The sequence below is a fragment of the Capsicum annuum genome, chromosome 5 (assembly GCF_002878395.1).
Source record: "Capsicum annuum cultivar UCD-10X-F1 chromosome 5, UCD10Xv1.1, whole genome shotgun sequence".
NCBI classification, from domain to species: Eukaryota; Viridiplantae; Streptophyta; class Magnoliopsida; order Solanales; family Solanaceae; genus Capsicum; species Capsicum annuum.
Window position 1 is genome coordinate 180357784 of NC_061115.1, and position 144179 is coordinate 180501962.

A 144179-nucleotide genomic window follows, 5' to 3' on the forward strand; every position below is an offset into this window, starting at 1 on the left:
CTGAGATGGATAGGTAATAAATAAGTAAAGCATGCTATTGTTTTGGGAAACTAAATATAGAAATTATATTTTGAGATTATTATTAATGTTGTGTGCTCGTGTGGGGGTTTATACATTGTTGTTGTTGACTTGTGATATCATATATTGTGTGTTGCCAGTGGAGGGACTTTATTTGACATCATTAGCTTTATTTGTGCATTTAAGTGCCTTTATTCTTAATGTGATGCTCGCACAAGGGCTTGAATATATATATATATATATTAGAGTGTGTGTGTCTGTATATATATAACAACTCGATTAGGGGCTTAACTATAATAGACCATCCAAACATTTGTTATATAAAACAAAATTCATTTAATGCAAGATTGACAGGTGCTTGGCATATTCTCCAAATTTCTTAAGTTTTTCACCCAATATCATATATCAGTTTATTATCTTGTTTGTTGACATAAGTAGTTGTAATGCTACAACTAATCAACATAATTATAGTTTCTTGATGAAAATAATTTTGTTGATTGAGTGTTAGCACGGAAGTAGACATAAAATATTGAGCCCTGTGGAGTATGTATGATAAGCAAATAAAATATCTCTTTTATTTATCAGTATTCTCGTTCTTCCTCATTGCTTTTTAATCTAGATAGAGATAAAACACTATCCCTCTCCCCCTCCCCCCCAAATATAGTCAAAGTTGTTATGACACACCTTAACTTTACATAATCCTACTATCCTCGAAACTCAATTTTACTATATTATTGTCTACCTTTTGTTCTTACGTGAAACCTCCAGATATATAAGTTAGAAAATTAGTGAACATATATTAGACTTATTAGATATCCTAGAATGTGTGTCAATTAGTGTAGTACATTAGTAAATAGCTAGGTGTTGTTGCACTTTATGTAATGTAGGAGAGGCAAGGGGCTAGCCTCCTCCCCCTTCTCCTTATTAGTAGTATTATTTAGTAATTGCCTAGTTTCTCGTTCTTCAATATATATTACTATCTAGTACTTGATTTTCTTTGGATATTGCTATTTTACTGTTATAATTTTATTGCAACCCTATTTATGCTATTATGTACTTTAGAAAAACTATGAATATAAGTGAAAAATTGAAAACAAACCTCTGGTACTTGCCTTAAATGTAGCCTCTCCTATATTACTGCCAACCTAAAGCCCAACAAATAGTATCATCTCACATCTCCTTCATACAGTATATTCACTTATCGATTTTAATTATAGACCCATCAATGTTTGAAGCATAAAAACTACATAAGAAAATATAATTAAAATGAATTTTCAATAGTGAAATCTTAATCCTCTTCCAAGACACCACAAGAGGATTGAAAAAAAAACATATGCTTAATGTATTGTAAAGGCCTCCAGATGAGTACCTCTGCCAAAAAATGGAAACAGTTACTGAAGCACCAAGAGAAAAGAGCAAACAAATATCAAAGATCTACATAAGGAATAAATCCAATTCTTTTGTTACATAGAAAGGAATAAGTTTACATATACTCTTGTATTTCATGATGAAATTTTGAAGATGAATTTCACTTGACAGATTGACCATAGTTTTTTCTTTGATTAATGAATCAAGTTTATAATATCCAGAACAATTTCCATTTTTATGTAGGCTCCACCGTACCAAATTATACATCATATCTAGGTAAGAATTAACCATTCGAGTAATAAGAATGTGATATATCAACAAACTTCACTATCAAGTTTTGTAGAGCCAGCTTGAAACTAAATACACTGGGAACATAATTTTCTGTTGGTTTTTGTGTCACATAATTTTCAGTTGGTTTTTGTGTCTTGAAGTATCTATAAGCTATTAAAAATAGGTATGAAAATGCTATTTCAAAGTAATCTCCATCAATATTTCCTTGCTTCTTCGATCGAAGGGTAAAAAATATCCTCACATTTGGGACATATATTTTTACCATACTTGAATGTGGAATATCGGACTGACCAACTGGAAGGAAAAGTTGTCCAAAGCAATAAACTTGTGGAAATCTCCTAAAGTTATATTTCTTGTAATTTTTCAACATTGAAACCATTCCCTAGATACTCAAAATGCACGTGACATAGATCAAATTATACAACATCTCTGTCACTGACTTAACCAATTCATTCTATTTCTCGGTGAACATATCACCATGAGAGGTTTTGACATTAAGGATAAGGTAAACTACAGATTCATAGTATGGCATTTGACTACTCAATGCCTCAATCCATAGAGATTGAAATCCACAAAGTATGGAAAGCATAACATCATAGTCTTTACTGTCTGTTTCAGATTCATCATCTGAGAACTTGTTCTTTGTGGTGAAAGTAGAGGAATAGTGAGTATGATGATGATCAATATGCTAATGATGTAATTTTTTGGCACCTACGGAGGTAGACAGAAATGCCCTATCCTTCAAATCTGTAGATTTTGAAGGTGCAGATTTTTTTAAGTGTTTATCCAACATATCACTAATTTGTTTTCATTCCAACGGTCCTTCGATGATCTCCGACCTCTACCATCCACCACCACAATTCCTACAAATTTCTCTATACTTCACCCAAAACCTATAAGTATATAAATGTATGTCTATATATTATGAATCTATCAGTCTAAACAGAGGGAGGAACTCTGTGTGTTGAGAGAGTGAGTGGGATAGATGGAGTTAGGGTTTATAAACATGTACATAAAGTATGTTGAACATTACATGGTATTTTTATTTTTCTTCCATAAATTATATATGAATATTAAAAAACTTCAACTCCAAATAAACTAAAATTCAATCGTTTGGTTACCCTACATATTAGGTTGATTTTAATATTTAATAGCCAATATATTTGTTGATTTTAGTTTAATAAAAAATACAAAAATTGTAAGTGACTACTAAGCCTAAACCTATTATCTTTTTTTCCTACAATAATTGTAAATTAGACAAATAATACTCTTAATTGTGGTATATTGGATAACTCCCAACTTCATCACCTTCTATTCACGATTTACAGAAACTCACCAGACACCCCCTCACATTCTCACTACGCCACTACTCATTGACATACAATATTTTTTATTTTAATATCCACTTAACCACTCACTTTTTTCCCCTTATATGAACTCACCTGCATAGAGAACACACCAATACACACTCTACAATCTAGGCAAGGCCATAAGCTCGAGGTTTCAGATCTAACAAAGAAGAAAGTATGAGAATCTAGCTTATCAACATATAAAGAATATTACACAGTTATATTCAAAAATCTAATTATTAAAAAATTCATAGAATTAAAATCAACTTCAATAAAGAAATTCACTTTTGATATACAATTTTCATCTGAAAGAGAGAGATGAGAAATTATGAAAATGGAAAGAATTCATAGTCACATGAGAAATTATTAAAAGGGGCAAATACATAGTCAATTATTGATTATGTATATAATTCATAAAATTTTTAAATTTATTATTTACAAACAAAACTTACATATTCGTAAACAAAGACCAAACCAACCGCTTTGCACGTACTGATTTATCCATATGTCATCTTTCAGCAAATATCATCTCTTCGATAATTCTGCACGTAAAAGTTACACAAAGAAATATACCACATACATGTTCATGTCCATATCACTTTAATATATATATTATAAAAATAAAGACAAAATATAAATATCAAACTTAAAGAAAGCAGAAAACTTTAGTAATACTTTTGTTTTGCTACTTTGACATATCAATAAAATGTAAAAAGGGTGGCTATTTATAGATCATCAAACTTAGCCCCCAAGGTTACCAAATTTGACTTAAACTTGGTAAGTTGACCAACTATTTAGATATTTAAATTCAAATTGAACAAGTAATTTTTTATCTTCAAATTAAACTTGACTGTTAACTATTATCTCTAATAAATGACATTTTACACATACACATGTCACATGACATCCATATTATATAACCCCCCCCCCCCCAAACTTCCATTAATAGATAATGTGTTTCTTTAAAACTTTACTAGAAAAATTCAATAGGACTAATCCTAATGAAGAAAAAGGAATACATACATCTTGTAATATGCCTTTAGTGTTGCCTCGTTAAAAATCTTACCAGGAAAACCCAATTGGGATAAAACCTTGATTAAGGAAAAAAGAGTACAACGCGTATTTTACTCCCCCTGATGAAAATTCAATTTAATGACTTGAATCTCCACATTTCAATCTTGTGCACCATCTTCTCGAAAGTTGTAGTTAATAGAAACTTGGTGAATAAATCAGCAATATTGTCACTTGAACGAATTTGTCGCATGTTGATATCACCATTCTTTTGGAGCTCATGTTTTTAGAAAAGTTTTGAAAAAATGAGCTTCCTTATATCTCCTTTCATGAATCCCCATTTAATTACGCTATATGTGCTGCATTACCTTCATATAAATTGTAGGCATTTTATCACAGTCCGGACCACATTTGTATCATGGATCTCAACCAAACACATTCTCAGCTTGCTTTATGAATAGCAATTATCTCAATATAATTTAAGAAGTGACGATTGTTGTATACTTCACCGAACATCATGATATAGTTGTATCTCCATATATAAGTAAATAGCTCATCTGAGATTGAATTTCGTGTGGATCAGATCAATACCTTTTTTAATGTATGTTCATCAAGGGACAAATATTTCATTTGTCAAACACTTCGAGTACATATCCAGTAATACGCATTCTTAGCTTCCTTATTAAAAAACTTATCAGGAAAACCATGTGGCATAAAACCTCGACAAAGGAAAAAAGAGTGCATCGTGTATTATACTTGCATCGATTAAAACATCACTTTACTCTTATAAATGATATTCTGCAATTCATAAGTGCACCAACTGCACTAAAAAATGGTACTTACTAATCATTTTCATGAGATCAAAATTTATCTGTATTCAAGTTAAGCGATCTTATAATCATTGGAGCATTTAGTGGGAATGCTTTTAAATCCTTCGAGGATTTTCATATAACTATTGTCATCTAACTAGACATGACAATAATTTATTATATATATTCAAGATTTTCAATATTGTAAGACTAAAATAGACCTCATTTCATCCACCATAGGAGAATAATTCTCCTACAAAAATGCTAGAAACTTATGAAGATCTCTCCATATTCATTACTATTCAGGTACCTAAACCTTTCCCAAGGTTTTATGAAGTGTTATGTTAGTGCTCTTTCAAATAACTTGCCTTATTATCATGACCATCTTGATCATTTGCTCTTTTCCTTCTTCAAGGAGTTTTATCTTTGGAATGAATTGGCTTGTGCCATAGACTCTGTTCTTTTATAAACTTTTCATTGGAGCATATACAATTGAAAGATCATATGAGAGAATTATCAATTATCCCCATGAAGTTATCTCATTTTATTCATGGTACACCTGAACGTCAAGTTGTCTTAAATACCACCTCCCCCAAACTTGTTGATTTAGTAGTTAGCGTGTCCCTTTTTGGTCCAAAGACTATACATGTAAAACACGTGGAAAAAACTGCTTATGTGTCTGTCCACGTGGATAAATACCATCCACTTCCCTCATATTTATCCTATATCAAAAAATAACCCACTTCTACCCTTAATTATCCGATTTCTCTCTAAAAATTATATTTTTGAGTTTTCCTCTGCTCTAAAATAGTGAAAGGTTGAATTTTCGTCGATCAAGTAAGGTATTATCTAAAAAATTATGTTTTTTTTGTATTAAAAATATAAGATTATTTTTTCTATTAGTGTTTAGTAGTAGTTTCCGATTATAGTTTCAATTAGGACTTTGATGAGACTCATATTTACAAATACATTTCCTATTATAATTAATAGAGTTAGAAATCACAATTTAAGTTAGGGGTGTACAAAAATCAAATCGATGAAAATGTTATTTATTTTATTGTTATTGGATTAACGATTTTTTAATGATTTTATAAAAATAAATTATTGATAATTGATTCGGTTTTGATATTTTTTATTAGTTATTGGGTAAACCAATAACCCAATAAGATTATATTATATTATTATTTTATACCCCATATATATAAATATATAAGTAAGATTTTTGTTACAACTAAGATTTGGTTTCTTTTCATGTTAGTTACTAGTTTTTCTATTTTATGAGTATTTTTTATTGGTTAAATCAAAAATTAAATAGTTAAAGAATAAAAATAGATAAATCAAATATTGATAAGAAAATATCTTATTGGTTTGGTTATTAATTTAGCATATTTAAAAATCAAAAACTGATAATATAAAAATCGAACTGAACCGATCGATGAACACCTCTAATCTAAGTAGGTAAAATAGAAGCAATTGAAAGAAACTTTTTTTTTAAATTTTTTTAAAGTAATGAAGGAAGAGGAATACGAAATAGGTAGATAAGAGAGTGGAGGCTTTGAAGTTTTTTGAAAATATTAAAGAAAAATGATTTTTTTTTTCATTTTTTACCATTGGAATATGCTGATTTGGCAAAAAATTAACTCCATCACACGCGTGATGGAGTTTGAAATCACACATTTTGCCAAGTAGGCCAAACCAGGTCACGTTGTATACTAAAACAACAAGGTTGGGGAGGGGATACTTAAGACGACTCAAAGTTCAGGTGTACCATGAATAAAATACAACAACTTCAGGGGGTAATTGATAATTCTCTCTTATCATGTATAGTCAGCAAACATATCCAACAATTAGTTCAAAATATTTTGCCATCATGACCTCAACCTTTGGGTAATGATAAATTGGTATCAGAGTCAGGTTCATCGATCTCATTAGTGAAAAAGCAGGTTGTCTAGTAAAGTTTCATAGATTGGTACACAGACGTCCGTATCTATCTTTGAAAAGCTATAAGATGTCTTTAGAAGTTCTTTTCATAATTTGATTTCTTTCCTGTGGGTTTTTTATACCCAACGTTCTAAACTTATATTTCATAACTTTTTATGTACATAGTGAGGACTAGGTCTAGGAATACTAGGGTTCTGAGTCGACACCCGATATAAAAGCCTCAGTTCAAGAAAAAGCATGGGTCATGGTCGACCTAGATATAGATAAGAATGAGAAGATGCCTTAGCTAGAGGAATATAGGGAGGCCTCTACCAATCCCGAGTTTGATTATTCTCTAGATGACTATCAGATAAAGGGAGTAAGGCCAGTTCAGGTCCCACAGAGTTTAGTTGACACCTCAATGCTTCAAGATTTGTTGATTCATCTCTTAAGTTGTTTGAAGAGTGTTCCCCTGAGTATACCTTGTAATTATCAAACATCAAGTAGAGTCACCGTCTGTACTAATATCTGGTTATGGTATTCCTACTTTAGGGCTGCAACCATCATCTATGGTACCTTGTGTGGATTCATTGCCTTCCAGACTTACTATCCTCTAGTTTCTATGAGTATTATGATGTCTTCTAATGATCAAAATAGGTTTATTTTGGCTCCTCCCAGTTCGACGGAGCAATTGGCGAGGACACCTATGAGTTTCTGATTAACTTCTAGGAGAAGTTACATACTTTTGAATCTCTTAAGTCTCATAAAGTTTCTTATACTACCTATCAACTAATGGATATGGCTAGAGATTAATGGAGTTCACTTTCTAGTTATAGGCCATTGGGTTCACCTATATGATTGGGTCTTAATTTTTTGAGGCCTTTTTGGAGAGGATTGTGTTATACATCTTGAGAGATAAAATACAGGATGAGTTTTACCACTTTGATCATGGATCCATTTCTATTGTAAAATACAGGATGATTTTTACCACTTTGATCATGGATTCATTTCTATTGTTAAGCTTGATGTACGTTTCCATCCTCTATCTAGATATTCAGCCGCTAGCATTTCCAGCGAGTCGAAGAGGATTCAGAAGTTTATGAAGGGGTTGAAGGGTCCTTATCAGTTGTATACTACCTAGATGGTTATTTTAGGGAAATCATTTTAGAGCATTATTAAGCTTATCAAGTTGGTTGAGTTTATTATCTATGCTACTTAAGGAGACACTAAGAACGTGCATCGCCAGGGAAAATTTAGTAGACACATCTCCTGAGGTGGAGATTTCTTGAGTAGAGATTCCTACACTTATTATAGTAGGCCTATTCAGGCCACTTTATAGTGATCAAGTGGTAATACTTTTAGTTCTTCAACTTTTGGTAGCCAGGCATCAGGTCATGCGAGTGGAGATTCTAACCTTAATTCATCAGGATATGGTGGTGTGCTAGTTTATTTATGCCCCTTAAAATTAAGTCAGGTCGTAGAGGATGCTATATATGTAGTAAGGTAGGCCATCTGGACAAGGATTTTCCCTGATGTGTGTATGGACCTACTCAGTAAAGCTCTCAGCTTCAGCTTTGTGCTACTTTAATATAGTGAAAGGTGGTTCATAGAGTAGTTGGGGTGGTGCTAGAGGTGTTGGGGTAGAGGTAGAGGAACTCATAGTGGAAGTCGCAGGGTTGTTGAATTTAAAAGTGAACATAGGGATTATTATGCTATACCCAGGTGATGCAAGGGATATGCATTTGATAAAGTTATTTCAGGTATCACCCTACTTTTTTATAGATTTGATCCTGTATTATTTGACCCTGGGTCTACATTCTCCTATATGTCTACTATTTTGCTTCTAGTTTTAATGCTTCATGTAAGCCCTTTGCTAGATCTCTTAATATATCTATAGTGGTGGATCAGGTGTATCGATCATGTATAGTTACCTTTATGGGGCAAAAAACTTCGGTAGATATAATTTCCCAAGATATAATCAACTTTGATATTATCTTGAGTCTGGATTGGTAGCTCCACATCATGCTATTTTTGAATATTATGCTAATACCATGATCTTAGCTATGTTGGGTGTGTCAAGGATATCTTGGAATAGTACAATTAATTCAAGTCTGAAAGGAGTTATATCTTTTCTACGTGCTCATTTCATGGTAGAAAGAGGGTGCTTATCTTATTTGACTTATGTCCATGATGCTAGTGTTGCCTCACCACCTACTATGGATTATATTCGAGTTGTTCGCGAGTTTATAGATGTGTTTTCTATGGATTTTCTTGGTATTACTATGGATTGCGACATTGATTTGTTATAGATGTGGAGTCAGACACCAAGTCTATTTCTATTCCCCCTTATAGGATGGCTCCAACTGAGTTGAAAAAAATTTAAAACGCAGTTGCAGGATTTATTTAGTTAGGGGTCTATAAAACCTATTCTATCTCCCTGGGGTATTTTGGTCTTGTTTGTGAAGAAGGATAGTTCTATGCACATGTGTATTAACAATCGATAAATGAACAAGGAGACGGTTAGGAATAAATATCATTTTTATCATATTAATGATTTGTTTGACTAGCTTTACGTTTCTTCCGTGTTTTTATGATTGACTTGAGATATGGGTATACCTACTTAAATATTAGAGCTTTGGATGTTCTAAAGATGGCTTTTCAGAATCGACACAGACATCATGAGATTTTTGTTATGTCTTTGGGCTGACCAATGTCCCAATCGGGTTTATCGAGTTGATGAACCAGATATTTCAATTTTATATAAACTCCTTTGTGATTGTCTATATAGATGATATCTTGGTTTATTTCAATAATAAGGGTGATTATGTGAGACACTTGAGGACTGTACTTTAGAGATTACGCAACGAGAAGTGGTATTCCATGTTTTTTGATTGTAAGTTATGGTTGGGTTATATCTCTTTCTAGGGTCATATGCTGACCAAGGATGGTATTATAATTGATCCGTCCAAGGTTGTGGCAATTTGTGATTGGACTAGAATTGTTTCTTCTACTAAGATTCGAAGTTTTATTTGTTTGGTGATCTATTATTAGTGTTTTGCAGAGGGTGTGTCGTCTATTGTGATTCCTTTGACTAAGTTTACTCAGAAGAAGGTTATCTTTTAGTGGTTGGGTGCTTGTGAGGCGAACTTTCAAAAGGTAAAAGATTTGTTAATTTCAGCTCCTATCTTGACTTTGACCAAGGTGGGTGTGGGATTTACTATTTTTTTAATGCTACTGGTATGAGTTTGGGTACAGTGTTGATGCAGGAGAGTAAGGTCATTGCTTATGTTTCTCATCAGTTGAAGCCTTATGAGAAGAATTACCCTATCCATGATTTAAAGTTGGTTGCGCTTGTGTTTGTGTTGAAGTTGTGGAGGTATTACTTGTATAGCATCCATTTTGATATTTTTTGGATCATTGTTGTTGTGACCCAAACCAGGGCTTGGCCGTGATGGGTATCTCAAGTCCCACTTGGACCAGAGATCACCCTTGTGCACCTAACCAATCAACACAATATCTCCAGCGTCGGATGAATTCCAAACATATAACTAGATAAGTTTAAAGAATAAAAGGGTATGTCTATAACCGATAACCACCAACCGGCCAAAACAACCCACCAACATCACCCAAGTTCATAGTCTTCCAACAAAGCCTTCTAACACAAAAACCAAAAAATCAGTCTTGATTAGGACATCTCCCTGACTCTGACAGATGATAATGAAAAATGAAAATTATAATGTTAATGATAATGAAACTACCACGACCCGAACCTGGGCCTGACCGTGACGGGTACCTCAAGTCCCACGTGGATCAGATATCACCCTTTCACCTAACCTATTCAGCTCAACAACCTCAAGTGTTGGATAAATTTTAAACATATAACAAGGTACTGCAAAATAAGACTAATGGTAACTCACGAAATGTCTAAGCCAATCCACTAAAACAACACACCCAAATCCACAGTAATCCATCAAAGCCTCTACAAATCCAAAGTCAATAAAATGTCGGGACATGCCCCCCGACAGTAGCCAAAAACAAAGTCTAAGACATAGGATATAAAGACCATGAAATAAAACCTTTAAAGTATGGAAGCTCACCACTTCAATGTCAACTCACGAACAAATTAAACACCTGATCACTGTGCAGGAAGAATAGAAGAAGTTTGGGTCCCTGCATCGCATGGGGATACAGTGTTCGGAGATGGTTAGCAGTTGGAGTGCTAGCATGTAGCTTAGTTAGAAGGGCCCTAGTGTTTGTAGCCGCACGAATTCGAGAATATCCATATCTGTATATGCCTTTATGGGGGTCTCAAACCACCCGGCATAATCATAGTGACAAGCACCAATATATACAATATGGGGGACTCGAACCTCCAATTCACATATTTATTTGGGGAACTCAAACCTCTCGGTCATATAGGCACCCACATCGGCTAGCGTGGTTTCCAATGTTAGTTCTTCAAACTCCACTTTCATAGCCTGGCTACACATCCCACTTTAAAGCCTAATTTAAAACATTCTTTATACATATACACAACTATTAATACAATTATTTACCAAGGTCATCCCGTTGGCATCATCATACCAACCCTCACTTGCAAGCGTACAACATGCCATAACAATTATTAATCAACCTTGGGTCTCGAACCCATTGTCTAAACCAAGACATCAATTCAATAAAAAATTTAGGGACTCGAACCCTTTTAGCCAATTAAACCACCAAGGTTACAATTCAAATAAATTTATGGCCATCAAGACCTTTACAAAACCATTTACCAGTCATCAAAATTTATAGGCCAATGCCATAGTTCAAAACACAATTCATATATGACATGATTCTTCTCATTGACATTTTCACAAATAGGTAGCGGGAACACCATAATCAAGCCATTATTCAAGCCAAAAACCATCAAATCTAGGGTTAAACATGACCCCCTTTAATTATCCACAATTCCCATGCTCTCACATGTGCTAAACCATTATAAAAAACATGTATAACCATAGTTTAAACCATGAGAAAATAAGACTCAACATTATGCATTCAAAACCTCAACCATGGTCTTTAGACCACTATTAATAATTCATAAACAAGTTTAAAACACATGATCTTTGCGAACTAACAATGAAGAAAGAGTCATATGCCTGAGTTACGAAGATTCACAGAAAGGGTTTGATCTTTAAGACTCTAGATGATCACCTTGAAGAAACCCTAGCCCAATCCTCTTGAGAAGTTTTTCGAGAGTGTTTTGACATTCTAAAGGTTAGAATGAATGCCCATAAGTGTTATAAGACATGGGGTTTTAAGGGTTTAGGGTGGGGAATGTCCAAAATACCCTCAATTTAAAAGTTGTAGAACACTCGCAGGTGGGTATGAGTGGACCCTCTCACTTATCACCACATCATACGAGTGGTACTCTCAAACCATCACTAAAATAGAAAGTTGAACATCACATTCTGTCCAATATCCATGTCCCCTGCCTAACTCGTCACACCACTATACGACTAGTACCATCAAGTATATCCAAGACAGAACATCAAGGGCTAGACACTGGACAACATACAATTGGACCCTACACTTATCGTCACTTGACCATATGGCTTGTATGGAGCCTCTCGTACCTGCAACAGAACTTGGTCAAAATCACACTGAACAACATACGACTAGGGTCCCTAGACCCATAACCACACCATACGACTTATTTTGTAAGTTGTATGATGATCAGAAGGTTCAAGACTCAATAAATTTTGCAAGGGCAAAAGTTTGGGGTGTTTCAGTCCCCCTTTCCCCTTAAGATCATTCATCCACAATGATGGGATAAGTCACTGGCTAGCACGATTAATCCCCAAACATATCTAATCTTACCTTTAAGACAGAAAACAAAATGCCAAGGAATTCACAATCTACCTTTAACAAAGACAAAAAACAAAGATGTAAAGAATAACACATACCTTAAGCACAAATTTTTGGAATCGAGAATAGGAACGGATACTTGGACTTCATGTCCTCTGTAGCCTCCCAAATATCTTGCTCAGACTTTTGGTCTTGCTATAGAACCTTTATCAAAGCCATGTCTTTCATTCATAATCAATGAATATGCCGACCCAAGATCATCACTGGGACTTCCTCATAGGATAAAAACCTAAAATTCTAATGTTTTCCAAGGGAACAACCAACGAAGGATCACCCACGCACAACATAGAGACATGGAATATCGGACGAATAGAATTCATGCCAGAGGGAAAATCCAACTCACATGCCACACTACAACCCTTCTCAAAACCACATACGGGCCAACATAATAGGGACTAAGCTTCCCCTTTTTCCTAAACCCCATTACTCCCTTCATGGGAGACACTTTTAAGAATACCTAATCTGCAATGTCAAACTCCAAATCCCTTTGCCTCACGTCCGCATAGGACTTTTGGTGACTTTGAGTTGTCCAAGGCCTATACTGAATTACCTTCACCTTTTCCATAGCTGGGAGAACCAAATTAAGGCTAAACATTTCCTGTTCACCAACCTCAAACCACCCAATAGGAGATCTATATCTCCTACCATACAATGCCTCAAACAGGGCCATACCAATGCTAGAATAGTAACTATTATTATAATCAAACTCAATGAGAGGCAAATGGTCGAGCCAACTGCCACCATAGTCAATCACTCAGGTTTACAACATATCCACCAAAGTCTGAATAGTCCTTTTGTCTTGCCTATCAGACTGTAGGTGAAAAGCCATACTAATACTTACTTTAGTCCCCAAACCACCTTTAAAGGAGTGCCAAAATTGTGATGAGAACTATGTACCACGATCCAAAATAATTGAGACAAGCACATCATGCACCTTTACCACTTTCTGAAGGAACAACTTTGCATAATCCTGGGCAGAATAAGTAGTTCTCACTAGCAAGAAGTGAGTGGACTTAGTCATCCTATCCATAATGACCCAAATGGAGTCACCCTAATTCTGCAACTACGGAAGTCCAGCAACAAAATCCATATTAATTATATCCTATTTCCACATAAGTAATTCAATCTCTTAAAGTAGCCCATCGGGCCCCATGTGCTCCACCTTTACTTGCTGACACACCATATACTTAGCCACAAAGTTTACTACATCCCACTTTATGTTATTCCACCAATACATCTTCTTAAAGCTATGATACATCTTTGTTGAATAGGGATGAACCATATACCGTAATTCATAGGCCTCAGCCAAAATAATGCCTTGCAACATATCCATGTTGGAAACACACAACCTCCCTTGGTACCTCAAGACACCATCTCTGCCAATCTCAAAGGCCATCACCTTTTTATTACCCACATCACCCTTGATCTTCATCAAAAGAGGATCTAATACCTCCTTCTCCTTTATTTCTAAACTAAGAGATGATTGCAAGACCTGTTGCATAAACACACTACCATCCTCAGAGTCCAAAAGATGAACTCTAAGGTTATCCAAATGGTGAATGACTTTCACCAATTCCCAGTTATCCCTATCAACATGCGACAAGCTTTCCATGGATAACCTGATAAGATCATCAACAACCACATCAGCTTTACCTGGTGATAGTGAAGACTCATATCATAGTTCTTCAGCAACTCAAGCTACCTTTTTTGCTTGAGATTAAGCTGTTTATGAGTGAACACTTATTGTAGGCTCTTATGATCCAAAAAGATATCAACATGGACCCCAAAGATAGAAATGACAAATCTTCAATGCTAACACTATGGCTAGAAATTCCAAGTCATAAGTTGGATATTTGTTCTCATGAACCTTCAATTTTCTAAAGGCATAAGCAACCACCTTACCATGCTGCATCAAAACCTAGCCCAAACCAACCCGGGACATATCACAATAGACCATAATTCCCTCTATACCCTCAGGTAGAGTCAAGATTGAAGTTGAAGTCAACTTATCTTATAGCTTCTCAAAGTTACCCTCGCAAGAATTATACCACAAGAACTTTACAATTTTCTGAGTCAGCTTGGTCAATGGAGTAATAATAAAAGAAATACTTTCCATAAACCTCCTATAATAACCAGGTAAACCTAAGAAGCTCTAAAAATCGATTAGATTTATGGGTCTAGTCCACTTCTTAACCAAATTAACTTTCTAAGGATCTACCATGATCCCCTCACTAGATATAATATGTCCTAGATAAGTTACGATATTCAACTAGAATTCACACTTAATTCAACTAGAATTCACACTTAAAGAATTTAGCATACAACTGATGATCATTCAAGGTCTGTAACACAAGACAGAGGTGAGTGACCTGAGCCTCCTCACTCTTGCGGTGCACCAAAATGTCATCAATGAATATAATTACAAACTAAATGAATACCCTATTCATTAATCCATGAATACCGCAAGGGAATATGTCAAGCAAAATGGTATCACCAAGAACTCAAAATGCCCATATCGGGTAAAAAAAGTTGTCTTGGGGATGTCCACTTTCCTATTCTTTAACTGATGATACCCAGATCAAAGAACAATCTTAGAGAAGAATTTGGCACCCTGAAATTGATCAAAGATATCATCAATTCTCCAAACAGGGTACTTATTCTTTACTGTCGTCTTATTTAATTACCGATAATCATTACACATCCGAAGGGAACCATCCTTCTTATGCACAACAATACCGGTGCACCCCATGAAGACACACTAGGATGGATTTGCTCCTTGAGTTTCTTCAACTCGGCTAGAGCCATTCTATACAGGGGAATATAAAAAGGATGAGTGTCCATAATAAGGTTAATACCAAAATCAATCTCCCTATGAGGAAGGATACCAGGAAGACCATCATGGAAGACCTCGAGGAACTCATTTACCATAGGAACAGTATGTAAGGAGGGACCTTCCAAGTTAGAATCTTTAACTTAGAGCAGATGATAGAGACAACCTTTGGAAATTAACTTTGGGCCCCTAAGTTATGATATAAACCTCTCCTTAGGAGCTAGGGAACCACCCTCCAACTCAAAAATTGGCTCACTAGGGAAATTAAACATGACCTTTCGGGTCAAACAGTCTAGAGAAGCATAACAAAAGTGCAACTAGTCCATTCCCAGAATAACATCAAATTCAATCATATCTAACTCTATCGAGTCTGCCAGAGTTTCTTTATTACCAGCATGTACCACACACCCTTTATAGACTCTTCTAAAAATCACAAAGTCTTCTACTGGGTAGAAATAAAAAAGGTTTTGATATAAACTCAGGATTAAAACCAAAATGCACAACCAAAAATGGGGTCACATAAGAGAAAGTGGACCTTGGATCAAGAAAAAAATATGTATTATGGAAAAGAGTTTCAATATACTAGTAATAACATTTGGAGATGCCTTGGACTCCTTATGAGTAGTGAGAGCATAAAGATAATTTTGACTGGTACCGAAGCTAAAAGTAGCACCCTTTGGTGCAAGAGATGATGAAGAGGTAACAAAAACCTTATTTTCCCCAGAAAAAACTCTAGAGGGATGATCCCACTACATATGCCTAATCTGACAACACATAAAACATTGGTTCCTCCATTTATCGAGTTGACCACGATGATTCTAACCACAAATATGTAGGCAGGGTAGGATGGTGCTGAATGGGCCCCACTGGCCTAAGATTGGGCACCCCGTTCCCTAGCAGAGTCACCACCCAAAAAACTTCAGTCATAATGCGACTTTGGGTAGGGAGAAATAGCGGTCGAATAGGAGTTAGGACTCCCATAGATCTTCTTCTTAGACCAATTTCCACTCTATTATTGGCTCCTACTCTATTATGAATATCAAAATTTCTTACTCTGTCTCTCACCAATCTTATCCTTATTCTAGTTTGTCAGATAATATAGTTGGGTCACTTGGCTCTAGTGGTTTATTATAGATTCTAAGTGTACTGCTACGGATTTTTTGACTCGCTTACGTTGTTTCTTTAATGGTTAGTTATCATTTGTGTCATTATGATTGGTTGACAATTCTTACATATTTTCTCCTTTTTAACCTATTACATATACACAACCAATTTGGAGATGTCCATGTCCTTGTTCAATAAGACAGCCTTACTCTCAAGAATCAACTCACGAGACAATCCCAAAGCAAACTTTCTCATCTGCCCCCTCATATCAGATACCAATTCAGAAGCATATAGGAACAACTGATGGAATTTTAAAGTATACTCCCTGACTATCATCCTTCCTTGCTTCGAGTTAACAAATTCTTCCATTTTTGCCTCCCTCAACTCCTGAGAAAATAAGCTATCCAAAAATGCACTAAAGAAATCATCCCACAAGGTAGAACCAATATCCTCGCCTCTTGACTATTCTCACTCTTCATACCATTGGTACGCCAAATCTTTTAATTGGTAGGCAGCAAACTCTACACCTTCAACCTCTGCGGTTTGCATAACTAGGAAGATTTCTCCATCTCATTAATTAAAATTAAAGGATCTTTCTCAACCTTTATACCAGTAAAATCCAAAGGATGCAACCTCATAAATTAGCCAACTCTAGTGGCCTTACACGAACCCATAGTAGTACCAATAGAACTTGACTGTTATGACTGAGGCGTCACCAACTGAGTCAATAGGGTAATGGATCAATGGAACTCAATATTTGTAACATCCTTGAGAGGCGACTAGGTATGAGTGTTGCCCTCAGGAGCTTGATCAGTGGGGATAGCTGGGACCCCACGAGGATAGTAAGATGCAATGACCCTTGATAGGGTTTATACCCTAGAAGTTGGATGAGCTCCATCCATATTTCCCTTAAATGGGATAGAAGAGTTTGTATGAATATCAGATCTTCTTGGAGGCATGACCTAAAAGACGAGCAAAGGGAAATCAGAAGAATCCAAGACCTTAGACTCTATAGCCCTAAATTAAGACAATAAGAGAGGGAAATATTTCTAAATGTGTCATAGACTCTCTCTTATAAGTATGACGCACTACGTATCCATAAAGAGATTCTACTTGACACGACTTTGTGGACACCCAATTGATCATGAACCTAGGCTATGATACAAACTTTGTCACAACCCGAACCAAGGTCTGACCATCATGGGTACCTCGAGTCCAACTTGGACCAGAGATCACCCTTTCCCCTAACCTAGTCAGCTCAGCAACCTCGAGTGTCGGATGAATTTCAAATATATAACAGGACAGTGCAAAATAAGACTAATGGTAACTCATGAAATATTTAAGCCAATCCGCCAAACCAGCACACCCAAGTCCATAGTAAACCATCAAAGCCTCTACAAATTTGAAGTCAGTAAAATATTGGAAAATACCCCTGAAATTAGCCAAAAACAAAGTGAAAACAAAGTCTAAGACATGGGATATAAAGACCATGAAATAAAGCTTTCCAAAGTATGGAAGCTCACCACATTAATGTTAACTCACGAACCACTCGAACACTTGATCACTATGCAGGAAAAGTAGAAGTTTCGATCCCTACATCGCATAGGGATACAACGTCCAGAGATGATTAGCGGTTGGACTGTTATCATGTAACTCAGGGATAGAGGAATAAAATAATGCCATCATTCAAAACCAAGTCAAATCATCATATTCAAGCACATGTATACATATATATATGTATATTTATAGTGCCTGGATAGGGAACAAAGCTTAACATGAACTTTGAAAAGCTTAACCTGGGTCGTATTGCATAACCATCTTATAAAAAGTCACCCATGGGCTATATAGGCCCAGCTTTTCCCTAGAAAGAAGGGCCCCAGTGCATGTAGCCGCACAAAATAGAGAATATCCAGATCTGTATATCCCTTTATGGGGGGACTCGAACCTCCCGACATAATCAAGGTGACTTAAGTGCCAATATAGATAATACGGGGACTCGAACCTCTCTTTTATATATTAATTTAAGGAACTCAAACCTCCCGGTCATAAAGACAACCGCACTGACTAGCATGGTTTCCAATGTTCGTCCTTCAGAATCTACTTTCGGAACTCGAACCTCTCTTTTATATATTAATTTAGGGGACTCAAATCTCCCGGTCATATATACAACCGTACTGACTAGCATGGTTTCTAGTGTTAGTCCTTCAGACTCCACTTTCACGGCCCGACTATACATCCTATTTTAAAGCCTAATTTAAAACATTAATTAAACATATACACAACCATTAATCCAATTAGTCACCAAAGGTTTCCCGTTGGTATCGTCATACCATCCCCCACTTGCAAGCATACAACATGCCATAACCATTATTAATCAACCTTGGGACTCGAACCCATTGTCTAAACCAAGACATCAATTCAATTCAACATTTAAGGAATCGACCCATTTATCTAATTAAACCACCAAGGTTACAATTTAAATCAATTTATGGCCAGCAAGACCTTCACAAAACCATTTACCAATCATCAACATTCATAGGCCAATGCCTTAGTTCAAAACATAATTCATATGTGACATGATTCTTGTCATTGACATTTTCACAAATAGGTTGAGGGCATACCATAATCAAACCATTATTCAAGACAAAAACCATCAAATCTTGGTTTTAACATGACCCCCTTTCATCAACCACAATTCCTATGTGCCCACATGTGCAAAACCATTATCAAAAACATGTATAACCATAGTTTAAATAATGAGAAAAAAAGACTCAACATTATTCCATCAAATCCTCAACTATGGTTTTCAAATCACCAATAATGATTCATAAACAATATTTAAAACACCTGATATTTGCGAACTAACAATGAAGAAAGAGTCACATGCCTAATTTATAAATATTCACAGAGAGATTTTGATCTTTAATCCTCTAGATGAACACCTTGAAGAAACCCTAGACCAATCCTCTTGAGAAGTTTTTAAAGAGTGTTTTGAGAGTGTTTAAACCTTCTAAAGTTTAGAATGATTGCCTAATATGTGTAATAAGATGTGAGGTTTTAAGGGTTTTAGGTGGGGAATGTCTAAACTACCCTCAGCTTAAAAGCTGTGAAAAACTCGTAGGTTGGTACGAGTGGTACCCTCAAACCATCACTGTAACAAAAGGTTGGACACCACATTCTATCCAACATCCAACTCCCCGGCCTAACTCGTCACATCACCATATGGCTAGTACCATCAAGTCATATCCAAGGTAGAACATCAAGTGCTAGACAATAGATAACATACGATTGGACCCTATATTTCCCGTCACTTGACCATATGACTTGTATGGAGCCTCTCATACTTATAATAGAACTTGGCCAAAATCATACTGAAAAACATATGACTAGGGTCCCTATACCCATAACCACACAATACAACTTATGGTGTGAGTCGTATGATGATCAGAAGGTTCAAGACTGAAGAAATTTTGCAAGGGCCAAAGTTTAGGGTATTTCAGAAACTCTCAACTATAGTCTATGATAAGAATAGATGAAATGTCTATGTCTTCTGAAGTATGAAAGCTCACCACTTCACCACAACAAATAGATAAACTGAACCAATCAACCTGACTCTACGCAGGAAAAGTAAAGGTATCTTTGGTGCCTGCATCGCATGGGGATACAAAGTCTGGAGATGGTTAGTGGAGTGAACTCTAGCATGTAACTTGGGGATAAAGATAACATAATTCCATGATCAATAGTTCAAAATCATTCAAAAAAACAAATGCATATACATATATATATATATATCACATGTCGGGATAGGAAACAAGGCTTAACATGCACTTTAAAACTTTAGCCTAGATTGTATATCTCAACCTTTCTAATATAATAAGGCACCCATGAGTTATATGGGCCCATCTCTCCCATTCACTCATCTTTGCTTACTTCTTCTATTCCTCTTCTACCTGTTACATGTACACCATTGTCTAGAGATATCCATATCCTTGTTCAACAAGGAAAACTTGCTCTTAAATATCAATTACAAGACAACAGAAGTAAAATTCCTTATTTTAGCCCTCATTCAAGAAACCAATTTAGGAGAATAATGTGATAGTTGATGAAATTTCAAGGCATACTCCTTTACTGTCATCCTACCTTGCTTCAAATTTATGAATTCCTCAGCCTTTCCCTCCCTTAACTCCTGAGGAACGAACCAATCAAGGAAATTACTAGAGAAATCATCCTACAAAGTGGACTCAACATCATCTCTCCTAGACTGGTCTCATACTTCATACCACTGATATGCCACATTCTTCAAGTGATAAACTGCAAACTCTACACTCTCCATATTAGTAGCATGTATCACATGGAAGATTTTTTATATTTCATCAATGAAATTTTGAGAATCCTCCTAAACTTTAGAACCAGTGAAAATAGGAGGACTCAACCTCATAAATTGGCCAACTCTAGTGGCCTTGGAGAATAGACCAACAGAAGTAATACGCTTAGTCTAGGAGGCCACCAACTAGGTAAGTAAGTTAATTGACTGGCAAAACTCAGCATTAGACATGTCATCCTGGGTGCCTGAGGATAGATACGGGGAACCAATAGAGCTCCCTTAGGGCAATTAGAAGCAGTAACCCTCAACTGGGTCTAAACTCCTAGAGTAGGATGAGCCCCCTCAACATAGTCCTCAGTCAGGACAGAAGAGTTTCCATGAATATCAGATCTTCTAGGTGGAATGATCTAAAAAGAAAACATACGAAAAATATAGTAGATTCAAGACCCTAGACTCTATAGCTTGAAATAGAACAAAACGTAAGGGAAATATTCCTAAATTCATTGTAGCCTTTCCCTAAATTAATTGTAGCCTCTCCCCTATAAGTGTGGCTTGATATACACCCATAAATGAGACTCTACTTGGCACAGTATTGTTGGACAACCAATGATACCAAAACCTAGGCTCTGATACCATCTTTTCACGACCCAAACTACGGCCTAGCCGTGATGGGTATCTCAAGTCCCACTTAGACTGGAAATCACCTCTGTGCACCTAACCAAACAACATACTATCCCCAATATTGAATGAATTCCGAACATATAATAAGATAATTTTAAAGAATAAAAGGGTATGCCTATAACTGATAACCACCAATTAGCCAAAACTACCAACCAACCTCACCCAAGTCCATGGTAATTCAATAAATTTTTCTAACACAAGAACCAAAACCAGTCTTGGTCGAGACATGTCCCCAACTCTGACAGATTATAATGATAATAAAAATGATAAGGTTAATAACAATGAAACTCTCAACTCTAGTCTATGATAAGAGCTGATATAATGTCTAAGTCTTTCAAAGTATGAAAGCTCACTACTTCACTACAACGAACTAACAAACTGAGCTGATCTACCTAACTCCATGCAGGAAAAGTTATGGTATCTCCAATGCCTACATCGCATGGGGATACAAGTGTATGAAGATGGTTAGTGGGGTGAACACTAGCATGTAACTCGGGGATAAAGATAACATAATATCATGATCAACAGTTCAAAATCATTCTAAACCAATGCACATTATCAAATACATATGCATTTATATCACATGTCTTAATAGGGAACAAGGCTTAACATGCAATTTAAGACTTTAGCCTGGATTGTGTAGCTCAACTTTCCTAACATAAGAAGGCACCCACGGGCTATATGGACCAAACAATCGCCTAGTTGGTAGGAACCCAGTATATGTAGTTGCATAAAATAGAGGGTATACATATGCACTATGGGTGACTCAAACCTCCCAGTATATAAAGTTGACACGAGCACCAAATTATATAATATAATATGGGGGACTCAAACCTCCCAATAAAATGATAATAATAAGGGAGACTGAAACCGCCCGGTCATATAAACCCCCGCGTCAGTAACTGTGATTTCCAGTATTGGTCCTTTAAGGCCTCTACTTTTACGACTCAGCTATGCAACCCTCATTAAAGCCTAATTAAAATAATTAGCTCATATATTATTATTTATTGAACCATGATATATATTTCGGCCTACATTGTTGGTATCATCATACCAACTACACTTGCAAGGTAATTTTAACATGCCACACCATTTACCATTATTTAGGGAAATCACAATCCCCTTTAGTTTAATTACACATTGACTAGGGGAATTATACCGCCCCTTAAGGTTTAATTCAAAAATCATTATGCCTTATTGACTTTTCATAATATGCAGTAGTTCATGAGTAGTTCAATATGGATACTTTTCATATTTGAAATTGATTTCACAATATAGGGTTGGGGTCATAACCACTTCAAAAGTCACAAGTTTGGAAAATCATAATCCCTAGTTCATTCACCATTCTCATGCATCAACTTAATTTTAAAATCATTATTTAAACGTAACCCATGAAAGGACAAACATGAAACCTTACATAAACAACAATTGTTGAAGAACCTCAACCTATGTTTCAAAACAAACAACAATACCATATGAACAACACTCTTATAATATATGTAGTTAAAAAATTAGCAATTAAGAAAGAGTAACAAGCCTTAAATACTAAGTTTCATGGATTAAATTCAACCCTTGAGCCCTTGGATGGCCTACTTCTTGGAAACCCTAAGTATAGCTGCTTCAAAGAATTCAAGAGAGCTTTGGGAGTGTTTGAGTATGTTATGAGTGAGAAAAAAACCTTCTTAAGTGCTTTATAAATATGGGGTTTTAATTGGGTAAGAAGGTAATTATCCAAAGTGACCTCAATTTAAAATTAAAATTTAGTCGTTAGTAACTATGGGTCACTATACGACTCATAACTCATTAAGATTGGTCACCCTAAGTCATAGACAAGATAGTCTCCAAGGAACTCATAATTTGTTGACCCTATGACTAAATTATATGACTCGTAATAGGACCCTATGACTCGTAGGGTCCACTCATAGTCAACCCAGAAACCATTTAGGGAATACACTGGACACCCCATGATTTACACCTAATGACTCATAACAAGTCCTTACGGCTCATAGTGTGGCACTTGTACTCAGAGAAACGCAGCCACACACTTTCTGATTTGGTTACGATTTGGTCCAATGACTCATTAAGACTCTCTATGACTCATCAAGAGATTTGTACTCAGGGAAGTAACTCAAGCACCATTCATGGGACACCTTAAAATTAGGGCCATAAAACCCGTCAATAAACCCTACGAATCATAGGGTGAGTCATAGTCAAGACAATGATGATAAAATTTTAGAAATTTTCAAGGACCAAAAACCTGAGGCGTTACTATCATAGCTTTAATACTTATTTGACTAGTGGGATCTTAACATAAGATATCGACATTAGCTTGAGTTGATTAAGGATAATGATCTTATTAATCTTATCATTCGGGTAAGTCTAATATAATTACTGATGCCTTGAGCTGAAATATGACTAGTACAAGTAGTTTAGCTTATCTCTTAACTCAGGAGCAACCTTTAGCCTTAAAGGTTCAGTTTTCAGCTAACCATATGGCTAACTTAAAATTTGATAACCAAACATGTATTAGCCTTTCTTGATACTACATCTTCACTGATGAAGTAGATTTGAGCCTAATAGTTAGATGATAAAAGTTTGATGGTAATTCAAGATAGGGTGTTTCATAATGAGGCTAAGCCAGTACTCCTGATTCTGATGGTGTCTTAAGAGTTGGTGGTTGAGTTTTTCTTTCTAGAGCTAGTAGATGGGTGTGACTAATTTTGGAAGAGACACATTATTCAAGATATTCTACTTATCTAGGGGTGACCAATATGTATCATAACATAAATAAACATTACTGGTAGGATGGTACGACGAAGGATATAGCAGAATTTATGGCTCATTGCTTGTGTTGTCAGAAGGTGAAGGCTAGTGGCTTGCTTTAGAGATTACTCATTCTTGAGTTGAAGTGGTATCAGATTACTATGGACTTCATGACTATGTAGCCTCTTACTTTATATGGTTTTGATAGCATTTTGTTTATTATAGATCAATCTGCCAAATTATCTTATTTCAACCCTATTTAGATTTCTTTTAGTGTCGAGAGGTTAGCTTGTAACTATGTTCGTGAGATAGTTCATCTTCATAGGGAACCCATGTATATTATTTTTTACTAAGGCTCAATGCTCACTTCTAGCTGATGGAAGAAGTTTTGGGAGGAGTTGGGTACTCAAATTTACCTTAGCATTACTTTCCACCCCCATAACGACAGTCAGTCAGAGCGAACTATTTATGTTTTGTAGGATATGATACATGTATGTGTTATGGACTTCATAGGTTAGTGGGGGAAATATTTAGTCCTAGTAGAGTTTTCTAATAATAATAGTTACCATTCGCATATTAAGATGACACCTTTTGAGGTGTTGTCAGTCTCTAATTGTTTAATACCCCCAAGTTTTTAAGCTCACGATCCCTTAAAAAATAGGTCATTAATTAAGTTTTCCAATTCCACAAGCTTTCCCTCAACGTGATATCGTGGCAAAAGTTATGTAAATTTTTTCCTTAAGTATCAGTAAGCTGTCAGTGGTTATGAATCATGTGATAATCTATTACCTAACTTAATGGGTCATTATGAGGAGTCATCATCACAATAGTAAGGATCCTCAATTTTATCCCTCTGATAGTAACTCCTAACAACTGGGAGTGGGATTTCCTACATGATTTCTCAAGGACTTTTAAGTCTTTTCCCACTCTTTCAAAAGCCAAACCCCCATTGTTTGGGTTACCCAAAGGGTGGTATAAAGTACCCAAAATCCCTAAATTCATGATTAAGTCATAATTCCACCCAAAGAAACCAAAAAGGGTAATTTTTATTTTCACTCCAAGAACTTGGATTATATATCCAAAAAGGTCCACTCTGGCCATTCTACATGCTACCTAGCAGAGACGTGGTTGCCTAAAATGGATTATCTCTTTTATAGTAGATGTCGAACCTGTTGTGTCCCATTAACTAAGAAAGAGGCAAACACAACAACCACATGAACCCCTTCTTTTTAGTTGTTGCCAGTGCTTTCCCAGGCCAAGCTAAAATTTCTTATTAAAAAAGAAATGCGAAGCTCAAAGGCTGCTAACCCAATAGGAAGGGTGGGGCAAGGAGAGGAGTTGAAAGCCATTGTAAGGAGGAGGTCCCAAAAATCATACTATGATGGTAAAAAACCTATTCCCTTTATATAAGATGCACCTACGACTATCATTGGCCTTCTTTATTTTAGATGAAAAAAATCTCGATCTCCAAAAGAGAAACTAGGATTCTTAAAGTTCAAGCTTAATTCCAAGAAATTCTCTAAGAAAATTTTTCTTCAGGTATGTGGGCTTTCATCAATGGGCCCCTTCCACCCATTGAGTCCCAAGAAAATTCCTTCACTCTTAAGTAAATCCCTTTTTCCCTTGTATTGAGTTCCAGGTCAAATATAAGTTTTATCAACTCTCTCTCTATTTGTTTTGCTTATGAACTATGATTATATGTTTCCCCTATAAAATTGTGTCTCCATATGTTTGATAATTATCAGTATCTATATCATGATCAGTTATTGACATATTGAGTATTATTCATGACTTTCCCTGCCACGATTATTCTTAAATATTATCATGATCTGTCGAATTAGTTCGAGCTGGTGGGTTATGAACAACTGATACATAGGAACTCATATATATGTGAGCTTAATGTTATTGAGAAGTTCATGTTATATATGTATTGTTATTTTTAGATTACCATGACTTGAGCATATCAGTTATCATTTTATGTTTCAGCTTATACTTCAGTGTCATTCAGTTGGGAGAAATACTTAGCACCAAGTGAACACAGAGATAACTTATCCCTCGTAAGTTAGGCAGAGACCATTAGTAATGGTCCCTGAGTTCCAAAACTACGTTGCCACTATAGGTTACAAGGGGTCACCGATCAGTTTAGGCTTGACACCCTAGTCCTTTAGTACATCAATTTAGAGGATCTATACTAGACATTATTGGTACCCTTGGTAAGGTACTGATACTCTTTCGACTAGGGTTACAGGGCTAGTGGATTAGGATGAGTTTACTACTACTTTTCAAGAAAGGTTTTTCATGCTGGGGTTGAGGGAAATGAAGGAGAAGGAGTTTATCAACTTAAAGCAAGGAAATATGAGTGTGAAGGATTATTCACTCAAATTTACTCAATTCGTGAGGTATGCTCCAAATATGGTGGTTGATTCTAGGGCCCAAATGAGTAAGTTTGTGTCTTGTGTTTTGGAAGATTTAGTCAAGGAGTGCAAGACAACCATGTTGATTAAGGAGAGGAACCTCTTTAGATTGATGATCCATGCACAACAGATTGAGGAAAAAAAGCTAAAGGAGAAGAAAAGAGAAAACAAGAAGGCTAGGACTGGTAGCTTTAATTTCTCTTAACAGAGGTAAGATTATAGGAATCGCTCTCTGTTTTACAATAAATCTTCAGCCCCATCCCCATCATCTATAGCACCCAGTGACTAAGTTCAAATAAATGCTCGTGATAGAATACCAGAATCTAAGTCTCAGGGGAGCATAAATAGTGCTCGCACCAACCTATTTTGCAAGAGATATGGTAAGAACTACAAGGGTGAGTAAATGGAAGGTAGCAATGTTTTTTTTGGGGTATGGCTAGTCAAGACACCGAATAAGAAAGTGCCTAACAATTATGTAGAAGGGTATAAATGATCATCAGCAAGGTCAAGCTAACTTATCATCAGCTCCAGCATGTCTCCCTACTCAACAGGGTGCCACTTCTAATGCAACTAGCAGACAATGCCAGAATCAAATTTGTGCCTTTTAGACTCGTCAATATCAATAAGGTTCACCTGATGTGGCTATTAGTATGTTGAAAGTTTTTTACCTTCATGTGTATGCATTATTAGACCCCAGAGCAACACTTTTCTTCATGACTCTCTATATAGTGGTAGATTTTAGCATTAGTTCTAAAATATTAGTAGAGCCCTTCTCAGTTTCTAATCCAGTCAATAGTTTAGTCATATCTAGACAGGTATACAGAAATTAGCTAGTCATAGTGTCCCAGAAAATTCTAAATATTAATCAGAGAAGGAGGTTAAAACTGTTGAAGGATTATGATATAAGTGTATTGTATCATCCAGGTTAGGCCAATGTTGTGGCCGATGCCCTTAGTAGATTGTCTATGGGAAGTGTTGCTCATGTTAAGGGTAAAAATAAAGAGTTAGTTCATGAGGTTCAACAGCTAGCTAGGTTGGGAGTTCAGTTGCTTGATTCGGCCAAAGGTAGTGTATGGGTCCATAATGGTTCAGAATCTTCTTTGGTAGCCAAAGTAAAGGAAAAACAAGATAGTGAAATAACCTTGCTTAAGTTAAAGGAGCCAGTTTAGGATCATAAGGTTGAGGTTTTCTCCCCAGGGAGAGATGGCATTCTTTGTTATTAGGGCAGATTGTGTGCTCCGAGTATGGGCTATTTGAGGCAGTAGATATTGGCAGAAGCTCACGGTTCTTAATGTTCTATTCACCTAAGAGACACTAAAATATACTGCAACTTGCAAGAAGTCTATTGGTAGAATGGAATGAAGAGAGATATTGAGGAATTTGTAGCTAAGTATTTAAATTGCCAGCAGTTTAGGGTTGAACACCAGAGACCTAGTGTTACACTCCAGGAATTCAGTATCCCTACTTGGAAGTAGGAAGTGGTTAATATGGATTCTTTCATAGGTTGCCTCGTACTCATTATCAGCATGATTTGACTTGGGTCATTGTGGATCAAATGACTAATTCAACTCATTTCTTGCTAATTAACACTTCAGATTCAACAGAGGATTATTCTAGACTCCGTCTCAGGGAGTTGGTAAAGCTACATAGAGTCCCCTTAACCATTATTTTGGATAGAGGTAACTAGTTTACCTCCTATTTTTGAAAGGCCATTCAGAAGGGTCTTGGTGCCCAGGTTTATCTTAGTATGAATTTTTACCCACAGACAGATGGTCAAGCAGAGAGTACCATTCATACCTTAGAGGATATGTTAAGGGCATGCATACATTGATTTCAAGGGTAATTGGTATTACCACTTGCCTTTGACAGAGTCCACTTATAATAATAGCTACCACTCCAGTATTCAAATAGCTACATTTAAGGATCTTTATAGAAGGAGGTGTAAATCTCCTATTGGTTGGTTTGGAGTTGGTGAAATTGCATTGATAAGGCCAAATTCAATGCATGAGGCAATGGTAAAAGTGTAGTTAATTTGACAAAAGCTGAAGATGGTCCAAAGCCATCAAAATCCTATGTATATGTGAGGGGAAGGGAGTTTGAGCTTGATATTAGTGATCTTATTTATTTGAAGATTTCACCCATGAAAGTGGTGAAGAGGTTTGGTATGAAAGAGAAGCTCATCCCTTGTTATGTTGGTCCATACAAAGATTTTGTGTAGGTATGGGAAGGTAGCCTATGAGTTAGAGTTGCTCGCAAAGTTTGCGTTAGAGCACCCAGTGTGCCATGTCTCTTTGATAAGGAAGTGCATTGGTGATCTAGCATCTATGCTTCCCTCAGAAAAGGTTGGTGTGGAAGATAAACTGTCTTATGAAGAAATCCTTGTTGAGATCCTTGATCGCCAAATTCGTGGACTGAGAAACAAAGAGGTCACCTTAGTAAAGGTTCTGTGGAGAAATCAGTCAGTGAAGGAAGCTACTTAGGAAGCAGAGGCAGATATATGAACTACGTAACCCTATATTTTTTCTTCAAACCCAGTTTAAGCTTGAGGTAAGAGTTTTCTTAATTAATTAATCACTTTTTCCATTTCTATCTCAGTCCACCAAGATAAATCCTCATGTCATAGTATGCATTCATGAGTTCAGTTTGATCCATACATTATGTCTCAGATTCAGATATTAACACATGTTTCAGCTTAGTCAGTTTTATTCGGGGACGAATAATCTCAAGGGGTAGATATTTTAGTATCCCAAAGTTTTTAAGATCTAGACCACTCAAAATATAGGCTATTAATTTAGTTTTTGAATACCATAAATTTTGTCTCAATATGATATCATGGAAAAATGTTATACAGATTTTTTTCCTTAAGTATTAGTCAGTTGCTAGTGGATAACTCACGTGATGACCCATTACCAAAAATAAAAATTTGTTATGAGGAGTCATCATCATAATAGTAAGGATCCTCAAATTTAGCCTAGTGATAATGACCCCACCTTACGACTCGTCACCAGTGACAACGAGTCATTAGTAGAGACTCATAATCACAACAGTGTATAGCCAAAAACCTAGTCTTAGCCTATGACTTTACCTAATGACTCGTGATCATTCAAGACGATCCACTAGGAGGGAAGTCTTAGTATTAACAAAAAGGACCCAAGACCTCCAAATTTTAGGTTACGACTCAGACCACAATCGTGACAAGTCATGAGGTAATTTGTAACGATTAGGAGCGGGATTTCCTTCATGATTTCTCAAGGACTTTTAAGTCTTTTTCCATTATTTTAAAATCCAAACCCCTATTATTTAGGCTACCCAAAGGGGGGTATAAAAGACCAAAAATTTCCAAATTCATGATTAAGTCGTAATTCTACCAAAAGAAACCAAAAAGGGTGAATTTTTCTCTTCACTCTAAGGCAACTGGGATTCTTCAAGGTTAAACTCAGTTCCAAGAAATTCCCAAGCTATTTCCCTTTAGGTATGTGACAATTAATCAATGGGTCCATTTCGCCCACTGAGTCCCAAGAAAATCCCTTCACTTTCAAGTAAATCCCCCTTCCCCTTGTATTGAGTTCCTGGCCAAATATGAGTTTATCAACTCTCTCCCTATTTTTTTTATGAACCATGATAATATGTTTCCCCTATACACTTGTATCTCTATGTATTTGATAATTATGAGTGTTCATATCATGATCAGTTATTAAAATATTGAGTATTATTTATGACTTTCTCTACCATGATTATTATTAGATATTATCATGATTAGTCACATTAGTTTGAGCTGGTGGGTTATGAACACTCGATACCTAGGAACTCATGCATATGTCAGCTTGCATGTTATTGAGAAGTTTATATTATACATGTATTGTTATTTTCAGAATATAGTGACTTGAGCATATCAGTTATTAGTTCATGTTTCAACTTATACTTCAGTGTCATTCAATTGGAGTAATAGTTAACATTGAGTGAACACATGGACGATGGCTCCCTCATCAGTTAGGAAAGACCATTAGTAGTAGTAGTCCTGAGATCCAGAACTATATTGACATCGTAGGTTATAAGGGGTCACCTATCATTTTAGGCTTGACACCTTAGTCCTTCGGGACATCAGTTTAGTGGATCCATGCCAGCCAGTAGTGGTACCCTTGGCAAGGCACCAACACCCTTCCAACTAGGATTACAGGTTGGACCCCGATTAGCTCATCTTGGGGCATGTCATTTAATATTAGATCCCATAATTATCAGTTCAGTATTCAGACTATGTTCAGTTCAAGTTTGCATAACCAAGTGTTTAGTATTCAGTCATTCAGTTATTTAGATACACAACATATGATTATACTTGGTTTTGCATTCAATTTTCATGTTCATGCATTTATGTTCAGTATATATGTATATCATCTAGATTTTTATCTCACATACTTAGTATATTCAAAGTACTGATCGCATACTTATTGCACTATATTGTCTCATAATAAAGGTTTGAAATCTCAATACATGGACCGTTCTTAGCAAATTTACACGCCATTCAGCTGCAACCTTGGTGAGTCTTTATCAGCCGAGGACTAGTTATCTTATCAGTTATTCATTTTAGTACTTTATTTTATTTTAGTTAGTTAGAGTTATTCGGGGACCTATCCCAATAGCTTGTCAAGGTTAGAGGCTTTCAAATAATCAGACAGTTAGACATGTTTTCTTTTTGTTTCATTGAGTATCTTTCAAATGGTGTTTATCTTGATTTTATGATTATTCCTTATTAGTTTTCTTTAATTAACTTCTGCACAGTATTTTGTTATATTCCTCCAGTATTTATTTCATATGACAGGCCACGGGTTAACTTGGGGTCATTTGTGACTCTAAGCACCGTGTTATGACTCAAGATAGTCTCGAGTCGTGAAAAATTGGTTGGTTTGAGAATTCTGAGATTGGACTCTACGGTAGTGACTTACTTCATTAGTCTTTAAATAGAGTAAGGTGATCTTAGATAGGTTTCGAGCATCCTAGAGTAGATAAAAGAGTTATTCTAACCACAAACTTTGTGCCTTGAAATTTGGAATTGGTGATTGAGTCTTTCTATAAGTGTCTCTCATGAAGAACGTGATAAGGTTTAGGAAGAGGAGCAATCTCAGCCCTAGGTATGTTGGGTTACTTGAAATACTTCGAGTAGTTGGGGAGGTAGAATATGAGGTGGCCTTGCCCCTAGACTTTTTAGTTGTTCTCCTAATTATCATGTAAACATGCAATGACACTATATTTTGGATGAGTCTTACGTGTTTCATTGGGAATCAGTTTAATTGGATGAGATTTTGACCTTTGTAGTGGAGCCAATTTCCATATTAGCTAGGTATATTAGTCGGTTGCATTCTAGAGATATTCTCAGAGTTAAGGTTCAAAGGATACACCATCCTATTAAGGAGGCTACTTAGGAGGTTAAGTCTATTATGCGTATTAGTTACCCTTAGTTGTTTACCAATTTAGGTACTTCTTACACCTTTTAGTTCTAGGATGAACAACTTAGTAGGGGATATTGTAATGGCATATTTTGTAAAAATTTATATTTTAAATTATTTGACCATTTTTCCATTTCTTGTAGTTGTTACATGTTGATTTTGAGATATGGGGTTGGTTGGCATGGTCCTTGATGCATTCAAAAATGATTTGGAAGAGTTTGAGACTTCTTGAGGCTTTAAAATTTATTTGTTTGACTTCAATCAACATTTTATTTTTATTCTCGGATGATGATTTACACAGTTTCATTGAATCCAAAATGTCGAATTTAGGTTATGGTGCTGCGACTATTACCAGTAAGTTATGTCAGATCAATATGAGAAAATAAATAAACTACAAAATCAACTAAGTCAATGCCTATTTGTTGTGGATCTCTAGACCAACATAGTAAGAAATGTGAAAGTAGGGGTTATAGCAGAGTTGGTTTGGATTCTAAACCTTTATTTTTCTATTTTGATCATTTGTTTAAAAACTAATGATATTTACTAAAAGGGGGTCCAGGGGGTTAAATTAATGAAAACAATCTTTTATAAAAAATTCAATATTATCATTTAGTCTGGAACGTAAAAAATAACCAGTAACATATATGGTTTATTCTTGTAAGGTCTCGAATGAATCTCAAGGGTCTATTTAGAGACATTTATTCACTTGGAAAATCTGTTGGTGCAACATATTCTGGGGCATCAGGTACTACATAGTGATTGCATAGTCACGTGTCATGATTGCGGGCTTCGATAACAACATTCATCTCAATCACATGGTTGTGGTACTGTGATAGCGATGGGATAGTTAATGGAATGAGTTGGGATGACTCATCGTGATTACGAGGCCTAGCTATATGATCATGATGACTAGCTTAATTTTTGGTCAATATTGACCCTCACGATCACGAGGTAGGGGTCCACGATCGCAGGTACTGTTCTTATAACAGTAAAAATACTTTGATTTTATAACTTTACTCCATTTTTGGACCTTCAAGATTTTGGAAAGATGAGTTTATAGGGGATTTTCAATATTGTTCATGTGGATAATCTCTAAACTCATAATTTCATTATCTCCTATTGATTATCTCTTTGTAAACACCTTTAACTTTGATTTTGAAAGGAATTTTTGGGGTTTTTGTTGGCTTAACTTGGTAATACTTTTTCTTCAATTTATACCTCGTTCTTAACTCCCTTTTGCATGGATTTTCAAATGGAGACTCCTATAACCTTGAGAAATGTGTTTTCAAAATAAAATCTCAGTGTTACCCTTTTTATTTCCAAACTTAATTTTTGAGTTCATTTTGAAATTACCTTAAAAATTGTTAATATAGTTATTGTTAGTTTTCTTTTAATGTACAAATGTTATATTTATTAGTTTTAGTTGACTTCAAGACTGTTCAATAGAAAAAAGCTACGTGTTGAAGGACTTTAGGCTAGAATTTCATCATTCTGAAGTAAGGTATGACTTAACTTTCTTAAAACTGGACTGGATAGTTAATAAATAAGTAAAGTATGCTATGAGTTTCGAAAAACAATTATGAAAATTGTATTTTGAGATTATTACTATAGTGTGACCATGTGGGAACTGATATTCTTGTTGTTGACTTGTGATATCATATATTGCGTGTTGCTCGTGTGGGGGCTTAATTTGACATCTTGGCTTATTTGTGCATTTAAATACCTTTATTATTAATGTGTTATCCATGAGGGGAATTAAATAGATATATAGGCCTTATTGAGTATTTTTATCTTTATCATGATACAAGTGCCCGAGTTATAGGTTGATATGATATTAATGATGTCTTACATGTATATTTATTGCAATGGTGTCAAAATATAACTAATATCATGAAATATTTACATGTTGAGTTGATTTCTGGGATCACTTATACACATTATTGGATTTGTTCTCTTCCTACTGATTTAATTGTGAGAATTATATCCTCATTTCATACATCCACATTTATAAGATATTGGTACCATTGAAAAATATTGTTTTGAAAGAAAATGAGATATTTTAATTAAAACCTTAATTTGTGAATACAACTAAAGAAATGGGTTAAGATTTTGAAATAGTATATGGATTGTGAAACCCATGGGTCCTAATTTGGGAGCAGTGATCCTCTACAGGTGTAGAAGAATGTCATACGTTAACTTCCATACTATTCACTTCATCATTCATTGCATTGCATTTGAATATACATCTTTTGTGTTCTTTATGTGTTTCTTGGTATGAATCATTTTCTATATATCTTTTTGGATACTTTTTTCGATTTGATAATATATATATATACATACATATATATATATATGTATGTATCTATTTATATATATATGTATGTATGTATGTATCTATGTATATATATATAATACCCCATACTTCTACCTAGCTTGAAATCGTCCCAAGAACGTTAGAAACTTACTTTGAAATATGAGTTCATTTTTGTACACATGGAATTTTTAAAATCTCACTTGTTATCATGTGATAAATTGAATTAGCTTTCCAACGATACCAATTTCGTTCAAATCCAGTATCGGAGTACAAAGTTATGAACATTTTACTTAGAGTTGCCAGAATCTCCCAGGTGCGACGGCCAAATTGATGGACCATCGATCGAACGATGGACCGTCAGCTGAACGTCGCAACCAAGGAAATAAATCAACCTTCTGGATAAGGTACGACAGACAGGTTGACGGACCGTTGAACTTGCGACGGACAGTCGCCCAAGCCGTCGCTACTTAGGCAGTGAGTCCTTATCTTAGTCCATGTACGATGGTTGAAACGATGGACCATTGAGCCAGTGACGGACCATCGTACGAGCCGTCGCAGATCCCATTCAATTATTTTAAAGCATTTTTAAAAGGGTATTTAGGTTTTTTCCACTCAATTTAACCCCTAATTACACCCGACCATAGCTCATAAGTTCATAATTCATTCACAACATCAAATTAGGATTTTCTCTCAAAGATAATCCCCAAGAACAAGATCCAAATCCTTCTTCAAGAAATTTAAGTTCTTCAAGTCCAAGAACTTCAAGAAATTCACAATCAAGGTATGTCATGTGTTGATTCTTGGGTCCCTTTCACCCATGAAGCTCAAGAATATCTTTTAAAATCCAAGATTTGGGTATTTTTGAATGTTCATGATTTAAATTGAACTGAAATTCATGTTCATGATGTTGTGTGGTTTTGATTCATATATTAAATTGCATATTCCAATTATTGACCCTAGTATGTGATGATTTGCATAATAACCATGATAAACCCCCTTCAAATTACAAGTTGATTGATGTATCCATGATTATTAGATGTGTTGATGATTTTATAACAAACCATGCTCCCCATGTGTTTGATTAAATGCCTATGTGAAAGAAAAGTGCCATACTAGTATGATAATATGAAATCCCCATTCATGTACAAGTTTATGCATGTCAAATGTTTGATGAAATGTCTTACTCAATGAATTATGAATTGTTGATATTAGTCATGTATTCAAGAAAGTCATTCTTTGTCAATTTCTTTCCATGGATTACTGGGGGTACTTGTACCCAAAAAATATAGTTGTGTGCCTAGAGTTGGTATCATATTTTCACGATATCCTTAGTCAAGCCATGATCCACAGAACTCAGTCAGTCATGTGACTCAGGAAATCTCAGTAATACAGTAATCTCAGTACTATTCTGTCAGTCAATGGAACTTAGTTAATTCAGTTAATTTAGTTCAGTAATCCATGTTCAGCGTCTATTCAGAAGGGAGTAGAAATTAGCACTGAGTAAACACAAGGATGGGAACTCACCTGTTATATGAGGGTGTGATTCTTAGAAGCAATCCTTGTGTTCTAGAACTACGTAGCTAGCGTAGGTTGAGACATCATAGCTTGCTATATGAGGGTAGATGAGGTGTATTAAATTGTTATGTAAGGGTTCCCACCGTTCTCCCTAGAGTTACCTATTATATGAGGGTTACTTACAGATTGTCCTTACCGGTGGTGCGATATTGACACCCTTCCAATTGGGGTTACAGATTGAACCCAAACTCAGCCATAATGGTGTACTAGGGGCATGTCGATTAGACAATTACTCCCCATAGTTTCAGTTATAGAATTAGGACTATCAGATACAATCATTTAGTCTTAGTAATAGAACTCAAATAGTTCAATAGAATTCAGACTGTCAGATACAGTCAACTCAAAATAGTACAGAACTGATCTAGTTCCATCAAAATCTAGACTGTTAGATACAGTCACTCAGTATCAGTTATTTTAGTTATACAGTTATTAGTATCTCATGTTATCGATACTCTGATTCAGTAATCATGTTGTCATAAACTCAGTTATAGTTATCATGTATTCATGCATGTATTCTCACGTTCATGTTGTCCAGTCAGTTAGTATAGTTCATGCATATGAACCATTTGCATTCAACCTACCTTCCATTCATACCAGTACATTCAAAGTACTGACGCATTTGTGCTATGGTGTTTTATACCATTGGTCATAAGCACGAGCTCTGGAGCATCAGTAGCAATTCAGTCTCAGCAGTCAGAGATAGTTGTGAGTCCTCATCCTTCGAGGACATGACCATTTATTTATTATCTCATTAATTAATTTATTAGTTGGAGTTAGTTGGGGATATGTCCCATCAACTCCTTATTCAGACAGTTCAATCTGTAAAAGTCTTTTCAGACTATCATGTTTAGACAGTTATTTTAGTGTTTAGGTATTTCATACTCCATCCATATGTTATGATTTATCGGTTATGTTTTAATTTTGAACCTTAAGGCCTTTCAGTTCATGTTTTTGCATTTATACAGTATATTATGCAGTGTTCAGTTACAAATATCAGTCATGGGTTAGCTTGTGGTCCTTCGGGGTCATGAGCATCATGTAGCATTCTAGGTACCAGATTCGAGGTATTACAAACTTAGTATCAAAGCCTAAGGTTCAATGGAGTCCTAGGAAGTCTGAAATCGCATCTAGTAGAGTCTTGTATATGGTGTGTTGCGCACCATATTTATGTACAGAAGGCTATAAGATGTTTTAGGAACAATTTCCCTTCTTTCAGTATTCATGTCATGCCAGTGAGCATAATCTCAAGTCAATCTCTTAGTCTAATCCATTTCTACCCTTTCTTCTATAGAATATGCCTCCTAAAAAAGAAATGGGAATCAGTCATCCCCTCAGCCCGAAGAATCTTTGGGCAAACATGTCTCTCATGCAAAGTTCAGAGCTGCATTCACTACTCTTACTTAGACAATTGCTGCTAAGAATGAATGATCAACTGTCATTTTGGCTTACCCAGTGGTTAACTTAGCTACATCCAGGATTTGAGACTTTACCTAAATGAATCCTTCATTCTTTCTCAGGTCTAAGTCAGTTGAGAACCTTCAGGAATTCATTGATCAGGTTTAAAAGGTTACTAACATTATAGGGGTTACTCCTAGTGAGAGTGCTGAGATAGCTGCATACCAGTTGCAGGATGTTGCTCACACTTGGTATAATTAGTGGAATTCAGAAAGGCCAAATAATGTAGGGCCTATTGAGTGGGAGAAGTTTGTCACTGCATTCTTAGATAGATTCTTTCTCCAATATCTGAGAGAGGCTAAGGTGTTAGAATTCATCAACCTCAGGAAGGAAAATATGATGGTGAAAGAGTATTCTCTTAAGTTTACTCAATTAGCTAGATATGCTCCTCATGTGGTTGCAGATAGCAGGCTTAAGATGAGTAAGTTTGTTTCTGGGGTAAATGATAGTGTGGTCAACAAGTGTAGGTCTGCGATGTTTAATAGTGAGATGACTTTAGCCAGGATCATGATCATGCTCAGCAAATAAAAGATCAGAAGATTAAGATGAGAGAGAAGTAGAATAAGAGAGAGAGGACAGGTAGTTTCAACTTTACTCAACCCAAATCAAAGGGAGGTAACCATTCTCAGTTTCTTCCTAAGTCATCAGTTCCAGATCCTTCTTTAGATAGCGCTCCAGCTCCTAAGTTTAGGGATAGTAACAAAGATAGAGCGCCGGGCTTTAAGTCTCAGGGCAGTGTTAGCAGTTCCCGCATCTATCCTCTTTGCCAGACTTATGGCAAGCACCATCAGGGTATTTGTAGAGCTGGCAATAGTATTTGTTTTAGATACAGCAAGCCAGACCACAGAGTCAGAGACTATCCTCAGCCAGGTCCTTAGGGTCAGCAGAACCATTCCTCAGCTTAGTCCGATCTCCTAAATCAGTAGGGTACCACTTCCAGTGCTACTAGTAGGAAATGCCCAAATAGACTTTATACTCTCTAGTCCCGGTAAGATCAGGAAAATTCTCCTGATGTGGTTACTGGTATGTTATAGACCTTTCATGTACATATTTATGCTTTGCTAGATCCAGGAGCTTCTTTGTCTTTTATTACTCTATACATAGCAGGCAATTTTGGAATCAGTCCCAAAATTCTAGTAGAGACCTTTTTAGTCTCTACCCCAGTGGGTAAAACTATCATAGTCCGATGGGTATACAGGAACTGCCCGATTATGATATTTTAGAAAGTCACTTCAGCAGACTTAGTCGAATTAAAAATGACTGATTTTATTGTCATTCTCATCATGGATAATCTTAATTCCTTCTATGCCACAGTCGATTACAGAAATAGAATAGTCCAGTTTCAGTTTTTGAATGAACCTATCCTAGAGTGGAGGGGTAGTACTTCAGCTTTCAGAAGTTAGTTTGTTTCCTATTTTCAGGAATGGAAAATGATATCTAAGGGATGTGTCTATCATCTTGTTCGAGTTAAGGACACTAGTTCTAAAACTCCCAGTCTTGATTTGGTCCCAGTTGTGAATGAATATTCAGATGTCTTTCCTAAAGATCTTTCAGGAATTCCTCCCAAAAGGGAAATAGACTTTGGTATTGATCTTCTTCTAGATACTCAGCCTATATTTATTCTGTCGTACAGAATGGCACCAGTAGAACTCAGAGAATAGAAAGAGCAGTTGAAGGATCTCTTAGATAAGGGATTTATCAGGCCCAGTGTGTCCCTGTGGGGTGCATCAATTTCATTCATGTGCAAGAAAGATAGTTCTCTTAGAATGTGTATTGACTGCCGTCATCTCAATAAAGTCACGGTCAAGAACAAGTATGTACTTCCCAAACTCGATGAGTTATTTGACCAACTTTAGGGTGCCAGCTATTTCTCTAAGATAAACCTTATGTACTTGGTATGGTCACTTTGAATTCTTGGTCTTGTCCTTTGGTCTTACCAATGCCCCAGTATCTTTCATGGACTTAATAAACTGTGTGTTCAAGCAGTACTTGGACATGTTTGTCATAGTCTTCATAGATGATATTCTGGTTTATTCCCGCAGTGAGCGTGATCATATAGAGCATCTCAAAATCATACTTTAGACTCTCAGAGATCATCAGTTGTTCCCCAAATTCAGTAAGTGCAAATTTTGTCTAAGGTCAGTAGAATTGCTTGGCCATATCGTTTCCGGTGATGGCATTAGAGTAGATCCTTAAAAGACTGAAGCAGTAAGAAACTGGCCTCGCCCTATCTCTTCATCAGATATCAAAAGTTTCTTGGGTTTGGCTGGCTATTACAGATGGTTTGTTGAGGGATTTTCTTCTATTGCATCCCCTATGTCTAGATTGACTCAGAAGAAAGTCAAGTTTCAGTGGTCAGATCCTTGTAAGAAGAGTTTTCAGGAGTTGAAGACTCGACTTACCTCATCCCCAGTCTTAGCTCTTCCAGATGGTTAAGATGAGTTTGTGGTGTATTGTAATGCATCCAGAGTAGGTTTGGGTTGTTTCCTCATGCAGCATGGCAAGGTTATAGCCTACGCCTCCAGACAACTCAAACCCCATGAGAAGAATTATCCGACTCACGATCTTGAGTTAGTAGTCATAGTATTTGCCTTAAAGATTTAGAGGCATTATCTATACGTAGTTCATGTGGATATTTTCACATATCATAAGAGCCTTCAGTATGTCTTTTCTCAGAAAGAGCTCAATCTTCGTTAGATAAGGTGGCTAGAGCTCTTGAAAGATTATGACATGAGTGTCCTTTATCATCCAGGCAAGGCCAATATAGTGGCCGGTGCTCTCAGTAGACTGCCTATGGGTAGTGTTGCTCATGTTGAGGACAGTAAGAAGAAGATATCTAAGGAAATCCATCAGCTTACCAGACTAGGTGTTCACTTAGTCGATATAGAGGAGGGTAACAAATGGGTTCAGAGTAGTTCAGAATTATCTCTAGTTTCTGAGGAGAAAGAAAAGCAAGATAGAGACCCCGGCCTTGTCAAATTAAAAGATTCAGTCAAGTATCAGAAAGTAGAGATTTTCTTCCAAGGAGGAGATGGTGTTTTGTGTTGTTAGGGTCATCTATGTGTTCTAGGTGTAGATGACTTAAGGCAGCGAATTCCTATAGAAGCGCATGGTGTGCGCTACTCTATTCATCCAGGAGCAATAAAGATGTACTGCAACTTACGGGAAATCTATTGGTGGAGTGAGATAAAGAGAGATGCTGTAAGGTTTGTGGCTAAGTGCTCTACATGTCAGCAGGTTAAAATAGAGCATCAAAAGCCTAGTGGGTCTATGCAGGAGTTCAACAGTCCTACTTGGAAGTGGGAAGATTTGAACATGGACTTTGCGACAGGTGTGCCTCGTACTCGTCGGCAGCATGATTCAATCTGGGTCATTGTAGACAGAATGACTAATTAAGATTATTTCCTTCAAGTTCATACCTCTTATTCGGTCGAGGACTATGTAAAACTCTACATCAAAGAGTTATTCAGATTGCATGGTGCTTCATTAACTATTATCTCAAACAGAGGTTCCCAGTTCACCTCTTATTTGTGGGAAGCATTCTAAAAGGGTCTTAGTACCCAAATTCATCTTAGTACATCCTTTCATCCTCAGACAGATGGTCAAGAAGAAAGGACCTGTGCAATTGATTTCAAGGGTAGTTGGGATGACCACTTGCTTTTGATTGAGTTTGCATAAAACAACAATTATCATTCCAGTATTCGGATGGATCCATTCGAAGCTCTCTATGGTAGGAGATATAGATCTCTAATTGGTTGGTTCAAATTTAGTAAGGCCTCAATTGTAGGGCCTAACTTATTATTCGATGCCTTAGAGAAAGTCCAGTTGATCAGAGAAAGACTCCGGGCTGCTCAGAGCCGACAGAAGTCTTATGCAGATGTGCGCAGAAAAAATCTCGTGTTTGAGATTGGTGATTTTTTTCTATCTAAAGATCTCTCCTATAAAGGGAGTAAAGAGATTTGGCAAAAAGGGAAAGCTCAAACCCTGATATATCTGTCCCTTCAAGATTCTCAGCTGATTTGGCAAGGTAGCTTATGAGGTCGAATTGCCTTCAAATCTAGCGTCAGTTCATCCAGTCTTTCATGTCTCTTTGCTCAAAAAGTGCATAGGTGAACTAGTATTTGTAGTCCCTATTCAAAGCATAGATGTTCAAAACAGCCTCTCTTATGAAGAGATTCCAGTCAAAATCCTAAACTATTAGACTCATAGACTAAGGAACAAAGAAGTACCTCTAGTCAAAGTTCTTTGGCGAAATCAGTCCATTGAGGGAGATACTTGGGAAGCAGAAGTAGAAATGCATACCACGTATTCTCATCTCTTCTCCACTAACTCAGATAGAGCTCAAGGTAACAATTCTCCTTAAGCTTTTCAGTTTCATATTCAGATTTTAGTTACAAGCTTGGAATTCATGTCATGTTAAGATTCCATTATAAACTTGGTATTAAACACCATTGAATGTTCAGTCATGCATTCATATGTCAGTTTAGTTATATAATCATGCATCAGATATGCATTCTCATTGTGAGAACCTTAGTTCATCAGAACACTCAGTCATGCATTCATGAATCAGTTACACATGCATCAGATATGCATGTTCAGTATAATATATTCATTTATTAGTCATGTCAGTCATGAAGTGATGTTCCAGTCATTCATGCTCAGTATGTACGTCAGTTTATCTTCTCCCCTCTCACTCAGTCTTATTTGAGGATGAATGTTCTCAAGGGGGAGATATTGTAATACCCTATACTTCTACCTAGCTTGAAATCATCCTAAGAATATTAGAAACTTCCTTTTAAATATGAATTTATTTTTGTACATGTGGAATTTTTAAGATTTTCACTTTTTATCATGTGTGAAATTGAATTATCTTTCCAACGATACCAATTTCGTCTAAATTCGGTATCGAAGTAAGAAGTTATGAACATTTTACACAGAGCTGCCAGAATTGCCTAGGTGTAATGGCCAAGTTGACGGACCGTTGATCTAGAAATGGACCATCGCAACCAAGGAAGTGAGGCAACCTTCTAAATAAGGTACGACAGATAGGTTGACAGACCGTCGACCTTGCGATGGACCGTCGCTACTTAGACAGTGAGTCCTTTCCTTGGTCCACGTACGATGGTCAAAACGACAGACCGTCGAGCCAGTGATGGATCATCGCATGAGCCATCGTAGATCCCATTCAATTATTTTAAAGTCATTTTCAAAAGGGTATTTGAGTCTTTTTTCACCCAATTTAACCCCTAATTACACCCGACCATAGCTCATAAGTTCATTATTCATTCACAACATTAAATTAGGGTTTTCTCTCAAAGATAATCCCCAAGAACAAAATCCAAATCCTTATTCAAGAAATTTAAATTCTTCAAGTCCAAGAACTTCAAGAAACTCACAATCAAGGTATATCATGTGCTGATTCATGGGTCCCTTTCACCCATGAAGCTCAAGAATCTCTTTTAAAATCTAAGATTTGGGTATTTATGAATCTTCATGATTTAAATTGAATTGAAATTCATGTTCATGATGTTGTGTGGTTTTGATTTATATTTTAAATTAGATATTCCAATGATTGACCCTAGTATGTGATGATTTGCATAATAACCATGATAAACCCCCTTCAAATTACAAGTTGATTGATGTATCCATGATTATTAGATGTGTTGATGATTTTATAACCAAAGCATGCTCCCCATGTGTTTGACTAAATACCTGTGTGAAAGAAAAGTGTCATACTAGTATGATAATGTGAAATCCCCATTTATGTACAAGTTTATGCATATCAAATGTTTGATGAAATGTCTTACTCAATGAATTATGGATTGTTGATGTTTGTCATATATTCAAGAAAGTCATGCTTTGTCAGTTTCTTTCCATGGAGTCCTGGGGGTACTTATACCCAAAAAATATAGTTGTGTGCCTAGAGTCGATATCATATTTTCACGCTATCCTCAGTTAAGCCATGATCCATAGAACTCATTCAGTCATGTGACTTAGGAAATATCAGTAATACAGTAATCTCAGTACTATTTTGTCAGTCAACAGAACTCAGTTAATTCAGTTCAGTAATCCATGTTCAGTGTCTATCTAGATGGGAGTAGTAATTACACCGAGTGAACCCAAGGATAGGAACTCACATGTTATATGAGGGTGTGATTCTTAGAAATAATCCTTGCATTCTAGAACTATGTAGCCAGTGTAGGTTGAGACATCATAGCCTACTATATGAGGGTAGATGAGGTGGCTTAACCTGTTATGTGAGGATTCCCACTATTCTCACTAGAGTTACCTGTTATATGATGGTTACTCATAGATTGTCCTTACCAGTAGCACGGTATTGATACCTTTCCAATTGGGGTTACAGATTGGACCCCAACTCAGCCATAATGGCTTATTAGGGGTATGTCGGTTAGATAACTACTTCCCATAGTTTCAGTTATAGAATCAGGACTGTCAGATACAGTCATTCAGTCTTAGTAATAGAACTTAAATAGTTCTACAAAATTTAGCACTGTCAGATACAGGCAACTCAGAACAGTACAGAACTGAGCTAGTTCCATCAGAATTTAGACTGTCAGATACAGTCGCTCAGTATCAGTTATTTTAGTTATACAGTTATTAGTATCTCATGTTATCAGTGCTCAGATTCAGTAATCATGTTTTCACAAACTCAGTTACAGTTATTATGTATTCATGCATGTATTCTCATGTTCATGTTGTCTAGTCAGTTAGTATAGTTCATGCATGTGAACCCTTTGCATTCAACCTACCTTCCATGCATACTAGTACATTCAAAGTACTAACACATTTACGCTATGGTATTTTATACCATAGGTTTAGAAGCATGATCTCTAGAGCATTAGTAGCATTCTAGTCTCAGCAGTCAAAGATAGCAGTGAGTCCTCATCCTTCGAGGACATGAACATTTCTTTATTATCTCATTAATTAATTTATTAGTTGGAGTTAGTTGGGGATATGTCCCATCAACTCCTTATTCAGATAGTTCAGTCAGTTAAAGGCTTTTCAGACTATCATGTTCGGACAGTTATTTCAGTGTTAGGGTATTTCATACCCCATCCATATGTTATGATTTATTAGTTATGTTTTAGTTTTGAACCTTAAGGGCTTTCAGTTCATGTTTCCGTATTTATATAGTATATTATGCAGTGTTCAGGTACAAAAATCAGTCATGGTTTAGCTTGTGGTCCTTTGGGGTCATGAGCACCGTGTAGCATTTTGGTTACCAGATTCGGGGCGCTACAATTTATATGTATATACATATATATATATACATATATATATATATATTAGAACTATTAGTAGAGATGGTGTGAGCTACTATTTGAGAACTTTTCTATTTGCAGGTGACATGCTCACAACATTTCTTTCCTTGTATTATTTTCTGCTTTGCTCAGTCGGCGTGCGATAACTACTGAGTACAAGTGAACTCTACTCACTCATATCTTGACCTTTTGGTGTAGATGCTAATTCGAGTACGAGGCACACTCTAGAGTTCAGAGCTGTTTTACAAACCTCCTCTTATCTTTTTAATATCTTTCTTTCATATTTGTAGACAGCCTATGTATTTTACAATTTTGCTATGTTTTAGATGCTTTTATTCTTATGAAACCAGGTTTTGAGAATGTTAATGATATTTACTTTAGACTTTAGCTAATTTTGTATTTGCATTGACCTGACTTCACTTTTGAAGTCTCATTTATCTATTTTATATATAATTTTGCCTTCTTTCTTTCTTTTGGGTATTTGACTTACTAACTGAGTCTGGATCTCAGTGATTGTCATCATGATTTTAACTTTTGAATCATGATACATTAAATATTATAAACTTATAGACCTGGGCTTTAAGGGTAATAAATACACTTGAACTAATAAAAGATATAAAAATAAGCACAACCTCATTCTTAAAAGAATAGATAGGTGTCCTGCTAATGACACCTGAAGTAACTCTATCCTGAAGCTATAGCTTACAGTGACTTACCTTTAAATAATTCACCTTGATCATTGTTGTCTTCTTGTCTAACTGTCCAATAATCCACTTCTCGTAAACAAGCCTTTTATGATAGAAACTGTGTAGAATACCTATCTAATATAAGTGACATTGTCAAAAGTTTCTTTGACAATAATCCCAACCATATTGAAGCTATCTCTAGTTTTAAATCCAATAACACATCTTAAAATTGAGAATTATATGGTAACATCTTTCATAAGAAAAAGAACATTCTATCTAGGATTGTTGGGATTCAAAAATTTGCTAGGCGTGCTAATATTTTCTTTTCTAAAAACCTGGAGAATCGTCTCACTAAGGAATTCAGTGGAATACTTAGATAAGAAAGTAAATTCTAAAAACTTAAGTTTAGGATTAACCTACCCACTGAGGAGAATCTAACCCAAGTTTTTCATTCATCCATAATCAATAGTAGGAGAAATAGAATTAGTGCCCTCAAAATTGATAGTGAAAATTGGATTTATAAACAAATGGACATCACTAATCATGTCATGAAATTTCTACCATGACCTGTTCACTACTAAGCACAACAACTCCCATTCTAAGTTCTAGAGTAACCCTTATATTCATGGCTTCTTTGGTATTGATGATCAACCAAGCTTGAGTGGGACTATAGTTGTTGAAGAAATTAAGAAATCTATTTTATTCTTCAAGCCCAAAAAAGTTCAAGGACCTAATAATATCCACCCTCTTTTCTATCAAAAGTACTGGCACATCCTTAGGCCTTCATTGATTAGTTTTATCAACTACCTTTTCTAAGAAATCAATTAATGAGAGAGTAAACCCCACTTATTTTTTCCTCATTCTCAAATGTATTAATACCACAACTTTAAAAAATTCATACCTATAAACTCTATAATACGCAATAAAAGATCATCAATAAAATTATAAAATAAAAATAGGATCAACACCCATCTTGATAACATCATTCATCATAGTCATGTTAATTTTCCCTCCAATGAAAGAGCTATCGACAATGATATCATTATCCTACAGTATATCACATACTTCACCCCGATGAAAGAGAAAAAGACTAATGATTCTCAAAATTGACTTTGAAAAGATATTTGATAGACTTGAATGGTCCTTCATTAAACCTGCTCTTTATTTCTTCAACTTCCCAAAGGACATCAACCATCTCATCAGGTCTTGCATCTCAACCTCTTTAATATTTGTTTTGGTTAATGACAAGACCTATCTTTTCAATCTTTCTACAGGCATAAAAGGGAAGATCCCCCATATCTCTATATTTCACATCAATATCTAGAAGGATAGACATTGATATCATGAACTAAAATCACACCAAAATTAGAAGAGAAGGATCGGGAATTTCCCATTCTGATGACCTCACTTTTTTGTCAGATTGACATAAAAATTTACAATGCCATCATCAATACTTTGTCTAGCTTTAGCTCATACTTTGACAAAAAAATTAATTATGTCAAGTCCAAATAATATTTTGATTTTTTCATCTTCCATAAGAAGCCCAACAATGATAACATTTACTTATCATTGTTAATTTTAACATCAAACATGTTAAGATGATTAATAGGTCTCAAAGAATATTTATCCAGGGAACTACCTATCATAAAAGAAAAATGCATATTATAAGGTGGAATACTATTACAAAAAGAAAGAAAGATGGGGACTTGTGTATTTATAGAGCTGTAACTAAGAATGTCACTATGCATATTAGTCTAGCATAGAGTCTAACTACACACCCCCAACTCCAATTAGAGTTTAAGATCAAAAAGTACCATCTTTAGAAGGTTAAAGTGCATATCTAAGGGGTGGAACAACTTTTAGAGTCGCCTGCCAATGGACAGTCCATGGAGTGAACCAGGTCAACTTTTGAACTGATAGATGGATCCCTAATAAAGAACTCCTTATAAATTTCTTCCATGGTGCCTTCCATAGTACTGCTCTTTCCACCAATCTTTCTAAAGTTTGAATAAATGGAACTTGAAAGGTTCACTCTCACCTATGGCATTCTCTTATGGCTATCGAACCCGTCAAGAACTCTGCCTTTCCTAATAGCAAGACTTTGAATGACTTTTTATCTGGTGATTGACCGGTAATAGCTCTTCTGCAGTAATAGTGCCTACAAATTCATCAATTCCAGAGTTACCCCTAGTGAAAACACCTTCATCGAAGACTTTAACTGGACATGGCAGATGTACATTCCAAATAATTAAAAATTTCATCGACATTGACATTAATTCAAATTTCAAGCATTGTCCTTACATTGTAAAAGATATCCCCCATAATTTTTTGAGAATGTAACAATGCTAAACAACTTTGAAACTAGCTAGTCCAAAGATGCATCTTCCCCATTCGTACTGATAACAACTCATTCAATCTTGCTTATTCGGTCAACACCTGGAATAAGATTAAGAATAAGGAGTTTGATAGGAGTATCATATAAGATATCTGTCTACCTTATTGCCTCTAAACATCTGAAAAATTAGGAAATATAATTCATTTTAATGATAAAATTGACAAAACATTATTTGTCAACTCTATGCTGAAGTATTTGAGTTTGATCAACTCAAGTTCAATAGAGGCAAATAAAACCTTTAATTAGTCACCATTCAAGTGAAATACAATCTCTCTATTAGATGGAACTTCAAGCTCAACATAATGGCTTTAGCTTAGGTAATTCTAATATTGGAGGTATAGAAGGGGTTATTAGAAACAGTAATGAAGATTGAGTAATGGGTTTCTCAAGATGCAATTGTAGAGCTACTCACAACCAAATTGAGCTTATGACTCTACTTGAAGTCCTATGTCTTGTAGAAAGAAATAACCTTTTTTTCTTTTCAAAATAAATGTTGATTCAAAAAAGGTAATTTTAATTATTGAAAAAGGGTAAATTACATTATATAATGCCATTATAGATAAATGCAAGTTGTTGACAGAAAGTCTAGAAGTGCCATTGATGAAGCATAGTAACAAGAAACAAAACAAGGTTGGTAATGCTTTAGCTAAAGAAGAGGTAGGAAGACAAATATTTGATGGAACCAATATTTTCGTAATCCCCCCGATATATACAGTTGAACAAATTTGGGAGGACATCTAGGAATCGGCTATGATAAAACTATAAACCCATGCAATGCTAAAGCAATAGAGATGTACTAAATTCTCATGTTTTGAAGTTGGGCTGAAGCTTTAGAGATGTATTAAACTTTATTTATATGTATATAATCCATTGTTAACCAACAAAAAAGAAATAATTATTTTCACTACTAATTATAGATTTTGAATTTAAACTCTCAAAGTGAAAAGAGTTTTAATAGAAAGCTATCTTGTTTTTAAGGATAACAAATCTAAATTATTGAATTAATAACCATCAAATACTAAATAATTATTTATTTGAATTTATATATTACTTTTAAAACATAATTTATATATTATTTTAAAAGCATAATTTGAATCCAAATTAAATTTACGAAATATAATTAATAAGGTTTGTTGACACCTAATTTTTGTCTTTCACGACTAAGTTTAGTTCCGAGTTTTTTTAATTTTAAATAAAATTACAATATTTATTTTATCCAAATAAAAAGCTTCTTAAAGTATTTATCTAGGTAATTTTATTATTTTAAGTAGAGATTATATATTATCGTATTCAATTATACAAAATTATACAATTTGGTTACTTAAACATTTATTTTATTGAATATCGGATTTTAATCAAGGCATATCATGAAAATAAATTTACACGAATAAAGTCTTGATTTAAATACAATTTGCTCTCAAAAATAATTTATTTGGAGAAATATTTATTTGGTTTAATCTAATCAAGAAGTTTGGAATTACACGAGGTATGAATTCGTATCGAATTTCAAATGAATTTAGTTAATTTATTTAATTTGGGCATAATTAAAATCAAATTGGCCACAATTGCAATACAATTGGCCAATTGACTTTCAATGTGGTTGAAAATTAAATAAAATTGATTAACCCCTAAACTAATTGGGGTTATTTTATAAATAACAAAATAACCCTATAAAATATCCTAATCTACCCCCAGCTGCTCTAGGCCAACATAATAAATTCACCCAGCAACCAAAAACAAATTCCTTGACCCGGCCTATTTTCTCTTCTTCAACAAACGACAGCAACAACTTTCAATTAACAATAATAGCTTCAACATTGAGAAAAAAATTTAAAAAAACAACTTTTTTTATCAACTCTCAGTAATCAGCTACAACAACAATCGTCGATCCGAACCTGTCAACAACAATACAATGGCTTCAACCTGAATCCAACCCGGTGAAGCCAACCCAACACCCAATTTCGACCCGATCTCATCCACCGACCCATAAACGTCCAACTCAACTTATTTGATCGTTAGAAAATTTTTAAATTGAAAATTTGTACAAGAAATAGTACAACCCCAGCTCAGATTCTTATCCTTTACCTCAAAATTTGAAAATTCCCCAAACACCCTTTGCATTATGTCCCACATTGGTGAAAACACAAAGGGTGACCCTCCATCCTCTCTATAAATGGATCATTGTGAAGCAAATTTAAGACAAGTCTTGAGAGGTCGAAAACACCTTTGAGCAAAAATAGTCCATTTTTTTAGTAAAAGAAAATCTTTGTTTCGTGAAATTTGTTGTCTAATCATAGTTTCTGAGTCAATGACAATGTTTTTTTGGTGGTGGCGGATTCTGATAATATTCGAGGTCTCATTTTGCTACCCAAAAAAGATAAACAAGTCTCTACCTTTCAGTTTTATTATCATTTTCTTTTCATCTGTTTCTCTGTAGCGATAGTTATAGATGTATTAAGTATGGGATTGTTTGCTATAGAAGGCTATGAATGTGGTAGGAACTAAAAGAAGCTGACTATCATTTGTGGATGTTTTATTATTATTTCGGTTGTGTGATTTATTGTTTAACTTTTCTTTCATAAAATGGCTCTCAATCCTTGTATATATGGTTTCTCTTTAACCAATTGACACGACCCAAAATTGACATGACCCGACCCTGGTCCTTATCGTAATGGGCATCCCAAGTCCAACCAGGACTGAGAACCGCCCCATGTTACCCAAACCAACCACCTATGTACACCCTTAGATGGACTGAATTTCAAATATAAAACAAGATAGCATTATTGTTCTTATTAAGACTCTGGGATAGGGTTACAACCATTACCGACCCAACCGAGACCAACTGTACCGTATCAATCTCCTAACTATACCAAACCAAACCATAGACCATAAAGCAAAGGGAATACCAAAACATAATATGAAAATCAATCCCAAAATGTAATAGATAGAACAACCAACAATATCATCCAATAACGTCAGCCCATCGGCTTATTCTAATGCCAAGGCCAACACCAATACTGATCCCGCCTATACAAACCCCCAAAAATACCACAAAGCCTCTATCCAAAAGAGTAAATAAATTTGGTTGGGACATACCCCCAACCATTGCCAAAACCAATATCCAAAATAAAGAAAGAATATTTCAAAAAATCCATAACATGAAATGATGCCTTCCAAAAGGATGAAAGATCACCACTTCAGTCTAAATGTTGATAATAAATCTGCATGCTAAATAGGAGGGGTAGAATGGCCGGTTTCTGCATAGCGTGGGTATACGGTGCCAGTAGATGGGGTTAGCGAGTGACCGCTAGCATGAATCTCAGGATAAGGATAAAATAATACCATTTATAAAAACAAATAAAACCATCCATAATGCATACAACAATACATATATAAGTGTCAGGAAAGGAAACCGAGTTTAGCATGCACTTAAAAACTTTACCTGGTTTGTGTAGGCTTGCCGTCTTAACTATCCATGGGCTATATGGGTTCAGCAACCCCTACTGAAATGCCCCAGTGCATATAGCCATATGACTAAGGAATATACTATATATTACGAGTACATCCCCCAAGATAAAATATAAAACACGCGCATGGTCATCAAGACCCTTCATATCAGCAAATATGAGTTTTTGGTTTTGGTTCTCTCAGGACCACCACCTTCCATGGCTTAGCTACACACCCCGCCATTAATGCCCAATTAAAACCATGTCCAAATAATCCATTTACAATTTATTAACCAAGTCCAATATTAGTAGTATCATCATACCACCCCTTACCTGCAAGTAATATCCATAGACAAACCATTTAGGTTACCAATCACATATTTAATCCACTTGAGAGAGTTTCATGTTCTCCACAAGCATAACCATTTAGCCTTTAGCATTTTCAAACCATTTAAGCCCTGCATAAATCCTTTGTCCAGTTTAAAACATGCAAGAGTTCCATTAAAAGAAGTCAATGCAATGAACATATCTTTATAAGTATTTTATCAAACACCTTGGGGCAATAAATAACCAAAACCAATTCCAAAGACCATTAAACCATTACCATGTGATAAAATTGTCCAAATCCACCATTAATGCATATAAAAGAATAATTAAAACCATAGTAAATTATAAAAAAGCATTCAATATCAAAACCCCTAAATAATAGTTAAAATCATAATCATGAAATAGTAAAACCATGAAATCAATCATATAAATCATGCCTTTAGTTGAAATAACAATGAAGGAAGAGAATCATGCCTTATACCAAAGAATTTATTGAAATAAATCACCAAGACAAGCCCTAAAGAAATCCATAATATAAAACCATGTAATACCCGTATTTCTATCTAGCTTTGATTCACCCCTAGAATATCAAAGATCTTTCTTCATAGATGAATACCTTTAATTCCCTATGGTATTTTCAATGTTTTGACAATTTATCATGTGGAAAATTGAATAATATTTCCATCAATACCAAATTTGCCCAAATCTAACACTCGGGTGAAGAGTTAGAGCCATTTTAGTAAGACAGTGTACCACTTGGTACTTTAGCGCGTCGCGGAGTCAGCCAAAATGGCAATTGTAAAATTCCAGTGCACCAACGTAATTCTATCATGTAGTGATGCCTTTCTAGTTCACAACCAAGGCGGAAATGTGATTTCCACCACGCCGCGCCACCAACCAGTTTCCCAGTCATCCAGTTTCCAGTGAGCTGGTACGATTTCACCATGTCGCACCAACGTGAAAATCGGGATTTTCAGATTCTGTTATTTAATCCCAAGTACCAATTGGTAATTTCCTAAAGCCTCTAATCAGCCTATATACAGGATTTAAATCCCTAATGGCCAAAATTGCTCATTTATTTTCACTATTCCTTAAGAACAAAAGCATTCTCTCTCAAAAATAGAAAACCCTAGCCCCCAAGTTTCAAAAGCAATCTCAAAAATCCCTCCAAGAGATTTCAAGAACTTCAAGAATCTAGATTTCCAGATATGTTAGATGTTTATTCATGGGTCCCTTCCACCCATAAAGTTCAAGAATTCTTTTCTAAATTCAAAGATTATATTTTTTATGAGTTTTCATGATTTAGGTGAATTGAAATTTATGTTTATGTGATTGTTGGGTTTTAATTCTTGTTTTAGATTATGAGTTTTGAAGTTTGAACCTAGTATGTGATGAATTGCATAATGTTCATGATAAACCCTTCAGGTTGCAAGTTTGTTGATATAGCCATGATACTTAGATATGGTAATTGTTGTATAACCAAAGCATGCTTCCCAAATGTTTGATTAAATGCCTATATGAATAAAGTAGTGTCATTATAGCATGTAAACATATAGTCCCCATTATGTACAAGTTAATGCATGCTAAGTATTTGTTGAAAGGATTTAGTGAATAAATTATGAGACATTTGTATGCATTCCTATCCTTGCATAAGTTTATGACTTTCAAGTGCTTGAAGAGATGCCTCATTGATTGTATTGTGAATGATAGAATATTTTTTGTTATTCAAGACTTGCCATGTTTTATTATTGTTTATACTAGCGAGTCCTGGGGGTATTTAATACCTGATAATTTAGCTGCTACCTAGAGCCAATGTTAGTTTTCAAGATAATCTCAGTCGTGCCATAATTAGTAGAACTCAGTCAGTTATAGAACTTAGGAAAACTCAGTAATCTCGGTATCAGTCCAGTCCCGCTCAGTAAATTAATTCAGAACTTAGTAGCATTCAGTTAGTTAACATAATTCAGTAGTATTCTGTCAGTCAATGGAACTCAGTAACTCAGTTTAGTTCATTTAAGCAGTACGATCAGTAACAGCTCAATCAAGCCTAGTATGAAGTAGAAAAGTTCAGTGTCATTCAGTTGGAAGTAGGACTCACCACCGAGCGAGCCTAGGGATGGGGGCTCACCCGTTAGATAGGATTGAGATCCCTAGAGGCAATCCCTAAGTTCCAAAACTACGTAGCCAGCGTAGGTTATGAGATGTCACCCGTTAAATAGGACTAGCATACTCAGGGATCACCCGCTAATACAGGACTATCTCAGGGGTCACCCACTAGATTAGGACTGACTCCACAATAGTTGTCTTTACCCTTGGAATGGTACTGACACCCTTCCAACTAGGGTTATAGATTGGACCCCACTATTTCAGATTCAGGGCATATCAGTTAGATGACTACTTCAGTCTCACTCTTCAGAATAGAACTCAGGTCAGTATCACGAAAATCAGAACTATCAGATACAGTCACTCATATTAGTAAAGAACTTAGATAGTTCCATAGATCCAAAGATCACCCGCTAGATAGGACTGATCTCAGATTAAGTTAATCATTTTTACTATAAGCAGATTCAGAGATCACCCGCTAGATAGGACTGATCTCAGCTTTAGTCAATCAGATATCAGTATTAGTAGAATCAGACATCAAAAATCCAGTTATTAGGATTCAGTATTCAGTGGTACTACGATTTCAGTTATAGATTATGCACTTATGCATGTATCCTCATTCAGTAGTCTCATGATATTTAGTCAGTATTGTTCATGCATGTAAACCTTTGCATTCAGCCCTACCTCATCTAGCGTACTAGTACATTCCCACGTACTCACACATACTTTTCTATTGCGCTATAGTGTCTTATACCATAGGTTTAGAAGCACAAGATCTAGAGCACCCTTAGCAGTTCAGATTCAGCCAGCAGCAGTAGACTTAGCAGTGATCCCTCGTCATTCGAGGATGTTCCTTATTTTATTATTGCATTAGATTTAGCATTTCAGTAGATGGAGTTAGTTGGGGGATTGTCCCATCAACTCCTTATTCATACAGTTTAGAGGCTTTTAGACTATAGTGTTTTTCAGACTAGTTGTTCAGACAGATGTTTTAGTTTTGAAACTGTTAAACTTCATTCAGTTGTATTTTTGTTTTGAACCTTATGGCAAGTTTGTGCCAGTTTTCTGCATTCTTATAGTATATTATGCAGTGCTCAGTTACAGATATTAGTTAAGGGTTATCTTGTGGTCCTTCGGGGACACAAACACCGTGTAGCATCTGGAGTTCAAAATCTGGGGCGTTACAAACCCTAGCCTTCTTGCCCCAAAAGCTCTTGAGAGAATTATAAGATATTTTAGAATAGTTTATAAGTGTTAATGAATAGAATAATATGGTAAATAACCTCCTAAGTTTATTAGAAGTTGTGGGTCCTAATAGCATAAGTAAGGAAATATCCAGAATACCATCACTTAAATTTCTTAAAAACCTATCACAGGGATACGACTGACCTATACGAGTCGAACCCTCCTATATGATCAGTATCCACCACTCGTATCCAAGCCTCAACCCTTGGATCAAACACTATCCAGTATGTAACTTATCCTACCAAGTCGTAACCACAGTATATAATCTGTACCCATAACCTGTATCCCTGGCAGAATAAAATACTAGGAGGATCAAGCACTTCCCACCATATGAGTCCCTGGTACGATTCGTACCAATCCCTTATGACTCACACCTCTAAGTAGTACCCATTACAATGACCAAAACCATCCCACCAACTAACATTGGTCAACATACTACAGGACTATACCACTTGTGCCCCAGCATACGCCTCGTACCCATGAGTCGTATTGGGTCCAGAGAACAGATTTCCAGGAAATTTTTAAAGGGCCAAAATGCAAAATGTTTCATTCTCCCCCACTAGGAACATTTGTCCCAAAATGACGGACAAGGTATGGGTAACCACACACAGTGTCATTTACATTATCAAACATCCCTTTAACAATGTTTGAAAACAAAGAGACAAAGATGTTAATCTTTCCTTTAACAAACTCAGAAAATAATGATGTGTTCAAGACATATGCCTTCCATACGAATCCCAGAAGCAGAAAACAAATGCAGATACTTGCACTTTATGTCCTCTTTCGCTTCTCAAGTAGCTTTTTCCACCTTATGATTCTGCCATAGAACCTTAACCGAAGCCACATCCTTGGTCCGCAACAGATGAACTTGACTATCTAATATCTTAACTGAGACCTCTTCATAAGATAGAGAATCCAAAATACCTAATTCTTCTAATGGAACAACCAAAGAAGGATCACCAACACACTTCCTAAACATAGAAACATGAAAGACCAGATGAACCAAACTTAAGCTAGATGGCAACTCGAACTAACAAGCAACATTGCCAACTCTCCGCAAAATCACTTAAGGACCAACAAATCGAGGACTGAGTTTACCCTTTTTGCCAAACCGCCACTCCCTTCATAGGATACACCTTGAGGAACACTCTATCCCTAACCTCAAACTCCAAGTCTCTACACCTAAATCTGTATAGGAATTTTGGCGACTTTAGGCAGCTTTAAGCCTATCCCAAATCACCTTGACCTTTTCCATCGCCTGATAAACTAAATCCAGACCAAACATGTCCGCTTCTACAATCTCAAACCTCCAATAGTAGATTTACACCTCCTACCATACAATAGCTCAAAATGAGACATATCAATACTCGAATTCTACTCAATCCAATTGCCACCATAGTCAATCACATAGGCCCAAAGCATATCTTCCGATATTTAAATAGTTCTCTCTGCTTACCCATCCCACTGTGGATGAAAAACAATTCTCAGACTAACCTTAGTCCCCAAACTTTCTGGAATGACCGCCAGAAAAGAGACGTAAACTACGTACCATGATCAGAGATGATCACAAAGGGAACCCCATGTAGTTTTACAATCTCCTAAAGATACAACAGCGCATAATCCTCTACCGAAAAGGCACTCTGCACTGGAAAGAAATGTGCATACTTAGTCATCCTATGAACGATGACCCAAATTGAATCATATTAATACTGAGATCGAGGAAGACTGGTAACGAAGTCCGTATTAATCACTTCCCACTTCCATTCAGGAAAATTAATTTCTTGATACAACCCTGCTGGCCTCATATGCTCAACCTTAACCTGTTGACACACCATGCACTTGGACACAAAATCAGAAATATCCCTCTTCATTCCATTCCAAAGTAGGTCTCCTTGAGATTATAATACATCTTAGTCGAGCTGGGATGAACAACATAGCGCAACTCATGAGCCTCAGTCAAAACCCTTTGCCACAGCTCGTCGACATCAAGAACACACAACCTCCCTTAGTACCATAAAGTTCCATCACCACTGATCTCAACACCACTACATTTTGCCCATAAACGTTACCTTTAATTTTTATCAAGATAGGATCTAGCACTTGCTTCTCTTTAATCTTTACACCAAGAGATGACTGGACTACTACTTGCACTATCATACCACCATCCTTAGAGTCTAAGAGATGAACACCAAGATTAGCCAAACGGTGAATATCCTTCACTAATTCCCGCTTACCTTCCTCCATGTGAGCCAAACTCCTCATGGATAACCTGCTAAGAGCATTATCAACCACATTACTAGTGAAGACTCATATTATAATCTTTGAGAAGCTCAAGCCACCTTCTATGCCTAAGATTAAGATCTTTCTGAGTGAACACATACTGAAAACTCTTGTGATCAAAAAATATATCCACATGAACACCATAAAAATAATGCTGCCATATTTTCAAAGAAAACACAACTGCCAATAACTCTAAATCATCAGTAGGATAATTACTCTTATGTACTTTCAACTGCCTGGAAGCATAGGCAATTACCTTCCCATGCTATATAAAAATATAACCAAGCCCTACCTGAGATGCATCACAATAAACGCCAAACCCATCATTTCCTTCCAGCAAGGTCAGGAATTGAGCCAAAGTCAACTTATCCTTCAACTTCTCAAAACTCCTCTCATAAGCATCCGACCAAAAAACCTTAACCTTCTTCTGGGTCAACTTAGTCAAAGGAGCAGCTTTTAAAGAAAAGCTTTCCACAAACTGCCTATAATACTCAGGTAAACCCAAGAAGCTCTAAATATCTAATGAAGTCATGGTCCTAGGCCACCTTTTCACCACTGCAACCTTTGGTGAATCAACCATGATCCCTTCTCTATAAATAACATGACCCAAGAAAGTCACAGCATTCAACCAGAACTCACACTTATAGAACTTGGCATACTACTGTTGTTCTGCAACACCACACAGAGGTGATTAGTATGATCCACCCAACTCTTTGAATAAACTAGAATTTCATCAATGAATACAATGAAGAAGAGATCAAAATACTGCCTGGATACCCTATTCATTAAGTCCATAAATATTGTCAGAGCATTAGTCAACCCAAATGACATCACCAAGAACTCAAAATGCCCATACTGAGTATGAAAAGTTATCTTAGGGATATCCACCTCCTTAATCTTAAGCTGATGGTACCCAGACCAAAGATCTATCTTAGAGAAGAACTTGGAACCCTGTAACTGTTCAAACAAGTCATCAATCTAAGGAAGAGGATACATGTTCTTAACCGTCACTTTGTTCAACTGTTTATAGTCAATGTATATCTAAATGGAACTATCCTTCTTGCATAAAAACAACACGGGTGAGCCCCATGGAGAAATACTAGGATGAATAAACCCCTTATCCAGAAGATCCTTAAGTTTCTCCTTGAGTTTCCTCAACTCAGAAAGAGCCATTCTATATGAAGGAATAGAAATTGGATGAGTGTCCGGAAACAAATTAATACCAAACTCTATTTCCCTATCCGGAGGAATACCGGGAAGATCATCTAGAAAGACCTCTGGAAACTCATTAACCACAGGGACCGAAGACAAAGAAGGACCTTCTGAGTTAGAAACTTTAACTCGAACCAAGTGATAAAGACAACCCTTAGAGATTAACCTCTAAGATCTAAGATAAGAAATAAATCTCCCCTTAAGAGCTAAGGAATTACCTTCCAATTCTATAATCGGTTAATCAGGGAACTTAAAGATAACCCTACGAGTCCAATAATCCATAGAAGCATAACAAAAATGCAACAAATCCATACCTAGGATTACATCAAAATCTACCATATCCTACATAAACAAATCTACCAAGGTTTGCTTGCCACCAACAGCTACCACACACACCCTATAAACTCTCTTAGAAATAATTAAGTCACCTATATAGAGTCATATAAGAAAGAGTGGACCCCAAATCAAGCAAATAATATATGTTACAAGAGAAAAGTTGTAACATATTAGTAATGATATCAAGTAATACCTCGGATTCTTTTTGGGAAGCCAAAGTATACAACATGTTTCGACCAACACTAGAACCAGAAGCAGTAACAAAAGCAGATGCCATCCCCACCAGGTTTAGTAGCAAAATATGAAACCACATGAATCTTATTCGCCCCAGTAGCAACATTATTGATCGAACAATCCCTGATCCAATGGCCTATCAGGCCATACTTGAAGTACTTATCCCTTCCATCATTGTAATAACCCTAATAGGGACGACCACAACATCAACAAAGAGGACACGAAGAAACTGATTAACCTCTACTCGCCTAAAATTGGGAATACTATGCCCAAAAATTATCACCACCTTGATGATGCCTGTCACCGGACTGATAAGGAGCACTAGCAGAAAAGAAGCCCAAACTCCCCCACTTATTTTTCTACCACTTGCCACCATCCCTACTACCCTAAGACTGAGCACCTCTCTAATCAGAAAACTTGCCCCTCTTTTATTGCCTATCTCTACACTCTACCTACTTCTTCTTCTCATTCTTAACCTGCTGTGATGAACAGTCAACCTCAAGATGTCCATATCTTTAATCAGCAAGGCAGTTTTGCTCTCCAGAATTAAATCTCTATTTAACCCAAAAGCAAACTTTCTTATTCTTGACCTTGTATCAGTCACCAAATTGGAAGCATTCCTTGATAGTTGATGGAACTTCAAAGCATATTCCTTTACAGATATCATCCCCTGCTTGAGGTTTACAAACTTCTCCATCTTTGTTTCTCTCAACTTTTGAGGAAAGAATCTATCCAAGAAGGCATTAAAAGGGCCTCCCACAACCCTTTCTCTTCCATATCACCTCTATCCCTATCCCACTCCCCATACCACTGATAAGAAACATCCTTGAGCTAATAAGTTATAAAGTTAACCCCCTCTACATTGGTAGCCTACATCACCCGAAAGATCTTTTCTATCTCATCCAAAAAGTGTTATGTATCCTCCTTTACCTTTACTCCAATAAAAGTTGGAGGACCCATCTTTATAAATTGACCAACCGTTGTGTCCTTAGTAGCCAAAGCACCAGTTACACCCCGTGTATCCTAAGCAGCAACTAATTGGGTAATGACATAAATAGACTGATAAAATTCTGTGTTGATCACGTTACCCTAAGGGACCTGAGGAGAACTAATTGGAATAGAAGAAACTCTAGCACCGTTAGAAATAGGACCATGAGATCAAAGATGTACTCCAAACGTAGGACGTACCCCTTTAATATTATCCCTAGATGGGATGGAAGAATTTTCTTGTATTTAAGATCTAGGAGGCATGATCTGAAAGATGAACAAACAAGGATTAGAGGAGATTCCAGGATTGAGAACTTAAGATTGAAGATACAATACTAAGAAAGTGAAATATTCTTAAATGTCTTGCAGCCTCTCTCTTATGAATGTGGCATGCTTTACACCCTGAAAAAAGACTCTACTCGACAGGACTTTGTGGACTTTCCAATTGACCATGAACCAAAGCTCTAATACCAACTTGACACAACCCAACCCAGGGCTTTGTCTAATAGGCATCCCAAGTACAACTAAGACCAAGGACCGGCCCTTGTTACCCAACCTAACCACCTATGTCCAGCTATAAATGGGCTGAATTTCAAACATATAACAAGATAGCATTATTGTTCTCAATAATACTCTGGGATAAAGTCACAACCATGACTAACCCAATCAAGTCCAACCATACCTTACCAACCGCCCAACCATATCAAACCAAACCATAGACCATAAACCAAAGGGAATACCAAAACATGATATGAAAATCAATCCCAAAATGTAATAGGATGGAACAACCAACAATATCATCCAATGATGTTAGTCCACCGGCTTATTCCAATGCAAGGTTGACACCAATATCGATCCTGCTCATACCAACCCTCAAAAGTACCACAAAACCTCAATCCAAAAGACTAAACTAATCCAGATGGGACATGCCCCCAACCATGGCTAAACTAATAAAGAAAAAATATTTGAAGAAACCCATAACATGAAATGATGCCTTCCAAAAGGATAGAAGCTCACCACTTTATCCAAATACTGATATAAAATCTGTGTGCTAAATTGGAGGAGTATAATGGCCAGTTCCTGTATAGCGTGGGTATACAGCTGCCAGTAGACGGGGTTAGCAAATGACTACTAGCATGAATCTCAGTATAAGGATAAAATAATATCAATTATAAAACCAAGTGAAACTATCCATAATGCATACAACCATACATATATAAGTGTCAGGAAAGAGAACCGGATTTAGCATACACTTTAAACCTTTACCTGGGTTGGGTAGCCTTTCCTTCCTAACCACCCACGGGTAATATAGGTTCAGCTCCCCCTACTGAAAGGGCCCTAGTGTATGTAGCCGCACGGTCAGGGAATATCCCATGGGATGACTAGTAAATCCTCCAATATAAAATGTAACATACACACATGGTCATTAAGACCGCTCATATCGGCAAATATGAGTTTCCAATTTTGGTCCCCCTAGGACTGCCACCTTCCACGCCTTACCTGCACACCCCGTCATTAATGCCCAATTAAAACCATGTCTAAATAATCTATTTATAATGTATTAACCAAGTACAATATTAGTAGTATCGTCATACCATCCCTTACTTGCAAGTAATATCCATAGTCAAACCATTTAGGTTAAGGGGAACTTAGGCGCCATTCTAAATACCATATTAAATCCACTTGGGAGACTTTCATTTTCTCCACAAGCATAACCATTTAGCCTTTAGCCTTTTCAAACTATTTCAGCCATGCATAAATCCCTTGTCCAGTTTAAAACATGCAAGATTTTCATTAAAAGGAGTCAATGCAATAAACATATCTTTATAAGAATTTTATCAAACACCTAAGGGGCATAATATAACCTAAACCAATTCCAAAGACCATTAAACCATTAACATGATATCCAATTGTCCAAATCCACCATAAATACATATAAAAGCATAATTAAAACCATATAAATGATAACCAAGCATTCAATAATAAAACCCTCAAATAATACTTAAAAAGCATAATTATGAAATAGTAAAACAATGAAATCAATCATATAAATTATGCCTTTAGTTGAAATTACAATGAGGAAAGAGAATCATGCCTTATACAAAAGAATTGATGGAAAGAAATTACCAAGACAAGCTCCAAAGAATCCACAAGATGAAACTCTAGCCTTCTTGCCCCAAAAACTCTTGAGAGAATTATGAGATGTTTTGAAATAGTTTCTAAGTATTAATGAATAGAATAATAGAAAAATAACCTCCTAAATTTATTAGAAGTCGTGGGTCTTAATTAGAGTAAGTAAGAAAATATCCAAAATACCCTCACTTAAATTCCTTAAAAACTCGTCACAGGGATACGACTGACCCATACGAGTCATACCCTCCTATATGATCGGTATCCACCACTCATTTTTAAGTCTCAACCCTTGGATCAAACACTATCCAATATATGAATCATCCAACTAAGTCATAACCACAGTATACGATCCGTACCCATAAATGTATCCTTGGCAAAATAAAATACCATAATGATCAAATAATGCCTACCATACGAGTCTCTGATACAACTCGTACCAATCCCTTATGACTCACACCTCTGATTCATACCCATTCTAGTGACAAAAACTATCCCACCAATGAACACAATTTAGTATACGACAGAACCATACCATTCGTACCCATGAGTCGTATTGGGTTTGGAGAATGGATTTCTAGGAATTTTTCTAAGGGTCAACACCCAGGATATTTCACCAATACTGGAAAAATTATTTTAATTGTTTGGTTTGAGTCTACTGTGTAACAAGCGATTAATTTACAGTAGTTCCTATGTTCCCATGAGAGAAAAATGCTTCTTGTTGCATGGGTCACCGACTAATAATCTTGAATGCTTGTCTTTGTATGTTTCTTGTTGGGTTGTTGCTTGGTTTCTAACATACAGTCCTGGTCATAATTTATTTTATTTGGTGTGTTACTCGATAATATAAAAAATCATGAATGATCTATTTAGGCCTAATTTCAACTTTGTCAACGAGTTTATTCGATCATGATAGAATCCCTTAGATCTATATTAGAGATTCATCAATTCATAACAATTAATTTTTTTATTTTTTTTGAATATCTTTTTCTTTATAATACATTCGATGAATATCTCACCAATATATTGTCATTGTTGCTCAATTCTAGCCTTCGTGCAGATTTTATAATTTCCTTTTATTTCTACCTGTTACGATTCAATGTTTGTATCATGTTGCGTCTTATATTTGTAAGGTTACAAAAAAATCTAATTTTGGGTATGAATATCAAGTTATATGTGTATTTCATTTAAACTATTTGTGGTATCTGAAGATCATTTTTTTTCTCACATATTTGTTTGATTAAAAGGATTCCCTAAGGGTCTTTATCAATTTATCATGTTAAGTGTAATTGTTCAATGAGGGAATGAAACCCTTTGAATTTTCTTGCAGATAGTTTATCTGTAGTCATGTGATGTTTTCTTGGTAAAATTGATTTAATATAATTATCATCATGCTCATTCCTCTCTTATGTCCCTTGAATAATCATTACCCAGATATGCAAACATATAATTATCATATTGGGTTTAGTCTTTTTTTATGTTGTTATCATATTGCTTGTTACATGTGATATGTATATTTTATTATGTCTATAATTCTGTGTTGTATTTTGTCCCATAGAAATTCTTTGTTTTTCTTGTATAGTATTATAGGTTGTTTGTTAATTGTTGGTTATTACTATACTATAGTTTTGTTTTTACGTTTTGCGTTTTATTATGTATGTGTTAAATGTTGTTTGTGTTAATGGTTGTCGTGAATTATAGTTCTTATATTGTAATTTTTTATTAGTATTATAATTATATATTTTTTTCTTGTTTCATTCATCCCATTCTGTGCTTTGTTTACAGTTTATTTTATACATATATTTTTTGCTTAGTAGTATCTAGTGTCACTATTATTATACATCCGTAGCTTAGTATGAAATATCATTTATTTCCATCTAATCTGTTATGTTGCTTCCATTATATATCATTTTATATTTACGTCCACATGTTTTGATGTAGTTAGTATGTGTGTTACTCCTGTTAAAAATAAAATAGATTATGTGACTAATAACCACTTGAATTTGTAAGTTCCTCTTTCTCTTTTTTTTTTTGAATCACTTCAAAGCGTAAATCTTTGCCTCATGTATTGAGAAACATATTACGCCTACTACTAAAGTGACTTCAACAAGCCACAATTAGTGTGCATACTGATAAGAATTTGAGTTCTTTAGAACATTTGCTTCTTTATTTGGTTTTGTCAAGTTTTCATTGCTTCTTTCACTTTCATTTATTACCAAGCTTACAGTTATGTTTCTTAAAAAATAGTCATGATAAATCTGCACTAATTAGTTTTTTCTCCATGAAACATTGTTTGCAATCGAGTTACATATTTTAAAAATAAAATAAAAATAGTTCAACGTGCAGACTGACTTAAGTAGCGAGATAAAAATTATTCCAACGCTTGTTCATACGTGATACGACTGACTTTCATGTCATTTCCATGCATTTTTACGCTTATTTAAAACTTTCTCATATAGATCCTAGTCCATTCTATATGCATATTAACCCATTTTAAACTTGGCAAATTATGTGGTCTAGAATGATTCTAATTCTTGTGTTTCTTTCTTTATATGTGAATCTATTTGGAGTCCACAATGGACTCCTTTCCATTACATTATCAAGTGGGCTAATGAGTCCCATGTCCTCAAGGTTTAAGTCCGAAATAGATCCCGTGGGATACAAATACGAGGAGTTGGAAGAAGAAAAAATGGATCAAAAATTCATTGTTGACACAACTAAAAGACGTGAAAAGTCTCACTTTCTATTTACTATTACTTTATTTGTTTCATTTATTTAGGTATTTATTCATTCATTTGGGGCCTCGAAACCAATGTTGTAAATGTAATACAGGTGGTGCGGAATTTTGGCCTAAAGGCCCGAAATGTAGTTTAGGACAGGTTCTAGGTCAAAAGGCCCAATTATTAGATTAGGATAGGTGATGATGGGCCAAAAACCCAATTAAATTAGGACAGGACTAATAGATTTGGGCTTATGAGCCTAAGCTTTCTAGTTCTCCCCTCTGTCCTTTACGTGTTATTTGATTTTAATTTTCTTAGAACTAGTTAAATTTCTCACTAATTTTCTCATTTATTTTGCACAAATTTTTCCTTAATCAATTACTTTTCAACAATAAAGTTAGTCAAAAAGTTATTTTCAAATATGTCGGATAACTGCAATTTACCAGACATTTTAGGTGCCTTAAAAACCTTCCTAAGATGTTAATAAGAACCTCTTACCTGTGATTTTCTTAAAAGCCTAAGTCTTTTTCTGTTTTAAGACTTAGGATTTTCCTTAAAAGTTTTCTTAATTACTTTTCAAATAAATTAAGTGGCGACTCTGTTTGTTTCAGAATTTTTTCTAAAGTTTCGAAATATTTATATTAGTTGAAATCAATGTTTTCCAACCCTTCGAGTTAAAAAGGGATAAAACAGAAATGGCGACTCTGCTGGGAAACTTTAACTCAGTTCTAACCAAATATTTGAATTAGCTTTTATGACTAATTATTAAACTGTTTGTGTGCTTATATGTTTAAATTCTGGGAAATTTAACTGTTGCATTTCATGGAATAATCTCACATGATGATTATCAAATTATTTTTGGGTTCGTGGATGTTTTGGCCCCTGTTGATCAACTCTAAATCAAGTGTTGGGAATACGACGATTTACCGGCACGTTAGGAGTTCGTATTTCCAAACTCAAGTTGTCCGCTTGAGAACTTGTGTCCAAACCCACTCTAGACACCTAGGATAGAGCTAAACCAAAATCCTCTTTTAGGTATGATCCAAGGATGACCCAATGCCCGAAGAGGTATTGGTCCCATTAGAAAACCTGTCTTGCATCTATTTTTCACATGTCAATTACAGACGAATCATATTTATGTGTTGAAGAAATATATGTTATTTAATTCAATCCATTATCCTTTGGAGCTAAGGGAAGTCTTACTTTGTTTGCTTTCGTGTAAGGATGCTTCAATCATCCACCAATTGAGGGAAAAATTAAAGCAAGCCAAGCATAAGGCTGATGATTGATCGATTTGGATGATTGCATGATTTCCCAGAATAATGACCTATGAGTATAGAGCACAGTTTTACGGGAATTAATTGATCGTCAACATATGTCACATCTGATAAGAAGTGGACAAAGCTAAGAGAGCGAAGGCTGATGAAGGAACATTTAGGAGCTACTATCCCCTATGCGGGACATTGTTCTTTTTCTCATGCTATTTTCCTTTTCCTAAAAATTATATCCCTTTTGTGCAATTTTTGTAAGCATTTATGCCATTTATTTATACCTGTGGAGGTTTTGGGGGAATAAGGGATTGGTTTTAAAAAGAATATACTTCCTTCAAATATGTTAGGCCAACCCTTGGCTCAAAAGGGTTACCCAATTAGGATGCATGTTTATTACAATATACTTGTATGATAACTGCTTTATGTAATTATATGTGTTATATTGATTCAAATCAAAGGTGAATTGATCCAATCTCATTTTTCAAAGAACACCTTTAAGCAGAAAAATACCCACTATATAAAAGTCCAACCAAACATACTCTAGGAATATTCTGGGAAGGCATGTGAGTATTCTCGGATGATCACTACCACCATCTAGCCACACCCCTATTAGAAGGAATGTGACTATTCTGGGATATTTTGGTTTCAGCTTTACCTTCGAGATATTTCTAAACTCATACGGGGTTAACCTTCTCTTTTTTTCAAATTTGGGTGACAACATACTTAGAGTTTATGAAATTATGTCCAGGTAAGTTCTTGCCTATGGATGTGAAGGATCCCACATTCATGGTTAAGAGGTTAAAAGCCTCTTTTCCGTAACTCAATTAACTTGTCACTCATCCCGAACGAAAGATTGTCTGAAATAAAAGACTATCTTTTCTACCGATTGAGTCAAACTACAAAAAGTATGATTCCCTGAGTCTCGGGGCTATGTAGGCTGGGATCTTTGTTGAAAACTAGACTACATTTCAACCTCCCCCCATATCCCTTTATTCTTCAGCTTTTCGGTTTCATTAAAAATATCAAACCAAGATACCTTGTAAATTTTTTAAAAATCATGCTTTAAATCACGTTTTATGAACTACAAGTGGCCTGAATTATATTGTAACCTGAGATATGTAGGAAATCTAATACCGAGGTCCAACCATAACTCCCAAACTTGTGCAAAAACCAACCTATTTCATAAATGTATTTATGGTTGGACAAAAATTAGGAATGTCAAACTCCCTTTGCCCAGGGTTACTTGCATCCACTCTACCCAAATTGAGGGAATAGTTGTTAACACCTAATTTTTTCCCTCCACAACTAAGTTTAGTTTCGAATTTCTTCGATTTTAAATAAAATTACAATATTTATTTTATTTGAATAAAAAGCTTCTCAAAGTATTTATCTAGGTAATTTTGTTATTTTAAGTAGCAATTATATATTATTGTATTCAATTATACAAAATTATACAATTTAGTTACTTAAATATTTATTTTATGAAATATCATATTTTAATCAAGGCATATTTTAAAAATAAATTTACACGAATAAAGTCTTGATTTAAATACAATTTTCTCTTAAAAATAATTTATTTGGAGAAATATTTATTTGGTTCTATCTAATAAAGAAGTTCAAAATTAAACGAGGTATGAATTCGTATCGAATTTCAATTGAATTTAGTCAATTTATTTAACTAATTAGGGTTATTTTTTAAATAACCTCATAAAATATCCTAATCTACCCCCAGCCGCTCCAGCCCAACACAATAACTTCACCCAGCCACCCAAAATATATCCCTTGACTCAGCCTATTTTCTCTTCTTCAACAAATGACAACAACAACTTTCAATTAACAGCAGTAGCTTCAACATTGAGAAAAATCATCGAACAAACAACTTCTTTCAAACAACACTCAATAGCTAGCGACGACAACAATCGTCGATCCAAATCCGTCAACAATAATACAACGGCTTCAACCAGAATCCAACCCGGCGAAGTCGACTGAACACCCAATTCTAACCCAAACCGATCCACCGACTCGTGATCGTCCAACTCAACTTATTCAATCGTTTGAAAAAATTTGAATTAAAAAATCATACAAGAAATAGTACAACCCCAACTTAGATTCTTATCATTTACCTCAAAATTTGAAAATTTCCAAAACACCTTTGCATTTTATCCCACATCGATGGAAATACAAAGGGTGACCCTCCATCCTCGCTATAAAAGGATCATTGTAGAGTAAATTTAGGACAAGTCTTGAGAGGTTGAAAAAATCTTTGAGCAAAAACAGTCCATTTTTTAGTAAACGAAAATTTTTGTTTCGTAAAATTCAACGGCTAATCGAAGTTTTTGAGTCGACGGTAATATTTTTTAGTGGTGGCAGATATCGACAACATCAAGGTCTCGTTTTGTTGTCCCATAAAAGGTAAACACGTCTCTTCCTTTTAGTTTTATTGTATTTTCTCTTTTCATCTCTTTATCCATAGTGATAGTTGTAGATGTAGTAAGTGTGGGATTGTTTGCTGGAGAAGACTATGAAGGTCATAGGATCTTTAAAGAAGTTGACTGCCGTTTGTTGATGTGATATTATTATTTTAATTCTGTGATGTATTGTTTAACTTTTCTTTCTTAAAACGGCTCTTAATCCTTGTATATATAGTTTCTCTTTAATCAATACTGACAAAATTATTTTAATTGTTTGATTTGAGTCTATTGTGTAACAAGCTTTTAATTTACAGTAATTCCTATGTTTCCATGAGAGACAAATGCTTCTTGCTGCTTGGGTCACCGACTAATAATCTTGGATGTTTGTCTTTATATGTTTCTTGTTGGGTTGTTGTGTGGTTTCTAACGTACGGTCCCGACCATAATTTATTTTATTTAGTGTGTTACTCGATAATAGCTAAATCATGCATTGTCTATTTAGGCGTAATTTTAAATTTGTCAACGAATTTATTCGATCATGATGGAATCCCTTCGATCTATATTAGAGGTTCATCAATTTATTACAATCAATTTTTTCTTCCTTTTTGAATATCTTTTTCCTTATAATTCCTTTGATGAATATCTCACATACATATTGTCATGGTTGCTCAATTCTAGCCTTACTATAGATTTTATAATTTTCTTTTGTTTCTACCTGTTATGATTCAATGTTTGTATCTTGTTGCGTTTTATATTTGCAAGGTTATAAAAAGTCTGATTTTAAGTATGAATATCAAGTTATATGTGTATTTTGTTTAATTTACTTGTGGTATCTGAAGATTAATTTTTTTTCATATGTTTGTTTGGGTTAAAGGGTTCCCCAAGGATCCTTATCGATTTATCATGTTAAGTATAACTGTTCAGTGAGGGGATGAAACCCTTTTAATTTTCTTAAACCAGATAATTTATATGTAGTCATGTGATGTTTTCTTGGTAAAATTGATTTAATATAACTATGAGCATGCTCATTCCTCTCTTATGTCCCTTGAATAATCATTACCCAGATATGCAAACATATAATTATCATATTGGGTTCAGTCTTTTTTTGTGTTGTTATTTTATTGTTTATTACATGTGGTATGTATATTTTATCATGTCTACTATTCTGCATTGTATTTTATTTCATAGAAATTCTTTGTTGTTCTTGTATTGTATTGTAGGTTGTTTGTTAATTGTTGGTTATTACTATACTATAGTTTTGTTTCTAACATGTTTGTGTTTTATTATGTAAATGCTAAATGTTGTTTATGGTAATGGTTGTTGTGAATTATAGTTCTTGTATTGTCATTTTTTATTAGTATTATAATTATATGTTTTTGTCTTGTTTCATTCATCTCATTCTATGTTTTGTCTATAATCTATTCTATATTGTTTCTTTTTATTGCTTAGTAGTATCTAGTGTCGCTATTATTACACATCCGTAGCTTAATATCTTTCATCTAATTTGTTATGTTGCTTCTATTATATATCATTTTATATTTTTATATTTACGTCCACATGTTTTGATGTAGTTAGTATGTGTGTTACTCCTATTAAAAATAAAACAGATTATATGACTAATAACCATTTGATTTTGTATGTGCCTCTTTCTATTTATTTTTTTTTTGAATCACTTCAAAGTGTAAATCCTTGCCTCATGTGTTGAGAAACATATTATGCCTACTATTAAAGTGACTTCAACAATTCACAATTAGTGTGCATACTGATAAGAATTTGAGTTCTTTAGAACATTTTCTTCATTATTTGGTTCTGTCAAGTTTTGATTGCTCCTCTCGCTTTCATTTATTACCAAGCTTACAGTTTTGTTTCTTAAAAAATAGTTATGATAAATATTTTCTAATTTAGTTTTCTCCATGAAACATTGTTTGCAATCGAGTCATAAACTAGTTCCACTTGATAGGTGATGATGGGCCAAAAGTCCAATTAAATTAGGATAGGGCTGATAGTTTTGGGCTTACGACTCTAAGTTTTCTAGTTCTCCCCTCTCCCCTTTACGTGCTATTTGATTTTAATTTTCTTAGAACTAGTTAAATTTTTCACTGAGTTGCTCATTTATTTTGTACAAATTTTTCCTTATTCAATTGTTTTTTTTACTATAAAGTTAGTCAAAAAATTGTTTTCAAATAGCCCGAATAATCGTAAGTTAGCGGACATTTTAGGTGCCTTAAAAACCTTCCAAGATGTTAATAAGAAACTCTTACCCGGAATTTTCTTAAAAGTCTAAGTCTTTTTCTATTTTAAGACTTCAGATTTTCTTTAAAAGTTTTTTAATTTCTTTTCAAATAAATTAAGTGGCGACTCTATTTGTTTCGAAATTTTTTCTTTTAAGTTTCGAAATAATTTTAAAAATCGAAATCAATGTTTTCCAACCTTTCGAGTTAAAAAGGAATAAAACAAGGTGTGCTTAATACAATGAATCCCTAATAATTTTTTTTCTTAAGGAAGTGTCATAGGCAAATAAAATAAAACAAAGGAAGAAATTTTAAAATTATCTTTTTACCTTTATGAAATAATTTATAACCAGACAAATATCTAAAATTTGTTTTAGAGCATCAATCTTAAAAATCTTTCTTTGATTTTTAAACTTTATGTGTTGTTGATCGATCACATATAAATTTAAACTAGGGAAAATAGTGAAGTTATTTGGAACCAGTAAATAAGGTTTTTTCCCAGAGTCTTAGCAAACCAAATATAGGCAAAACATAGAAAAGAATTCAATAGCTAAATGGTTGACTGATCAGAAACAACAGCTAAGCATGGGTCAAGGAATAATACAATTTAACAACAGCTAAGCATGGGTCAAGGAATAATACAATTTAACTTTTTTTGCATTATAGTCACAAGTTTAACAGTTCTGGTTTGGTTTGTTGGATCTCAATAACATTGGATTTGATATACATCATGTCAGTATAAACATAATTCTTATATTACTTGGAATAATTTAACCGGCTATAATGTGTTACTCTATTTTCAGTTTGTTATGAAAAGTTACATATTATACGAACTAGCTACTTATTCGAATAGGTTTTACACGGTGTGAATTTGTAAAAATTATACAGGCTATCTACTTATGACTAGCTTTGAAAATTAGTTAGTAGTTGAAAATTCATTGAGAAGTAATCACTCCTGATGAAAGAACGCCCTGATAAGTGTCATTGATTTCGAACTTAAACAAGTTAAAGATCATAGATATTGTCAGGATTTTCATAGTGAAAAAGTGAAATTCCATAATAGTGTCCTGAATTTCATCCATGATACTGTGATGAAGTTTCACCTTTTTAAGTTCTAAATCCATGATATATTATGATTTTCAATATTGACTATTTTTCAGTGGCTTTTAAATCTGTATTCATTTTTTCAATTATAAGTATGAAAAATGGCTATGTTTGAACTTTGCTGCAGGTATTCGAGTTAGTGATGCCTCAAAGTGGAGGAAATCAAAGAAAAATACTTGATATTGCTTGAAGCCCACCTACCAATATGCCACCCTTTGGGAGTTGGAAGGACCATATTATTCTTGTTGATTGGTTCATACTTTATAAGAATGTTAAACATGTTGTGATCGCGTGTAACTTCACCCAAACTCCGCACTAGTATGATATTATCCGCTTTGGGCCAAGTCCTCATGGATTTGTTTTTGGGCACCTCCCAAAAGGCCTCATAATAGTGGAGTTGGGTGACACTTTAAATATTGGACATGTTCCCTCTATTTTTCCAATGTGGGAGATGTGGGATTGTGTTTGCTTCTCAACAATCCCCCTTCAAACCAAGACCACATCACTTGTGACTTCCCCGTACCGCCACTACCAACCAGTGGGACACGCCGCTTGACCATCACTTGTCAAGAAGACTTTTGAAACGAGGCATCAACTGTAGATTTCAACTACTAGGTCACTTCACATGATCTGCCAACCATTTTGTACCGCTGTTATCACCCAACGGGACACGCCGACTGATAACCACTCTCCAGGAAGACTTTTGACACAAGGCACCACCTGTAGATCTCCAGTCTTGTCGTTACACCGGGAACTTCTCACCAACTGCAGTCCACTACTCCGACACACCCGAACCTGGGCTTTGATACCACTTGTGGGGACCGCGTGTAACTCCGCACTAGTATTATGTTGTCTGCTTTAGGCCAAGCCCTCACGGATTTAATTTTTGGCACCTCCCAAAAGGCCTCATCAATCTTATTCTCTCAGCTGCACAGAATTGTTTGAATTCTGACTTGTCATATTCTCCTCCATTATCAGACCTCAGGCATTTGATTTTCAAGCCAGTCTGATTTTCAACTTCAGCTTTCCACCTCTTGAAAGTAGCAAACACATCTAACTTATGTTTCAAGAATTAAACCCATACCTTCCTGCTGAAATCATCAATGAAGGTGACATAGAATCTAGATCCATCAAGTGATGAAACAGGAGATAGTCCCCAAACATCTGTATGGACCATTTCCAGCCGTACTTTCTTCGGCTCTCTCGCAGACTTCTTGAAGATTACTCATTTCTGTTTACCTATAACACAACTCTCACAAGGACCCATATCAACAGACTTTAGCCCCTCTAAAGCTCCTTTTGCAGCCAGCATCTCCATTTCTTTAGCACTCATGTGTCCAAGTCTGTTGTGCCACACACATGAACCGGAAGCACCCTCAGCAACAACAGCCATGTTTATACACCCTGCAGTAGTGTAAAAAGTTCAAGATTTTGTGTCACGTGCTACAACCATAGCACCCTTCACAATCTTCCACGAACCTTTCCCAAACTCTATTGCGTAGCCTGTGCTATCCAACTGACCAACAGAGATCAGATTCTTCTTGAGACAAGGAATATATCTGACATCCTCTAATGTCTACTGATTTTCTGTTGGAGTTTTTTTTACAAATAGCCCCCCTTTCCTTCAATCATCAACGGCTTGTTGTCAGCAAGATACACCTTTCCAAAGTTTCCATACTTTTTGGAACAATTCCTTGCTAAGAGATGAATGAAAAGATGCACTAGAATCCAATATCCAGGATTCAACCGGGCTATCTACACTAAGGATTAAAGCATCCCCAATGTCTTCTCTGAATTAACAGAATCATTATCATCTCCAGATTTTTTATTCTTCTTTTTTTTGTGTTTCTTGCACTCTATCCAAAAGTGTCCTTTCTCTCCACAATTTCAACATGTCATGTTGGATTTTTATGGAGATTTTTCACGATTCTTCGATTTTGATCTGCCATGTGTATTATGACCCCTCAATTAGTCTTTTCCCCTTCGATCAATATTAAGAGCACTACCAGATGACTCCTTAATTTCTCGTTTGCGAATGCTTTCGCTAAGAACAACATCTCGGATTTCATCAAACTTCAGTTTCTCAGATCCACGGGAACTGCTAATCGCAGCAACAACAGTATCCCAAGACTCGGGTAGTGATGACATCAAAATCAGTGCTTTAATTTCATCTTCAAAATTAATATCCACAGAACACAATTGACTAACAATCTTATTGAACTCGTTTATATGATCAGCAATAAATCCATTCTTAGGCATCTGTAAATTAAAAAATCTACGCATCAAATATACTTTGTTCATCACAGATGGCTTTTCGTACATATGTGATAGTGCCTTCAACAAATAGGACGTGGTTTTCTCCTTGACGATGTTGAACGTCACGTTTCTCGACAAAGTCAACTGGATCAGCCCTAGAGCCTGCCGATCCTTGAGCTTCAAGTATGTGATAGTGCCTTCAACAGATCGGATGTGGTTTTCTCCTTGATGATGTTAAACATCACGTTTCTCGACAAAGTCAACCGGATCAGCCCTAGAGCCTGCCGATCCTTGAACTTCCAGTCCTCCTCCTTCATGGACTCCAGCTTCACCCCGGTCAAGGGTTAGTGAAGATCTTTCTGGTACAGATAGTCTTCGATCTGCATCTTCCAGAAATCGAAATCGGATCCATCAAACTACTCGATTCCAAACTTCGATCCTTCCATCTTCAGTAATCGTGATGAATCTCCCAAACTTTGATACCAGTTGTTGGGACTGCGTGTAACTTCACTCAAACTCCGCACTAGTATGATATTGTCTGCTTTGGGTCAAACCCTCATGGATTTGTTTTTGGGCACCTCCCAAAAGGCCTCATACTAGTGAAATTGGGTGACACTTTAAATATTGGACATGTTCCCTCTATTTTTTCGATGTGAAATTGTGTTTGCTTCTCAATAAAACAATCTATAATTAATCCCATTACGATTGCTATCAGATTTGAATTTAAATTTAAATGCCTGAATGATAGATTTTTTTGGCCTCTGACAGTATGTTGTCAATGAAATTGAGTTTGTAAAAAAAAATCTCTGAAAACCAGATTATTAAAAGAAAAGCTATGTGGATCTCAAAAAAAAAAAAGATGTGTGGAAATGGATCCTGTTTCCAAAAATGATGGGTTCCAACTTCCAATTTTGTTCGAAGTGGATCCAAGATTTAATTTCTATAAATTTGTTCTTTAAAATTTTTAGAATTAAATCCATTTTTCTTAGAATTATAACTTCATATATACTATTTGTTACAATATTATATACAAATTTATGTTACATATAAAAATATTGATTTCCGATGAATTCGACACTGCAACACTGGATCCTCCCCTAAATTTTATCGGTATATAGAAATGTAGCTTTAGAAATGTATAAATAAAACAAAAGAAACAGAGACCTTTTTTAAAATGTATAAAAGGGGTATGGATTAAAGTTTTGTCTATTGATTTGGAATTTAGAATTAATTACATAATTAAATGGAAACTTTAGTTTAATTTGTAATTAAGAATATGGCAGGCTTATCTAATAAGAGGGAATGGGGTAGGATTTTAGGAGAAAATATCTTGCTTCGACCCAAACACCCTTTTTTCTTTTCACATCTCATAGTGTGTTGGCACTTACAATTATGATTGCTAAAAAAACGTATTTTGTAATAATAATTTTGTCTTTCTATGTCGTTCAAATTCTTTGAAAATATTATTGCATCTGTGTTTGGATTCGCCCAAAGAATATGGCAGGCTTTTGCACACACTGGGAATTTAACAATGATGTGCTGTAGTTATCGATGCTCGTATTGAAGCCCCGACTAATCCGAATCGCGCGTTGCATGGAATGCAACAAAAATTTAATCACCTGTTAGGAAAACATGTGTTAGTTTTCTATCAGTTTTATTCTCAACAAAATTTAATAGCATTAACTTAAATTCTATATGTTAAAAAAAAATCAAATTCTATATTTATATTTAAAAAATTCACTTAACATATAATAAATACTCTTTAAAATTCATAAACAGAAATTCTAACGAGTGATCGATCGAAAATTTTCACTAAGATGGAAAATAACAATGTAGTGCTTGATATTTAATTTGGAACCTCAAGATAAATTTTAAACTCCCTTAATCTATATCTATAATTTATCTATAATTTATATCTATAATCTATATCTATAATTTATATTTATATCTATATCTATAATCTACAATATATTAAAAGTATGAAGGCTCTTAGAAAAGTTATTCAAACTTTTTGCTTTTCATTAAAATAATCTGCAATAGACAAAATCGTTTTCTCACTCTTTTTTTATAAAACATTTATTTATATAACTTAACTTGATATAACATGTATATTAACATCACTTGCTATCTTTTAATAGTGTGTTGTTCTTATGGATATATTTTTCAACGACCGATGCGAGACACATTTGCAAAGCACGTACACTAAGCTAGTATATTAAAAGTGTGAAGACCCCCTTAGAAAAGTAATTTGAACTTTTTACCCTTCATTAAAAGAATTATTTTAGACAAAACTGTCTTTTCACTATTTTTGAATTTATTTTTAATTATTTTTATTATATTAACTAGACTTACTAAAATATATGGGACTCCTAAAATATATGGCACGAGAATGAATTAATATTTTCCTTTCTAATAGACTTTCTAAAATATATTGGACTCCTAAAATATAAGGTAGGAGAATTAATTAATATTTTTCTTTCCAATGTTTAGATTTAGTTGTATTATTTTGATATCTTTATTATCTTATCATTTTATTTTATTTTAATTTAAAGATGCTAGATGAATGTTGGTCGGCTTTGAATTTTTTTTAGGTAAATATTAGGTTTAATTGTATTATTGTAATATCTCTTTTTAGTTTATTATTTTGTGGTAGTTTACAGTTCATAGATAAATCTCAATCGAATTTGAGAAATTTTTGTGTGTAAAATTTAGTTTAATTGTATTGTTTTGATATCACTTTTATCGTATTATTTTGTTGCAATTTACAGGTGATAGATAAATGTTGGTCGGTTTTGAGTAATTTTTTTACGTAAAGGTTAGGTTTAATTATATTATTTTGATATCTCTATTATCGTATTATTTTGTTATTGTTTACAAGTGGTAGTTGAGTGTCGGACGACTTTGAGAAAAATTTGTGTGTAAAGATTAGATTTAATTGTATTATTTTGATATCTCTATCATTATATTATTTTATTGCAATTTACAGATGGTAGATGAATGTCAATCAACTTTTAAAATTCTTTTTGGTAAAGATTAGATTTAATAAATAAATTCTCCATCTTTACATACTCAAAAAATATTAAATTTAATCATTATATTTATTTTTATTATTTAAATAAATATCATATATAATATAATATTTGAACTCATTAAAGTGACATACATGCTCAAAGTATGTACACGTAAGCTAGTAACTAAAACAACCTCTAATTTTATGTTTAAAAGGTTTAAAATTTATATACACATAAAAAAATTAAAATATATTTTATATATATCATTAATTTTTTAACCGAGAGAAGTTTAGATGGACTCTCTCGCTACCTACCCTCTACCGGTCCCAACTCCGTTTCTACTAAAGGAGAGCTATGAGACATTTGCTATTATCACAGGTGGAAATACTATACCTCTGGACACCAAAACCCGTCAAAAGGCATGAATCACACGTGGTGCTCATTTGACAATAATATTGCCAGTATTAATCCAACTCAGTAAATCACAGTTTTGCAGTAACATTAAAAAATATTTTTGTGTGACATAACTTTGAGTTGGAAAATTAATTATTAATGCTCGCATAAGTTAAGCAGTTGCATAGCTATGTAAGGTCTCGTTTGGTCATGAAAATCATAATTTTTTGAAGTTGGAGTTAGAATTGAAGTTGAAGTTGGAGTTGGAGTTGGAGTTGGAGCTGTGTTTGACCATGAATATAAATTAAAGTTGTTTGTGAAATTTTATGAGAAAAGTATGAGTGAAGAAAGTGAAAACAAATAAAACTTGTAAAAGTTGTTTTCACTTTTCCAAATACAATTCTGAAATTGTATTTGAAATTCTCATGGACAAATACCATTGTTTTCACTTTTTTCACTAAAATAAAATAATTTTTCAAAAAAAAATAAGAAATTACTCATGGCCAAACGACTAATAGTAAAATGAAAGATGATCAATTAGACATTCTTCATCAAAAAATTAGATTGTATGTAAAAAATAATATTACATATAGAGGTAAATTACTTATTGAAAATATACATTACATCTGATAGATAGTGGCGGAGCCACAACCGACGAAGGGTGATCAGATGAACACCCTTCGTCAGAAAAATTTTTCGAGTATATAGATTAAATATAGATATTTATGATTATATGTATGTTGTTGCACACCCTTGATAAGTTAGAGAAGTATAATTCAGTGATCAAGAATATGCATTTTCGCATCAATAACTTGAGTTCAAACAAAAAAAATATGAGCATCCTTAATCAAAAATTTTGCTCCGCCACTGCTGATAGATATATTTTAACATTTTTAACGAAATTTAAAACTTTTGAATTTACCATTCCTGGTAAAGCCGCCTCACATCATTATGAGGTGGGGCCTTTTAATTTTATATAAACTCGAAATGTTTAGTATATCAAATTATCATCTGGTTAATACAAACTGCACGTATAATCATGACATGCATGTTAGATGTAATTAGACATGGTGTGAACATCATCATCTAAAGGGAAAAATCATCATTTTCATCCTAAACTATATTTGAAAAGTCAAAATCACACTTAAACTATTGAGACGACCTATTACACACTTATACTATTTAAAAGTAAATTTATTTACACCCTAGAAGCTGATGTGACAACAAACTAAAAAGAAAAAAAAATCAGAAACATTTTTAATTTTTTTAATTTTAAAATACAGTTACGTGAATTTTTTTACCAATAAAATACTTAAAGAAGTTGTAAGGTAAAGTTCTTCTTCTAGAAAACAAGAAAATCAATTTAAGCTCAATACTTGAAATTTTATCTCTTTATTGTTTAATAGATATTGTAGGAAGTATTAGTTGCAGATCTTCCATGAATATTGCTTATTCTTGGAATAAAATCAAAATAGAGAAGGACAAAAAAAAATGCATAGCCTCCTCTCCGCCGGTGACAACCTTTTTTGTTCTTGTTCTTCTTCTTCTTTTCATTTTGTCCTTTTTCTCTTCTCCATTTTTCTTATCACAGTCATTTTACTTCGTTAGATCTATTTTTCTCACTGATTGAGGGCTTATTCTTCACTATTTAGTGGTGAAATTGGTAATTGATGAAAAAATGAGTAGTGGGTATGTTTTTATTTTTGATGATTGAAAATCATCACAAAAAAAAACTGCGTCTAGCAACGGATTTATAGCAACAAAGGCTTTTTCGTCGCTAATTAACGACGGAATTGCAACGAAATAGAAATTTTGTCGCTAAATAAATGAAATTAAAATTAATAGCCTAATTAGTGACGGAATGACAACGGAATATAAAATTGGTTGCTAATTTTTGGCGGTAAATATTGGCGCCTTTATTTTGGTGACAAAATTAGCAACAAAAATGGGGGAATTTTTTTTTGACATGGTGGAGAAGACAATAGCAACGAAAATACTGTCGCTGGAAGTATTTTACCATTTTTAATAATATATTAGGTATATATTTAATTAATGATTAGCAACGGATTATATATTCGTTGCTAAATCCGTCACCCTACCAACCTAATATTAGGGCTATGTCTTTTATTTCACTTTGTTCCCAAAATATAACATCATCCGCCTTTCTCTTCAAAAACTGTCCCCTTGCCCTTTTCTCTCCCTAATCGCTCAATATCAGTCGAAAAAAGTGTCAATGGACTAATTTTGAATCTAAATTAGAGGTTAGATTTTATATCTCGTAATTTTAGTTGTTTCTCCTCTTTTAATTTCTTAATTTCTATGTTAGAAGTGACGTGTTAATGATATGTTTAGGGTTTTTTGAGCTATTTTAGTTAGGGTTCTTCGATTATTGTGTTAAAAAATTCGATAAATGGTTATTTACTCGAAATGAGAACCGTATTTTCTTTCTCAAAATTATTTTTATGGGGTTTTTGATGTTCCAATGTTGCATGTCTATGAATCTGAAATTTCTTCAACAAAATTTCTAGTTGTGATTTAATTTTCAGTGTTTTGTATACACTGATTATGTTAGGTTTTTTGATTTTTTATTTGAAGTTCTATTTGTGATTTTTTTGAGCTTTTTCAATTTTCTTTGTTCGAATGCTGTGTTAAAACCTTGTGTTAGTGGTTATTTAATCGAAATGGGAATAATATTTTTCCTCTTAACTTCTATTTATGTTTTTTTTTGTATCTTCTGTTCCAGGTTCATTAATCTCTGATTTCTTCAACAAATTTTTCATTTGTGTGGTTTAGTTTTGTCTTTTTTATGTACAGGTTTATGTAAGATTGTACTTAGTGTGTTGCATGTTGAAAAAATTAGAAAACATAGAGCAGTTTAAGTCACTTTTGCTTACTGTTGTTCTGATTTTCTGTAAACAATAAAATGTAGTATGTTTCATGTTCCTTTGAAATTTTGTAATTGTCATAATCATTTTCTATTTTGTTGTGTTGACTGTTTAGCCTTTATCCTTCCAAAGATTTCATTTGTGGGATCACATTTGGTATATATTGTTGTTTTTTATTAATCTGATTGTGATGTTATATTTTGGGTTTTCAGAGAGATCCACTAAGGATACCAGCAAGTGCCAGAATGTGAGCTAGCATATATCTGTTACTATAACATTTTTCCTTTTAAATGATTTTCGATTAGTTTTTCATATGTTTCTCTATTGCCGTTTGTGTTCTTCATTATTCATGAAACTGTCTCTATTTTCTTTTACTTACCGATTGAGGATTTGATTTAAATCCGATTAACTTTTGTGATGTAACTTTGTGTTAAAGTTGTAGACTTTATTTGTTTTTTTTTGCCAATAAAGTTGCAACTTATTTTTAGGTTTTGTTTAATGTTCAGATTTTAGGTATGTACTTTGCTGAAATTTGATGTTTTAATCTTGTTGTCGGGAGCTTTGCCTCATGCCTTATGATTGTAATGATAGAAGTTTCAGTTTTGTATGTAATTAAATTTTTTCGCTAACACTTATTAAGAAGGACAATGAATGATATGTTGTGTTTTTGATTTCTTGTTTATTTAGAAGAAAAATGACTGATATATTCTATTTCCTTGTATAAATTGAAAGATATGTTCTAGTTTGGTAAGATATTTAATTGTTTCTTCACTTTAGTGGTAATCCTGGATGTATGCATTACTAAAATATAAAACTCTAACTATGTTGTTTATGTCGACATTAATAGGAATATGAATAATCTAGAGCGTAGATGGATGTATGATAGGTTGGATGGTCGAGGGGCTATAAACTCTAGATTCATTACTGGTGTGAATAACTTTATCCTCTTTGCATGTTCTCAACAAAGTTGCATGAGTGGTGACAACATTAGATGTCCATGTAAAAAATGTCGCAATATTAAATACAAGGATGTTGAAAAGGTTAGATACACCTTCTTCATGGTAGATTTTTTAAGGACTATTTTATTTGGAAACATCAAGGGGAAGCAGATCTGATAGGTGAGATTTCTTTCGGTAATGATTTGATCAATGGTGCTCAACTTGAATTGGGATATGATAATCCATATCGACAAATAATTTTGGATGCTACTGGTCCCAACTTTAACCATGGTTACAGCAATATTGAATTTGGACCATCTCATCTGTATGAACCTTCAATTGAGGAGGAACATGAAACTTCGATGGAGGAAGAGCCTAATTTAGAGTACCAAAAATTTTATGAATAGTTCCACTCTGTTGATGCAAAATTGTATCCTAGTTCTTCCCTCTCTCAACTTGCAGTAATCTCTCGAATATTAAATATTAAGATGAAAAATAATATGTCATAGAGGGGGTTCAACCAAATGATGCAATTATTTAAAAAGTCTTTACCGGAAGATAACCTATTAGTTGATAGTTATTATCAGACTAAGAAGCTAGTGCGTACCTTAGGTTTACCGGTTGAAAAGATTGATTGATGTGAATCGGGTTGTATGTTGTATTAGAAAGACCATGACATCTTACCTCTTACAAATTTTGTGGCAAAGAGAGGTATAAGCGTCGAGTTGGCTCTCGTAAGAGGAAATTGGTCCCTTATAAAATAATGTATTATTTTTCTTTGATTCCTAGATTGAAGAGACTATATACATCCCATACTACAACAGCTAACATGACATGGCATCATGAACATTTAAAAGAGGATGGAGTAATGTGTCATCCATCAGACTCTGAAGCTTGGAAGAATTCAATAAAAGTCATCTTTTTTTTGCCGATGAACCAAGAAATGTTAGGTTGGGGTTATGTACTGATGGCTTCCAACCATTCAGTCAGTCTGGGAGAAAATAGTCTTCATGGCCAGTAATTGTCACTCCATACAATTTACCTCCAGGAATGTGCATGAAAGAGGCTTATATGTTCTTAACTGTCATTGTTCCTGGACCAAATAATCCCAAACATAAAATTGATGTTTATCTGCATTTTCTAATAAAGTAATTGACGTTGTTGTGGGAGACAGGTGTAGAAGTATTTGATATCTCTAAAAATAAAATTTTCAATTAAGGACAATTTTGATGTGGACAATCAGTGACTTTCTAGCATATTCTATGTTATTAGGATGAAGTACTGCAGGTAAGTTTGCTTGTCCTTATTGTATGAAGGAAACACAATTCTTTAGATTACAACATGGTCGAAAAACATCATGGTTTGACTATCACAGAATGTTTCTTGACCAATATCATCCATTTAGGAGAGATCGTAAAAATTTTCTTAAAGGTCGAACTGTCAAAAGATCACCACCACCCTATAGAACCGGAGAAGAGATATTGAATCAAATTTGTGATTTGGGGATAAGAAAAGTAACAAAGTTAGATGCAGAAGAAGTTAATCAACGAATATGTAGTTCTTGTGAATGAAAAAAGCGAAGCATCTTTTGGGATTTACCTTATTGGATTTCTAACATGATTCGACATAAACTCGATGTCATGCATATTGAGAAAAACTTCTTTGATAATGTATTTAATACAGTCCTCAATATTGATAAGAAAACCAAAGACAATCCACAAGCTTGTCTAGATATGGTCAATTACTGTGATCGACCTCAACTGGAAAAGAATGCTTCTGAAAAATATCCCAAAGCTGTATATACAATAGACAAGAAAGTAAGCATAATCTTGTTTAATTGGGTGAAAGGCTTAAAATTTCCAGATGGGTATGTTTCAAATTTGGGTAGTGCCCAGACACATCTGCGAAAAGGTTATTTGGCATGAAGAGTCATGATTGTTATGTGTTCATGCAACGATTGATGCCTATTAATTTTCGTGAACTACTTCCAAATAATGTATGGCAGGCACTTATAGAATTGAGCTTATTCTTTAAAGATCTTACATCGACTACTCTCCGAGTGGATGAAATGGAGAGATTACAGGGAGATATTCCACAAATCTTATGCAAGTTAGAACATATTTTTCCTCTTGGGTTCTTTGACTCAATGGAACATCTGCTTGTGCATCTTCCCTATGAAGCAAAGATTACTGGACCTGTACAATATCGATGGATGTATCCTTTTGAAAGGTAATGAAAAAATTCAAGTTTAACTTGTGAGAATAATGTTGTTATTTACTTTTCAAATAGGATGGTTTATCCATTTTTCTATTTAGGTATCTTGGAAGTCTTAAAAGAATGATTGAGAATAAATCAAGTGTTGAGGGTTCTATATGTGAAGCTTACTTGATGACAGAGTCAACACTATTGTTTTCTCATTATTTTGAACCATATGTAATGACACACAATCATAATGTGGATCGAAATAATGATGGTGGTATTGTGGAAGAAGTTGAAGAAAATTTATCAATATTCACCCATCTCGGACGATGATGGGGACAATAAAAAAAGAGGAATCTAACTCTGCAGGAAATCAACGCTGCCTAAACTTACATTTTGCTAAATTGTGAAGAGGTTGAGCCATATGTGAGGTAACAAAGTTAGTTGTATCAACTTAATTTTATAAGCATAGTCATAAATCATGACTTGAAATTGAAATCTTTTTTCTTTAAATGATGTATGTTTGTGCAACATTTGCAAGAAGAATTTTCAAATGTCTCTCAAGATCAAATAAATGAGAGCCTTGAAGCAAATTTCTCTATATGGTTCAAGAAATATTTAAGGCTTCAAAAATTAAGATCTTTTATACAATTATGCACTTAAATTAGCTTATGAAATTGAACTAAATTTTATAATCTTCTAAATAGGTCCGGCTCAATCATATTGAGAATGAATTCCTATGTAGTCTTGCTCGTGGACCATTGATAGGCGCTACATCTCATTCGGTGTATTTTGTTAATGGATACAAGTTTCATACAAATTTTCATGGTAGCGCAAGATCAATAATGAACAGTGGAGTTTGTATTTCAGATCCAACTTTTGGTGATTTTTACGGGCGAATAAAAGAGATTATAGAAGTGGAACACCACGAAACACCTTTAAAGCGAACTGTACTACTCAAATGTGAATGGTTTGACCCAACTATGAATGTTGGTGTTAAAAATCATAATCAGTATAAATTGGTTGATATTAACTATCATCGCCGATATAAAAAATACGAACCTTTTATTCTGGCAATGCAAGCAACTCAAGTGTGTTATGTGTCTTATCCTAGCAAGAAAAAGGACAAAAATAATTGGGTAGCTGTATTGAAGATCAAACCTCAAAATGTTATTGAATTAACCGATGAGGAAATTAAGATAGCTGCAAACCTAAATATTCCATTTCAAGTTGAAGAAGTTCAAGTCTACGAGATAGATATGAATGTTGCGACAGATAAAAGCATACACTTACGTGATGCAAATGGTGGATTAATTGAAATGGATGAAGTTACTGATGATGGTTTATTACAAGAACATCATGACAAACAAGAGAATGCTACAGAAGAAGAGTATGAAACTGAGGAAGATTTGGAAGAAGACACAGATAGCGATTAGTGCTTGATAAAAAATATGTTATTATATCTTATTTTTATTTTGTGAGCAGCCATTTTGTCAAACTAGTATCATTTTTTTTGTCTCGTTGTTTACACAAAACTTGTTGCTTCAACTGGTTTTATGCTCTACTTCTCAATTTTTGACTCTTTCATTTCTCATTCATTTTTTAGGCTATAACTGTGCTTTTACATTTTCTAATACCTTATCTATATATTATTGTTTGCTTCTCTTGGTATTATTAAGTTTGCATATTATTTCCACTTTAACTAATACAGTTTTTTTATAGATATGGCTAGAAGTCGAGGACGTGGAAGCACAGGACGTGGAGGCAAGTCTGCAGTTAAAAGTAATAATGATGTTACTGCAAATGTACCTACTATTTCTACTCCTGCTATTGTTACTTCTCAAGCTGATGTCATAGGTGGTCAAAATAATACAAATCAAGTTCAACCATTAATTCCTCAAATTAGATCAATGGTTCAAACTTCTGATGATGGTAGCAACCATACAACTCCTGAATAATCTCCGATTGCTTTAAATCAAATCAACAGAACAAGAGAAGGTACATCTACTTTAAAGAACCAAATAGGTGAGCTTCTTAACCAATCGACTTCATCCTTTAAAATGGCTGAACATAATCAATTTTTGGTCTGCTTTCTGTCTATACATATATATATATGTTTTATTTTTTTCTGGTTAATGATCTGTTGTTGCTTCTTCATTTGAGAGTTCTTGTGGACAGAATTATAATGAGAGATTCTGCAGTATTTTGGTGGTTCGATTGGTAGTTCATGATCTGTTGGTGGTTCTTGTTGTGATTATTTTGGTGATTCTATTAGTGATTTTTGTTTTGTTGTTGGTTCTTCATTTAGGAGGAGTTCTTATGGGAAGAATTACAATGAGAGTATTTTGTTGTATTTTGGTAGTTCTGTTGGTGATTTTTGATCTGTTGGTGGTTCTTATTATGAGTATTTTGGTGGTTCTTATTATGTTGGTGGTTCTTAATCTGTTCTTGATTCTTGTTGTGAGCATTCCAATGTTATATGGGATTCCAGAATGACAGTGAGGTATGTTGTTGTCAGGTATTTTGTTGGATGGGATTTAAAAATTAGAATATTATATAATGTCGTGACTTTTTGTGCAAAATTTGCATCTTTTTTTTACTTTAAAAAGTTTAATTTTTTTAATAGATATGAATCGAGGAAGAGGTACAGGTCGAGGAAGCATAGGGTGTGCGGGAAAGTCAGCAGCTAGGACTAATATGCCTGTTCGTATTGCAAACATGCCTACTATTCCCACTCATACAGTTGCGCCACAAACAGCTGGTGGCATAGGTGCTCCAACTTCTAATCATGATAGTATGTCTCCTTCTACTCCAAATCAGACCAACCCAACAACTGTAGGTATGTCTTCACAAACTAACAAAGTAGGTGAGGACATATCTAGTAGCAACACAAATGGAGAAAGTAATTTCAGTCGGAGCAATGTGTAGACCTTTTTTACTATAACTTCTGTAGGGTTAGTCCATTTCTTGTCTATTATTATTATATATTATTTTTTATTTATAGTAACCTCTAAATAATGTCTTCACATTAATACAGATTGCAACCTTCTAAAGCATGCTCCAATAGGATACATGAGTCTTTCAAAAGTGAACTTGATCACAATGGAGTCAATTGGAAAAGTGTCTCATGTGACATAAAAGATGGCTATTTTGGGTAATTCAAGGTATACATCTTCATCATAATTGATTTTGTAAAGTGTACTCATTTTTATAAATATGATATTAATGTGTTATCTTGGAAATTTATTTCAGAAACACGTCTATTGGGATTCTTCCATTACTGATGCTGCAGTAAAGAAACACTGGCAGAGTAAGGTTGCAACTGTGTGTAGAAATTTCATTGCTAAAATCAAAGAGAAAGAGATTAGGCAAGATTTTATACATGAAGATGTCTAAGAAAGCTGGCAGCGACTTTAGGAAGATCGAAAGTGTATTGAAAAGTTCAAAATAAATGTACAGAGTCGTCGTGGAGGCAAAGAAGTCGCTGCTGGAACTCACAAGGAAGGATCTATCTCAATTGGAGAGTACCGAAAGAGACTTGTAAGTATATATTTCAAGTATTAAATTATAATTTGTTGTGAGACAGTCTAAACTTAGTTCAACGTTATGCTATTGTTGCATTTCTGTTTACTGTTTATCTCAAATATTGATCACTTCTCACTATTTTTGTCTCCTGTGTTGTATTTGGTATGTTGTGTTCTGTTATTATCTTGTAACCTAAAAAACTGCAATGTAAACTGTGCTTATATGTCGCAGAGTGGTATATTACTGAGGATTCATATATTTACATGTTCTTCGAGATGTATTGGGTAGAATCAAGACCTTATGATTCTGGAAATTACTTGTCTGTTTTATGTGATTAGTTTTCATCTTATATAACCTTCACACTGGAATCTAACTGGAAATTTCCAAATTTTCATTATTAGCATATGTTCTCAATAATTTTGATGCAATAAAATTCAGCAATCTCTTTCCAGTCATTGCTTGGTAAGAACAATATAAATTGGATAACATAGTTCTGACCACGCGATTAATAATATTTACCTGATGAACAACTACGTTCCACTTGAATTATGGCTTTACAAATATTTCTGGCTTACATAAAATATTCCAGCAGTTTTGTTCTAGTACAATGCTCAACACTTCTTTTTTACAGGCTGCTGAAATGGGTTGAGATCCGACACCAAGTGAGTTACATTTGCATGTTCACATATATGGTCATGATGGAAAATCTTTCGTTGATGAACGTTCTCGAATCGTCCATGTAAGATTAAATCTTAATGTAGTAGTTTACTTAATTCTCATTTTTTTAGTTTAAAGTACTTTTTGGTATCTAATTATTTGTAAGTACAATCTGTTATAATTTGACTTCCACTATTACAGGAAAGATTTGAAGAAATATTACGAGAAAAAATATTATCAGAATCTGTTATTGATCAAATTGAAGCATATTCCCAAGCTGCCGGAGGAGAAAAGAAGCGAAGAGTATTTGGTCTTGGATCTGAATCCAAAGGCTACTATGGCCAAACTCTGTGTATTTCTTGTGGAAAGACTTCATCTTCAGCTTCACATGAATCGGTACCAGCTGCAGATTCGAATTTGAATGAGTTTGTGAAGCGATTGATTCCCGCACTTAAAAATCAATTTTTTCCTATTGTCATTGCAGAGGTACAGAAGTTGGTTTCTTCACGATCAGTTTTTACACCTCCGACTACTCCTTTGGACGATCTTGATTCCTTAAATGATGATTGCAATGATCTTGATCAGTTGTGATACTTTTGACGATCAGTGCATTGGTTTTTTATGGTCTATTTTGTTGGTTTTTGATGGTCTATTTTGTTGAAACGTTTAAAATTGTGCAACAAAAAATTACACTTGATGATTGTAGGTATTGAGGATGTTTTGGACATACTTATGTGTTTAGATGTTGCTATGCTTGGTATTGAGGATGTTTGGACTTTTTCTATCTATATATATGGATTCTTTTATATGCATGTTGGATATTATAATAAGATTTTGCTATCTATATATATGTGGCTTTTTTTATATGAATATTGGGTATTATAAGAATTTTATAATATTCTATTAATATTCAAAATACAAATAAAAAGATATTGAAAGAAAAGTAATGACGGCAGATTTAGCGACAAAATTACTCATTGCCAAACTAAAACATTTGCAACGGATTGAGAAAATTTTTTTTTGTCACAAAAATTAAGAATTTTTAGTGACGGACTAGCAATGAAATATTTGGTCAGAAAATAATCAAAATGACGAAATACCACATGAAATTAGTAACGACACTTATAAATATAACAACAAATATATTCGTTGCTAAAATATAGCAACGGATATAGGACGTCTCTATTCCGTTGTAAATCTAGCAACAGATTTTATTTTTTCGTTGCTAAATGGTTAGCAACGCGCAATATACCAACGAATAATATTTTGTCGCTGATCCGTATCTAAATGGATTTAACGACGAATTTCTGTTGATTAGCAACGTTATTGGTCTCTTGCTAAACGCGGTTTTTTTTGTAGTGAATGATAATGTTGTGATTTTGATGGTGAATGCAAAAATTTATGATGATTGTTGTTGTGAATTTCGATAATAACAATGGTGGTGGCATAATTTTTGTGGTGGATCTTGCGAAGAAAATTAATATGCGATTTTTGATCTCGATTTTTCGTGGGTCATCTTAAATTTCTCTTGTAAAGATTCGAACTTTTTTAGCATTATTATAATAAAAATGGGAGTTGTTAAGTAAATTTGTGTGTTTTTGATAGTGATGAAACAAAAATAAATAATTTATTAACAAAAGGAGAAAAATAAATATGAACAAGTTGTCTCCCATGAAAGATCTACAATTATGGTAAAAATAAAAATCTAGTAAAAACGTTGTTGCAGATTTTAATAGTAAGAATATTTGGGAGTAACTTTAAATTTGATGGTATTTTGTGAAAATAATTGTGATGGAGATGTGAGTGATAATAGCTTTAATAGTGGTTCTTCAATGGTGAATTGATGATGTATAGTGAGGAAGACGCAATAATAATGACATGGAATTTATTTACTATAGTTTTCACATAATATCTGACGGGGCAGTGACATAGTAATGACGTGTGGCGAGTGCAAAACACCTCTCAGCATGAGACTGGTTGTATGTGCGTTAGGATGTAAAAAAATCACTTTTAAATAGTTTAGATGTGTATTAGGTCACTTCAATAGTTTAAGTGTATCTTTGACTTTTCGGGTATAGTATAAGGTGAAAATAATGACTTTTCCCTCATTTAAAATTTTGAATTTGTAAGGAGTTAATACTTTTATTTATTTATTGTCAAATTTATTGTTCACACTATAAATGAACAACAAATGGTATGAGTACGTATGTTTTACCTATATACAAATAATAAATATTTTTTTCACTCACATTAATAAACTTGTTCTGGCACGTGTTTTGCACATTTATTCCGAGAATATTATATATGGTATGAGTTATATCCAATATCACATTATAATGAGTATCACAAACTATTCAACCAAGAAAATAATAATTTAAAATAGATGAACTATCCACTTATTCAAATGTTGATTAGACATTCTCTGACTCTGCAAAACTTTGGACAACAAAATTTGGTATGATAATTAAAACGTATAACGAGTTACATTTTTATGCTATTAGAACATGTACTAATATATAACTAGCATGTTACCTAATACTTTTTCTTACAAACGATATTCTTGGTGTGTGTTTCATTTCCTTTTTTTTTTTGGTTGGTCTATCATTAACCGGAGCTCTTGTTGTGAACATTGATATCCCTTTTGAAAGTGCAAGCCTACGTAGGAATTGTTTGGCCCTGTACTTTATTTATTATCTTTGAAAAGCAAAGGTAAACATCAAATTGCTTCTCAATGAATTTGAAAGGATATCCTTTACTCAGTGACAATATTATTATCAAATGTTAAAACATACCTCTTGCTCTTCTCCTACACATTATAAAATTTGGGAAGTTTTTTTTTTCTTTAATTTCTAATTGTTCACGTCTATCATCTCTGCATGAAGGAAAAACTGTGAAAGGCATTTATGGAGGCTTGAGGACATGTATTTGATGCTTTAAAACTATTACGTGCCTAAAAAATACTAGTTGTGCCCATCAAATAAATCTTGAGACCAAAACCATCAAAAGATATGAATCGTATAGCTATAGGGTGCTTGCTCCAACAGAAGCCCAAAGCCAAAGTTTGCCTCAGCTTACATTAATATTTATGTACAAATGGACTATTAATTTCACCTTACAAAACATATCTAGCACTAGAACCAAAAGAGGATTATCTGAAGGCATAAGCGCAAGAAAAAGTTTTTAATAATTGTGACCATAAGAGAAGTTGGACCATATCTATCATTGTTGTTGCAAATGCACTTTTTTTTAAATAATGGTGGTGGCTGGACCAATTTGCGTACACCTTAACTAATTCCGGAGGTTTCTACTACGTACCTCTCACCAGCACAAGTCACTTTCTTGGTCTGTCATCTTCATTCGGAGCAATATATTCTTCTTTTTAGGCAGTCTTGCCAATAGATAGATATTCCTAAACGGAGGAAGGCTTTGGCGTACTTCGTGGTGGCATATCTTAGAAAAGAGGAAATGAAATATAAGGCAAATACTGGAGAGTTTCACTTAATGACAGAGGTTGGGAGTTTAATTTGCTCATATTTATACTTTTACTGATCAGAACTGATGATAATCCAGTAGCAATGCCTGCTTATGAGTGCCTTCTGCATCTAAGGGAACAAATGAAAATGTAAGTAAACATAAGGGTACTTGGCATGCTCTAGAGAGCCACAAAGAATGGTAGAAACAACCTATGTTACTCGGACTCCTCTAAAGTACCATTGGACCTATGTATCATATCTTCCCAAAGCTATGCATTTTTGGAAGATTTGACATGGGTGCAACAACATTTCTTGGAGGTTTTAAGCAACAGAGGTAAGTATGGCAATCTACCTTAGAGCTACAAATTAATAGGTAAATATCTTTTGAGATTCAAAGAGGAAAAAAACAATTATGCGGCAACCAAGCCACTAGTGCTACAACAACAAACACAACGTAGTCTCATAAATGGGATCTAGGGAGGGTAGAGTGTACACAAACCTTATCCTTACCTCTTGGAGGTAGAGACTAGAGAGGTTGTTTCTGAAAGACTCTCGATTTGAGTATCTAACATATAAGTTTCCAAGCGACCACTAGTATCTATTATCTAACATATAAGTTTCATGTTTAAACAAAAAGCGAAAAAAGGCGTAACTCTGAAAAACTAGCAGCATTCTTACTACGTTCTCTTCAAAATGACAAACTGCTTGACTTACTGCAAGAACAATTATTTTGTTTACCTGAAGCAGCACATTCAGAATTATATGATCTCTAAAAATGGAAACACTGTTTACAGTGAGACACTTAACGTTACAGATATAATTAAATAGAGAAAGTCCCAATTTCCCCTGTACCATCCGAAGTTGCTCAACATTTTACTCCATTACACATTTGGTCCATTCATACCATTGTCGTCAGCAAATCGTCACGTATTTGGCTTTACGGGGCTTCCACATCAAATTAATGGACTCCACATGTTGAAATTCTTTGAGAAAAAACGTTCAAATTTGTCGCCAACTTTTGACTATGATCTATGGCTTAAAATATACCCTCCTGTTGGAGCTACATTTATCAATGGCAAAATGTTGGTATCTTTTTTCATGACGGGGTAATATTCGACCCAAAGTCTAACAGGATGACAAAGTTGTTCAATATTGGATAGTACAAGAACAATTCTCACAATTTTCCTTAATTAAAATATGTACCCGAATATCATTTCAACATCCAAGTTCTGCAGACTGCAAAGCTTGCAAAACAAGTATTGGAGATGCACAACCTTAAGCCTCATATATATATAAATCATAATTAAAGTAATTAAGGAGGAGTTTGAGAAAGGATCTAAGAACAAAGACTCTAATGCGAAATGCTGCACAGAGTGTGAAGCTACTTAAACACATTGCTACTTGGTAAGAAGATAAAACAGAGGATGCTGGGAAAATGGTTAGAGAGCTTTTCGATGCCAAAATGAAAAACAATCACAGATAACAAAGTATATCAAAATAGGTCCAGAAAAAAGACGAACAACGACGAAACAAGAACATGTAACATTTGCGCAAAACAATTACATTTCAGGCATTAGAATTTTACCTTTCCATAAAAATTTCTCCAAGGCGGTGATCTTTAGGTGCTTATGGTTAAAATCCACATGTGTTAGATATTTTCTTGGCCATGCTTTTAAGGGAAAGAACATAATATCCAAAAAAAAACATTACACATGTTAAGAATACCTCTTATTCCCCCCTCCATAAAACAAAGAGGAAGAAGGAGAAATAAGGATTGGTTTACCTCCAACTTATCTTCCCTAGCATCATGATTTCTCGGAAGATGTTGAAACTCCTGTTGGAAATATGTTTCATGAACACAAAATATATGAAGAACACAAGATGAAGGGTTAATATTATGAACACCGAATACTTGATTTGAGGCTTGAAACACGTGTAGAACACTTTTCTAAAAATGATATTTGCTCTCTCTCCTCTATGAGATTGCTATGAGATTATATGCAAATAATTTTAGTGGATATGACACGGCTATAGAATTCCGCACTAAGCAAATAGTGAAGAAATTCTTATGGAAAGTAAGAACTACAAAACTTGATCTTTCTGGAGAAGAAAAGAATTCATTGGGTAGAGTTGTAAACACCGTTCCTTTGTAAAAGCTTTCTGTAAAAGATACGTTGAAATCAAAAGGGGTAGGATTTAAATAGAACGAAGGTAACCAAAAAATTGTTGGGTTCAATTGATGTGAATGGAAAATGAAAAGCTGCTTGGAAGGGACACAACTCTTCGAGGAAAAGACACACTATTTCGGAAAAAGGTAGGGGCGGACCTAAGTTCTATTTTGGGGTGCTCCGGAACCAACTAAACTCGACGCGGAATAGGTATAATTACATAGAGAATATATGAAAATAGATATAAAATATATAAAAGCACCCACTATAACCAAAAGTTGGTTGGGTGCATTGGCATTTAGGTTGATCTTAAGGTGCTTCATTGGAAGGAGGTTTTGGGTTCGAACCTAATTGAGGTGAATTTCTTTTTAAAAATTTTTAAGCACCCACGATCCCTAAATTCTGGATCCGCCACTGAAAAAAGGTATGACTGTTTAGATGGTTGTAGATGTTCGGAAAAGACACACTCTTTCTAATGGACAAACATGACTGGTCAGAAAGGTTACACCTTTCCAGAGAGCCATTACAACCTTTCGGAAGGGGCACTTAATGGCTATATAAACTTGCATTTTTTCCTAGGTTTAGTACGAATTTTTCTGCACTTGAAAACATTTTCTGTCTTCTAAAATACTCCGTGTGATCATCTAACTATTGAGTGAGTTTGAAGAGAATCTGATTGTTTGAGGTACCACTACAGTCGGATTGTTAAGCCATTTTATCCTGAGAGAAAAATTCCGCAATCTCAGGTACTTGAGGGGAATTATTTTCTTAAGTATACTCCGTGAATTCGGAGGACATGACTTTTTCTGCTTCATCTAATTTTCTTTAAAATACTGAAAACACACTTCTTTGAAAGGTTGTTTTTGATCTTGTGTTGAAGGTATTGGAAACTTCATAAGTGTTCTTGATTTATTCTTGAACTTATGTTGAAGTTGTATTGCCAAAATACAGATTTTTGTGTACCCGAAAACAACAATCTTAAGGAAATAAATTTTTGGAGGAAAAAAATATATATTTTTTGCTTGTTTGGTGAAATTTTCTTTTCACTAAAGTTTTTTTTCTCGAAATCTGTATTGCTTGGTTTCTAGAGATTAAAGCTTTAAGTTTTCTACTCCATTTGAACTTAACTAGTGATTTGAAGAAATAAAATCTTCATCACAAGTTAAAGATCACTCGGTTGACGATTGGAAGTCATAAAAACTTCATCGTTAAACTAGAAACAAGACGTATTTTAAGTTTCTGCAACTTTATTAATAGTATTTTGATATACTAAAGTTATTGTCTTGTTGTGACAGGAAAATGACTATTAATAGTCAAGTGCATGATACTGCAACGACTGTGAACACAACTAGTATTGCCACAAGGCAATGACACCAATGGAGAAACCCAAAAAATTTATGGGTATTGACTTCAAAAGGTGGCAGCAAAAAATATTCTTCTACCTTACAACTCTTTATCTTCAAAGGTTCACATTTGAAGAAACTCCAAAGGTTCCCGAGGAAACCTTTAACCAAGAGCAATTTGTCATTGTGGAGGCTTTGAAACAATCAGATTTTCTATGCAGGAATTACATTTTAAAAGGCCTCCAAGATGAAATATACAATGTGTATAGTGGGACAAAGACAATAAAAGAATTGTGGGGGGAGGGAGGGGGCGCTGGAAAGGAAGTACAAGACTGAGGATGCGGGAACCAAAAAGTTCTTCGTTGCAAGATTCCTAGAGTTTAAAATGATTGAAAGCAAGTCTGTTGTATCGCAAGTCCAGGAATTGCAAGTAATCATCCCACGATCTCCTCGCGGAAGGTTTGATCGTGAACGAGGCATTTCAAGTCGCAGCAATTATTAAGAAGTTACCACTTATGTAGAAGGACTTCAAGAACTACTTGAAATACAAGTGAAAAGAGATGTCAGTCGAAGATTTTATAGTAAGACTGCGCATTGAAGAGGATAATAAAGCCGCGAAAAGAAGGTCGAAGGAAAATTCTGCAATAAGTGGAGCAAATATTATAGAAGATAACCAAAACAACTCCAAAAAGTGGAAAAAAGCTAGACAGAAAAGCAATCAACTTAAGAAGAAATTCAAGAAAAAATGCTTTAACTATGGCAAGATTGGCTACAAGTCAACAGATTGTTGCACCCCAAAGAAAGAGAAAAAAAGGACCAAGCAAATGTGGCTGAATCCAAGAAAGAAATGGACGATCTGTGCGCCATGCTGTCTGAATGCAACTTGGTAGAAAATACTCGAGAATGGTGGATGAATTCCGGTTCCACCCACCACGTTTGTGAAAATAAGGAGTTGTTTGTTTCTTTTGCTCCTGCTCAAGGCAAAAAGAAGATATATAAGGAGCAGGATAAGTCTACCTGAAAATGATATCAGGGAAAGTGTTGACTTTGAACAATGTCCTGTATGTACTGGAGTTATGGAAGAACTTGATTTCTGTATCACTTATTGACAAAAATGGATTCAAATGTGTATTTATTTTTGGAAAAATTATACTTAATAAGGAGAAGTGTACGTAGGAAAAGGCTACCTCACCGAGGGCCTATTCAAAATGAATGTAATGAATATTGAAATCAATAAAAGTTCAGTTTCTTCTTACGTGCTTGAGTCTAATGATTTATGACATGAATGATTAGGACATTTCAATTACAAAACTTTGCGAAAACTTATTAACTTAGAAGTTTTGTCAAACTTTGAGTGCAATAAATCAAAATAACAAACGTGTGTGGAATTAAAGTATGCTAAACATCCGTATAAGTCTGTTGAAAGAAATTTAAATCCCTTAGACTTAATACACACTAGCATTTGTGATATGAAGTCAACACCATCTCGTGGTGGAAAAAAGTATTTTATAACTTTTATTGACGATTGCTCTAGATATTGTTATGTCTATTTGTTAAATAGTAAACATGAAGCAATAGATGAGTTTAGGCAATACAAAAAAGAAGTAGAAAATTAATTAGAGAAAAAGATCAAAACTATAAGAAGTGATAGAGGCGGAGAATATGAATCTCCCTTTGCGCAAATATGTGTAGAGAATAGAATTGTCCATCAAACTACGGACCCATATTTACCTCAATCTAATAGAGTTGCGGAAATAAAAAACCAAACCTTGAAGGAAATGATGAAAGCCTTATTATAAGTTCAGATTTACCATAAAATTTGATGGGGGAAACTATCCTTACAGCTAGTCGAATACTCAATAGAGTGACCCATAGTAAGACACAGTGAATTTTATATGAAAAATAGAAAGAGAGGGAACCCAACTTGAAATATTTCAAAGTGTGAGGGTGTCTAGAGAAGGTTCAAGTTTCTATGCCTAAAAGGGTAAAGATAGGACCTAAGATGGTGGACTGTGTGTTCATAGGATATGCTAAAAGTAGCAAAGCATGTCAGTTTTTAGTTCATAAATCCGAACATCTAGATATCAATGATAATACGATAATTGAATCAGATAATGTTGAATTCTTTGAACATATTTATCCGCATGAAATTAGACATGAATAGTCTAGTAGGGGTCTAAACAACCTCGACACGAACCAACTGAGGATGCACATAAGGATGAGAATCCAAGATGTAGTACACGTCAAAGAATGTCAAATTTATTTGGATAGGATTTTGTAATATTTCCTTAGAAAATGAGCCTCAAATATTTAAAGAAGCGATGTCGTCAGACTCATCCTTTTGGAAAGAGGCAGTCAATAGTGAGATTGATTCAATCTTAAGCAAAAATACGTGGAAATTGATTGATCTTTCTCCAAGAAATAAACCTTTAGGTTCAAAATGGATCTTTAAAAGGAAAATCAAAGCAGATGGTACTATTGACAAATACAAGGCAAGGCTTGTAGTAAAAGGCTTCAAATAGAAAGAAAACCTTGATAACTTTGATACTCATTCTCCAGTAACAAGGATAACATCAATTCAGATGTTAATTGCCTTGGCGATGGTATGTGGTCTTGAAATTCATCAAATGGATGTGACAACAATATTTCTAAATGGAGAATTGGAGGAAGAAATCTATATGGAACAACCCGAGGGTTTTATGGTTCTAGGAAGGGAAAATAAGGTGTGTAAACTTGTTAAGCCGTTGTATGGACTAAAACAAGTACCTAAACAATGGCATGCAAAGTTTGACCAAACCATGTTGGCAAATAGATTCAAGATAAATGAATGTGATAAATGTGTATACATCAAGGACACTCCAAATCACTAAATCATTGTTTGTTTATATGTGGATGATATGTTGATCATCAGTAGAGACATATTAGACATAAATGCTACAAAATAAATATTTGAGAGAAAGTTTGATATGAAAGACCTTGGAGTTAAGGATGTGATCTTAGGAATAAGAATCTATAGAACTCCACAAGGATTGGAATTGTCACAGTCTCAGTACATCAAAAAGGTACTTGACAAATTCAAGTATTTGGAATTTGGTATTGCCAAGACTCCATTGAACGTGAGCTTTACACTTTAAAAGAATAAGGGTGAAAATGACTCACAGTTGGAATACGCAAGAGTGTTGGGATGTTTAGTGTATATCATGAATTGTCCACAACTAGACATAGCATGGGCTATTAGTAAGTTGAGTCGGTACAAGAGTAATCTCAATAAAACTCATTGGATGGCAATGAAAAGAGTTTTGGGGTATCTTAAATACACTCAAGAATATGCTTTGCATTATAATAAATATCCCACGGTACTTGAAGGATATAGTGATGCAAATTGAATCACCGGATCGAATGAAGTAAAATTCACTAGTGGATATGTATTCACTATAGGTGGAGGAACAGTATCTTATAAATCATCAAAACAAACATGTATTGCTCGCTCTACAATGGAATCAGAATTTATCGCATTAGATAAAGCCGACAAAGAAGCAGAATGACTTCAAAATTTTTTAAAAGTTATTCGTTATTGGCCCAAACCATTGGCACCAGTATGTATACACTGTGATGATCAAGCTTCTATAGGTAGGGCAGGGAGCATGATGTACAACGATAGATCTCTTCATATAAGACAGAGACATAATACCGTTAGAGAATTTCTCTATAGTGGAATTATCACTTTTGACTATGTGAAGTCAAAGGATAATGTGTTGGATCCAATTACAAAAGGACTATCTAGAGAAGGAGTTGAGAGGACATCCAAGAAAATGGGTTTACGACCTAGGACAAGTCAGCATAGCAGTAACTCTACCTAGTAGATTGTAGATCCCAAGAGCTAGGTTCAAGGAGATCAAATAAAGTTGTGTCTGACAGGTTCAACATTGTTAATATAACCAACCCATTCTCATGATATTTATAATATTTAGTAAATAAGGATATGACTTATGGTGTGAAGTCTTTTAATGATTAGCTAAATTTGGCAGCTTTGACCAAATAGTTTAATCTATAATATTGAACATTTAAAAATCACCTATATGAGGGCGAAGTTAAAGCCTCTTCAAGGAAAATGTTACTAAAGGCCTATTCTCTAAGCTCTCATGAGATTAGGACGTGTTCATGGCTGAAACGAATAAAATCGTAAGAACCATAAATAGTAAAAATCTGGTTGTGTGACATATGTTGTCTAGGTGTACATTAAAGCTCAACGGTTCAAAGATATTAAATCTACTGATTGACCGAGTGCATTCAATGCATGTTCACTACGAAAAGTTCAAAGGGAAACCCACTTATCCAGATGTAATCGGTCTTTGCTTCATGATCACATACTTGTCCGTAAAATTTTACAAAGAGTAGCCATTTTTCATTCATGTAAGGGATTGTTGGGTTCAATTGGTGTAAATAAAAAATGAAAAGTTACTTAAAAGGGACACAATTCTTCGAGTAAAAGACACACTATTTTGGAAAAAGGTATGACTGTTTGGATGGTTTTGGCTGTTAAAAAAAGACACACTCTTTTGAATGGACAGACATAAGTGTTCAAAAAGGATATACCTTTTTGGTGAACCATTGCCACCTTTTAGAAGGGGCACTTAAAGTCTATATAAACTTGTATTTTTCCACAGGTTTAGTACGAATTTTTCTGCACTTAAAAACATCTCTTGTCTTCTAAAATACTTCGTGTGATCATCTAACTGTTGAGTAAGTTCAACGAGAATCCGATCATTTGAGGTACCACTACAGTCATATTGTTAAGCCATTTTATCCTGAGAGAAAAATTCCACAACCTCGGGTACTTGAGGGGAATTATTTCCTTAAGGACACTCCGTGAATTCAGACAACTTGACTTTTTCTGCTTCATCTAATTTTCTTTAAAATACTGAAAATACACTTCTTTGAAAGATCATTTTTTTATCTTGTGTGGAAGGTATTGAAAACTTCATAAGTGTTCTTGATTTATTCTTGAACTTGTGTAGAAGTTGTTTTGTCAAAATACAAATTTTTGTGTACCCGAAAACAACAAAGATGAAATGAGATAACTTTTTACTAAAAGATACCTTTTATAGAGATATTTATTATTAATAATTTATTTTAAACAAATTTCAACAATCTCCACTTGCTTAAATATAAATTAGGACACAAAGATCATGTCATGCCATGCATAGAGTAACGTATCTTTCGATTTGAATAGTCCCTTGGTGCAATTTCACAAGACAAAATCAAAATTCCACACAGCATAATAGCCTTGAACGTATTATTCCTTGTTATAACATCAGTGACACTACATACCTAAGCATTTTATTCCTGCTTTCCACTCAACTTGCTTAGAAGTTTTATGGCCATGTGCTATCCAATATTCATGAACATTTATAAAAGCAACTCCAACTCGCAATCGAAGAGAAACCACTTCTTTGTTCATATAGATGGAGTTATTTTAATATTTTTGTCATATATCAGACATTTGTTTCCTGAACTGAACTCATTAAGAGTATTAGAACTCAACTCTCTCACCTATGACAACTAAGACTAGTCTATCTTACTCTAGTATCAAAACATCCCCGCATCAATAACTTGTTATTATCCTTTGAACCCATAACTGTTCATTTCATGGTGTCGGGTAGGATTGTCATTATTGGTGAACCTAAATAAGGAGTTTCAATATGATCAAACTTGAAGTTGTATTCAAAAACATCCTTTTAAGAAACTTAGTAAATAGATTAGTCAAATTCTTTTGGCTTCACCAATGTGATAGAAGTTATTCCATCTTGAATCAACTTTCTCCCATAATCATGTCAAAATAACTCATGCGTTTTGATTTTCCATTATATAATCTTTATATACTTGAGTTAGAGTGACCTGACTATCACAAAGTTGAGCTCACATTTTACAAAATCAATGGATTCTCTTAAAATCTCTCAACCGTTCAACTCCTTTGCTTTGCTTGCTTCTACTACTGCAAGGTTTTCTTGATTTCAAGAAATTGTACCTCCTCAAAAGAAAATATCCATCACATGATAAATTTATCTTTCTCCCATATTCAATACCAACTTGTATCGATGTATTTTATAAAGTAGTATGAAACTTAGAATTTCTCAAATCTTTAGTTCTCGAAAATCAAAATTCAACTATTGGACTTTCCAATAACACTTGTTTACACAAGTTAAGTCAAAATTCTTTCATCATATTAACTCAATCTTGGATAAAATAGGATATTGTCTACTTTATTGTAAGTGACAATTTATTCAGCACTTTCTCAATGTAATGAGATTTTATTCAACACATAACTCCCATTATTTTATTTAATCTTGATACACAACATATCATATTAATTTGTCCAAGTTCCGTCATTTTAAATGTAAAAAGTAAATACCTTTTTGTCTCTATTATGGTCTTTTGTATCATTTCTTATGATCAACACATCAATAATATTCATTAAGAATCATAAAGTCAAGGCATACTGATTATCTCAAATAGTTTATGTTTTTCAAATATATTAGATACATACTCATTTTGATGTTGCATTTTAGTCACATGTCAAACACCCTATACTTAGAAGATATCAAATGCCTTTTCATATCACATATAGAGAAAACTAAATTTACCAACTCGTGTTCTCTAAATTTCATATTCATTTATAATAATTTTCAAGTATATATGCGTACTTATAAACAATATAATATTTCATATCATCCGACAATTTGATAGTAAAATTCACATATAATCTTTATGCAAGAATAAATGAATCACAATGATCATATAAAAAAAATTTCTAAAATTATTAAACATTTAAAGATCATCAGAAATGTATTATTTTACCCTAATATTTATATCATAAAAATAAATTTCATAAAATCATAAAGGATATAAATTTATAAATAAATAATAAGTAGAATAAAGAAAACACAACCCAATTTGTAATCCGATTTGTTGCAACTCTCTCTTCGAATATCATTTTACAACTTTCGTCTTTTGCTATCTTAATATTGTTTAGCTTTTGGGGCCCACTCTTCATTGCTAGAACCAACACCTTTTAATCTTCATTCTAAGTTTTCTCCATAAACACATTGTCAACCAGCATGTCTAATCTCCTAATTTGAAATTTGACCTCTTCAACAACCTTTTTACGACTTCAACTAGTGCCCTGTCTGACAATGGACGCCTATTCCGCTCTTTTGGATTCATAGTCACGTCTCGGAGAAATGTCTTCTTAGTTATTCCCTATAAAGAAAAACATTAAAAGAAGAGTTCAACCAACATCTTAACAATGTTGCCCCGCTTTAAATGATTTTACCACAGCAGCAAATTGAACTTTAATCTCTTGCTTGACAACAATCCATAATTTCCACATAGCCTAGGATGGCTAATTAATTTCACAGTAGATCTTTGGTATATTATAATTTCTACCGCCATTTTTATATCTCTATAGCAAACCATGGCTAATGTAATTGATTGTTAGCTTTTGTAGAAAGCCAAAACCACTGGAAACAAAAAAGAAAAATCAATCCATTTTTGAAGCAGCACTTTGATCGAACAGATAAAAAAAACTGTTTTCATAAAACCCAGTTCTGCCACTTCTTTTTCCTTGATCCGTATTAAAATTATAACCGTCGCTTTGAAACTGAAAATGTTGTGCGGTGGTAACACCGTTTGACTTCAGCTCAGAACACAAGAAAACCATGTTGTATTCTTCATCACCATCGAAGTTGCCTTCTTTATCGTCTCACTGCTCTCATTATAGTAGTCATATTTATCATCCTCCTTTTCTTGGTCATATATCAAAACACTTTTATACCTTTGGTCCATTTTGTAGGAAGCCTTATCAATATTCCTTTTATTTTTTTCCATTTAACAGTGGACAAATTCTTCTCTAATGAAGCATCGATGCGACTTTGTGCTTATCATCTTTTCTTTCTAAGTATAATTTTCTTCACGACTGAATGTCATTTTTATATTGTTGGTAATATATTCCATGAACACAAAAGATACGACGAAGAAAACAAGATAAAGGTTAATTATGAACACCGAATACAGAATTTGAGACTTGAAACACGTGTGAAATACTTTCCTAAAAAGGATATTTACTCTTTCTCCTCTGCGAGATTGCTCTGAGATTGTATACAAATAACTTTAATGAATATGATAAGCTTATAGAATTCTGTACAAAAAAAATAGTGAAAAAATTCTTCTAAAAAGCAAGTGTCGAACACTACGCTAGCATCTCATATATATCCCTCACAATTGAATAGAAGAGGAAAGAGTAAGAAGGAAATAAAAAATCTTCATTGATGTAAAGAAAATGCAGTTACAGAATGCAACATTTGAGTGACTTAGAAGCTATTTATAGAGTAGAACCAATTCTCTAGAATCATCTAGAAGCTACCTGGTTGTCACCCTCTTAGCTAGCTGAGCTGGCAAGTTGTTAAAATTAACTTCAACCAACTTATCCAATCGGTTGTACATCTTAGGCAATGTAGCAATATCTAATACAATGAAACAGTAAACAAAATGTTAAACTTCTTTCATCAATGCTAACTAATGCTAATTTGTTCTATAATCTCAACACTCCCCCTCAAGCTGAGAGGTGCAAGATGTTAAGCACACCAATCTTTCCAAGTAGATGAGAGTGCTACTCATGACTCAAGCTCTTGGTCAACATATCCTCCACGTGATGTTGTGTAGGAACATACATAGTCTTGACTAGTTCAGTCTTGATCTTGTCCCTAATGCAGTGGCAATCAATCTCTATATGTTTTGTTCTCTCATGAAATATAAGCTTGGCTGCCAACTAGATAACTAACTTACTATGACTTAACACTGTGATAGGTTTGTGAATAAAACAACTAAATCTGAGAATAAACCATCCACCAAGTTAGTTCAGTCACTACTGAAGCCATGTTTCTATATTCAGCTTCAGTCGAGCTTCTAGAGATTGTTTGCTTCATTTTTATTTCCATGACATCAATGTTTCACCAAATACTATCACATAACCAGTGACAGACCTTCTAGCATTGGGATATGCTACCCAATCACAGACACACCAGCAAATTAGGCCTATAGTTCTCTAAGTCTTCATCCAAATACCCTGTCCTACTGTGCCTTTCAAGTATCTAAAAACTCTGTGTGTGACCTATAAATGTGATCTTTTAGGTATCTGCATATATTGAATTAAGGTCTGAACAACATAGCTGATACCAGGTCTAGTAATTGTGGCATACATGAGTTTTCCAACCAATCTTTGATAAGGAGACACATCCTTTAGAACTATATCATTTGTTATTCCTGCATTTTTATCAAACTCTATAGCTGTCAACTTAACATTGGACTCCAAGGGAGTAAGTGCAGGATTTGCACCAGCAAGACCAGTCTCTGAGATCAATTCAAGCAAGTACTTCCTCTAATTCAAGATAATCCCTTGTTTTCATCTTAATATCTCAATGCCTGGAAAATATTTAAGCTCACCTAAGTCCTTGAGCTTGAAATGTTGATGCAGTGCTTCCTTAGCTTCTGTAATCATAGACTCATTATCACCAGTAATGAGCAAATTATCCACATAAATTAAGATGATCACCAATCTTTCTACTTTCTTCAATGTAAATAGAAAGTAGTCATATCCACTCTGGGTAAAACTAGCCTTCAACAAAGATTAAGTAAGCTTAATATTCCATTGTCTTGAGGCTTGTTTAATCCCATACAATGACTTAAGCAACCTGTATATTTTGTGTTGCCTCTTTTGCTGGAATCCTTCAGGCATCTACATGTAGACTTCCTCATCTAGATCATCTTGCAAAAAATATTGAACACATCCATCTAGTACAAATACCATCCTTTAGAAGATGCTAGAGCTATTACACACCTAACAATCACCATCTTGGCAACAAGTGAGAAAGTGCCATGATATTCTAGACCTTCCTGTTGACTATAGCCCTTGGCTACTAGTCTTGATTTAAACTTTTCAATATCACCATTTGCTTTGTACTTGATTTTATACACCCATCTTGGTCCTATGACATTTTTTCCTAGTGGTAGGTCCACCACCTCCTAGGTATGATTGTCTTTAAGATCTTAAATCTCTAACTTCATGGCTTGAATCTATCTCTCATTTGCAATAACTTCACTGAACCTTTATAGCTCTACTAGAGCCGAAAAATTATTGACATAAAATTGATATGTGAGTAAAGTGTAGTCATAAGATAGATAGTTTGCAAATATCTAGTTCCTTTATTCTTTCTTGCAGTAGCATAGTCTTTCAACCAAATAGGTTCTTTATTGGCTCTTGTTGTTCTTCTAGGTTGAGGCTGAGAATCACTAGTTTCTGTGATGACTGGCATAGATATGTCTAACTGCACTTATGTAAATACTTCAGTAAAGTGATCAAGTTCTGCATTATCTTGAACCAACTCCTCTACACCTTGGACTGCAGATATATCTGAATCTATTTCATTGGTATCATCTTTGTATGATTGGATGAAATCTCATATGTTATCATCACTTTGTTTAGTGAAAAATGGAAACACATTCTTTGAAATACAACATTTCTACTTACTAACAACTTGTGGTGTTTAAGTCTATTAACAAATAACCTTTTTGTGAGGTAGAATATCCTATCAACACTACAGGTCTTGCTCTCTTAGAAAATTTATCTTCTTTAGGTAGAACTGAGGCATAACATAAGCAACCAATCACCCTTAAATGCACTAAGGAGGGAACTTTGGAGAACAACAGTTCATAAGGACTCTTATAATCAATAGAAGATAATGGTAATCTGTTCATCAAATATATTGCACTTTGAATAAGTATTCCCCAAACCTGATAGGTATATGAGACTGAAACCTAATAGCTCTAGCAATGTTTAAAATTTATCTATGTTTCCTCTCAACCTCACCATTTTGTTGTGGTATGTGAGAGCAACTACTTTGATTCAAAATTCCTAAAGATGTGAACAAGTCTAAGAATTTTGAGTTGAAAAACTCTGTTCCATTGTCTGACCTTATAGTCTTGATAGTAGTCCCAAACTGAGTTTTGATCATTATCAAGAAACGTTTAAGAGCCATGATAGTTTCAAATTTCAGTTGTAATAAATGTACCCAAGTGCATATGTTGTAATCATCCATAATTGTTAAGAAATAGAAATTTTTATCAAAAGTTGGAGTTTTATAAGGTCCCTAAAGATCCATATGTACAATGTAAAAACATACAATAGATCTAGTATCACTAATAGGAAATGTAAACCTGGTTGGTCTGGCCAATGGACATATATGAAACTTATTCAACAACTCTATGTATTTATTATAATGTACAAGATCTAAATATTTTAGTACTTGAACAGATGGATGTCCAAGTCTTCTATGCCAAAGGCTAATATCCTTCATAGTAACCTCTGCAACCAAATTTATTTGCTTTCTTTGTCCGTATGATGAGTCCACTTTCACATTCACTTCTCAGGATATATAAGCCTCCTCTTTCTCTATCAGTCCCCCTTACCTTGCCATAGTAAAAGTCCCAGAACACATAGAAGTTAGGTAAAAGAATATAAAAAAAAGACAATTGTCTAGTGATCTTGGATACTGACAACAAATTTAGCTTGAAGTCAGGAAAAGATAACACATCTTTCATGGTTGCATTCTGAAAAATCATAGCTTCCCCAGTATGTGAAATATCATCTTCAGCACCATTAGGTAGATTCACCTTGTCCATTCCTATTCTAACTATTTTGCTAGTTGACAACATAGTGTCATTTGCAGTTATATGATGAGTAGCACCAAAGTCAACTATCCATTGTTGTGACTTAATATGAGATAGTGAACATGCAACTATACCTAACATGTTTGTTTTCTTTACATCTTAGGAATCTTTGTTCAACATCTCCATAATCTGCTTATATTCTCCATCTGTGAAAGCTTGTCCTTTTACTAAAGTAGCATTGTTGATTTTTTTGCTTCTTTCATGATTAGTTGAATCATGATGTTCTGCATCAGTAAAGTTAATTTGTGAATTAAATTGACCTGTGTATTGATTTCCATGTCCATTTTTTCTTCCAAATCCCTGATTATATCCTCTTGAACCACTATTGTTGTAGTTGTTCTTCTTCCTTCGCTTCCACTCATTTGGATAGCCTATCAACTTGTAGCAATTTTCTTCCACTCATTTGGGTAGCCTATCAACTTGTAGCAATTTTCTCTTGCATGTCCCTTAAAATGAAAGTAGTCACGTTTTCTTTCTTTGTATCCTTGATGCCATGACTTCTGCTCAGTTCTCTATTTACCTGTATTGAGATAGGATCTTTCTTCTCAGTAACAACAACTCCACAAGTCAAGTATTGTATTTCATCCTCTATTTACCTGTATCATGGAATATGCTTGATTAAGTATAGGTGTAACACCCTTCAACAAAATCTTTCTCCTTGCTAAGTCATATGAATCACTTAAACCACTTAAAAATTGAATTAGCCTTAATTCAAAAAGTGATCTGCATAGTCTTTTGACTTTGGACAATTACATGATGGTAACTTGATCTTTTTTGAGAAGAAAAGAATTCATTGGGAAAAAATGTAAACTTGATCTCTGTAAAAATTTTCGGTAATACATTGAAATCAAAAGAGATGGGGATCCAAATAGAACTAAGGTAACTAAAAGATGAAAGGACAACCTTTCACTAAAAGTCATCACGTTTTCATAGAGACACTTTTTGTAAAAATACTTACTATTAATAATTTATATCAAACAAAATCCAACAACTCCTTGATCAGATCGATGCACTCATTAACATATTTAGGTGAAACAAAAGCAACAACAATATTGATGTAGGATTAGAAAGACGACAACACCAGAAATCAAAGAGCTGAGCTTACGATTTAGTTAGACTTATCGTTCACTAAACTAAAGCCTATTAATGTAAATCACATATGTGCGGGAAGAGACACATCCATAAGAAGACAACTAACTACCAAATGATGCGTACTTTGAGAAAATCAAGACAATAGTTATCTATCCTGATATTTGAATGATTGATAAAATTTCATAATTCATTTCAAACTAGATATTTGATTTTTACAACTTCTGTTGAAATATATTAACATATGAAAAGGATTTCTGACAAACAAAGACAAATGTTTGCATGTACAGAGCTTTCTTGTATACCTCAATAGCATTTATGTCAGTGGCAAAGTTAGAAAGTTTGCTTAGAATATTCAAAATGCCAGTGGCAAAGTTAGAAAGTTTGCTTAGAATATTCAAAACTAAAAAAGTGGTTTTTAACCTATATACATAATTATTTTCTATATGCAAAGTATAATTTTTCGACAAAGGGTGTTCGAATGGCCACCCCTGCGTCAAATGTAGCCACACCACTGATCTATGCCCCAAAAGTTGTCGGGTTGAAATCCATTTTTGTAGACACTCAAGTTAGAAATACCTAATTTTATTTTTATCTTTTTCACACACTGCACAAAGCATTAGAAAAGGTTCCATTCAAGAAGTTGTAATTGGATAAGAGAATACTTCTAAATTAGCAATATGAAAGACTATGACAGGAGCCTATAAGCAGAGGTTGCTAGGAAAGAGAATTATCATATTTTGTGCAACCGGACTTCCCTAAAACTAATTCCTTCATTCTAAATTAAGTGCCAGACTAACAAAAATCATGTTTATTAAGATATTAATAAATATAGTGCATAGTTTATTAAACTACCCCCATTCCATAAATGTCTTTTGAAAATTGAACACTATTAAACACATATTACACAAGAGTATAGTTGGAAAACACATGCTAATTTTTATCTTGGATTTCAAAGGTAATACTTATTTTGAGATGGAGGGAGTATTAAAAATTGATGTTAGAAAGGCTGAAAAAAATGAGCCACGGACACTTAGGATAGAAAGATGAACCTACTGCATACCTTTAAATTTTTGGTTTGAAGAAGACATCCATCAGGAATAAAAACTGCTTCACCTAATTTTTGAACAAAAGTCCGTGGTTCATTGAGTGCAAAACATATAATATGAGAGAACAGCTATTACAAGGTGCAGTCTGAGAAACTATTTCCTAATATGTCATGCAAAAAAATGGTAAGGAAATAACAGAATATTATGACCATATTCTTCATTGAGTCTTCTTTTAAGCTCTGTGATCAAGTACAAAGTTTCATCATGAATTGGATGAATAATCTGCAGCTAAGTTGTTCCTACTCTTCGAAATTTGTTTGGACTCTTCACTTTCAATGTTGCACCCGTGTTGGATTATCCAAAAGTATACTACTTTAGGAGAATCCGAAATGCAACTACTGACATTTTTTATTTTTGAAGAGTCCTAGCAACATAGACCTGCAGTGCAACAATAAGAATAAGACAGGTATCCAAATTCAAACTGAAACATGGTAAAAATGAACAAATTCATTCATCTCTTCATAGAGGGAGGATAGTGAAAACTATAGCACAACTCTCTATACAAGGATTTTCCATTGAAACTTTGTTTAGCTAAGAGATATTACTCCTGAACTATAAATACAAGGAACCACAACATAGCTGACATCCATCCACAGAGTTAAGTATTATAACATATTAAACAATTTCACGCTAAACATCAAAATGATTATAATGACAATTACCAATATCTACACATCAGACAATTAGTCTATAGAAAATACAATGACAGTCAATAAAAGCACCTTTGTCCAAATAAGTTGGGATTAGCTACAGAGGCGGATCCAAGATTTAGACTCTCTGGGTGCCAAGTAAACTTATCGATAGGGGTGGAGTCACCTTCGACGAAAAGTGGTCAGATGTACACCCTTCGTCGAAAAATTATGTGGTGAATAGAGGTTAAATGTTAATCATAATGAGTGTATATTTAATTTTGCACACTCTTAACATAGCTAAGAATAAAATTTTCACATCCTTCGCTGAATTCTGGCTCCGCCACTGCTTATCGATTAAATTAATCAAATTATTCATTTTTTGATATATAGGACAATTAACCAACCAATTAATTAAAAAAAACAATAATAAAAAGACAAAACTTGATCTTTCAATAATATTACTATTAATTACCCTGTTTTAGTCAACAAAGCATCACAAAAAATAATTTTAAAAACAAATATTGCAAATCGGGATCGAACACACAACCTATGGAGAATAAAAGTGCCACTTTACCACTTGCACTAGATAGTGCTTTGGTATTATGGGTGACCGATTTAATATTTGACTATATTAGTATTAAAAAATAAATGACGTAAACTGGGATCGAACACACGACCTATGGGCAATAAAAGTGAAGCTTTTCCACTTGCACTAAATAGTGTTTTAGTATTATGGGTGGCAAATTTAATATTTGACTATATCACTATATATATATATATATACCTATATACATAGAGCTTCCGTCGAAGTTTGCAGATGGTGTGCCACCCCCACGACAATGAATAGATCCACCCCTGATTGGCTATGTGAATCCTCACTTACCATGTTACTCCATATAAACTCATCTCAGCCAATACTATATAAGTTAATTTTAAAAAAAATATATAAATAAACAGTACAAGAAGTTCTCTATATTTCACATGTAGAAATCTCCAAAAGATGAATCCTAGAAAAGCATAACGTAAAATAAGAGTGCTAACATGTTTAAACATATTCTCAACAAATAGATATCTCCTATCCGGATCTTTTTTCTTCTGGTGCCCTATATTTCACTCAGTTTGTATGAATACCAAGAAATTATACTTCCTTCTGTTAGCCTCCTATATTGACATAATATGTTTTAATAATGACAAACTAATAAAGGAAAACATAAAGGATACACAAAAGATGTAATCAAGGCAAGAAGGATCATCCTTGAAGCTAAACTTGGAATAGCATCTCACAAGATCCCCCTAACTACAAGGAAGTCGAAGCTGGATTTGGAATAGCATTATGAGAAGATCTTATTAGATCCCTAACTACAAGGAATTCAACCGTACTAAAGGCAATTACAGAACAAACATGGAAAGCAGGTTTCACAAGGAACCACAGAAGAAAGGAAAATCACACCTTCTACTTGGACATATCTGCTATGATATGGACATGTATGATTATGAGTCTATATCCAAGAAAGGAAGATCATATCATGCATACGGACATATATGATATGGACGTACCATATGAATCCTCAATCAAAGAATCAATTCAAATCCTTGATGGAGAAGAAATCCCTTGCGTTTTTATTTTAGATCAAAGAAGCTAGATAGATGAAGGATATAAAAAGAAGATTAAAGATTGAAGACAAGCTCACAACTTCCTAGGAAACTCTTAGTGTGTCTCAATATTTAGTGTTCATAAAACTTGGTAATTTTCAATTTATAATAGTTATAAAAAGAGAAAGATTGAGTTAACTTAGTTATACAGTTGAGGCTGTGTTAGAAGATCTAACTAAAAAAATAAGATTCAGAAATTGTACAACATCTTTGTAATCCCATTCTCTCATTGAAAGCTCTAAAGAAAGTTCTTGTAATCTAAGGGGACTAGAGTAGGCACCACACCAGTGATCCAAACTAGGATAAAGATGTGTGTTTTTACTTATTTACTTATGCTTTCAGTCTTATTCTATTTTATTTAGTATACAAACCTGCAGGTGAGTTCACTGTCAAGGCTGATCAGTCGACTCAGAAAAGTTCTCAATTCATCCCCCTCTTGAATTTTAATTGGTATCAGAGTTGCTCTCACTAAAATATTGATTAACCGCACGTGAGTAAAGATCAAATAGACAACTGTCTTATTCCAGGAGCACTCCTTTAAGATAGAAACTCATCAACAAGACTACCATACTTCAATAGACAACACTACTCACATTGGAAGAACAAATTCAAATTCTTTGTATAGTTAAATGACTTTCAAGCCTGGATGGTCATCAAGAAGAGAACAAAATCTATAGTAGGGTTCAAAGACAAGGATAAACAAAAGGATAAGGAATCAAGCAGTCTTGACTTGGACGACTTTGAAAACTTTGAAATCACAAAGAAACTACAAAAGGTAACTGAAACTAATACAAAACTATAATCCTACTTTATTGTGTAGTTAGCGGAGTAGAGTATAAAAAGATAACAACCTGTGAACCGGTAAAAAAATACGGGACAAACTAGAAGTTACCTACGAAGGTACTACCAAAGTAATGAGGTAGGGATCAGTGCTCTAGTCAATGAATATGAGCTTTTCAAAATGGAAGAAAATGAAAGCGTGGATTCAATGTTTGCATGATTCCGCAAAAATTATTTGTGAACTAAAATCCTTATGGATAATCTACTCAAATAGTCTTCAGGTCAAGAAGCTTATAAGGAGTCTCCTAAAAGTATAAGAAACCAAAGCTACCATTTTAGAAAAAGGGGATCTTCACAACGTAACCCTTTACGAACTAAGAGCTAACCTTATTCCCTATGAAAAAAATCACATAAACAGGTATAACAAGGAAGAGAAGAAAAAGTTGATATCCTTCAATTCCATAACACTAAGAGAAAAAGAAAACATAGACAAAGACAACAATGAAGGAGTGACTTTTATAAATCGTGGAGTAAGGCAAATTTTAAGATAAAGGCAGTAGAGACCTTAAGGCTACAAAAATAATGAATTCACAAGGAACAATGATCATTGCTATCATTGTGAGAAACCAAGTCATAAAAACAAAATCATTCAAAATTAAGCAGAAGATCATCGAAAAAGAACAAAAACTCTGGAGCCTGGAGTTATAAAGACGAGACTGAAGATGATGTAGAAATAACAAACATGTTCTTTGTGATAATGGGTGAATCCAGTGAGCTAAAACCTTTTAAATATCATAGTTGCAATGCCCTTTAGTCAAATCTTGATATGATTACTGATGAGTTTCAGAAGATCATTGATGAGTTCAATAAAATTGCTCAAGAAAAGAAAAATTAGCAAGCTCAGTTAAAACTGTTACACCCCGTAAGATCCTAGATTATTTCAGCTCACTCTTGCATGCTAGTGGGGTCCAAGACTTAGAAAATTTCACCAAGTGTTAAGACTTAGTCATTTCCAAAGCCTCTTAAACTTTGATGATTTTAATTCCGACGCTTAAGTTCCCAACCGTACCTAGATATCCCAGCATACCACCACCACCAGCAGTGGTGATTCCTCATAATCTGAGGACTATTTATATCTATTTCAGTATTTTAGTTCAGTAGTCAGCCAGAGTTAGTTGGGGACTTGTCCCATCAATTCCATAGTCAGTCAGTTAGAGGCTTTTAGAAAGTTAGTCAGTTGCCAGTTATTATTGTTAGTCCTTATAGTATCATTTTTAGACATATGTTTTTAGTCAAAGTTCTTTGCCGAAATCAGTCCATAGAGGAAGCCACTTGGGAAGCATAAGCAGATATGCGAACCAAGTACCCTCACCTTTTCTTTGCAAACTCAGACTCAGCTCAAGGTAACAGTTATCTTTAGATTATCTATTTTCCATTTTCAGTCCCAGCCATATGATTATATTTATGTCATTGCATACATTCATGAATCAGTTCAGTCAGGCACCATGTTCAGCCTCAGTCATATAATCATGTTTTAGTTGTGCATATTCAATATCTAATCTCAGTACCTCAGTAATTCTCAGCTTAACTAGTCTTATTCGAGGATGAATATTCCCAAGGGGAGATATTGTAAGATCCCGTAAGATCCTAGCTTATTTCAACTCACTCTTGCATGCTAAAGGGATCCAAGACTTAGAAAATTTTACTAAGTGTTAAGACATAGTCATTTTCAAAGCCTCTTAAACTTTGATGATTTTAATTCTGACCTTTCCAGCCTTAGAACGTTGATTTTTAAGTTGATTCATGATTCGGGTGGTGGAAAGCATGTCTCGAATAAATTTTGGATCTTTTGGATGAGGTTTGAGGCTTGTTTGGATGTTTAAACTAGCGAGCTAGCGCGATATGTCCGCAGGACATAGCTTATCACGTTGGTGGGTTGCAACATGGTGCGTCGCCTAATGCATCGACTGAGCGATGCAATGCATCTCTTATCACATCACTGGCCACATTTAGTTTATTTAATTCTGGGTATGTGGGGGTTTGAGTAGTTTTCCCATTACTTTGCCTTACCCATAACATGAGATTAAGGTCCTAAAAGGGAAAAATCACTCATCTTTTCACAAACTCTCTCAAGAACAGAATCTTAGCTTCTTCAAATCCAAGTTCAAGCTTCAAAAACTCACGAAGAACTCATGAAAATTCATCAGTTAAGGTATTTTAGATGTTTATTCATGAGTTCTTTTTACCCATGGAGTCCAAGAATCCGCTTTAAAGTTTAAAATTATGACCTTTACATGTTTTCATGAATTTTATCCATGAACTTCCATGAATTTTGATTTTTATATCATGTTTACATATGTTTTTGTAGGAATTAGCCTTTGATCCTTTTGAAGGATGATATTTGTATGTTAAATCCTTATCCCATGATTTTTGTATTGAAATTATGTTATTATGCCCTAATTTAACTATTCCCATTCTTTAACTTCTTGACCCCCATCTGTTTGATGAAATGCCTAAGAGATGAATTTTGAACAATGACTACTTATCATGCTTTTGAAGCTTTAGTATGTTTGTACTGGTAATGTTATCGAGTCCTGGAGGTTATGAATACCCAAAAACTTCATTGTTTACTTAGTCTCAGTATTTTTAGAATGGTTTTAGATATATCTGCGTATTATTAGTTCATTCAGTTATCCTATTAGTTAAGTTTAAATCAATTCAGTATTCTGAGTTAGTTCAGTTAGGAGTAGTATTCAGAACTGAACGAACCCAGGGATGGGGGCTTACCTTTCTGTTAAGGATGAGACCTTTAGTAGCAGTCCCTGTGTTCTAGAACTACATAGCCAGCATAGTTTAGAGATTTTAACATGCCAGTTGAGGGTTGACATATATTTCACTAGAGCACCGGCCAGTAGAGGGTGACTCTTTAGTCCTTCATGACTTAATTTCAATGGATCCACGTAGTCAGTGTTAGTACCCATGGCACGGTACTGGCATCCTTCCAACTGGGTCATAGGTTGGACCTCAATTAGCTCTTATTAGGGTATATCGGTTAGATGATAGCTCCCATAGTCTCAGTCCAGTATTCAGTTCAGAGTCCAGTTTCAGGATTGCTTGACCATGGAATACAATTATTAGTTGTTTATATCAGTATTTCAGTTTATAGACTATCTCAGTATCATGTCATATGCTTAGTCATGCATTCTTAGATTTTACTGCTTCCTCGTATATTATACATTAGTTATCTCATGCTATTTATTCAGTCAGTTATTATTTATGCATATGAGCCATGCATAATATCCTAACCTCATTTAGTATACCAGTACATTCAAAATACTGACCGCATAATCATTTCTTGTGCTATGATATCTCATATCATAGGTTTGGATGCTCAGGTTCCCGACCGCACCTAGATATCACAACGCACTAGCATTAACAACAGCGGTGAGTCCTCATATTCTGAGGTCCGTTTATGTCTATTTCAGTGTTTCAATTCAGTAGTCACCCGGAGTTAGTTGGGGACTTGTCCCATTAACTCCACAGCTAGTCAGTTAGAGGCTTTTAGACATTTTCAGACTGTTAGTCAGTTATCAATTGTTATTGTCAGTCTTTACAGTATCATTTTCAGATATATATTTTTCAGGGATATTAATTCATAGATATTTTTAGATGTTTAAAACTTATGGCGTATCCAACTTTGTTTTTCGCACATTTGTATCTTTTATTATTACTTTGTTTAATGCTCACAGCAGGTACCAGCTCATGAGTTAGCTTGGGGTTACTTATGACTGTAAGCACCGCGTGGCATCCAGGGTGTACTCCCAGGGAATTACAAAAATAAAAACTTGAAAAAGAACAAGGAAACTAGAAAATTGAACCTTAAGCAAGTCAAATTGAAATTGACTTACTTGAAGAAGAACTTGATGATGTGAAAATGTTGCTAAAAAACATTAGAAAATCATCAAGTCATAGTTCTGTAAACCAAATTTTCTTAAAGCTAAATTAAGCTCTTCATCTAACTCTTTTAACTCTGCTAAAATTTCTTTTCATTGACCAGTCTACTATATCCATGGTAAAAAAAGTCATAAATCACATAATTGTAGACAGAGGTCTAAAGAAATGTGGGTTTGGAGACCCAAAGAAATCACATCTAACCCTCAAGGACCCAAGACCACTTGGGTACATAAACAAAATTATTTTTTATTTTGCAGAAATATGTCTGCAAGAGCAATAGGAAAGAATTATGGGTCATAGATAGAAGATGTTCCAGACACATGATTCAAAAGAAAGAAAACTTTTGTTCTCTAAATAAAATTGAAGGAGGATCAGTTAGATTTGGGGATAATGCCAAAGCTGAAGTCATCGAAGTTGATTGTGTGAAGCTCAACTCCTCCTGTGAGCTTATTGAAGTATATTTCATAGATGAACTCAAACATAACTTGTTGAGTATTAGACAGCTGCGTGATCCATGATTTAGAGTATCCTTCAGGGTTGAGAGTTTCTCCATTAAGTATGAAAAAAAAGAAATATCTCTCTTCTCAGTGACCGTGTTGATAATATTTATGTTCTAAATAATTATAATTTTGCTACAATGAAATGTCTTACTGTTCAAACCAATGAAATATAGTTGTAGAACAAAAATCTCGGGCATGCTAGCATGCATGCCATTGAAAATCTTTCTAGACTTGAATTGGTGGATGGTCTGCCAGAACTAAAGTTTGTAAAGGATCATATCTGTGATACTTGTCCACTTGGTAAATAGATTTGAACATCGTTTAAAGTCAAAAATATTATTAGCACTAACAAACCCTTTCAAACAATCTACACGGATCTATTTGGCCCCACCAACACCATAAGTATTAGTGGAATAAGATATGTATTTGTCATTGTTGATGATTATTCTCATTTTACTTGGATAATTTTTCTTGCTCAGAAGTATGAAACATTAGCTAATTTTGATATCTTTTATAGAAAAGTACAAAAAGAAGAAGGATATTTCATCATATGTTCATAAAAATCATGGAGGATAATTCTAGAACAAAGCATTTGAGAAGTACTATGCTAAAAAATGGTTATTATCAGAACTTCTCATCTCCACAATCTCCTCAATATAATGGTGTGGTATAATAAAAGAACAGATCTCTCCAAACGAGAACTATGCTTCTAGAATAAAACCAACCCGATCACTTCTGGGCAGAGGCAATAAACATGACATGTCATATTCTCAATAGGTGTCTCATCAGACCTATCCAAAAAAGACTCTTTATGAACTGTGGAGAAGAAGGAAGCCCAATATCAGCTATTTCAATCATTTTGGATGCAAATACTTCATCCTCAACAACGTTAAGAATAACTTAGGAAAGTTTGACCCACAAAGCGATGATGGTATTTTTTCTCGGTTACTCTCCCACTAGTCGTGCCTATAGAGCCTATAATAAATGAACTCTTTGTGTCGAATAATCTATGCATATTTTATTTGATGAATCTAACCCTACTTTTGTGAGCTTGAGTTTTGATGAAGAACAGGTAAATAATTCTTAATCAAGAGCTAGGCCAGACATAACACCTGAGCCAATGATCTTTGAGTCGACTATGGTTCAACCAGAGTCATCTCCTATTATTGAAATATAAAAAACAAGTATTCCAAAAAAATGGAGACATACACAAACGTTCCAAATGATTTTATCATTGGAAATCTAAATAATCAGATGTACATAAGAGCCTCGCTAAGAAAACAAGCATCAATAGACCTTGTCTCTTAAATTAAACCTAAGAAGGTTAATGAGGCCCTCAAAGACAAATCTTGTATTGAGGCCATAAAGGAAGAACTAGATCAATTTGAAAGCAATCAAATCTAGAATCTAGTTGAAATACTAAGGAATTGGTCAGTTGTCAAAACCATATGGATCTGTAGAAATGAATTGAACGATAAAGGTAAGGTCAACCAAAATAAGGATAGGTTAGTAGCTCAAGGCTATTCCCATTAGGACACTATTAAGTACAATAAAACTTTTGATCCTGTAGCAAGGTTGGAATCGATGCAAATTTTATTGGAATTAGCTACATTAAAACGATTTTAAGTTATACCAAATAGATGTTAAGAGTTCTTTCCTAAATGGTTTTATTCATAAAGAGGTATTCGTCAAACAACCTCCTGGTTTTGAAAATCCTTCTGATCCTAATCATCTTTTCAAAATCTCAAAAGAACTTTATGGTCTCAAACAAGCTCCAAAGTCTTGTTATGAGAGGTTGAGTACTTTTCTATTAAACAACAATTTTCAAAGATGTAAAATAAATACTACTCTTTTTACTCAAAAATTAGACTACAGTTTTCTCACTGTACAAATATATGTTGATGACATTATTTTTTATAGTGATAACACTTCTCTGTGCGAGAATTTTACAAATCTTCTGAAGGGAGAATCTGAAATGAATCTCATGGGGAAAATCACATTTTTCTTGGGATTACAAATCAAGAAAACTCCCATAGTTACCTTTATCAGTTAAGCAAAATACAAAGGAGCTTATCAAAAAAATTGGAATGGAAATAGGAAGGTGTTCAGAACTCCGATAAGTCCCTCAACAAATCTAGATTCAGACACATCCATAAAAGAAGTAGATTAAAAACATACAAAGAGATGATTGAATCACTAATATACTTGACTGCAAGCCGACCAGACATTATATTTAGTATTTGTAAATGTGTAAGGTTTCAATCGGCTCCCAAGGAGTTCCATCGGACTGCTATCAAAAAAATTATTTTCTATCCCATTGGGACTCAAGATATTGGGCTATGGTACCCTTACTCTTCTAATTTTGATTTAGTCGGCTATTCAGATAATGATTTTACAAGTGATAAAAATGATAGAAAGAGTACTAGTAGAACGTGTCAGATCCCTAGTGATGCCTTAATCTCATGGCATAACAATAAACAAACATTAGTCGCTCTATCAACTACCAAAGCTGAATACATAGTCATTGAAAATAGTGGTACTCAAATTCTATGGATTATGCATCAATTACTTGACTTTAATTTATCTTTTGAATTTGTACCTATCATGTGTGATAATAATAGTGAAATTAGCCTGTCAAAATTTATAATGCATTATTCTAGAACTAAGCATATAGACATCAAACATCATTTTATTTGGGATCATGTAAAAAATGGAGACTTTTTCTTAAACCCTTATTAGAAGAAAGATATTCTTAAAAAATATTCTTACTAAACCCTTATAAGAAGAAAGATTTTATTTTTAAAAAAAGTTCTCGGTATTACATACATTAATGACATTTGATTGTACTGTCCTTTATTTTGGTAAAAAAATGTTTTATAAAATATTTTTCCATAATTTTTACCCCTCTAACTCATCATCATTACCTTTTATCCGCCCTTTCTTTATGCATTATCCACCTTTTTTTTCTCTTTCCCATTTATTACTTTTACTTTACCCTTTTGCTTCCTTTCACTTTATAAGTCACTTTCACTCACTTCATCTTCTTTCACCTTTTCACCTTCCATCTCCTCTTTTTATACTCTCTTTAAACTCTTTTTTTCTCATTCCTCCATGACCCAAACAAGATCTATGAAAAATCTTCCAAGAAATCCTTCGAATTGCCATTCTAACAATCATGACCCAGTTTTTATCTCTGGGTCCTCTGAGGAAGCCTCTTCTCATTCCTTTCTTTAAGAAAACCCGTCTCTCTTCTCTGGACTATTTCGCATCGGAAAAAAATTGCCACCTTCAAAAATTGCTCAGTTGTGCCCGAAAGAATTGTGAATTTTTCTCATTTAAAGATATATCTTTGCAATTTAAGTTCTTTTTCAAATCCCAAGACTTATCCCTTGCACTTCATCTTTGTGGTATGGTAGTTTATGAGGAACATGTGCGCACATTCTATGCAAATCTTTGCCTTTCCCAAGACAGCGGTGAGTTAGAAACTCTTTTTCTTGGGACCAGAATTATTCTTAATGACTTTTTATTTGAGAAAGTTTTTTACACCAAGTTCTCTGGGATTATTCCTTTTATGAATGGTACATGGACCAAGAAATCTGTGATCACTCCCCTATCTTTCTTTTGGGAACTCAAACTCAAGTGGGTTCCTAAATCTAACAAATGATCTTTGCATGTAGGTGGGAGTAATGGAAAGTAGTCAAAATTGGCTCATGGATAGTGGATGCTCTAAGCATATGACTAGAAGAACTAACTATTTTGTCTCACTCAAGGTATATCAAGGTGGAGGTGTCTCTTTTGGCAAAGAAAAGAAAGTTACATACATGGTGTTGGAAAAATAGGAAAGTCCTTAAGTTATGATATTGAGGATGTTTATTATGTAAATAGTTTAAAGTACAGGTTTCTAAGTGTATCCCAAATTTTTCATAAAGGAAATAAGGTAAAGTTTCTATCTGATGGGCGCACTGTAACTAACTTGAAGACTAGGAAAGTTATTCTCAAAGCTAAAAGATGCAAAAACATGTATGTGGCTAATTTAGACTTAGTGGTTGGCTGTGAATTGACCTGCTTAAGTGGTCAAAGTGACAATGCTAATCTGTGGCACAGAAGGTTGGGATATGTAAGATCCTTTCTACTCAACAAACTGGTTTCAAAGGACCTGGTCTATGGTATTCCAAAGCTACAGTTTTCAAATACCAAGGTTTGTGATACTTGTGTTAAAGAAAAACAAACTAGATCATCCTTCAAGCATAAAAAGCAGGTAAGCACCATAAAACCCCTTGAATTGTTACACATGGACCTATATGAACCTGTCAAAGTCTAAAGTAGAGGAGAAAAGAGATATGTTTTTGTTACTTTGGATGACTATTCCAGATTTAGTTGGAACATGTTCTTGAGAACCAAGGATGAAACTTATGAAGTACTGGTGATCTTCGCTAAGCAAATTTAGGTCAAACTAAACAACAAAATAGCAGGGTTCAAACCTAATCATGGAACAGAGTTTGAGAATGCCAAAGTTGAAAATTCTATGCTGAAAATGGTATTAGTCACAACTTTTTTACTCCAATAACTCAACAACAACATGGAGTGGTTGAAAAGAAGAACATGGCATTATTTGAAATTGCAAGGACTATGTTGAAATATGGTGGTCTTCTAAAGATTTTTGGACAAAAGTTGCCGACACTGCATGTTATATTACCAATAGATGTCTAATTAGATCTATCCTAAATTAGACTCCCTATGTATTTATTTTTAACAAAAGGCCAAAATTTCAGTAATTCAAACCTTTTGGTTGCAAGTGATTTGTTTTAAAATACTAGCAACCAAACTATTTATCTGAAACAACTTCTAATACTGAAATAATTGATTGTCTGAAAGCCTCTAAACATCATGAGAAGTTGATGGGACAAACCCCCGACTAACTCCGACTGACTAAAAATAAGGAAGTACTGAAATAACTGAGATAAACATATCATGTCCTCTATGGATGAGGACTCACCACTACTGTTGCTGAGTAACCGTGAGCTGTCGAAGAATGGTCGAAAAACTGAGCGGCGTAACCTATGTTATAAGAAAACATAGAGCAAAGAAAAGTATGCAATCAGTACGTTGAATGTACTGGTAAATGAGATGAGGACTGGCTGAAATGCACAAAATAACTGAGCATGAATGCATGAACATGAAATATCTGAGAATGCAAGGCCAAGTATAATTATTTTTCTTCAATAATCTAAAATTTGAAAGACAAAAAATTGTATAACTAAATAATTGAAAATCTGTACCCTTGGTCAAGCAAACCTGAGCTGAGATACGTTGAATACTGTACTGAGACTATGGGAGTTATCATGTAACCAACATGCCCCAATCTGAGCTAATCAGGGTCCAACCTGTAAACCTAGTTGGAAAGGTGTCAGTACCTTGTTAAGGGTACTAACACTAGCTAACGATGTGGATCCATAAGGATGATATCCTAAAGGATTAAGGAGCACCCTCTACTGGTAGGTGCTCTCATGAGATATGTGTCAACCCTCAACGGGAAGAAAGACATCTTAAACCTATGTTGGCTACATAATTCTGGAACTCAGGGATCGCTACTAAGGGCCGCACCCTCTACTGCAGGTGCGCCCCCATCCCTAGGTTCACTCAGTGCTAAATCCTACTCCCAACTGAACTGATACTAATACTGAACTGAGTTAAATTCACTAAATATAACACTGACATTACTCATCATGATGTGATCATAACTACTGAATAAATAGTAATATTAATGGTTTAATTGAAATCACTACTTGGAAGATCTGAAATGTAAGTAGACACGTAGGTATCGAGTGTTTATAATCTGCCAACACTAAATTATCATAACACAATGTTAAAGCTTAAATCTGTAGTAGGGGAGTCATTGTTCAAAGACCCCAAACATAGACATTTCATCAAACATGTGAAAAGTATGAATTGGAACATGGGAATGTCTTAAACATGAGTTCACAACATTATTACATGGCTAAATTCATAATTTTGGGATTTATCCTGAAATCACTTGAACAAGACATGGGAATCGTAACACTCAAAACATGATATGACTCATTTCACTTGAAAACACTTATAACCATAACTTGTAATTGAATTATCAAAAAATTCATGAATTTATTTAACCTTGAACATGTATAAACTCATAAATTAAATCAAAACAGGATTTTTAGGATCCATGGATGAAAGGGATCCATGGATGAACATCCGACATGCCTTAAGCTTCTTAACTTGGGAAGGAAACCCTATTGTTGATGCTTTATTCAAGGTTCTAGAACTTGGGGAGCTTGAATTCTTTATTACTTGGGGAAAAAGGAATTGATTTTGTTCTTTGGGAAAGAGAAGGATTTTCTTAAGAGTGATTTTGAGAAGAAGGGAAAATAATGCCCTAAAAAATACCCCAAGTCGTGCTATGGATGATTTGGCTTGAGGGGGAAAAGACCCAATTTCCCCTCAATTATTTAAATTAAGAACTAGACGCAACATCCTCACTGTGACTAGCCTTATAATGTTGAAGAAATCCCTCACCACGACATGGTCAGTATGACATCGGGACTAATGCCGCAACACGGGCTTATTGTGGTGACCCACTGATATCGTGCACTACTAAGAAAATATCAAAAAGCGAAGCCCAAAAGCGACGACCAGCATCGCTTTGTTGGCCAAAAGCGACGACCAGCATCGCTTTTTTGGACAAAAGCGATGAAAAAGCGTCGCTTTATTTTACGTCGCAAAAAAGGTTATTTTTTTGAAAACGACGGCCTGCATCGCTTTTATTATGATAGACCATGTCAGATTTAGGAATTTTTTTTAGTGTTTTTTAGAAAAAGCAACATTGTGCGTCATTTTTTGTTCTTCTTGTGAAGAACACATGATGAACAAAAAACGATGGACATCGTCACTTTATTGAAAAAAATATTTTTTTCCTAAAAAAATGACGCTGTCCGTCATAATTTGAGAAAAATATAATATATTTTTAAAAAAAGTGACGTTGTTCGTCGGTTTTTATTCTTTATAATGATTGAAAAAGCGACGTTGGTCATCTCTTTTTGTTCTTCATAATGAATAAAAAACGACGTTGGTCATCATTTTTGTTCTTCATAATGAATAAAAAAGCGACCGCCATCGTCGTTTTATTTTTAAAAAAATACTAATTTAAAAAGCGTCGCAAAGTATCGCATTTCTAAAAATGTATTTTAGAAAAGCGACAGATAAAAGGGACCCTGTCCGTCGCTTTGCTGCATTTTTTTGGATGCAGAAATCTACAGTTTCTGCATTCCACCTACCAAATAAAAATGCAATTTAATATATACAGTCTCAAGCTACACATATTTCTAAAATAACCATACAACACACTATATTATCAAAGAATTTAAGCAATTCAAATCAACAACACTTAAATAAATCCAAAATCCAAAACACTTAATAAATAATCCAACAACAACTAAAACACTTAAACAATCCTAAAGTTTATAGGCGTCCTAGATTTCTTTTTAGCATTTGACTTCAAACTCTTATCAGAATGAAGCCAATAACTGACACCACCGGATGTCATCTGTATGCAACTTTACATCAAAATATATAAAAATCAAATTATTAGTTCATATTTCATGTGACTACACTTACAATTTTCAAGTTACTAGTACACATTTCAAGTCACTACACTCAAACCATTTTAAAATATCTAATTGACATTTTATTTCACTATACTTAACCATTTTCATGTAACTAATTCACATTTCAAGTAACTACACTTAACCATTTTCAAGTAACTAGTTCACAATTTTAAGTAACTTACACTTAACCGTTCTCAAATAACTAATTCACAGTGCAACTTACTACACTTAAAACATTTTCAAGTCACTAGTACACATTTCAAATCACTACATTTAACTATTTTCAATTAACTAATACACATTTCAAGTCAATATACTTAATCATTTTCAAGTGATTATACTTTATTATTTTAAAGTTAGTAGTACACAATTCAAGTAACAACACTTAACCATTTTCAGGTCACTAGTTCACAATTTCAAGTAACTAAACCATTTTCAAGTCACAAGTTTGCAATTTCAAGTAACTAAACTAATCCATTTTTAAGTCACTACACTTGATAATTTTCAAATAACTTATTCACATTTCAAATCACTATAATCAAACCATTTTCAAATACATAATTGACATTTCAAGTCACTATACTTAACCATTTTGAAAACACTACACTTAACCATTTTCAACTCTCTAATTCACCTTTCAAGTGACTAAACCTAACCATGTTTAAGTCATGAATTCACATTTCAAATGCTAACATTAAACCAATTTCAAGTCATGAATTCATATTTTTCAAGTGATTACACTTTACTATTTTCAAAACACAAGTTCACCTTTCAAGTAACTACACTAAACCATTTTTAAGTCACTAATCGACTTCTCAAGTGACTATACTTGATTATTTTAAAGTCACTGGTACACATTTCAAAATACTACACTTAGCCATTTTCAACTCTCTATTTCACATTTCAAGTGACTAAACCTAACCATATTCAAGTCATGAATTCACATTTTCAAGTGATCACACTTTACCAATTTCAAAACACAAGTTCGCCTTTCAAGTAACTGCACTAAACCATTTTCAAGTTACTAGTACACATTTCAAGTCACTACACTCAAACCATTTTCAAATATCTAATTGGCATTTTATTTCACTATACTTAATCATTTTAAAGTAACTAATTCACATTTCAAATAACTACACTTAATTATTTTCAAGTCACTACTACGCACTTCAAGTCACTACGCTTAATCATTTTCAAATAACAAACTCACATTGCAAGTCACTACACGTAAATCATTTTCAAATTACTACAATTAATAAATTTTAAATAACTTATCATTTCAAGTCACTAGTACACATTTCAAGTCACTACACTCAAACCATTTTTAAATAGCTAATTGACATTTCAAGTCACTATACTTAACCATTTTCAAGTAACTAAACAACCATTTTCAAGTCACCAGTACACATTTCAAGTCACTACACTTAACCATTTTCAAATAACTAGTAGACATTTCAAGTCACTGCACTTGACCATTTTTAAATAACTAATTCACATTGCAAATCACTACACTTGACAATTTTTAAATAATTAATTCACATTTCAAGTCACTAAACCATTTTCAAGTAACTACTTCACATTTTAAATAACTATTCTTAACCATTTTCAAGTAACTATTTCACATTTCAAATAACTATACTTAACCTCTTTCAAGTAACTACACTTAACCATTTTCAAGTCACTAGTACACATTTCAAGTCACTACACTTAACCATTTTTAAGTAACTACGCTTAACTATTTTCAAGTCACTAATACACATTTCAAGTCACTACACAATCACTTTAAAGTCACTAGTATACATTTTAAGACACTACATTTAATTATTTTCAAGTCACAAGTTCATAATTTCAAGTCACTAGTACACATTTCAAGTCACTATACTTAACCATTTTCAAGTAACTACACTTAACTATTTTCAAGTCACTAGTATACTTTTCAAGTTACTACACTTAACCATTTTAAAGTCACAAGTATACATTTTCAAGTAACTACACTTAACCATTTTCAAGTAACTAATTCACATTTCAAGTAACTACTCTTAACCATTTTGAAATCACTACTACACACTTCAAGTCACTACACTTAACCATTTTCAAATAACTAATTCACATTGTAAGTCACTACACTTATAATATTTTCAAGTCACTAGTGCACATTTTAAATCACTACACTTAACTATTTACAATTAACTAATTCACATTTCAAGTCACTATACTTTATCATTTTCAAGTAATTATAATTTATTATTTTTAAGTTATTAGTACACATTTCTAGTGACTACACTTAACCATTTTCAAGTCACAAGTTCACAATTTCAAGTAACTACACTTAACCATTTTCAAGTCACAAGTTTGTAATTCCAAGTAACTACACTTAATCATTTTCAAGTCACTACACCAAACAATTTTAAAATAACTTATTCACATTGCAAGTCACTACACTCAAACCATTTTCAAATAGCTAATTGACATTTCAAGTCACTCTACTTAATCATTTTCAAAACATACTAAATCATTTTCAAGTCACTAAACCACTTCTCAAGTGACTACACTTGATCATTTTGAAGTCACCTGTTCACATTTCAAAACACTACACTTGACCATTAGAAAAAAATAAAAATTCATAAGCAAAATTTTAAGTCTATCTTAAGTTTCACATGTGAAATATGAAACTTGTAAAATTGGGCCTAATATACCATACATGCATTGGAGTATTCCAATTGAACTAGTAATTCAATAAAAATCCCCAATCGAACACACTGTTGGATATTTAGTTCTGAACTAGTAATTCAACAAAAATAATAACGTCTTAATTCCAAACAAGTTAGGATAGGCTATATAAATCATTACGTATTTTATTAATCTCACACCATACCCTCATTGTACATAAACAACCAGTAATCAACAATAACAATCACGCCTTAGTCTTGTACCAGTAATAAACAACTAAAACTCACTTAATTTTTCATATTTTCACCTTACCAACAAGCATAAAAGCCTTGAAAACAACACATCTAATCAATTTAGGTCCTCCCCATGCTACCTCAAATTCTTTGACCAATTTTTTCTGGTAATAGTTCAACCCCTTTTACCTTAGCAGTGTTTGTCATTGACAACATCGTAAAGCCTTCAAAAGGGATTTGACGTGGTTGGTGGTGGAGAACAAGGCGTTCCAATAGGTGTAAACCGCCATCTTAAGTGGATGGCAGTGTTGGTTTTCATTGCATCGATGCTTCGCCAGTGGGATGGCTGAAACCTAACGTCATAGAGCAAATTCGAAGGGCAGCGGCGGTTGAAGCGTGGGGTCATCAGTTGGGTGTGTTGTTGTACTTGCTAGAGAGAGACAATGGAGAGATGATGGTGTATAGGTAGCTAGCTTTGGAGGCATCATGGAGGCAGCGATGGCATGGAGATGACGGCAACCGCTAGTTTAGAGAGAAGAAGAATAGAGAGAGAAAAAATAAAGGGCCTTCCGGTTGTTTTGGAAAGAATGAGGCTACGGTTTGGGGAATTTAGGTTTAAGAGAAAAGAAGAGGAAACTTGATTTCAGTTGTTGGATCAGATTAGATCAATGATTGAGATTAAAATTATTTTTAAAAGGGTCAAAAATTGACTTTCAATTTGTATTCAAAATTGGTATCAATTTGGCTATACTCGTTATCAATTGAATGAAAAAATGGCTAATAATTAGTGGAAATGACGAGGAAAATAGTAAGACATCGTTGATATTAAAATAAACTAAGCATGTAAGAATTAATGTTACACAAAATTATTATACAAAATATCAGTTTAAGAGGGGTATCGTGAGGTCAAAATTAGGTGTCAACACAACTAATTTAATTTAGTCCCATAAATTAGCCATATGGAGGTTACAGTGTATGCAGACCTTACCGCTAAGGTAGATAGGTTGTTTCCAATAGACCCTTAGTTCAAGAAAAATATTCTAAAGCAATCCAATTTCAAGAAAAAAAATGGTGAAAGTTGATTTAATATTGATCGTTGATCAAATATGATGAAGGGTTGAGATTAAAATTGAGGAGATGAGTTAAATTGGGATTAGAAATTGGGTTAAAAAAGATTGAATTGGAGATTTCGATTAGGTTAATACAACGTATTAATCTGATGAATTGTCAGTTAATTAGCATTATTATTATAACTTCAATAGTGTATTATTACCTCGATCACATGATGTTAACGTATTATTCAAAATATTTGGATATATAGATTCAGTTAGCTACTTTTTAACTACTATGTACATCATTATGCGAGAGATACGTATACATATATATAGTTGATTGACTATCAACTCTGTAATATGTACTATATACATCACATACACGAGTATATTACCTCGTAATATAATGTATTTCATATATACTATGACGAATTATCGTTTAATTTATCTTACATTAATATATTATAACTTCAACAGTATATTATTACCTTGATCAATCGATCATAAGATACCAATGTATTCAATATATATAGTTGATTGATTATCAACTTCATAATATGTACTAGATACATCACATACACATGTATATTACCTAGTAAAACAACATATTTCATATATACAATGATAAATGATCGTTTAATTTAGCATATTTTATTATATGATAACTTGAATAGTATATTATTTTCTTGATCAATCGATCGTATGATATCAATGTATTCAATATATAATCGCATACATTTTAAATTTTTTTAAATATAAAAATTATTTATTTAATAGTAAATTAAAAATATCAAATGTCGACAGGCAGTGTCGTTTTTATAAAGTTAATTTTTATTTATTTTTGACAAAAGCGGCATTGTTCGTCGCTTTTTGTAAAAAATACGAAAAAAATAATTAAAAATTACGACGAATAACATCATTTTTATATAATTAATATTTTAAAAATAAAAAATTATAGCGACGTTGTCCGTCGATTTTAATAAAAATAAATAAAAATAAAATTTAAAAACCGACGGACAACGTCATTTTTCAAAAAATTAATTTTTATTTAATTTTAATAAAAGCGATGATGTCCGTCGCTTTTGTAAAAAATAAAAAAAATAAAAATTATAAATTGCAACGGACAACGTCATTTTTCTAGAATTAATATTTTAAAAGATAAAAATTATAATGACGTTGTTCGTTGCTTTTAATATAAATAATCAAAAATAAAAATTAAATTTAAAAAGCAACAAACAAATTCGCTTTTCAAAAAATTATTTTTTATTTAGTTTTAACAAAAGCGACACTATCCGTCGCTATTTGTAAAAAAATAAAGAAAAATGAAAAATAATTACAAATTGCGACAGACAACGTCACTTTTCTAGAATTAATATTGTATAAAATAAAAATTATAGCGACGTTGTCCGTCGCATTTAATAAAAATAAAAATCAAATTTAAAAATCGACGGACTAAATCGCTTTTCAAAAAAATTATTCTTATTATTTTAAAATAAATTACGACGCTATCCGTCGCATTTATTAAAAAAATTATAAATTATTTTTAAATTAGTTGGCACTATAATCCGCGAAGAAAAGCCACGGATATTAAGACGTTGGCCATCGATTTTAATAAAATATAAATTAAAATTAAAATTTAACTAAAAATGCGATGGAGAGTGTCGCTGTTCTCATCACTTTTTAAAGCGACACAGTTCGTCGCTTTTTTTTTTGCATCGCTTTTTGACCATTTTGGTAGTGGTGTTTCAAACATGCCCCAAACCTTGCTCGAAAAATCTGAAACTCCTCCGAAGCATACTTTTTACAACCCTGAACATGAATTAACCCAAACACTAAAGTCTCAAGGTCGGAAAGACCAAAGTAAAAATCCTCAAAGTCTAGGGCTCTTGAAAATGACTAAGTCCCCAACACTTGGTGAAATTTTCAAGCCTTAGCTCCTTACTCATTCAACTAAGAGTTGAATCGAGCCAAGAATAATATGGAGTATTACAATATCTCCCCCTTGGGGGCATTCTTCCTCAAATGTTATTGGTTAGACTGAGAGTACTATACTAAGGCAACTGAGATCATATACTGAACATGAATGACTTGGAAACTGATTAAACAACTAAGTCTGAAACATGATACATGAACTGAGCTGGTTTTGTGAATGCTGGCAATGCCATAAGAATGGTTACATAGCTGGAATAGAGAAGGAAAAAGAATCAATCTAAAGAAAAATCATTACCTCTAGATGAATCTGAGTTTGTGGAGGAAAGATGAGGGCACTTGGTTCACATATCTGCTTCAACTTCACAAGTAGCTCCCTCAACAGACTGATTCCTCCAAAGGACCTTAACTAAGGTAACTTCTTTATTCCTTGGCCTACAAATCTGAAAATTAAGGATCTCAATTGAGACTTCTTCGTAGAAAAGGCTATCTTTCAAACCATATCTTATAAAAGAACAACTTTAACTAAATTTCCAATACATTTCTTTAACAAGGAAACATGAAATACTGGATGTACTGATGCCAAATCTGCAAGCAACTCTAGTTCGTAAGCTACCTTCCCAAAATGATTCAAGATTCTATATGGTCCAACATAGCGGAGACTAAGTTTCCCCTTCCTGCCAAATCTCTTCACTCATTTCATAGGTAAAATCTTCAAATAAACTAAGTCACCAACATTAAACTCAGGATCTCTTCTTCTCACATCTGCATAAGATTTCTGGCAGCTTTGGGTTGTCTTCAGCCTCTCCCAAGTCAACTGAACTTTTTCCATCGTATCAAACACTGCATCTGGCCCACCTGTCTCAAGTCAACCAATATAAAACCTACATCTCCTCCCATAAAGAGCCTCAAATGGATCCATCTAAATGCTAAAGTAATAACTATTGTTATACGCAAGCTCAATCAAAGGTAAGTGGCCATCCCAACTACCTCTCAAGTCAATAGCACATGCCATCAACATGTTTTCTAAGGTTTGAATGGTCCTCTCTACCTGACCATCTGTTTAGGGATGAAAAGTTACACTAAGGTAAACTTGGGTACCAAGACCCTTCTGAAAGGCCTTCCAAAAGTGAGAGGTAAGTTGAGTACCTCTATCTGAAACGATCGATAATGGAATCCCGTGAAACTTAACTAACTCCCTAATATAAATCTTGGCATAATCCTTAGATTAGTACGAAGTATTAACTAGTAAGAAATAAGCTGAATTGGTCATTCTATCCATAATGAACCATATTGAATCATGCTGACGACGTGTATGAGGCAACCCTATCACAAAATCCATGTTCACTACTTCCCACTTCCAAGTAGGGATGCTAAACTCTTGCAATGTACCACTACGCCTTTTGTGATCAACTTTAACCTGCTAATAATTTGGACACTTTGCCACAAACTCTGAGTATCATTTTTCATACCACTCCACCAATAGATTTCTAGCCAATCATGGTATATCTTAGTGGCTCCTGGGTGAATAGAATATCGTGCACCATGTGCTTCTACAAGTATGCGTTGACTCAAACCATCAACAAACAAATCACATAACCTGCCCTAACAACAAAGCGCACCATCTTCTCCTTAGGAGAAAACCTCTACTTTCTGATTTCTAACTACCTCTTTTAACTTAACCAAACTAGGATCCCTATCTTGGTTTTCTTTCACTTCGGCAACTAATGAAGATTCTGACCCTTTCTAAACCCATATACCACCTTTAGCTTAATCAACCAACCGAACACCTAATCTAAAAAGCTGATGAACTTCATGAACTAACTTCTTTTTATCCTCTTCAACATGAACAACACTACCCATAGACTACCAGCTAAGGGCATCTGCCACTACATTGGTTTTGCTCGGATGATACAACACAAAAATCATAATCTTTTAATAACTCAAGCCACCACCTCTGACAAAGATTCAGATCTTTCTGCATGAACTCGTACTGTAAATTCTTATAGTCATTGAACACATCAACATAAACCCCATAAAGATAGTGCCTCAAAATTCTTAAGGTAAAAACAACTGCTGCCAACTAAAGATCATGGGTAGGATAATTTTTCATGGGGTGTAAGTTGTCTAGAGGCGCAAGATATGACCTTACCTCTCTGTATCAAAACACAATCAAGACTAACTCTAGAAGCATGACAGTAAGCTACAAATACATCAGAACCATCTAGCAAAATCAAGACTATGGCAGAAGTGAGTTCAGTCTTTAACTCCTAAAAACTTTTCTCCCAGGAATTTAACCATTGAAATTTTACCTTCTTCTGAGTCAATCGAGACATGGGGAATGCAATAAAATAAAAACCTTAAACTAACCATCTGTAATAGCTAGTCAAACCCAAGAAAATCCAAATATTTGATGGAGAGATAGGTCTAGGCCAATTCCTCACTACTATGGTCTTTTGAGGGTCAACTCGAATGCCATCGACTGAAATAATATGGCCAAGGAAAACTATCGATGTTAGCCAAATTCACACTTACTGAACTTGGCAAATAATTGATAAGCTCTAAGGGTCTACAACACAATTCTCTGATGGTCTAAATGCTCATTCTCACTACGGAAATAGACAAGAATATCATCAATGAGGACTATAACGAACATGTCCAAGTACTATTTGAACGCCCTATTCATCAAGTCCATGAAAGTTGCAGGGGCATTCATTTGTCCAAAATACATAACTAGTAATTAAAAGTGACCATACCGAGTTCTAAAGGCTATGTTTTGAATGTAACATTCTCTGACTTTAAGCTGATGATAGCCGAATCTGAGATCTATCTTATAGAAATAATTGGCACCTTGAAGTTGGTCGAACAAGTCATCAATTCTAGGGAGTGGATACTTATTCTTGATTGTGACTTTGTTCAACTGATGGTAATCGATGCACATTCTGAGAGAATTGTCTTTCTTATGCATGAACAAGATTGGAGTTCTTTACAGAGAAATACTAGGCCTGATGAAGCCCTTATCTAAGAGATCTTTTAACTGTCCCTTCAATTCCTTAAGCTCAGCTGGAGCTATTCTGTAAGGTGGAATAAAGATAGGTTGGGTATTTGGAAGGAGATCTATTCCAAAGTTAATTTCCCTTTCGAGATGAACTCTAGGAAGATCTTTAGGGAACACATCTAGAAATTCCCTTACTACTAAAACTGACTCAATACTAGAAGCCTCAGAGTTTGATTCCTTGACTAGGACAAGATGGTAAGCACTCCCTTTAGATATCATATTTCTTACTTTAAGGTATGAAATAAACTGACCCCTAAGCACTGAGTACTACCTCTCTATTCAATGACTGGTTCATTGGTAAACTAAAACTGAATGACTCTATTTCTACATTTAATTGAGGCATAGCATGAGTGGAGCAAATCTATGTTGAGAATGACATCGAAATCAGTCATATCTAACCCCACCAGATCAACTAAGGTGATTTTCTGAGATACTACGATTGGGTAGTTTCTGTATACTCGTCTAGCTAAAATAAATTTACCTACTGGGGTAGACACTTAGAAAGGCTCTACTAACATTTCATGATTGACAACAAAATTGACGGCTATGTAAGGAGTCATAAAAGAAAGTGAAGCTATGGGATCTGACAATGCATAAACATGAAGATGAAAAACCTGTAACATACCCGTAACAACATTAGGAGAACTTTTATGATCATACCAAGCCTGGAGTGAAAATAATCTATTCTGGCGTTACTTACTGGTTGCACTAGAAGTGGTACCCTGTTGGTTTAGCCGACTCGCTGGAGCTAAAGAATGATTGGACTGACCCTGCTGACCATTCCTTGGGAAATCCCTAACTTTGTGCCTGGCTTGCTACATTTAAAGCATACATCACTACCAGCCCTACACTCACCCTGATAATTTCTACCACATCTTTGGCAAAGTGGATTAGTGTGATCGTTGTTCACACTATCCTGGGACTTAGAGCCTGGTGCCCTATATCGACTATCTTGCCTGAACTTAGACACTGGTGCACTAGCTGAAGATGGTGTTAGGGCTGAAAATATCTGATGAAACTAAGAACGGTTACCACCTTCTGACCATGGCTGAGAAAAATTGAAACTACCTATTCTATCCCTCTTGTTCTCTCTCTCTCTCTGTCATTATGCTTATCCTCCTTAATTTGCTGAGCTTTAACCATAAGTCTAGATAAGTCCATCTATTTAATCAACATGGAGATCCTTCACTCCTTGACCACACTATCAACTACACAAGATACAAACTTACTAATTCTAGTCCTATTATCTGCCACCATAGTAGGAGCATACCTCGCCAATAGGAGCATACCTCGCCAACTGAATGAACTTGAAAGTGTACTCCTTCACACTCATACTACCTTGTGTCAAATTAATGAACTTCTTCATCTCAACTTTTCTCAACTCTAATGTAAAAAACCTATCTAAGAAAGTCTTGGCAAACTTCTCCCACTCAACAGGCCCTGCCTCCAACCTCAGTCCTCCTTCCACTACTTAAAATAGGTGTGAAATACATCCTAAAACTAATATGCAACCAACTTTTCACTCTCACTCAAAGTGACACCCATGATATCTATTAATTTTATTACTATATCCAGAAACTCCTGCGGATCCCCTTCAGATTTGGATCCTAAAAATAAAAGGGGATTCATTAGAGTGAAATCTTGAATCCTAACTGTAGATATGTTTTCCATTAGATTGGATGGAGCAATAGCCTGCTGGATATTCTGGGTAGCTATGGAGTGTACTAAGGTAGTGAAAACAGCCCTGAATTCGGCGTGAGAGACATGCTTTTTCAGGGGATCTTCCTTAATAGGTGGTGGTACAGGCTGACCCCCGTTCCTTTTTCTGTTGTTCGTTCTGGGAGGCATTGTTTGTAAACAAAATGAAGGATGAGTTAGAAATAGGAATTACATTGAGCTCATGCTCTTTCGCACTACATAAATACTGAAAGAAGGGAAACTTTCCTAAAAATATCTCATAGCCTCTTGTCCATAAGTGTGGAGCGCTTCACATCCATGCATAAAACTCTACTTAACACATCTTTCAGTATCCCTAGGACATTTTAAAACCTTAGGCTATGATACCAAGTTTTGTCATGACCCGAGGCTACCCCCAATGTCGCGAAAACAGTGCTTATGGTTACAAGTGACCATAAGCTAACCCCTGAACTGGTACCTGCTATGAGCAATGAGTAATATTGTAATGTAATACATGAGCAGAAGATGCCCTGATAAGGTGCTATAAAATTGAATACTAGAATACAAAGCAAAGCATATCTAAAATATCTAATAAAATACTAGCAACCACACTATCTATCTGAAATAATTGTTAATATTGAAATAACTGACTGACTAATTGATTGTTTGAAAGCCTCTAAACATCATGAGGATTTGATGGGACAAACCCCCAACTAACTTTGACTGACTAAAAATATAGAAGTACAGAAATAACTGAGATAAACATATCATGTCCTCTATGGATGAGGACTGACCACTACTGTTTCTGAGTAACGCTGACCTGTAAAAGAATGGTCAGAAAACTGTACGTTCGAACCTATGTTATAAGACAAGATAGTATAAAGAAAAGTATGCGATTAGTATGTTGAATGTATTGGTAAATGAGATGAGGACTGGCTGAAATACATGAAATAAATGAGCATGAATACATGAACATGAAATATCTGAGAATGCACGACCAAGTATAAATATAATTCTGCAATAATCTAAAATTTGAAAGACTGAAAACAGTATAACTGAATAATTAAAAATCTATACACTTGGTCAAGCAAACCTGAGTTGAGATATGTTGAATACTGTACTAAGTCTGTGGGAGGTATCAAGTAACCAACATGCCCCAATCTGAGCTAATCGGGGTCCAACTTGTAACCCTAGTTGAAAGGGTGTCAGTACCTTGCCAAGGGTACAAACACTGGCTAACCATGTGGATCCATAAGGCTGATGTCCCAAAGGACTAAGGAGTCACCCTCTACTGGTAGGTGCTCTCATGAGATATGTGTCAACCCTCAACTAGCAGGAAGACATCTTAAACCTATGTTGGTTACATAGTTCTGGAGCTCATGGATTGCTACTAAAGGTCGCAACCTCTACTGGCAGGTGAGCCCCCATCCCTAGGTTTACACAGTGCTAAATGTTGCTCCTAACTGAACTGACACTGATACTAAACTGGCCTAAATTTAACTAAACATAACACTGACATTACTCATCATGATCTGATCATAACAAATAAATAAATAGTAATACTAATGTTTTAACTGAAATCATTACTTGGAAGATTTGAACTGTAATTAGACACGTAGGTATCGAGTGTTTATAACCTGCTAACACTGAATTATCATAACACAACGTTAAAGCTTAAAACTGTAGTAGGGAGTCATTGTTCAAAAACCCTAAACATAGACATTTCATCAAACATGTGAAAAGTATGAATTGGAACATAGGAATGTCTTAAACATGAGGTAACAACATGATTACTTGGCTAAATTCATAATTTAGGGATTTATCATTAAATCACTTGAACAAGACATGCAAATTGCAACATTCAAAATATGATATGACTCATTCCACTTGAAAACACTTATAACCACAACTTATAATTGAATTAACAAAAAAATAATGAATTTATTTCACCTTGAACATGTATAAACTCATAAATTAAACCAAAAGAGGGCTTTTAGGATCCATGGGTGAAAGGGACACATGGATGAACATCCCACATACCTTAACCTTCTTAACTTGGGAAGAAAATCCTATTCTTGATGCTTTATTGAAAGTTCTTGAACTTGGGGAGCTTGAATTTTTGATTACTTGGGGGAAAAGGAATTGAATTTGTTCTTTGGGAAAAAGAACGGTTTTCTTGAGAGTGATTTTGAGAAGAAGGCAAATAATTCCCTAAAAGATCCCCTAATTCATGCTATGGATGATTTGGGTTGAGGGGGGAAAGACCCAATTACCGCCCAATCAATTAAATCAAGAACTAGATGCAACATCGTCACCACAACTTGCCTTATGTTGTTTAAGGAATCCCTCACTGCGACATGGTCAGCATGAGGTCGGGACTAATGCCGCGACACGGGCTTATTATGGTGACCCAATGGTTTGTCTTCCAAACATGCCCCAAACCTCGCTTGAAAAATCTAAAACTCCTCCGAAGCATACTTTTTATATCCCTGAACATGTATTAACTTAAAAACAAACTTCTCGGGGTAATGAAGACCAAAGTAAAAATCCTCAAATTCTAGGGGTCTTGAAAATGACTAAGTCCCCAACACTTAGTGAAATTCAGGCCTTAGCCCCTTACTCATACAACTAAGAGTTGAATCAAGCCAAGAATAATATGGGGTATTACAATATCTCTCCCTTGGAAACATTCATCCTCGAATGTTATTGGTTAGACTGAGAGTACTGTACTAAGGCAACTGAGATCATATACTAAACATGAATGACTTGGAAACTAATTACACAACTGAATCTAAAACATGATACATGAATTGAACTGGTTTCGCGAATGCATGCAATGACATGAGAATGGTTACATAGCTGGAATAGAGAACGAAAAAGAATTAATCTAAAGAAAAATCATTACCTCAATCTAAATCTGAGTTTGGGAGAAAAGATGAGTATATTTGGATCGCATATCTGCTTCTACTTCCCAAGTACCTCCCATAATAGGCTGATTCGGCCAAAAGACCTTAACCAAGGGATCTTATTTATTCCTTAGCCTGCGAATATGAAAATCAAGGATCTCAACTGGGACTTCTTCGTAGGAAAGGCTATCCTTCACATCCATATCTTCTAAAGGAACAACTATAGCTGAATTACCAATACATTTCTTTAACAAGGAAGCATGAAATACTGGATGTACTGATGCCAAATCTGTAGGACACTCTAGTTCATAAGCTGCCTTCCTAAAATGATTCAATATTCTATATGGGCCAACATAGAGGAGACTGAATTTCCCTTTCTCGCCAAATCTCTTCACTCTTTTCATTGGCAAAATCTTCAAATAAATCAAGTCACCAACATCAAACTCAGGATCTCTTGTTTTCACAGTTGCATAAGATTTCTGGGGTCTTTGGGTTGTCTTCAGCCTCTTCCAAATCAACTGAACCTTCCCCATCACATCAAACACATCATCTGGCCCTATCAGAGCAGCTTCACCTGACTTAAACCAACTAAAAAAAGACCTATATCTCATCCCATGAAGATCCTCAAATAGAGCCATCTGAATACTGGAGTGATAACTATTGTTATACGCAAACTTAATCAAAGGTAAGTGGTCATCCCAACTACCTCTGAAGTCAATAGCGCATGCCCTCGATATGTTTTTTAAGGTTTAAATGGTCCTCTCTGTCTGACCATCTATCTAAGGATGAAAAGTTGTACTGAAGTGAACTTGGGTACCAAGACCCATCTGAAAGGCCTTCCAAAAGTAAGAAGTAAACTGAGTAGCTCTATCTAAAATGATGGACAATGGAATCCCGTGCAACTTAACAAACTCCCTAATATAAAGCCCCTAATATAAATCCTGGCATAATCCTCAGCTTAGTACGAAGTATGAACTAGCAAGAAATGAGATGACTTGACCATTATATCCATAATGACCCATATCAAATCATGCTGACAATGCGTACGAGGCAACCTTATCATAAAATCTATGTTCACCACTTCCCACTTCTAAGTAGGAATGCTAATATCTTACAATGTAACACTAGGCCTTTTGTGCTTAACTTTAACCTGCTAACAATTTGTACACTTAGCCACAAACTTTGCAATATCATTTTTTATACCACTCCACCAATAGATTTCTAGCAAATCGTGGTATATCTCAGTGGCTCGTGGGTGAATATTATATCTTGCACCATGTTCTTTTGCAAGTATGCATTGACTCAAACCATTAACACATAAAACACATAACCTGCCCTAACAACGAAGCACACAATCTCCCCCTTAGAAGAAAGCCTCTACTTTCTGATTTCTAACTGCCCCCTCCAGTTTAACCAAACTAGGATCCCTATCTTGCTTTTCTTTCATTTCGGCAACCAATGAAGATTGTGACCCATTCTTAACCCATAGACACCTTCAGTTGAATCAACCAATTGGACACCTAATCTAGCTAGCTGATGAACCTCATGAACTAACTTTTTCTTATCCTCCTCAACATGAGCAACAATACCCATAGACAACCTTCTAAGGGAATCTACCACTATATTAGTCTTACTTGGATGATACAACACACTCAAATCATAATCTTTTAACAACTCAAGCCACCTTCTCTGACAAAGATTCAGATTTTTCTTTGTGAACATGTACTGTAATCTCTTAATACTAAAATAAATGACTAACTGTCTAACTGATTGGCTGAAAGACTCTAAAAATCATAAGGAATTGATGGGAAAAAACCCCAACTAACCCCAACTGACTAAAAATAAAAAAGTACTGAAATAACTGAGATAAACATATCATGTCCTCGATGTATAAAGACTCACCACTACTATTGCTGAGTGGCGTTGAGCTATCTAAGAATGGTTGAGAAGATGAGCATCCGAACCTATGTTATAAGACAACATAGCACAAAGAAAACTTTACGATTAGTACTTTGAATATACTGGTATATAAGATGAGGACGGGATGAAATGCATAAAATAACTGAGCATGAATGTATGAACCTGAAATATCTGAGAATGCAAGACTAAGTATAAATATTTTTTATTATTAATTTCAAATTTGAAAGACTAAAAACTATGTAACTTAAAATCTGTACACTTGGTCAAGCAAACCTGAGCTGAGATATGTTGAAAACTATACTGAGACTATGGGAGGTATCATGTAACCGACATGCCCCAATTTGAGCTAATTGGGGTCCAATTTGTAACCCTAGTTAGAAAGGTATTTGTACCTTACCACGGGTACTAACACTACATAATGATGTGGATCCACAAGTCTAATGTCCCAAAGGACTAAGGAGTCACCCTCTACTGGCAGGTGCTCTCATGATATATGTGTAAACCTTCAACTAGAAGGAACACATCTCAAGACTATGCTGACTACGTAGTTCTAGAACTCAAGGATTACTACTAAGGATCGCACCATTTACTGGCAGGTGAGCGCCTATCCCTGGGTTTGCTCGGTGGTAAATCCTACTCCTAACTGAACTGGCACTGATACTGAACTGGCACTGACTCTGAGCTAAGCCAAATTTAATTACGCACAACACTAACATTGCTCATCATAATTAGATCACAACAACTGAATAAATGGTTATATTCATGGTTTAACTAAAATCATTACTTGTAAGATCTAAATTATAAGTAGACACATATGTATCGAGTGTTCATAACCCGCTATCACTGAGTAATCATAACATAATATTAAAGGTTAAAACTATAGTAGGAAATCATTGTTCAAAGATCCAAAACATCGACATTTCATCAAACATGTGAGAAGCATGAATTGTAAAATGGAAATATCTTAAACATGAGGTCACAACATGATCACATGGCTAAATTCATAATTTAGGGATTTATCTTGATATCAGTTGAACAAGACATAGGAATTGCAACACTCAAAACATGATATGACTCATTCCACCTAAAAACACTTATAACCATAACTTGTAATTGAATTAACAAAAGATTCATAGATTTATTTCACCTTGAACATGTATAAACTCATAAATTAAACCAAAAGAGGGTTTTTGGGCTCCATGGGTGAAAGGGACCCATGGATAAACATCCCCCACACCTTAAGATTCTTAACTTAGGAAGGAAACCCTATTCTTGATGCTTTATTAAAGGTTATTGAACTTGGGGAGCTTGAATTCTTGATTACCTAAGGAAAAAGTAATTGAATTTGTTCTTGGGGAAAGAGAAGGGTTTTCTTTAGAGTGATTTTTTGAAGAAGGGCAAATAATGCCCTAAGTTATGTTATAGATTATTTGGGTTGGGGGGAAGGACCCAATTTCCCCTCAATTATTTAATCAAGAACTAGACACAACATCCTCACCGTGACTAGCCTTATTGCGGTTAAAAGAATCTCTCACAGCAACGCAATCAGTATGAGGTCGGGACTAATGCCCTGACACAGGCTTATCACGGTGACCCACTAGTTTCATGATCCAAACATGCTCCAAACCTTGTTTAAAAAATCCAAAACTCATCCGGGGCATATTTTTTACATCCGTGAATATGAATTAACTCTAAAACTAATGTCTCGGGGTCAGGAAAACCAAAGTAAAAATCCTTGAAGTTTAGATGACTTGAAAATGACAAAGTACCCAACACTTAGTGAAATTTTTAAGACTTAAACCTCTTATTCATGCAACTAAGAGCCGAATCAAGCCAAGAATAATATAGGGTATTACAAAGAATGAGGTAAGGAATCAGGTTCTCAATTGCTGAATCCTAATATAGATGAGGAAGATAAAGAAGAACCTGACCAAAATACTCAAGGACCTAGTCCCAGCAGACCTCCATCAAAGAGATCAAATTGGAAGCACAAGTCATCTCACCCCCTTGAAAATTTAACCTCTCTACTTGAATTTGGGATGCAAACAAGGGCACAAGCAAGGAACTTTATGGTATTCTCAGCCTTTTTGTCCCAAATTAAGCCTAAAAATGTAAATAAATCCCTTAAAATATTGACTAGATTAATTCTATGTAGAAAAAACTTTAGCAATTTGAAAGGAAAAAAGTCTGGCACCTGGTCCCCAGGCCTACTAACAAAACTATTATTGGGACAAAATGGGTGCACAGAAACAAGCAAGTTGAACATGGAAGTATCAATAAACAAAGCAAGTCTTATTGTACAAGGATACTATCAGGATGAAAGAATTGACTAGGATGAAACCTTTTCTCCAATTACAAGAATGGAAGCAATTAGGATTCTTATTGTTTTTGCAGCCTATATGGGTTTTAAACTTTTTCTAATGGATATAAAGAGTGCTTTTTCTAAATAAAAACTTGAAGAAAGAAGTATATGTCAAGCAACGTCCAGGGTTTAAGGATGTTGACTTTCCACATCATATGCAAAAACTGGATAAAACTCTATATGGGTTGAAGGACGCACCAAGAGCTTGGTATCAGAGACTGTCAAAGTTTTTTCTAGAAAATGATTTTAAGAGAGGGAAAATTAACAACAACCTATTTCTTAAGACTGGAGGAAATAGGTTGTTGATATTGTCGATTTATGTTGATGACATTATTTCTGGAGCAACCTTTGAATCCTTATGTGAAAATTTTGCTAAATTATTGAGAAGTGAATTTGAAATGAGCATGATGGGTGAGTTGAGCTTCTTCCTAGGGCTGCAGATTAAACAAACTTCCTAGGGATCAATGGTTTGTAAAGAAAAATATATTAAGAAGCTGATGAAGAAATACAATATGGTGGATGCCAAGCCTATTGATACTCCCATTGGGACTAGCTCAAAAATAGGTACTGATGCACCTAGTCCCTCAGTTAATAAAACTATGTGTAGAGGGATTATTAGATCCTTGCTATGTTACTACTAGCAGTCCTGATATATATTTAGTGTAGGTATGTGTGCTAGATTTCAGGCATGTCCAAAAGAGTCTCATTTGAAAGAAACTAAGAGAATTCTTAGATATTTAACAGAGACATGGGACCTGATCCTATTTTATCCATCTAGAGACAATTCTGATCCGGTGGGGTATGCTTATGTTAACTATGTACCTTATAAATGGCTCATTTCCTTGGATCATCACCCATTTCTTGGGGATCTAAGAAGCAAAATTTAATTTCTCTTACTACTACTGAAGTTGAATATGTAGCAACAACTTCCTATTGTGCTCATTACTATGGATAAAGTAAGAACTGAAGGATTTTAGGATTTTCTCTGACACCATTCCATTAATGTGTGATAATACTAGTGCTCTAAATATTGCAAAAAACCCTGTCCAGCATAAGAGAACAAAGCACCTTTATATAAGGTATTGTTTCTTGAGAGACAATGTTGATAATAATAGTGCTCTAAATATTGCAAAAAACCCTGTGCAGCATAAGAGAACAAAGCACCTTTATATAAGGTATTATTTCTTGAGAGACAATATTGAGAACAGAGCTATTTGTATAAAGTTTTGTAAGACAGAAAACCAAGTGGCTGACATCTTCATAAGGAACAATTTGTTAAGAATGGGATAAGGTTGGGATTGATTAAGATGAATCAACCTACCTAAGTAAATCAAATTCTTCAATTTCTTTAGCTACTATTAGGTGGCAGGTATCCTTATTTTAAATTATGCATTTTGGTCTAACTCAATACTATACCTTCGGTAGGTATATATGCATGGTGAGCAACTCTTAAAGAAGAGAAGATGAGAGACATCAACTAAAAGTTCCTTCAAGCAAGGGAGGGACCTGGTACCATCTCGCAGGTTAGTATCATTTATGCGTGTCTTAAAAATTGCATAAAAATCAGTTTGAAAAGCCATGTCCTTTCTTACCTATCTAAAAGCTATCAAATCTCTGAGAAAATGAAAGGTTGCACCTATTGGAACCAGACATGTCCCATTCCCTTTAACTCTAAATGATTGCACCTTTTTCCTTCCTTAAAACAAAATCAAATCCTACCCCTTTTCTTATTATTTCCAAAATTAGCTCTAAAACCTTCTCTCAAAATCCAAACTCTTCTTTCCAAAATTGTCTTTACTTGTCTAAAAAATTCTTCAAAACATAAAATGGCAGACAAGATCTCCTTCTTAAGCCCCACAAAGGATTTAGAAACTATTTCATCTCCTTCACCCTTTACTAAAAACCCACCTAGTGTTCCTTATTTACCATTAGTGTCCATGGTAAAGCCCACCATGCAAAAAAACTTCTAAAACTCCAGAGCCAATCCCTAAAAAGGCTACAGTTTTCAATGGCAATGAAGCATTTGGTTTACCAATTGAAATTGAATTTCCTACAATTGATATTCCCATAGAAACCCCAGAAGTAGATCCCCGTTCTGAGAACCCAAAAGAACCTTGTTACCCTACCCCTATAGAATTTAATCCAATCTTTGCTCAAATATTTAGTAAAGATCTCCCAGTAGAAAAATTAAACCCCTCTAGTAGTGTTTTGGTAGGGAAAGATTTGGTTGCTGAAAACTTGATGTTACTGGCAAATAATCCTCGAGAAGTTTCTACATAGATGGATAAGAATGTAGTTAGTGATACACCTCTCCTCTAATTTGACACAACTTTTAAGTTTGTAGAAAATCTTGATTCTTTCGTACAACCTTCTATGGAGGATGAGGAGGCTGATAATGATGACAT

At 34.5% G+C, this 144179-nt stretch overlaps 1 protein-coding gene and 1 pseudogene across 1 annotated transcript; one reads left to right on the plus strand and one right to left on the minus strand.

Moving 5' to 3' along the window:
• Positions 1 to 1669: 1669 nt before the first annotated feature.
• On the minus strand, positions 1670 to 73371 carry LOC124898565 (annotated as a pseudogene).
• A 12013-nt stretch (positions 73372 to 85384) lies between these two features.
• LOC124898566 lies at positions 85385 to 88433 on the plus strand. The gene is made up of 5 exons (XM_047412208.1): positions 85385 to 85592; positions 86287 to 86495; positions 86913 to 86984; positions 87120 to 87200; positions 88044 to 88433. The coding sequence occupies exons 1-5, from the start codon at positions 85385 to 85387 to the stop codon at positions 88431 to 88433; spliced, it is 960 nt and encodes a 319-aa protein (XP_047268164.1).
• Positions 88434 to 144179: the final 55746 nt, after the last annotated feature.

Coding starts and splice junctions, on each gene's coding strand:
- LOC124898566 (XM_047412208.1), top strand. CDS start 85,385: ATGGCTAGAAGTCGAGGACGTGGAAGCACAGGACGTGGAGGCAAGTCT. Junction 86,985..87,119: donor GGCAGAGTAAGGTTGCAACT/GTGTGTAGAAAT, acceptor ATAAATGTACAG/AGTCGTCGTGGAGGCAAAGA. Junction 87,201..88,043: donor GAGAGTACCGAAAGAGACTT/GTAAGTATATAT, acceptor CCACTATTACAG/GAAAGATTTGAAGAAATATT.